At 35.7% G+C, this 114,635-nt stretch overlaps 1 protein-coding gene and 1 pseudogene across 2 annotated transcripts; one reads left to right on the top strand and one right to left on the bottom strand.

Annotated features, from left to right (window-relative positions):
- Window positions 1-15,107: 15,107 nt before the first annotated feature.
- Window positions 15,108-71,970, top strand: LOC136032218 (progestin and adipoQ receptor family member 3-like). 2 transcript variants are annotated; one of them, XM_065712431.1, is made up of 7 exons: window positions 15,108-15,216; window positions 21,683-22,273; window positions 27,504-27,687; window positions 32,605-32,757; window positions 55,447-55,644; window positions 59,105-59,195; window positions 68,554-71,970. In XM_065712431.1, exons 2-7 carry the CDS (start codon window positions 21,930-21,932, stop codon window positions 68,694-68,696), a joined length of 1,113 nt encoding a protein of 370 aa, XP_065568503.1. In that variant the 5' UTR covers window positions 15,108-15,216; window positions 21,683-21,929; the 3' UTR covers window positions 68,697-71,970. The 2 variants fall into 2 exon arrangements, with proteins under 2 accessions (XP_065568503.1, XP_065568502.1); XM_065712430.1 differs by lacking the exon at window positions 15,108-15,216 and adding an exon at window positions 19,836-19,946.
- A 40,941-nt stretch (window positions 71,971-112,911) lies between these two features.
- The window catches only part of LOC136032476 (cytochrome c oxidase subunit 2-like), a 14,606-nt pseudogene continuing 12,882 nt past the window's right edge, over window positions 112,912-114,635 (bottom strand).

The following is a 114,635-nucleotide window of genomic DNA, read 5'->3' on the forward strand; positions in this document are numbered from 1 at the left end:
TTAATTAAAAAGGCAACTAGAACTTTTAATTTCTTACGAATCTTTTTATAAGTAAAAGATATACGTAACTTGTAAATTAGCTTACGTAAAGAACTTTTGTATTCTTATGTCTTTATTACATATATGAGGGGATTCGCCCTTTCGTCAGTACCTCGCTCTTTACACTGAAGCTTAAATTTTGTCCCAATTCATTAAGAATGACCCCTGAATCACAAAAGCCGCAGAATAAATGGTTGAAATTACTAAAAATATTTTAGCGTAAAGAGTGAGGTATTAGGAGGAGGTGAGCCCCTCATATGGGTAATAATTTCTGTTCGTTTTAATTTTTAATGCTGCTGCTTACTTCAAGCTGAAAAAAAAAACTTTTTCATTGTTTTTTTTAAGTAATGCTAGTAAATCCTGCGCTCCCTTCATGGAAATTTTCTTACCCCATGACAAATTCCTCGATGGATATTTCGCCCAGCATATCCTCCTTTTCTCAACCCCTGCCTCAAACCAAAAAAATCCTCCTGAAAACGCCTGTACACTTCCCAATAACCATTACTATATGTAAGCACTGGTCAAAGTTTTGAACTTGTAACCACTCCCACGGGGACTGTGGGGGAGTACGTCGTCCCCAAGGACATAGTTATAAGGTTTTTCAACTACGCTGAATAAAATGGCTATCTCAGAATTTCGATCGGTTGACTTTGGGAAAATAATTAGCGTGGGAGGGGGCCTAGGTGCCCTCCAGTTTTTTTGTCACTTAAAAATGGCACTAGAACTTTTCATTTCCGTTAGAATGAGCCCTCTCGCAACATTCTAGGACAAATGGGTCGATACGATCACCCCTGCGAAAAAAAAAACAAAAACAAAAAAAGAAAAAAACAAACGAACAAATAAACACGCATCCGTTATCAGCCTTCTGGCAAAAAATATTCACATTTTTGTAGATAGGAGCTTGAAATTTCTACAACAGAGTTCTCTGATACGCTGAATCTGATGGTGTGATTTTCGTTAAGATTCTATGATTCTTAGGGGTGTTTCCCCTATTTTCTAAAATAACGCAAATTTTTTCAGGCTCGTAACTTTTGATGGGTAAGACTAAACTTGATGAGACTTATATATTTAAAATCGGCATTAAAATGCGATTCTTTTGATGTAGCTATTTGTAACAAAGTTCCATTTTTTAGACTTTTGGTTACTATTGAGCCGGGTCACTCCTTACTGCAGTTCGTTACCACGAACTGTTTGACCCTAGCCAGATCCATTGTCATCAGAGGAGTTGAGGAGGGACCGGACATCTCGCAAAATTTTTAGAGTAGAGAGATCAGGATGAAAATTTGTAGGAAGAGAAAGCACAAGTCCAAGATACGTGACTGACTTAACTGGACCGGATCCGGTCTCTTTGGGGGAGTTAGGAAGGGGGTTAATTCGGAAAAATTAGAAAAAATAAGGTATTTGTTCCTTACGAACGGGTGATCAGATCTTAATAAAATTTGACATTTAGAAGCATTTTCTACTTTAGAGCTCTTATTTTTAATCCCGACCAGATATGGTGACATTGGGGGGAGTTGGAGGAGGAAACTGGAAATTTTGGAAAACACGTAAATTGAGGGATCTTTATCTTACCAATGGGTGATCAGATCTTAATGAAACTTGATGTATAAAAAGATGTTATGTCTCAGATGTTTAATTTTGAATTTGAATCAGATCCAATGACATAGTGAGTTGGAGGGGGGGGGGGGTTACATAAATCTTGGAAACCATAAATCTTGGAAAACGCCTAGAGTTGAGAGATCGGGATGGAACTTGATGGGGAGAATAAGCACAATTTCTAGATACGTGATTGATATATCTGGACTGAATCCACTCTCTTTGGAAGAGCTCTTGCTTTAAATCCCGACAAAATCTGGTTAAATTGGTAGGAGTCGGAGGGTGAAACCAGAAATCTTGGAAAACACTTGAAGTGGAGAGATCGGGATGGAACTTGGTGGGGGCAATTAACAAATGTCGTAGATATGCAATTGACGTAACTGGACTGGATCCAGTCCAGAGTTAGGGGGGTCCAGTGCGATGGCGAGTTTGGTGCATCTGAACGTGCTAGGGCGATGAAAATTGGAAGGTGTCAGGGACCTGTACAAAATGACTTGATAAAGCTGTTTTCCTCGGTTTGACCATCTGGGAGGTTGAAGGAAGAGGAAAAATTAGAAAAAATGAGGTTTTCTTAACTTACGAGTGCGTGATCGTTTCTTAATAAATTTTGATATTTATAAAGACCTCGTGTCCCAGAGCTCTTATTTTGAATCCCAACCGACATTAAACCTCTGATATTCCTTTTAAATCAATCTATTGATTCTTATAATTTTGATAGAGCTCATCCCATTTGAGCTCTTCACTCTTCTGACCTCGTCACAAGTGCCATATGAGCTCTTAGCTCTTGTTTTTCCTATTCTGTTCTGTTTCTGTTCTGTTTCCAAAGTACCTGTTTCTGTTTTGTTTATTAAAAAAAAAAACAGAAACAGATTACCTGTTCTATGTTTTCTGTCCTGTTCTGTTTTCAAAGCATCTGTTTCTGTTCTTTCACACACACACACACAAAAAAAAAAAGAAACAGAACAGAAACTGATGACCTGTTTTTATTTTTCCTGTTCTCTTTCTTTTCTGTTTTAAAAGTACCTGTTTCTGTTCTGTTTATACAAAAAAAAATAGAAGCAGAATAGAAACAGATGACCCGTATTTTACTTTTTCCTGTTATATTCTGTTTATGTTTTTACAATAACTATTTCTCCTGTTTCTGATTTTACTTAGGCGATGAAAGAATGAGACATTCAGCAATTTCAGACTTACAAAATAGTGTTTTAAATCATAACTTGTAATTGTGAAATAGCGTGGTTACGCTCCGTACATCTTTTGGAATGGGAGCGTCAATATAAAGTAGAAATAATTAAAATGATGGAGCTCAGTGTATCTAACATATCAAATAGTGCTGTTACATTGTTTCAGCGATTCAGAATTAAGGCCTAGGAGTCGAATAAGAGTAAGTATGTGTAGATGTAGCAGAACAGTAAAGGTGTAGTTTAGTACCACTAAAACAATATGATTCTTACTGTATATTATTAAGCCAATTGAGCAACCAAGTTGTGCAAGTAGTGTCCATGAGAAACAGGATACAAACAAATCACTTATTACTGCTATCCTGGTTCTATTAGTAGGCAATCTGGTCAAACTTCGGGTCAGGTAGGGCTCTATCGATTGGAAGTCATAAGTTCTAGTGCCCTTTTTGAGAGTCAAAAGTGAGTGGAAGGCAATCAGCCTCCCCAGTCTATCATTCCCAAAACGCATCCGATCAAAATCTTAAGAGAACTATTTTAGTCAGCATTGTTGAAAGGTCAAGTAATTGTGTTTTCAGCCATGTCAACCTCCCCACAGGCGTCAGGACAACGGCTGTAAGCTGGGCAATTCGTTCATTGTTTACATATAGAATATGTTATTAAGAACAGTATGCATTTTAAACTCTACTTTCAAAAAAGATGAAGGGCATTCAGGTGAGCCTTTCATAGAATGTTGAGAAGTGTTGAACTTAACCTAAACACCTTATGTTTATATGGATTATCAAAAGGGTGGAGCTCAAGAATAATTGAGTATATTAATTTGGAACTTTTAGGAAATGCTAAGGGAGATGATCAAAACGGCAATATTTGCATGTTACAACTACTGTAACAACTACCACAACTACTGCTAAGACTACTACTACCACACTGCCTCATTTACAATATTGAAGGAAAATTTAAACTAAATCAAAGACGGTATGTGCATATACATTGTCAAAAGAATGTATCTCAAGAACCGCTGCTACACTTACTACTACTAATACTACTATGACTTCAACTACTTTTAAGGCTAAGAGTACTGAGATGAAAGTTTCAAGAAACATAACTATATACAGGTTATCAAAAGGACATATCAACAATGCCATAGCAATGGCTAATTGAATTAAGTTGAGATTTTCACGACCTGATGAAAGGGTTGATCTACTGACCGAAAGGCAATACGTTAATACTCTGCTGCTACTAGTTCTAATGCAATTACTATTATTATTACTACTAGGTATACCAATACTTTCACAGTGACCGCTATTACAACCACACGGGTTGTCAAGAGGACGTATCAGGAAGCTTCAGGAAGAGTTAATGGTATTAATTTGAAACTTTGAGTATGTGTTTAATACTACCACTACAGTTGCTGTAACTACTGACGCTAAGGGTATTAAGGTGAAACTCTTAGGGAAAGCTTAGGGAGAGTTTCAATTAAACCAAAAACTATGTGCATGCAGGTTTTCAAAAGGGCATATAAGGAATATCACAGGCAGTCCCTCTCGATAATTTTGTCCCTCAGCAAGCAAGCAGCAAAGCAGTGGCCCTACATATGTGACGGTTGAACAAATGAAAATTTTCTGTGGAAAAACCAAGGAATACCTGGGAATAACGTACGGTCATGATGTCAGAAGTTCTTGTTTACAATAATCGAGAAAATTACCTAGAGTATTCGTTCAAGTTAAGGGAAGCTCGTCTTTCTGAAATCTAGCTTAAACAAGAAGATTCTTGCAAAGCTTTACCCAGCGGTTGCTCTCCCTCACCTTCTTTATGTGTCTCCGTTATGGGACTTGTTCACAAAAACTGACAGAATAAAACTTAGATCTGTATACTGCAAATACCTTAAGTTTTTGTTTTGATACCCGCTCTACGGGAGAAACACATTTGTTTTAAGATCTCAAAATATGGTGGACCCAATGGTCGTTGTGTCGTCTATTGAAACAAGTGCAGAAAAAAAGGCTTTGGAAAAATTGTTCGAGTTTTTACCTCTACACCTGATCTACGAGTTAATCTTGTTCTTTGATGCTGAATTTTCTTGTTTCTACCTCTTCTTCTTTTGTATTACTCCGCTTTTCCCTTTTTTTGTATGAGCGGACAAAAATAAAATTATTATTAAAATAGCTAGTTATATCATTGAAACTTTTAAAGGAGCTAATTCGATTCAAAATTAAAAGTTGCATGGACTTTTTTAAGATTAAAAAGAGATTGGAAGATCAACATCCCTCCATGCATGGGCATTCCTTTTCCGACCCATCCAATAAAAATTTTCAGACAGTCATTTTGTTCAGCACAGTAGAAAGATCCGACAACTTTAGGTATATCAAAACCCACAAGTATGTAATTGGCCCCTTATGCTTTAAAACTAATCTTAGCGACTGTGGGTCTCGGGGCTACTACTATTACTGCTTCTGCTTTTACAATTTAAATAAATCAAAAGAGTGTGAGTGTATCCAGGTTGTCAAAGAGCAAAGATAAATTTTTTGGAGAATGATGTTAAATTTTAGTTTTAGATCAACTTGAAGAGGTATAGAAGTAAATTAAATAATACTCTTCGTGTCCAGATTAAAAATTATAGGTAAAAGTTTTTCTGGCACGCAAATAGCAAGCCAAACCTTGGATTCTTATAAACGAAGACCGAAAAGATGTAAATATAATTTTTTTTCCTTGAAAAAGACTGTGTCAATAAAAAAACAAACTGAAATTTATTTTAAAACTTTTTCAACAAAACAAGCTCTTCAAAGAAAGGTAAAGAGCTCCATTATGCCAAAGTTAAACATAAATAAAGTCAAACAATCTGTCAAGCGTAAAACCACCACAAATCACAATCAAGAAATAAATGAAAATAAAAACGAACAGAAATTACAATAAATAAACGAGTCAAACTCAAAACAAGCAAAAATTATGTTAAATAGGGCTGACAACCCCCTTGCCTCCTTAAGGTAAGAACATAATTTACACTTTACTGAAAAAAAAGAATTTTAAATTGGTTTCACTTTTTTTTTACTTTAATGGATAAAATGCTTTTAAAACTGAAAGGAATAAATATCTGTAGCCTGTATGTGTATCAAAATGAAGACCTTCAATTTTTTTTTTTTTTTTTTTTTTTTTTTTTTTTTTTTTTTTTTTTTTTTTTTTGTCTTTTTTTTAGTAAAGCGCAAATAATATTTTGGTCTCGAGAAGGCATGGGGGTTGACAGCTCTACTCATGGTAATTTTTACTCGTTTTGAGTTTGACTTGGTTATTTATTGTAATTACAGCTCATTTTCAGTTTTATTAATTTATAGATGGTGATCTGTGGTAGTTTTAAGCTTTGAAGATTATTTGACTTTATTTCTGCTTATTTTTTATTTAATGGGGCTTTTTGCTTGTATTTGAAAACTTGTTTTGTGGAAAAAGTTTTCCATAGGATACTCATTGAGTGTGAGTAGTTGATATGAAGGAGAGCCATGAGTGTTATAGAAAAGTTTGAAGTATGTTCCTAAAAATGTGGCTTTTGAAGTATTAAGTACTTCCTCCAACCCCTTCGACTCTATCAATGCTTCGAGCATAATAATTTATCTCTGACCCTTGACATACCAGATACTATATTCTCCCCTCCCTCTCTCTGAATATTTATGTGAAGCACTTCACTGAAAATTAGAGAGCATGCCACCTCAGTCACCCACAGTGAGTTTTACTTATCCTTCTTTATGCTTCATCTTCCGTTGACTATAGATCGAACTTCCCACCCCCAAATTTTTCATATATACATGATGCATCTCTTCCTAATCAGGATCATTTTTGTGAGGGTCTCTGGTCGGTTTTCACTAAAAGAAACAGGAATTATGCTAAATGTGGGATGGAGGGGAGCATCGCCTCCTCAACCACCACCGCTTTTCCCTGAAATTTGAAGTTTTGTCATTCCAACCCTTTGTAAATAGAATGGTTTGCTTGTCTAGCTCCATGTTAAACCGTAGTGTGAAAAATATGGGGTTTTAGGGAATTTACAGCCCTTTTCCTACCCACTGAAAATTCACTTACCCTTTTCACTAATAGTTGGTTTTAATTAATACAACCATTACCAAAAGTTATTTCCCATCAAAATAAATGAACTTGACCCTTCGAATTTTTTTAAACAATTGCCTATTCTCACGAAAAACGCAAGGTTTTTATTTTTGTAGATCAGGCCTTAAAGTCTCTGCTATGAAGACTACATTCATCATAGCTCTCAATTATTTCTTTTTAATTATGTAAATTTGAGTTTTGTAACAAGATTTTTTAAGCTCTTGATTAATAGGTTGTCATCTAAAAATAAATCCACTTTTGCCTTTTCCTTCACTAACAATTCGAAATATATCTGTAATTTTAAAAAAGATTCTTTTTCCATAGCAATTATTTTTTTGTCTAATAAGGCTGACTAATTCAATTATAATTGTCTGATATTTTTCTTTTTCTGCTTTGGCGAATGTGCATTCATTTCTTTGGCACAACCGCAAAGCCCTGCTTGTTGTACAGCAATCTGGTTAACTTTTAGGTGCTGATTTACATTATAAGATTTAATTTTTTAAAGCAAAAAACTCATAGCCATTCTTGGGAACTTCCGCAAATACCTTTTTGACAACCTGGATGCAAATAGTTTCGTTTGTTTTGGTTTATTATCCCCCTCAACATTCCATATAAGTTTCAACTTAACACCTTTTGCCGCTCCTAAGATACACGTACGACCTATTGGTGGCCTGGGTGCATACTTTTTATTTTATTCAGTTCAATTCCCCCCCCCCTCCTCCCCCCTTGTATTTCAAATGGGTTAAAAATACGTATTACCGTTAGGGGCTCTAGACGGCTGAAGAAAGACTGACACTCATCATATTACAATAATGAATTTAGGCAAATATTAATAAACAATTCCCAAAACATACCCCGAAAGTTTCAACTTAATTCCCTTAATCCGTCCAGAAATCGTAGATTCAACATTTGAAAACCTGCCACACACATGGCGTCTTTTGTTTTAACTCATCTTCCTGCTCAACACGACCTGACAGTTTTAAATCAAAAACCTTACAGTCTAAAAAGTAACCTTAGTTCGTTAACACAACCTATTGGATACTTTTCCAATAGTTCTCACAATTTTTGCTGGATAACATTTTGAACCTGCAGAGGCCAAAATTACTGATTTTTGTATTTTTGGAAAAGGTAGATATAGGGTTCTCATATATTTTGAATTTCATTGTGTAATTTTCATCGACATCGCATCCTCTTTGGTTTTTCAAGATCTTATATACTAATAGCTTTTGATGAACCAATTTTAATTCATTTTTTTCAGTTTTCAAGAGGAGTTCTTAGAATATATATTTTCATCAGAGGATGGCCAACTCCATTTCTCTCTTTCAGTGCAGGTAAGCATTTGAAAGTAATCTTTTACATCAGACCTAAGACAACTCTGCGAAAAAGGTGAGCTATCATTCTACAACACCTATATTATAGGTTTCGTCTGAAAAATATTCCTCAGAATGAAAAGAAACTAGATCTACGTTGCATGGGTAACATGAGGTGTTGTGGCAACCTTGGTTCGGCTTCGCCTAGTAAAGTGTTGCGAGAGCAACACTTTGGTTTTGTTTCCTCGCTTCGATTAAATGCTGAAGTTGTTAATCGTTAAGGATCTTAAAATAAATACTAGTTACACCAACTCGCAAAAGTTGCATACCCCTCATTGCAAATAGCAAAAAATGAAAACCCCTCATCACTAAAGATGATTGTAGCCTAACAGCCAATTATTACTTACAAGTCCCCGTTTTGTCTTACCGGTAGAACCAAATTGGTCTTACCATCAAATACACCGGAAACAAATGATAGATACACCAACTAGCAAAAAGTTGCAAACCCCTCATTCCGGAGGATGATTATGATCTAATAGCCAACTGATGCTTAAAACTGCCCTATGTGTCTCATAAGTGGTATCGACCTATTTTTGGCTTCAGTGTGTACCTTACTACTGAAGTTGTCAACCCCTTTGGACTTTCAAACTGGTATATCTCATGAGGGAATTTTTCTACCGAAAAATGGATGATATATACTTTGTTCAGCTCATCAAGAGTATTGACTGCTTAAAAAAAAAAAAAAAACTATCTGTCTTAGGTCAAAAGTTGACTTTTTTGCCGTAGGCTGAGTTTCTAACGTCATTTCTTATAAAAGTACAATTTCTTTAGCAATGGGAGAACTTTTAAAGTTTAAGAGGCATATTTGATATTATTTCTGTATCAGTATATTTTTGGTTTCAGTGTGTAGCTTAATATTGAAGTTGTCAACCCCTATAAACTTTAAGACTGGTCATCTCATGAAGGAATTTTTCTACCAAAAAATGGATGACATATATTTTGATCAGCTCATCAAGAGCTATCGACTACCGTCGCAAAAAAGCTATCTGTCTTAATTCAAAAGGTGACTTTTTTGCCCAAGGCCAAGTTTCTAAGGTCACCACTTAGAAAGGAACAAAGGATGAAATCTAATTTCTTTAGCAATGAGAGAACTTTCAAGGTTTAAGAGGTACATTTGATAGCATTTCTCTATCGCAATCCCAAGTGCAAAAAAACCGAATGATAAACTCAGCTGAAATCACGAACAGAAATCGGTAGAAACAATAGATCACAGCACTTTCGGTCCCCACTATTTTATTTCTGCAATTTTTTCTATTTATCACTCAAAGAAGATATATTAGCTCTGGGGTCAGGTAGTTGCCACATATATTTAAAAGTTGTAGATTTTAGTCCATCTTCAATTTGAAACTGGTGCCTGCCGGCTTGCCTGCTAGAACGCAGCTTTCCACTCGAAAGCAGAAACATGGTTTGATAAAACGAAAGCTTCACTACATAACTTCAGATAGTTCCCTCTGAAATAGGCTATAAAACTCAAAGTAACTTCACACACTTTTAGGCTCTGGCTCAAGGACAAGCAAAAACCATACTTTTGGCCCCAGGCAAGAGCTCTACAAAGCTTTCCAAAATGCAAAGTCATATTCATTAATCCGACCTAAGGTGTACACTTTCCATAAAAACCGCAGAGGTTAGACCCTTACCACTTTCTAGGAATAAGCTGAAATCGGGGTGCTAGGAAAAAAAAAACAAAAAAAAAAAAAAAAAAAAAAAAAAAAAAAAAAAACGATAAAACCAAAGTGCTGCAACACAATTAGAGGGATTTCAAACCATCCTCTAGCCCTCTCGCCTTCTATATTTGTCTGAATGGTTGCTGATATATGGGAAAGTGGGTATTAAACATCAAGAAAGAATTTGGAAGTGTCAGTTTCACCTCTATCGAGGAAAGCTCTTCCAAGAGTTATTTTTAAGCGACGCACCCCGTCCTTCTCCCATATGTGCAGGCAAACCTATCAATGTAATGTTCTATATCACGCTTGAAATATTTTTACTTTGTAGGAAAACAGTTACTCCACATCACCTACATTATGGCTTACTTCAATAATGTACCTTAAAAGGAGAGGAGGTTAAGAAGGAATTATTACCCAAACTTTCCAGAAAAATTAGCTGATCCTTCTTAATAGCTGGTGTGCAACTCAAAGCCACTGAACATAAATATAAGAAGACTCAATAGCATCTACTAAGTCAAATGAGGCTAAAAGAAAACCTTCTACAGCAACTGTTTATTCTGTACAGACTGCACGAATATCTTATAGGGGAAAGAGGCTGCTACCCCATTCACCTCAACCCTCATCTCTTACGTTCAAAAACAAAATAACATAATTTTAGGGTCGTAATTTACATATTTTTCACAAATGTTATTGAGTCTACACTATTTTCAGCCTGTAGCAATATCTGAAATTCGCCGGGCTTTAAGAAAAATTAAGCGTTCAAATAGCCTTGATGGTGACGGCCTTTCTTACCGGCTTTTTGCTTATGATTGTCCTGCTCTACTTAACCATCTACAAATATTTTTCCAGTCTTGCTTAGCACAGTCGCTTGTTCCTGATAGTTTCCTTTGTGGCCGTGTAACGTCTATTCAAAAGCGAGGCAAGGACCCCATGTCCTGTGTGAATTATCGTCCCATTACAGTATCGTGTTTCTTAAGTAAGTTGCTTGAACATTTATTATTACCAGAAATTGAGTCGAATTGTGATTTTACACCTTTTCAGTTTGGTTTTTGGAATAGTTTCGGCTACTCCCATGCACATCATGTTTTAAGCCGACTCATGAATGTTGCTGTAAAAACAAAAATGTCTTTATACTGTCTTACTGTGGATATTTCTGGAGCTTTCGACAATATTCTGCACTCTCAGGCTCTATTTTCCCTTGCGTCTTCAAGTGTTAATCCTTCCGTGCTAAGTTTATTGTCTTCTTGGTATTCAAAGTCTAAAATTCAAGTTACCTGGAATGGCCAAATATCTGACCCGGTAAAAATTAATAAGGGAGTTCGGCAAGGTGCCGTATTGTCTCCTAGTATATTTAAATGCGTGCTTGCCTCGTGCCTGCGTCCCCTTAGAAGTTCTGTTTTTTACGGTAATATTGGTTTGTCTTCTATTGCATATGCAGATGACGTTCTTCTTGTTGCCCGGACTCGCCGTGGATTGCTTTCTAATTTTACTATATTAACCAATGAACTATCTAAGATTGGACTGTCAGTTAATGCGTCTAAATGCGAGTTTATTTGTTTTAATAGCCCTTATGCGGTCGCTCCATTCGTTGCTGGGACTGCAGTTCTACCATGTTCTTCTTTAGTTAGTTGGCTTGGTCTGTGTTTCTCCCAACACTTTCCACTACCTGTTCATCCCTAGTGAATCAAGCCGTGAAAAACCTACGCGTCGCTTACGGAAAAATATCCCCAAATAAAAGCCGTTACAACCGCAACGGTTTGTGCATGATTTATAACGCTTATTGCGCCCCTGTGCTTTTGTTTTTATCAGGCATGGCTCATCTGTTTCGTAAGAAAGATCGACATACTCTACGTACAGCTTATTTCAGATATTGCAAATTCCTCCTCCGGCTTCCTAGATGGCACCGAAACAAAAAAATAATTGCTCGATTTGGTTTAATTGATGTACCTTCTCGGATTCGGTCTTCCAGTGATGATTTATGTAAAAAGACTATCAACTTTATTCGCGTTTATGACCCTCTGCAACCTTTTTTCCATATTGATACTGGTTAATTAGTCCATGTTGTCTTTTGTTAGTTTGAATTTTGTTTTTCTTCGCTTTTTATCGTATTTGTTTTTGTTTATTTATAATACTCCGTACTTTGTGTTTTTATACTTTACGGGTAATAAAGTTCATTCATTCATTCATTCATTCATTCATATATATGCATGATAGAAGTGGTTTTGCTGCCTTAAACAAACATGTGCCAGCAGGGAAGGCTTTAACCTCTTAAAGCACTAGTATTACAAAGGAATTACAATATTGGAGTACACACCTTCCACAACAAGCTTATATTTTGAAACATACTGCATGTATATCTTTAAGAAAAAGGAGGCTGTAGCCCTATTCACATCAACCCCGGTTTTTACTTTTAATTTCTTATTATTTGTCAAAGAATACTTCAAAAATAAAATTCATTCTTGAAGAAGTGCAGCCATGAAATATTCAATGTGAAGCGATCTTAAGCACTAAAGTTGAATTTTAGGATCACCAGTTTGATGCTTTTCACCATTTATCAAGAGACACCTCATCTCATCTCTCCCCCTCTTGTGTAGGCTTGCATATTGTTGTGATTTCGTTTATTACACTCAATATCGTTCTGCAACAGGAGGTGGTCTGTCATCCTAAAGAACCACAATGCTTACAAATTTTTTGCTTCTTTTTTTTTAGTTGTTGAACTGGTCACTTTCTACTTACGGTTTGTTACTGTGAATTGTCTTAAAACGAAATCAACTTATCTTAATTATGAACATATTGAAAATCTTGCTAAAAAATGCGCTGCAAGAACGAAGAAGCTTAAGTCCACACTGTATATGCAACATGAAAATAGCTTTACTAATTTGGTCAAAAATGGGCCAACTGGGAAGTGCAAGGAAGCTAAAGCCCCTTAAAAGACTAAGATCCTCTAGAAGTACAATACTGGGAAGGTTATAAAACAAATCTTTTACAGTCAAATAAACTCTTTTTTTAATCTTTGCTCTTTTCCTATACAAAAATGCCTAGGCGTAGGCTATAGCATTTCCCATAGCATTTACCACCGACATCCTGTCCTAGACCTTTTTTCAGGATAAACAACATGTCATAAAATAGTTTTGCTAGGCAATCTCCATGGGGGTAAGAGAAAACTGTTAGTAAAACAGTTTGTGGTAACGAACAGTAAAGAGCGACCCGGCTCAATAGTAACCGAAACTCTAAAAAATAGAATCTTGATACCAATAGTTATATCAAAAGAACCGCATTTTAATGCTGATTTTAAATATCTTACCCATCAAAAGTTACGGGCCGGAGAAAATTTGCCTCATTTAGAAAATTTAGGGGAAACACCCCCTAAAAGTCATACAATCTTAATGAAAATCACACCATCAGATTCAGCGTATCAGAGAATCCTGTTGTAGAAGTTTCAAGCTCCTAAATACAAATAATGTGAAATTTCGCATTTTTTGCCAGAAGACAGATCACGGATGCGTACTTATTTGTTTATTTTGTTGTTTTTTCCCCAGGGATGATCGTATCGACTCATTGGTCCTAGAATGTCATGAGAGGGCTCATTCTAACGGAAATGAAAAGTTCTAGGGCACTTCTTAAGTAGCCAAAAAAATTAAAGGGTACCTAGTCCCCCTCCCACGCTCATTTTTCCCCAAAGTCACCAGATCAAAAATCTGAGATAGCCATTTTATTCACCATAGTCGAAAAACCTAATAACTAAGTCTTTATGGACGAAATACTCCTCCACAGTCCCCGTGGGAGGGGCTGCAAGTTACAAACTTTGACCTGTGTTTACATATAGAAATGGCTATTGGGAAGTGTAGAGACGTTTTCAGGAGATTTTTTTGGTTTGGGGGGTGGAGAAGTGGGTGGGGGTTATTTGGGAGGATCTTTCCATGGAGGAATTTGTCATGGGGGAAAATAATTTCAATGAACCTTCTAGCATTATTAAAAAAAAACAATGAAAAAATAAATATGAAAAGTTTTTTCAACTGTAAGTAATGAGCATCATTAAAATTTACAACGAGAACAAATTGTTACACATATGAGGGGTTTACCTCCTCTTAATACCAAGTTCTTTACACTAAAGTATTTTTAGTAATTTCAGCTATTTATTCTACGGCCTTTGTGATTCAGGGGTCATTCTTAAAGAATTGGGACAAAACTCAAGCTCTAGTATAAAGAGTGAGGTATTGATGAGCGGGTGAACCCCCTCAGACATGTAATAAAAAAAAACAAATATAGAAGTTCATTACGTAAGTTAATTCGTAAGTTACGTATATTTATTACAAACAAAACCGTTCGTTAACAAAATAAAATTCTAGTTGCATTTTTAAGTAACCAACAGTTGGAGGGAAAATAGACCTCCTCTCCCACTCCTTTGTCTTATCAAAATCTTCAGATCAAAACTATGGGAAGGTTATTTAGCAAAAAAATTAAAAACAAGTTTTTTTTTTTAACTGCAAGTAAGGAGCGACGTTAAAACTTAAAACGAACAGAGATTGTTCCGTATATGAAAGGGTTGTTCCCTTTTCAACACCTCACTCTTTACGCTAAAGATTTTTATTGTTCGAAAAAGTAGAGTTTTGACAAACTTTAGCGTAAAGAGCGAGGCGTTGAGGATGGGACAACCCCTTTCATATACGCAACAATTTCTGTTCATTTTAAGTTTTATTGTCGCTCCTTTCTTGCAGTTAAAAAAAAAACTTGTTTTTTTTTATTTAATTAGCTTTGCAAGCTTGTACTAGTAGTTTTTTGCCGCAATTGATGCTCAGTTTTTGCCTCTAATTCTTATGTAAATCCAACAAAACCAAACAAAAATTTAAACGCCTGATTTTTATTTTATCTCACACACGTGACTGACAACCCTAGAAATATTGGAGTAAAATTATTAGAATAGCATCGTTCATGAGATTCGTATTTGAAGTATGTCGAAACCGTTTCATGCAGTTATAGATTTTCTTTTTTCTCATCAAGTTCTCTGCAATGTCATTCACACTGAATCAACGTCATAATAATGTACGCCGGTTACAAAAAGAACCGCGGAAGTATTGCGGGTTTTACGGAGTAGACACAGCCTTCTTAATTGTGGCCGTGAAAATCATCTCTGGGTCAGGGTTACAAGTTTATTTTAGTTGCTTATGGCTGAGCAGCTAGCTGCATTGGAAGTCGTATGACTTCTACATCAGCTCATTGACTTCAGTGAAACTCTGGTATAAGGTCTTGTGGTTCAGAAATATCAGATTAATTATAAAACAGGTAATTGTTCGATTATTAAAATTGGAAACTTTCTATGAAACGTAATTGACTCCACGGAAAATTCTAAATTAGTTTTTTGTGATAAAATTCTTTCAGTTTTTCAGCTGCAAATTGAATGCAGCCTGGACGATTCTGTTTAGAAGACTTTTCCAATAACTTATTTATACTACTAAAAAAAGGAAAAATGCATGAAGATTTTCAAGCCCGGTTTGAGATTGATTCTGGAAAGAAATCATTACCACAAACCATCTTATCTGACTAGCTTTGGCTTCATTTTTTTTTCTTTCGCCTGTCACATTGCTCAGAAGGTCTTATTTGTGATTTAAGCAGAGTGATGATCGTGCTGGATGGAAGAAGATTTTTTGGAATGTCCTAAGCTTTCTAACGGAGAAAGATTGCATCCCACAAATAGGAACGCAAAAAATTCAGCTAAATAATGAAGTCTTAGGACAGATAGCTCATCAAGCCTCTTGACGGATTTAGTATCTAGATGAAGTTTGGTCAATGACGCAAGACTTTCGATGACAATACTGACAGTTCCTTTGTTTGTACTGCATTCAAATTGACTGTCGAAGCCTCAGAGCATTATTAAATCTTTATTAGACCTGCTTGAAGGGATAGAGATGCATTGATAAGGTTCTAGTTTTTTGATACAGTTGAATGGTTTGCTCTGTTACTGCCAAAGTAGTATAGAGAGTTTTCTAGATTACCCCCAATGTATTTTATAATTGCAAGGATAGGAGTGGACCCAAGATACAAAACTGAAGAACCTTAACCGTCAAATTATGATACTGGGATGTCGAATCAGTAAGGACGTTCTTCATAGAGCGATTCTGTTCAAGATGTCAACTACGTCGTATAGCTGAAAGAGTCGTTTTTATGACTTAAGTTCTCTTAAGCGGGTCCATGGCTTCCCCATATAGGATGTAGTGCCTCCTCTTACAATATATCCTAAACAAAATCATAGAAGCATATAAATGGATTTAGTTAATTGAGGATATTAAACAAATACTAGAAGTTTAAAGAAAGTTACATTGAGTATAAGTATTACTTATCTAAGAATACCGACAATATTTTAAGATTTGGAATTGAAACCACTGGAGTAACTTTTTACCTCGTTGCCCCTTGAATAGTGCCACCCTAAATAGGTTTGTAAAAAAAGTGGATGAGGATCGTCGTATGGTCCTGGATAGCCAGTTTTGGTGTTAGTTAAATTTTTCATAGTACATGACTAATTCAAAGTATTTTAGTAACACATAATGTCTCCAACATATTAAAAAGCCTGTTTCCATACTTTTTCAAAATAGGGAATCTAGAAAAGGGTCAAATTCACTGGGGTCTAGCTCATCTATGAGGCTCCAAAAAGCAATAATGATAAGCTAAGAACTGTGGGTAGTTTTTCTGTACTTCTTCACTTGCAGTCGGCCTACAAATTTCTTCACTAGGGTCTCCTGTTTCCCGAAAGATCCTGCACTTAATGATTATCAAGCTTTCATATCGTTGGCAGCGCTCTTCATGCGACTGGTACTATTTTATTCTACATTTTTTGTGATACTTGTTTTCTCCGGAAGGGTTAGCCCAATGTTCTCCTTAGTTCATTTTAGAGGCAGATCCAACCTCGCGTTTAACAGAGCCGTTTGCAATTGATTCCAACCAGTTGCAATAACTTATTAAATAAGAATAATTTTTGTGCTCTATTAAACACGGTTTAAACATCAAAATGAATTGTTTGCAAAAATGAAGTCTTACAAACGCACAGATGCTTTAAAACTAAGCAAAAGTGTTGTTAGCTTAAATAGATAAATATTCCACAAAATTACTAATGTAGTTTATGGGTATTTAATGACCCTTTTTATAAGGACAAATTGGAGCTAATTGACCTCTGAGGCCCAATAAAAAAAAAAAAAAAAAAAACATTAATCTTAATAAGTTCTAATAAGTGTTTTTAAACACAATGCAGCTGAAACAATTGACTATTGAATTCCAAAAACTACAAAAATCAATAATAATAAGTTTATTGGACGCGGGGGAAATGTTGTAGTTAAATATTATATGCTTTCATATAAGATCTTTTAGAACTGTGAAATTTTACGTGAAACCATTGATACATCATATATTGACTATTTCTATGTTCATTTAGACAATCACATCATCGCGTAGTTGTGCACGTTTTTGGTGGTACTTGTGGGTTAATCACACTTTAGTGATAAAGACTTTTTAACCTAATCCCTCTTGCCCCGACTTCGTAAGAAGGAACGTATTTTTTTCCCAATTGAATTTATGCAAAGTAGGTCCACAATAAATTAATTATTACAGCTTAGGGCCTTTTTTGTGGGATGAGCAAATGGGATGGAAATTGTCTTATTCTTTGCCTTGATTTTAGTCCTTCTTGATGAAATAAATTTTTTTTAACTTGATTCAACGTTTTGAAACAATTTAAAATCATAAAATGGCTAATGGCGTCACACGGTGGCAGGGAAGGGCAACTGCTTCCAAGATTTTGAAACAAACCCTATTGAAAGCCCCCCTACCCCACGTAGATTGAAAAATTTTACCAACTTTTTAATTTCCGTGAGCCAGTACTACTGATAAGGGTGTATTCAGGATTTTGTTCGGGGGAGGGGGGATTTTATTGGGGGGCGGGGCTTGCAAAAAACTTTTGAATAACCCATCAAAAATTTGTTTATACATGTTTTCTTTCTTATTTACGAGTCGTACAGAAATTTCGGCATGGGAGGAGGGCTTTAAGCCCGGCAGCCCCCCCCCCCTTCCGGATACGGCCATGGCCAATGAATATCATATTTTTGTTATTTTGAGAAAAGCAAGATGCTATAGTAATTAATTTCCTTTCATCTACTTTTCTTAAGAAAAAAGGTCAAATGATTTATTTTGCTCTAACAAGTATTGCGTGTTTTTATTAATTTTCTATTGCATCCAGATATTTACTGGTATGCCAATGTATTTTTTTTTTGCATGTTTAATAGGATTTTAAAATATCAAACAATGTCATAAAATGTGTAAAATAATTTATACATGGTTTTTGAGTCATTTCCTGCTTTAGGGATAATAAATTGTTCAAGAAATATATATATATATATATATATATATATATATATATATATATATATATATATATATATATATATATATATATATATATATATATATATATATACATAAATAAGTCGTCTGTGTGTGTGTGTGTGTATGTGTCATGTTTGTGTGTCGAATGACGTCATGTTTGTCGACTGACGTCATTATAAGGATTGAGCTGTATGCGTCATGAAGTTGTTTGTCGACTGACGTCATGTTTGTCAACTGATGAAATTACATACCGGGACACCTGGACACAAATGATGACCGGGACACAGGGAATATAAATGACGACCGGGAACCTCAAAGAGAAATTACAGACTGGGACACCCGGACACAAATCACGACCGGGACACAGGGAATATAAATGATGACCGGGACATAGGGACAAAACTACAACGGGGACGCCGGGGGCACAGGCGGGATATATAAATGACGACCGGGACACAGGGATTGTTCGAATAGAAATTACAGACCGGGACACAAATGACGACCGGGACACCGGGACACAGGGAATATAAATGACGACCGAGACACTCAAAGAGAAATTACAAACTGGGATACAGGGACACAAATGACGACCCGGACACAGGGAATATAAATGACGACCGGGACACAAGGACACATCATTAGAATAATGAGGTATATATCTGAATACGGATTGTTTTTCCCATGGTCAATTAAATGTTGCATGTTCAAGAGTCAGTAAACCTGACAATCTATTTATATGCATAGACAATGGGACAGCGAAGAATGTTGTATATTCGCATGTTTTACGTAGTTAAAAACATATATATATATATATATATATATATATCTATCTCTATTCACAGGTGGGACACAGGCACACAACTACAATGGCGCGTAACTAATATGGCGCGTAACGACTTACGCGCGCGGGGGGGCTTGGGGGCGCGAAGCGCCCCACCAACCCAACAGATAGTATATATATATATATATATATATATATATATATATATATATATATATATATATATATATATATATATATATATATACATATATATTTATCCCTCTGAAATACTTAATTCTCTAATTCTATTATTATTGTTGCCTTTAATCCTTTCTTTAAATTTGAAATTTATGTAAAAGGAATTAAAACTACATAAAAGTCAGTGAAATCCCCTCAAACCCTCGACAAAATCGATGGTTTTATTCCCCGTTCTCTAAGAAATTCCAGGCACATCCATGTGTCTATATCGGTACTTTTACTTTTTCCAATGTTTTTGACTTATTCCCTTGCTGTTACTAAAAATTGTGAAGATTATAGGCCTATCCTGAAAAGGAATATTTCGGAATAGTGAACGATACAACGAAATTTTGCTTACCCAGTCTTAGCTATGTTTTCTTTTTACATAATTCATGGTTATAATGTACTTTAACCCATTTACTTGAAAAGGGCTAAATTCTACCCTATTTGGAATACAGAAACGAGAGCGAAAATAGGATTAACAAACAACCTACACAGGTACAAGGGTTTAAATTTCATTTAGTCAAAGTGCAACTTGAGATTCACGCTCAGAATTGGCTGAGATTCGTCGCATACTCTAAGCAGACTTTAAAGAGAGTTAGTAACATGTTTACACGATATGCTGTTTTGTGACTGAATTATTTGAGTGAGTTTGCTTATCTCTTACCTTTGAAATTATGAATAATTGAATATAATATAGAAATCAGGTAGCGAGAAATAAACAACACCTTTTTAATCACCGTACTTACTAAATATAATGATCGCTACCATTGCAATTATACCCCCTCCTAAAATGTTTGGATATAACCCCAGCCTATAAGAAAAATTTGCTTCTTTTGGTAGTTTGCACTTTTTTTCAACATTTCTCGTTAAGACTTGATTCATAATATCAATCTAAAAGAAATTCTAACTTTTGTATAGCCCATGGCTATTACTAACCATGAGGGATAGGTGCTGAGGTAGTTGAAACAGCAGTTATTTTAGAAAGAGCGTTGAATTGAGAGTCAGAGGTTGGGTATATCTCACTTTATACCACCTTATTTTTGTGTTTTATCAAGATATTACCCTAAAATTAACTAGTACTTTTATATTTTAGAGATGAAAGCAGTATAGATTATTTTTTATGGTTTTTAATATTTTAGGTCTGGTCCTTCCGTTTTTGAAACCCCTTGGAGGAGGCATGGTTGTCCATTCCATTTGTTAGGGGTGGAGATCAGCGCAAGGAGATAAAGTATAGAATATTCACTGTGAATATGTTTAAATCTAATCAACAGTAATATGTTCATCCAATTTACTTCCTGAAAAATATATACTTTGTACAAGTATTTTTTACTGGACATGCATATAATGCTAAGAACCTAATATCTACTCGACCGAATAAGTGCGAGTTTTATTTTGGCTAGGTCTCTGGATTTTCGCTGCTCCGCAAATTTTGAAACTATTTTTAGGGTACCGGTAAGAAAAGAGGAAAACTGGCTAAGCTCGGACATAGGTTCCGTATTATTTGGAAGCTCGTTCCACTCATTGATGATTTGAGACGTGATAAATTCGCCCCCTCCCTCCCCCAAAAAGAATTAAAGTACTAAACAGTACATAAAATTGCAAAATCCTAAAAATATTTCTACGAAAATAAACATCTTTTCAAAAAATACAAGTCGAAAGACCAATTAAATTAGCCACATTGACGATGTCAAGGGCTTTAACACCTTACTAGTAATCAAATATTGTGATACAGCTGACTGAGACAGGACCACGGATGTTGACGAGGGTATTATTTGTGCATAGCATTGTTGTGACCTTTTGCTGTTTCCAAAAGCTCATAGTCGGTTTGTATTCTCCTTATAGACACCATTTAGCCAATGAATCTTCCTTTAGCTTCCCTAAATTTAACCCCTGTCTAATAATCCTCATTTCCAAAACTCAATGGTTGCAATCTATTTTTTTCTTTATTTCACAATTACTAAAATCGTCCGAGGGGAGGGGATTTTCTAGACGGATGCCGACCAATCCCCCCTATACCCAAATTTAAATTATATAAGCTTCAACATTCATTTGCATAACATTTTAGTTCATGTCGATATGACAGCGGTAATTTTGTTTTTTATCATTTCTAACATGGTAGCAAATCCGAAAGACAGGGTCAATTGAGCCACACCTTTTGAGCTTAGAATGGCAGAATAGTTTTCTTTAAATAAGTCCCTTAATTAGAAACCAGATTTCAATAGTAGTTAGAATGTAGATAGAGCTTTGGAATTTTGTACTCTATAAGAAATTCTCGTCAGTTTATACTGGCTTTTGTTTAATGACCTCTCTTTTTTCTCTTGCGGTATTATCTGATGATTAGCTTAAGCTGATTTAAAACTGATCGAATTTTCCGTTTAGATTTCAGACAACCAAAGCCACAAGACCTGTATCGCAAATCTAAAAATACTGGAATTTTGGAGGCCAGCAAGAACCTGGATGCTGGCCACATAACTTATTGACGAACGTATGCTACCATTCAGGGAAGTACTTCCGCACACACATCTTGACTAATCGGAACAACTGAGCCTCTTTGAACGTTTACACAGTCGCACTCGGTTTAGTGACATAAGAACATACTAGTGATTTTTATCAAATAAGCTTGAGAATGCCACCACATTCATCATCTCCATTATTTATAAGAAGACGAACGCCAAGTCCTATCTTAAAAAAGCGAAAGACAAGGAAGCGAAAACGGTCAGCACTTATTGTTGACAAAAATGACAACTTGATCTTCGATAATTTAAGCTGTTCGAGTGAAGATGGAGACTCATCAGGTCGTTCTAGTCCAGATTTAGTTCAGATTAACGAGATTCCTCGTAAACTAACGGTAACTTGCTGCAGCCTTACAAAAATTGTTGAATTTGACTTAGCTCCGGATTATTTGAAACATAACCCATATATTAGAAGAGGATATAGATTTCAGCTTAGCGCAAAAGACTGTATAAAAAGGTGAGTCAGATTTTGTTTTGTATGCATTATTCAATATAAAACAGAATCAAGGTAAATTGGATAATTTGCCATTTTTAAATTATTTTGACAATACAAACCTTTGAATGCTGCAGCAGAAGCAAGGTGGTTGGATCCGCCACCCCTTGTAAAACTTATTTCCCTACTTGAAAAATCTTTAAAGATGAGGGTAAATCTAAGGTCTGAGAGCATGACAGATTTGCCTCATAGAATTCCCTTGCTATGCTAATGAGTATAGCTAGGGATTTTAGCCTAATCAAACTTGATCATTCATTTGATTATGAAAGCTACTTTAAAGTAACCTACAACTATACAAGAAATAAAGTACTTGAGTAACATATTGATATAAATGGCAACAAATGTTTTAGAAGAGTGATAGGGTTTTCCATAAACAAATTTTCTTTAAAATGTTTAAATTATGTCTTTTTGAATGGTTTGTTTTAAACTTACGCGGAGAATAAATGATTTTTGGTCTTTTTGGAATTAACCAAAAGAAAAAAAGAATTAGATCGTATTATTAACAAGGAAAACTTAACATTTGAATGTCACTTGGGACCAATCAGATACATCTTCGGCTTGTCTTTTTTATTATCGGCTGGTTAGTCGGAAATTTTCATGGTAGGGGGTCAACATTGTAGAAAACCCTAATTTATCTCATTTTGACAAATATTTTTACTTTTTGTTATATATTTTTTTAAATATTCAAAAACTTTGGTGGATTTTAATGTCTGCGGTTCCCAAGGGGGCCTCTATTTTCACAAATCACTTACCAGGTGGCGCATACCAAATTTGGTGGAACTGTGCTTTACTTGAAAGCACTGGTGAATTTCGTCAGAATCCTGGGGAGTGAAGAAAATTTGTTGCCAATTTTTCCAAATCAAGTAAAATGCCAGTGAAACCAAAAAATGAGCCATAAAGTACCATAAAGGCATAAATATACGAAAGAAAATTGACCCGTTTCTATGGAGGCTTGAATTATGTAGGCATATCTTAGTTTTGACAAGATTTTTGTAGAAACTAAATTTCGGCAGTGTGTGTTGAAATGCCAAAAACAATTTCCAGGTCGTAATTTTTCAAAACTTTCAAGGGAGGTTATTCAGAGTGGTCTGACTCTAGAGGATGTCCCCACCTCTATCACCTCGTGCAGTCAAGAATACGAATATAATCTTTTATTTCTTGTTCAAAAGATTTCGGCAACAAAAAGGGAACTGTCATCATCTCCGTATGCATAGTGAATTTTTGCTCAGATATATTCCTGGAAACAAAGAGTCTTGCAATTTAATTTGGATAGTTGGGTACATCAGTGAGGCATGACAATGTTTTGTGGGTCAAGAGCAGGATGCGCACCCTTTCGGCTGACAGCCTTAATTTTGAAAAAAAAAAATATGTCAATGACGTCACATTCATGTAACAAATTCTTAGTGACAAAAATTTAAACACCACCAGGGGGCATCAGATGTTGGTTGCAGTGGTAGTTGCAACCTAGTAAAGAGCGAATAACAGCCTGTAGTAACCAAAAGTTAAAAAACACGTTTTGGAAAAACTGCCTAGTGAAAAAAATTGTCATCTAACACTGATTCAGAAATAATAACTATTATTTTAGTTCGTCTTAAAAGTAAAAGTTGATTATGAAAAGAAATTTATAATAGTTTCAAAAAAGCCTGAAAGCCCTCAAAAATGGTGTCAGATCAAAATGATAAGTAATCAGCATGGTGCCATATGGCACTACAATGGCACTTTTTATTCTATTTCTCAAGGGGTAGTACTAGGAGGCTACCAGAACATCGTAGACAGATTTTTTTATAGCTTAAATAAAAGATATTGCTCAAATCTATGTTTTTCCTATAAATTCCACCCTCTGCAAGTTCCAAAAGCCACTAAAAACGACACTTTCGGTGCCATTTTCCAAGTGGAAAAGCTGGGGCTATTGGGTTAGCACAATTTATAAGGGTTATGTTTAATGGCTTATTTGAAAGCTATTACTCATATCTACGTGCCTCTTTTTTTTTATCAATTCTACCATTCGTAAGCGTGATATAACACTGAAAACAATACTTTTGGTGCCACTTCTTAAGTGGAAAAGCTCTGAAGTACAAAACAGGTACTATTGTAATACTTATGTTCCAGAACCCTCAACTGGAGGTTTACAAGAATCCCACCCGTACACTCCCCCTCCGAGCCCCCTTAGTAAGTTGCATAAATATTCTGCCAATCAGTTTGCTACTGAAATATTAGCAGGCTACCACACCATTGTAGATAGATTTTCAATTGCTAAATTCAAAGCTATTGCTTTATTTACTAGGCTTTTACAAATTCTACCATCTTTTAGATTTCAAATTTCAATTTTAACTAGCTTCTGGAGAGAATCTGCAATGAACTCTTTGTCGTGATTGAAGCATTAGCTGCAGTCAAGTAAAGAGTGAACCACAGCCCATAGTAACGAAAGGTTAAAAAAGTTAAAACTGTTTTTTTTCTTCTTCTCTTTTCCAGGCCTAGCGGGTTACCAGAGCATCATAGATAGATTCAAAAGCTTTTCTTCACATGTAGGCTACGTGGTTTATATAAATTTCGCCATCTACAAGCGTCATCTGGCACGAAAAAGTTATTTTTATGCCGTTTTTTAAGGAGTGGGGCTCTTAGATAGATTTTGACAGCTCACATAAAAATATTGCTCGTATCTACGTTCTTCCTATAAATTCCACTATCCGCAAAGCTTGTAGACAAGTTCGAAGTAAAGCCACCTTGACAGTATTAGGACATAGGCTAGCTTTAGAGGGCAGTGACTTGACAGGATAATTGCATGCTGTAAAATCCCCCAAAAAAGGCTTCACACATGTATCTAGATTCTTAATAAATGTCATATTTTTGCCAGGAATCCTAAGAAACCATGGGGAAATTAAACATTTCACAAAATTTCAGGGGGGGGCGAAGGACCCCCCTGTGTACGTGCCAGTATTATACATAGGTTATTTTTATAAATTTTGAAAGGTGCCTATAGAGATTGAGTTTTACTCACATGGAATCAGGTTTTTTATATTAATATCTTCTTATGCAGCTATCATTCTCTAGAGTTTTGGTCACTACTGATAAGGCATAGAACCATACACGGCTTAAAAAGTATATACAAATTTACGTATCAGCAAGGAGGACAGGACCCCCCCACATATTTTTTCGAAAGACGTTTCTTCTTGGGATGATTGAAAAATTGTGGCGTGAAATGCAATTTGGTGGTTCAAACCCACTCCGCCTCACCCCTATTAAAGCCCTACTTCTGTTACCTCCCCTAAGATCCTGTGAGTTCAATTGGAAATGTACATGCATAGTCAAATTTTGATAGCCAAAACAGTCACAAAGTATGAGTTTTGCAAAGTGTTATTTCGCTGATGGCCGAATGGACAAAGGCAATTAGTTAAATATGTGTCAAAGTTTGTTTCTTAAAACGGGTTCTTCTTTTCAGTTACCTGGAGTGTTTCTTAAACTGTTCTAAGGCTTTAAAATACAAAAAAATAATGAAAAAACCAATCAATTAAAAAAAATATTGATGTCTCATGGGAAGAATACAGATTTATTTTTTCTACCCTTACTGGCTCACTCCCCGTGTAATGAGTCTGCTTCTTTTTGCAAAAGGGGTGGCTTCTTTCCAGGAACTAAAGGTGTTCTATGGGTACTGATTATGCAGACAAAGCCGTTATTTGGGTATAACATATTTAAAAAACGACAATAACTTAAGAAAGTTGTTGTCTCATGGGAAGAAAGGGGAGGGCAAGATTATTTGTAAGCCTAAAAGGCTTCGCTAAGACGTTTAACCCTGACTGATATTGCTCATCTGGAAAATTTTATCTCTGTTCTTTGGTCGCTGCTCGTTGACGCTGTTCTTTAGTCAGGATATGGCCAGATTGTCTATTAGCAAAACATGTTGTAATTATATAAAAAGTATAAGAAAATCTGGGAACAATCATAAAAATATTGACAGCTCAGGATGTCTAGGCTCCTATCTCTTTACTTCATTGTTGCTAATTTACGAGAATGTAGGAGAAGGGTGGAGAGAACCAATTCTTAAAATGATAGCGGAAGATTGCATTTTTAAACTTTTTTTTTAAAGAAAATACTGGAATGGGTGCTTTTCAAAATCTAGGGATCAGATACCTTCCTGTGACCCCAATTGGCCCCACTCTTCCATCCCTTCTCCTTCTGTATATGTGCCTTGCGTGATATAAGATATACAGGACAGGTGTCTAGAGCATAAGTAGAAAATGTACTTACATGGGAAATATTGAGGATGTGTGTTTTTCTTGATCGGTTGAGGTTTATATATACAAAAATAATAATAAAAATATTATTAAATATTGAAAAAATAAGGATGGGTGGCCAGAAAAAATATAGTTAAAGTAAATAATATTTTACCCCTGAATATTCAATTTTCTTACTTAAATCATAATCGAACTGAAGCAAAATATGCACAAATCAGTTTTATGCGATTTCGGTATGAAGTTAGTAGGAACATATATACGATCTAAGGTTCTGGCCTCCTTCCCATCTATCCCACAAGTTTCCAAAATGTTAATACAACTTTGCCTACTTTGACCAAACTTGCTGAAATAAACTGCTTTTTCAGTACCGGAGCTATTAGGCGATTAAGAAATAACTTTTAAGACTACTAGAGATTTGACTAGTATTATGTTAAAAACAGAGGTGTATGATTTTCTGATATCGTCAATCGATGTAGCAGAATTGATAGCAACATATAGTTATATGTTATATAGAATTGAGCAACAACATATAGCATATGACTTGAACTGAAAATATAACAGTTCAAAATAGGGATGAAACCTTTTAATCGACAGTGAAACAAATATAAAATTTTAACTGAATATTTTCGACACAAATACAGTGTCCATCAGTTTTACTGCTGATGATGGACAGTGTATATGTGTCCGAAATATTCAGTTAAAATTTTATACTTGTTTCACTGTCGATTAAAATGTTTCATCCCAATTTTGTACTCTTTTATTTTCGTCATGGAAAGGCAGCGTGGTCTTCGAAGTTATCGAAGGTGAACTACAAAGAGAACTTTAAAAGTTTGAAGCGATAAACAACATTGGCATTTTGCCATTTTCAAGATTGAGTGGCCTTAATCGGTTACCATCTATGCTTACATGATTATCTTTGCAATAATAGAGTCAGCCGATTATATATTTACCTTTTATTTTAGTCTTTTCTGGTGGACGAATGAGACCCTTAATATCTGGACACATTTCCTCGGATGGATGCTTCACTTTTATTTAACGTTGCGAGATCATGTTCAGATTGCACCAGAAATTTTTGGCGAGCCAGCTTTACCAGGGATGAGTCAAACAGACCGTTTTATAGGAACATTTGTTTCTATCTGCTTTCAGGTTTGTAGTAAAAAATTAATTTGATTTAAAATTAGAAAGTAAAACATCCTATTAAAATGTATCTTCCGGAAATAATTAAGTTGTCCTTAAGCCAGGATAAATCTTTTCCCAATCGGGAACGTACATCGGCTAGTTTTTTTTTCCAGGGGGAGGGGCAATGATGAAATAAACATTATATGAAGTGCAAAGAAATGTTGAAAAAAGCTACGATTTAGGAGTGGGTTGGGCTCAGAGATTGCGCCTGCGTACGCGCATCTTCCAAGTGATCGCTTTTTTTATTTTTGGAGGGTTGAGGGTTCACCTATGTCCCAATAATTCATTCAAAAAAATTGCCAAAAGGTAGTTATTAATCGCATTTTGGTCATATACATGGTTATTCTCTGATACGATTCACCCCCTATCCCTACCCCCAAAAAAGAAAACTTGATGTGACGTATCTGTATTTTACTATAGTTTTAGAAAGATTCAACAAACCTCTCTAGTGAATGTGAAAACAAATTAAATTCGGCTATGCCAAACAACGAGTCACAAACAACACTGGTTTAGTCAAATCGGATCGATCAATCAAAAATAACGATTGCTTGCGTGAGCGAATCTATTCAATATTTCAGATTCACTTTTAGCCTAGATGTAAAACAGCAAGCAAACCTAAATTTTCGCTTTTCTTTGAAGGTCGTTTCTACAACTAATCTCCGGGTTCATCACCCGATTAGAGGCTCATCGTATCTTAAAATGGGACCTTAAAGGGTTATTGAACCTCAACATTGTATAATATTGAGGTAGGTTACGTGTTGCTTGCTACCTCTACTTGTGATGAGCCAGTTTCAACTGTTTGGAAAAAACCAATTTGATCTGTTGCTGGTCATCGTCCTTTGTAAGGGTTTTCCAAATTAATTAATCTGCGTTTATGACCCCAAACATAGGTTAACTGTGATAGTTTAGAATTAACTACACAATAAGAGTATGTGCGGAAGTGGCAGCAGTCAGCAGTAAAGCCAAAAGGGCAAAACGAGGGGATACAGATACTGTACACACGCGTTATTATCGTTTGTGGTGGGGATGAGATGGGGAAGATTGCAAGCTCATCAAAACTCTTGAAAATTAGTGTATTATACGAGAAGTCTAGAAAAACTCGGTGGAAATAATAATAATATAAATTCATTACCGAGATTTAAGCTTTCCACTGACCGGGATGGCATGGATTTTCATACAGGGTACGGAAATGATTCTTGAATATAGGCTACTTAATTTGTAATTATATAAAATCTTTACTTCTTTTTCTACCTAAAATAACTAAGAAAAAGGGACCTTCCTCAATTCTTGGTTTTTAAACCTCTTTTCTGGTTTAATGGCTCTGTAACCGTTCGAATCTTACAACTGCCCTTATTCCCATCAAGAACAGGCTGCATGTTTCTTACCATAGTAGAAATCTCTTATCTCCAAAATTGCGTGCCTTACTCAGCATTTGTCCTTTTGGGCGGACCTCTACCCAAATCACTTTAATTTTGGACTGGATACAATGCCTTATTTGGATTCTTATATATCAATATCACAAGTCCACCCAAATTTCTGAAATTCGGCTTATGCTCGCTTTGCTTTTTTCTTACTTTATTCTAACCATAGTTAAGTGTTATTTTTAAATACCAACATCACTTGTAACATAAAAGGTCTTCGAATCGTCATTTTTCCCAACCATTTTCCCGTACGACAAGTGGTATCTAAAACTTGTTCAAATTGTGGAATACTGCGCTCTTGAAAGCTACGCCCGCTCCTCCTCCATCCCAATCTATTGAAAGAGTCCCTCTTTACATAGTCCCAGCAAGTTCTCATTTCCCATAAACTTTTCTTTATGACACCCTCCCACCCCAACCACGGACGGCCTGCTTTCAGTTTAGCCCTAGACGGCTGGCTGAAAAGGACAATCTTCGCCAATTTGTCATCCTTCACCCGTAGAACATGCCCTAGCCATCTCAACCTTTCTTTCATTACAGCCTTAGAAAGCGGGATTGAACCACACTTTTTATACAGCTTACTCTTTAAAATACGGTCAATCAGCTGGCTACTGGCAATTTCTCTGGAAAACGTCTTACAAATCTTCAGCGGCTTTTCTGAGCGACCTTGCTTTAGAACCATATTTGACCACTGTCATCACTGTAGCTTCCAATATTCTAACCTTGGTTTGCAACAGTATCTTCCTATTTTTCCATTCTTTTTTTAACTGTGAAAAAAACACCATGAGCCTTGGCTATTTCACTTTTAACATCTTCACTGCTCCCACTGCCTTTACTAATAATACTACCAAGTTAACTGAAGATCTCCACCTGATCAATATTTTCGTTACCCAACGTCACATTTTCATCTCCACTTGTTCATAGCCTTAGGGACTCAGTCTTCTTAACATTAATTTTCAAAACTTTTCTAGCACTCTAAACTCGCAAAACCTTTAAAAGTTCATTCATTTTGCTCACACTATCATCTAGGATGCTTAAATCATCAGTATAATATAAGCCTAGGAAAGTTTTCCCTCCCCATTTGATCCGTATAAAGGGAGGAACAGAACACAACCCTGCTTACCTCCTGATTTAACACGAAACGAGCTGGTAACCTCTTTTCCCACCTTAAATGCAGCAGTGTTATTTTCGTATTAAATGCAGCATAGTACGAATCACTTTAATGTATTTGTCTGGCATACCATAAAAGGATAAGACCTTCACTAAAGCTCCTCTATCAACAGGATAAAACACTTGCTCATAATCTATAAGACTGAGGATCAAAGGTGTTTGATAACTGAGACACTTCTCAATGATTAACCTAAGAGGGAAAATTTTGGTCTACATATCCTCTACCCTTTCTAAAGCCGCACTGTTTTTCTCTTATAACTTTGTCTACAACATCTCTCAGTCTAAAAAGTATCATATTACTGAGTAATTTGCTACCTACAGAGAACAGGCTAATGACTCAATAATTGCCACACTCACTCTTATCATCTTTCTCATACACTGGTTCAATTAGGACTTTCCTAAAATCGCTAAACATTTCCGCTTTTTCAAAAATTAAATTCATAACTTGTTTCTAACCTCAGAGCCACCATATTTAAGAAACTCATCAGCTCCACCACACTATCTATGATATCTGTGGTATCTGTACCACACTATCAGCACCTCGGGCCTTATTGTTTTATAATTCTTTTAGTGCAGCCGCTAAGTTTTCCTCACAAAACAAATCTTCCTTCACATCCAAGATATCACAAACTTTTTTATTTTCCTCTATGTCTCTTCCTGCGACTCTATCTTGGTATTTAACCCTGCTAATAATATATTTGCTCCGTAGAATTTAGGGAAAATTGGAAAATGACTTGCGAAAAAAACACACTTTTATGTACGTCTGGCAGAAATACTACTAAACATAATTTGATACAAGCTATTCAAACAAAAGCCATATTATTCAGGTACTGCTCGCATACTTTTTAAGGGTCTGTTTTTATAGAAATCTTTCATAAAGATTGTTCCGCAAAAACCCTCAAAACCTTATGTTAGCGTTACTGCTAAGCTATGATACGCCTTAGATATGCCTTTAGGATTTTGCTACGAGGGTGATTTAATTTTCTTTATACTGATACAAAAACCGAAAAGACACTTCCAAAAGTAGATCAGCTTTATTTGCTGATCTATATTATAGGACTCTTTTATTTTTACGCTTCTAAAGTTACTAGAGACGTTCCCAAGCTTCAGTTTTTCTTGCATGTAATTTTCAGGCTATTCCATGCCATATTCCTGATTTAGAAAGGATAACTCCTTTATATCAATTATTCCGAGACCATCCATCCAAAGCCAGGAATTTGTACTTCTGCTTTGCATTCGTATTCCGTACTGGATTGGGATTTTTGAACTTTTGATTTGCCCAGCTCCGGTCCATGCCTTTCTGCGTTCAGACCCTGCTTTGCAGTATGCAGACTCTGATTTAAAGCTTTAACGCTTCTAGGTTGAAGCGTTATTGCCGCTCTGATTTTCGTGACATTTTCGGGGTTATTCCCAAAAATTCAGGGATAGAGGAAGTAATGAACAGAACGCGACTGATGAGCCAAATTAATGAAAGAGAGAGGTCTCAGCTCTAATTCAGCGATAATTTAGGGACAGAGGAATCAATGAAAAGAACACAACTGATGAGCCGAAAGTAATGAAAGAGAGGTCTCAGCTCCCAGTTTTGGGAGATATTTGATAGTTTATAAGTGGTCATGGAAGTCCTGGGTTGTTTTTAAATCAGTTTTTTTAGGCAGAGCTGCGACAGAGTGCACCTGGCACTTTGACGATCAATCAAATCAGTGCAATTTTTGTCAAGAAAAAAAATCACTCAGTGATAATTTATCAATTCTGCGCCCCTAGGCAGGGCCTATTGGGTCTGTTGGTAAATCCAGGTCTGACATTATGGCAGTAAAAGTAATGTAGGTACGATAGGGGTTTACTTCCCAAAATTATGGGAAGGGGCAAATGAACACCGAAGTTGATGTGAATTTGTGAAAAGTCAGATACAAAGGTTTCTGTGGTGCAAAAATTGTCCTTTTGATCAGAGACTATATAACACTAAAAGCACCAGAATTTCTAGCTTTAACGCTTTCCTTTGAAAGCGCATTGGATGTGCACGAAGCGCTTTGAATGTCGTAAAAACTAATGAAAAGGATCCTATCTTCTCAATTAGTGGATTCATTTCTATGCCTAGTATGATGGCTGTATTCAAGAATTTTTTTCTGTCCTCAAGGAAAAAATTCGGTAAAAAAGCAAAAAACCCTGATAACATTAACTTAGATAAAACTATAAAAAAAAGTACAAAATAATTGTATTTTGAGGGATCGGATCTTTAAAACTCCTCTGTATACTTGGTTGTGCTGATTTATTTTTTAAAGATTTTTTTTTCTTTCAGTGTTGCACGGGCCTTTCTACTTTGTATCATATATTTCATTGCCGTTCAGCAGAATCCTTCCAATGTTGGCTTGGAATAGATCTGCTTGGTATTTCTGCCTCTCTTCTTGGAATCTTCGTTTCAAGCGTTTACTATGCTTTTTGGTGTCACCCGGTATGTTTTTAATATGTTTAAGCAGCAAGGCTTTTTTTTCTTCTGACTTAGTTTAGAGGCACGCATATTTTGGTTTCATGTCCTTCTAACCTTAAAAATTACCATTGTACCTTTCAACTGAATTTCCCTTTGACTTTTATACTGTTTAACATCTTTAAACGACGTTTATTGAATAGTGTCTCGAGTGAGATAAAATCTTTTTTTGAAGAACATTTAGTATTTTTTCAGCCACAAAAGAATTCATGTTAACATAGGCTACTAATGTGTAAACAGGGTAACGAGTGTGGTTATCAGGCTCATTCTCGTGACACAGGAATTCTTCTCTTTGGACCTCGAGTTTAAGAAATAGAGACAGAGCCACCAGTTCCAAGGACTGGACTGGCCATTTTCAAATACGAATAGTGAGTCTCATGGAATTTTGATACTTTGCGCAATTCATAAGTACTTTTGTCTGCCAGTCCTTTATGGTTTTCTCATCAAGGATTGTCTCTTCAGGTCAACTGAAAGCTCGGCTCTTTAGCAGCATTATTAAAACATAAAACAGCCAGAAATTATTCCATATATAAGGGAGGCTACCCCTTCCTTAACCCTCACTCTTTAAGCTAATGTCTGAAAGCTCTTTAAATATACTTCAGATTTAACGGCCCTTGTGTTTGAGCATGCTTTCTTAAATAGTTGTGAGAAAAAGTCAAACTTTAGGGTAAAGAGTGAATGTAACCACTCAGGTTAGGCAAGTACTTTCCGGAGAAATTGGCATTAACATCCAAAAGGAACGTATATACTCTAGGTGAATAAGACACTAAACGATTTTTAAGTGGATCTCTAAAAGTTTCATTTATGTGGCCTAACTACTTTCTTTGAAATATTAAATAAATATTGCGTAAGAGTTGCTGCTTCTATTACTGTGAGTGGATTAATACCAAATTTCAAAATTAAAATCATAGTGGCCCCCTTGAGATCCATTCAACTAATAAATAATGATACAGTTTCTTTCAGCAGCTAAACTTATCTTCTAAGCCAATAGGTGGGGGAAGACAGTACGTCCGGGCCTACAATTTCAGTTTAAATCGAGCTGTGGAATGATTTGAAATTTTTTTCAATTTTTGGAGCATGGAGTAACCAGATATAGTGAATTAATTCAAACTTTTAGTTGGTAAATAAATAGCAGCCTGTGATGCTATCGAGAACATATTTTAGATCTGCAGTTCTAGGCTCGTGATAGATATTAAACTATAGAGGGAACAAGACCATAGTCATTACTACCAGGGTTCTCATCTTCAGATAAACCAGGTTTCCCCGTGAAAATAACATGTAGGCCTAATTGCCTTTAGTGAAAAAAAAACATGTAAAGCATTTTGTCAGAATAAATTTTTATCTTAATCAATTGAACTGGGGCTAAGGCATTTATGCGCTGTTCTGTAAGCCATGTACATGGATGATTTTATGGTCGCTTTATAAGATATAACAGCAGTTTTCTGTATAATCTTGATTGCTCCTAGCTCTACGGTTACAAGAAGTCAATTTTATGGGCTTTTGCTCTGCTTTTATGTTTAATGTCTAAAAGGAATTAATAAGGGTTTCAGTAGGTCTGTATACACATTGTAGTACCAATACATTAACAAAAATAAAAACAAGTTAGGTTATTAGTATTACCGTCTTAAAAATAGCTTCTTTTGAGGAACTGTTCAATATGCTTAATAACGTGCCAACTAAACTGATCTGGTTTGGCAGCTTTGCAGAATTTATGTATTCTAAAACAAGTTTCAAGTCTCAGATTGTGTTAATATCATAACCAGTGTTTCCACTTCTGGGATATCCCCCTAAAATGAGGATTTCAGAAGTTTTTTAGGGATGAACTTTTCATTTAGTGATTTGGGACTTCTGGGGTTTGTCCAAGTCTTCTGGGTTATTATTGAGTTTTGGTTAATGAGAATACGCATCATTCACTTTTGTGAATGATGCATTGGATAATGGTATGAAAGTCGCTTCTGTTTTTCTTGATATTGTAAAAGCTTTTGACTGCGTTGACCATTTTATACTCATTGCCAAATTAGAAAATTACGGTTTTAGAGGACCATTTCTTGAATTACTGTCCTCGTTTTTAAAAGAAAGAACTCAATATGTACAACTAGGAGATAATGTTTCTTCAGTTAGTAGTGTTAAATTTGGAGTACCTCAAGGATCTGTTCTTGGTCCCCTGTTATTTCTAATTTTTATAAATGATTTATGTATAGCTTTTAATGTGATTTCGTATGATCTTGACATTGGATGTGATGGGGAAAAAGTAATTGTTCCCAGCTTTGCGGATGACACTCATATAACTGTGGCTGCACGAACAGGAATTCAGCTGTTGAGTCGTATTAGCTCTTGTATGGAGTTTGTACAAAATTGGATGAAGCTTAATAAGTTAAATTTGAATTATAGTAAATCTTGCTTTTTATTGTATGGTAGGAGCTCAAATTATTACCCTTGGATAGACAGACTTAATATTGCTGATATGAGTATTTTAAGAATAAATTGTACAAAATATCTAGGAGTTTTAATTGATGAATGTCTCAGCTTTAGAGAACATATAGATTATATTAGTCTTAAACTCGCTAGGAATGTTGGCATTTTAAGAAAGTTGCAGTATATTTTCCCAAGAGATATTTTAAGAACAATATATTATTCCTTAATTCATCCTTATCTGCTATATTGTTGCAATGTTTGGGGTAGTACATTTCCTTCTCATCTCCATCGTGTTCGAGTTTTGCAGAATAAAGCGCTTCGAGTGTTATGTGGTGTAGGTTTTAAAGACTCGGTACAAAAGAGGTATATAGAATGCAAAATCTTGCCTTTAGCAGGACTTATTATTTTTTATCGAAGCCTGTTTATATATAAATATTTTCAAAATTGTTTACCAACATGTTTTAAAAATATGTTTGAATTAGGAAGTGATATTCATACACATTCTACGAGACAGTCCTATATAATTCGTCGTCCGCTTGCTATTACCCGTAGATCTTAATTTTCTATTCGGCATCTAGGACCCCATGCATGGAATTGTTTACCTACGACTTTGAATAACATGGATAGTTTTTTTGAATTTCGGCGGGAATTAAAGCTATTTTGCCTTAATATTTATGGTTTTGATAGTTGAGTGGACCTCAAGTGGAGCCAAGATGTTGGTTTTGATTTTGGCGATAATGGTAAAGTGGTTTTGGTTTCTTTTTGTTTTGTCTCTTTTGAAGTGTAAATCCGTTTCGATTGAAATGCAGGGTAATTGATTTTTTCTTCTTCTTTCTTTCTTTTTTCTTTTCCTTTTCTTTTCTTTTTATTTTTTCTTCTTTTTCGTATTGTTTTATTTGTATGTGTATTGGGGTTGTAAGCCCAAACAAGCTTTGCTTCGGGCCATTTGCTTGTTTTGTTATTTATATTAATAAACCCATCTTTCTCTCTCTCAAAAAAATAAAAGGGAATGACATGGTTCAGAAACTTTTGATATTCATCATCATAGAACTTCAAATCAGAAGTGTCATATATTTAAATAATTGTCTTTTCTGGATAGAGGCCTTTACCTGACAACGAAAGATACTTAATTATCGAACAAATCAAGAGGGGTCAGAACCCGATTTTGTTCGATGATTACATAAGAAAAACTCAAATAGGTGGAAACTTAATCAGCTCAGTTACTTCAGCTTGTTACTCTCTAACCTTCTGTTCGAAAGTATCGTTTGATATAGACTAATTCGATAAGGAGTGGAGACGGCAAAGTATTATAGATGTTGAAAAATTAAAAAAAAGTTGACGCGACTTCCTGCTAGCACTTGTTTTTTTTGTTTTTTTTTTGTTTTTTAAAGCGCCACCAAAACCGAACTGTTCGTTTAATTCAAAATTCATAGTAACATTTGTGCTTACTCTTGACCTCCAACAATATTACTAAAATGTTCTTCTAGCGCAGTAGAAACTATAAAGACGGGTAGCCAAAACAAGCTCAAAAAACGGCACTTGTAGTTCTTAATATAGAATACGGTATTAAGATGAGTCAAGGATGTTCCACATCAATGCGTGGAACTATTTCTGCAGGTGAAGAGTGTCAAGGTTTCAGCTGCCATTCAAAAAAGGTGAAGATGCTGAAGTTATTTGACTAGATTCTAATTCTGAAAAAATAAGATTTGTTTTTGCTTAATATGACTGAATTTAAAGGCAACTAATGGTTTGTCAACCAAACTAATGGTTTGGGTTGTAAATCATAGTCTTAAAGTTCAAATCTTGGGTTGTAAGGCAACCTTATAACCCAATTTTCCTAGAACAGCCAGATGAAAAATGAATATTTTATTAAATTGACCAACATATCCACTCTTGACGTGCTGACAAAACCAGTTCAGCAAGCTCGTTAGTTATGTACCACAGAATATAGATCTAGAATCTGTTTCTCTTACTCGTCTTACTGCACCCTCTGCGTCTTATTGGACCTTACAAAACAAATTTGAACAATACCCCAGTATTACTCTATTCTTTAACTTTAAAGTAGTGCTCAAAGTTCATCTCAAGCAAAATCATAGTCTTAAAGTTCAAATTTTCAGTCATATTTGGAAATATCTGCCGTCAGATAACTTGTGTTCATATGGCCGAGAATCCGAAAACTGGTGAAAATTAAGGTACAAAGGAAAAGGACTTGAACTTACCTTGAGGTGATTCTGGAAATGTTGAAGCTGATACTTCATAAGAAATCAATTCAGTAAAAATGGTGGCACTGCAAATCTCAATAAATATAAATATTTATTGAGATATTTATCTATATATATAAAAATAAGTTGTCTGTCTGTGTGTCTGTCTGTCAGGTGACGTCATGTTTCTGTGTCGACTGACGTCATGAAGTTAGTTGTCGTCATTTTTACTATGACGGTGACGTCATTAAAGATATTTAATCATGAAGTTAGTTGTCGTCATTTTTGCTATGACGGTGACGTCATTAAAGATATTTAAGACATATATGTTCACGTAGAAATCTATTAATGTTTAAGTTTAAAATGAATGATGAACTTACAATGGCAAAAGCCGATGAAGATGCTCAAAGAGTCTATGCCAAAAAACTTGCTGCTGATAGAGAAAGTCAGAAAAGAAAGCGTGCCGAGGAATCAAAAGAACAGCAAGGAAACAGGCTTGAGGCTGATAGAGAAAGAAAGAACAGAAAGCGTGCCGAGGAATCAAAAGAACAGCAAGGAAACAGGCTTGAGGCTGATAGAGAAAGAAAGAACAGAAAGTGTGCCGAGGAACTACCAGAGCAACGCGAAAGCAGACTTGCTGCTAAAAGAGAAAGTGAAAAAAGAAGACGTGCCGAGGAATCACAAGAACAGCAAGAAATCAGGCTTGCTGCTGACAGAGAAAGTAAGAAAAGAAAGCGTGCCGAGGAATCACAAGAACAGCAAGAAATCAGGCTTGCTGCTGATAGAGAAAGTAAGAAAAGAAAGCGTGCCGAGGAATCAGAGCAACCTGAAAGTTATCGCCTGGCATTCAGGTACAGCCCAGTTGATGATTATAGCTTGAGTAGATGTGTTCAAATCGGGAAAATGTCTAAAATTTGTCCCTATTGCAAGGCCTTGAAATTCAATGGTGAAACAATGGGAATGTGTTGCGCCTCAGGAAAAGTTAAACTTTCTCTATTGGCTGCACCACCAGAGCCATTGAAGACTTTCCTTACTGGAACTACGTCAGAATCTAAGCGTTTTTTGTCAAAAATCAGAAAATACAACTCATGTTTCCAAATGACGTCGTTTGGAGCCCAAATCGAAAATCCAGATCAATTTATGTCTACTTTCAAAGTAAAAGGGCAAATTTATCATAGAGCAGGGTCCCTTCTACCATTCTCAGGCGAGAATCATAAATTTTTACAATTGTACTTCATCAGTGATAGAAATTCTGAATTGAATGCACGTTGCGAAATTTCTCCCAACGTTGAAAGGACAATCGTTTCCCAATTGCAACATCTTTTCCACGAAAATAATAATTTAGTGCGTCTGTTCAAAACAGCCATCGATTTGATGCCTACTGATACGCATAAAATTGTTATTTCCGCTGACAAAACGCCTCCTGGCCAACATGTGCGTAGATACAATGCTCCAACTATCGACGAAGTGGCAATCGTTATGGTCGGTAATCAGTTTTTACCTCGAGATATTATTCTTCATAAGCGAAACGCTCAGTTGTTAAGAATTGCTGAAACTCATCGATGCTACGATGCCCTACAATGTCCTATCATTTTTTGGGATGGAGCCGACGGCTATCACTTTAATATTAAATTGATGAATCCAGCCACCAACAAAGAAATGAATAAGAAATGCAGTGCAATGGATTATTATTTCTATAGACTAATGATTCGGCAGGATGAAGAAAATTATATTTTAAAATGCCGTGAATTGTTTCACCAATTTGTCGTTGATATGTATGCTAAAATTGAATCAGAACGTTTGCTATATATCCGCCTGAATCAGACCAAGCTCCGCTCTGAACAATACATTCATTTGCGAGATGCAGTTATAAATGACGGTAATACCACAAACGTTGGAAGATTAACAATTTTACCTTCGTCATATGCTGGCAGTCCCCGTCATATGCATGAATATGCTCAAGATGCTATTGCGTATGTTCGTCTCTATGGGCGTCCAGATTTATTTATTACACTAGCTGTTGGGGTGGCGATTCGCGCCACCCCAACACCTAGTTGGTGGGGCGCTTCGCGCCCCCCCAAGCCCCCCGCGCGCGTAAGTCGTTACACGCCATATTAGTTACGCGCCATTGTAGTTGTGTCCCTGTGTCCCACCTGTGAATAGAGATAGATATAAATATATGTTTTTAACTACGTAAAACATGTGAATATACAACATTCTTCGCTGTTCCATTGTCTGTGCATATAAATAGATTGTCAGGTTTACTGACTCTTGAACATGCAACATATAATTGTCCATGGGAAAAACAATCCGTATTCAGATCTATACCTCATTATTCTAATGATGTGTCCCTGTGTCCTTGTCGTCATTTATATTCCCTGTGTCCCGGTCGTCATTTGTGTCCCGGTGTTCCAGTTTGTAATTTCTCTTTGAGTGTCCCGGTCGTCATTTATATTCCCTGTGTCCCGGTGTCCCGGTCGTCATTTGTGTCCCAGTGTCTCGGTCTGTAATTTCTATTCGAACAATCCCTGTGTCCCGGTCGTCATTTATATATCCCGCCTGTGCCCCCGGCGTCCCCGTTGTAGTTGTGTCCCTGTGTCCCGGTCATCATTTATATTCCCTGTGTCCCAGTCGTGATTTGTGTCCGGGTGTCCCAGTCTGTAATTTCTCTTTGAGGTTCCCGGTCGTCACTTATATTCCCTCTGTCTCGGTCGTCATTTGTGTCCCGGTCTGTAATTTCTCTTTGAGTGTTTTTTCTTTTTAGTTTTTTTTTAGTTTTTTACCTTTTTTCTTTTTTCAGTTTTCTTTTTCTTCTTTATTTTTCAGCGTCACTATGAAGTACATATCGACGAACCTTTGTTTTTTTTAACTTAAATCTGGTAGGCATTGATGACCTTATCCAAGTCAAAATCCCAAACCCAATCATCATCGCTATCATTTTCAGTTTTGATATGTTTTGACTCTCGCTGTCCAGGTGGATTTTCATCTAACTGCGCGGTTTTGCGTTCTTTAGCCGCAAGCCTGTTTTCTTGCTGTTCTTGTGATTCCCCGGCACGCTTTCTTTTCTTACTTTCTCTATCAGCTGCAAGCCTGTTTTCTTGCTGTTCTTGTGATTCCTCGGAACGCTTTCTTTTCTTACTTTCTCTATCAGCAGCAAGTTTTTTGGCATAAACTCTTTGAGCAGCTTCCTCGGCTGTTGCCATTGTAGGTTCTTCAGTCATTTTACAATTAAACATTTTTCCGTGAACAAATGTCTTAAATACCGTTAATGACGTCACCGTCAAAGCAAAAATGACGACAACTAATTTCATGACGTCAGTCAACACAGAAACATGACGTCACCTGATCCAGAGACAGACACACAGACAGACAACTTATTTTTATATATATAGATTTACATGTAATCAATCTCGGGACGAGATACTGCAGCTTTTACTTCAAGGACAATCGGCGGTTTATAGGCATGACATTACGGCCCGTGTCTTCCGGCAAAAGTTGAAATCACTGATAAACTACATAGTAAAACTTGAAGTGTTTGGGTCAGTGCGATGCTGGATGTACTCAGTGAATTGGCAAAAACGAGGTTTGCCACACGCACATATACTAATCTGGCTACATAAAAAAATTACTTCGAACGAAATTGATGATGTAATTTCCGCTGAAATACCTGATAAAAATGTCGATAAGGGGTTACATGATATTATTGTAAAAAATATGATACATGGACCTTGCGGTGAACTGAACGAAAATTCACCATGCATGGCCAAAGGAAGGTGCACAATGCAATATCCTCGACTTTTAGTATCAAACACAATTACTGGCAATGATGGTTACCCACAATATAGAAGAAGATCTACTGAAGATGGCGGTAAAACAGCAATAATAAAGAAGCGTAACGGTACCACCATCGACGTAGATAACCAGTGGGTTGTTCCATATTCCCCATTATTATCAAAAACATTTAATGCACACATAAACGTTGAATACTGTAACTCCGTAAAGGCAATCAAATACATATGTAAATACGTGAACAAAGGCAGTGACATGGCAGTTTTTGGCTTGCAGCCCGAAATCAAAGATTTCGACGAAATCGTACAATATCAGGCTGGAAGATACATAAGCAGTAATGAAGCTGTTTGGCGAATTCTTTCATTTCCGATACATGAACGTAGTCCAGCTGTTGTTCACTTAGCGGTACATTTACAGAATGGTCAACGTGTTTATTTCACGGAAACCAACGTGTAACAAAGAGCCCTGAATCCACCGGATACAACATTAACAGCTTTTTTTTCGCTTTGCAAAAATGATTCTTTTGCAAAAAAACTGCTGTATACTGAAGTGCCTTCGTATTACACGTGGAATACTAAAAATAAAGTATTTGAACGTCGAAAACAGGGTAAGTCAGTCGACGGCCAACCTACCATCTTCAAAGATACCACGATAGGAAGACTCTACACCGTTCACCCCAATCAACATGAATGCTTCTTTCTACGCCTGCTTTTGGTGAATGTACCCGGTCCCACATCCTTTGAGTATTTGAGAACTGTAAACGGTACTATACATGACACTTACCGTAGTGCATGCCAAGCTCTGAATTTATTGGAGAATGACCAACACTGGGATAACTGCATCAATGACGCGTGCGAAACGCCAACCCCAAGTCAAATTCGTGCATTGTTTGGCATCATTTTAACAACTTGCTCTCCATCAGCTCCTACAGAGTTATGGGAAAAATATAAGTTAAAAATGTCCGAAGATATACTCCATCGAAAACAGTTAGAGACGTCAGATATGACTTTTGATTTTACATCAGAAATTTATAACAACACTTTAGTTATTATAGAAGATTTGTGCGTACGTATGGCAAACAAACCTCTTCAGGATTTGGGAATGCCTTCACCTAACCGTATCGCTGCTGTTTCGACATGTGTAGAATTGGATCGTGAACAAAGTTACAGTACGAGTGATCTATTGCCATATGTACAAAATAACATTTCCAAGTTAACGTCGGAACAAAAAGACATTTATGATACGATTATGCATTGTGTCGATAACAACGTTGGAGAAATTTTATTTTTGGATGCGCCAGGAGGTACTGATAAAACGTTTGTGATAAAACTGATTCTGGCATCAATTCGATCAAAAAATGATATAGCGATGGCAATTGCGTCGTCCGGAATAGCCGCAACATTGCTGCCTGGTGGAAAAACTGCTCATTCCGCTTTGAAATTGCCTCTGAATTTGCATTGTACAGAAACTCCCACGTGCAATATTTCCAAATCATCTGGGATGGGTAAAGTATTGCAGCAATGCAAACTTATTATTTGGGATGAGTGCACAATGGCACACAAAAAATCGCTCGAGGCTCTGGATCAATGCTAGAAAGATTTGAGAGGGAAGTCGAAACCCTTTGGCAGCACATTAATATTGCTTGCGGGAGATTTCAGGCAAACATTACCTATAATACCTAGATCAACTCCTGCAGACGAAATGAATGCTTGCCTGAAAAATTCTAATTTATTGGCACACGTAAAAATATTAAAATTAACTACAAATATGCGTGTCCGATTGCAAAACGATGACTCTGGTCAAACATTTTCAGATCAATTGCTGGCAATTGGAAACGGAAAGCTCCCAGTAGACTCAATTTCAGGACGTATACAACTACCTGCTGATTTCTGTAATTTAGTGACGTCCAAAAATGAATTGATTGAAAAAGTATTTCCGAATATTCTAAAAAATTATAAAAATAATAAATGGCTAAGTGAAAGAGCGATTCTCGCACCCAAAAATATAGACGTCCATGAAATCAACAATATTGTTTTGACCAAGATTCGAGACCAGGCAGTCCTTTACAAGTCAGTCGACACAGTTTTGGAACCAAATGAAGCGGTTGATTATCCATCTGAATTTTTAAATTCCATAGATCTTTCAGGGTTTCCACCACACGTGCTACAACTAAAAATAGGCGTACCAATAATACTTTTAAGAAATATCAACCCACCAAAGCTTTGCAATGGCACGCGACTTGCCGTAAAAAAAACAATGGAAAACCTAATAGAGGCCACAATCTTGACAGGGCCTTTTGAGGGTGAGGCTGTTCTTATTCCTCACATTCCCATGATTCCAACGGATCTGCCTTTTCAATTTAAAAGATTGCAATTCCCAATTCGATTAGCATTTGCAATCACCATTAACAAAGCTCAAGGTCAATCATTAGAAAAATGTGGTATAGATCTTAATACTGATTGTTTTTCCTATGGACAATTGTACGTTGCATGTTCGAGGGTCGGTAAACCTGACAATCTATTTATATGCAACGACAATTGGACAGCGAAGAATGTTGTATATTCGCAAATTTTACGCAGTTAATTTGTATTGTATCTATCTATCTATCTATCTATATAAAAACGAGTTGTGTGTATGCATGTTTATTTGTTTGTAAAAAGAGCGTTTGCATATGACGTCATTATTAGTACATACGGCTTTGTATATGCACAGACAATGGGAAAGCCAAGAATGTTGTATATTCGCAGTTTTCACGTGGTTTAACTCCTGCAGACGAAATGAATGCTTGCCTGAAAAATTCTAATTTATGGGCACACGTAAAAATATTAAAATTAACTACAAATATGCGTGTCCGATTGCAAAACGATGACTCTGGTCAAACATTTTCAGATCAATTGCTGGCAATTGGAAACGGAAAGCTCCCAGTAGTGGGAAAGCCAAGAATGTTGTATATTCGCAATTTTTACGTAGTTTGAAACACATATATAAATCTATCTATATTCACAGGTGGGACACAGGGACACAACTACAATGGCGCGTAACTAATATGGCGCGTAACGACTTACGCGTGCGGGGGGGCTTGAGGGGGGGCGCGAAGCACCCCACCAACTAGGTGTTGGGGTGGCGCGAAGCGCCACCCCAACAGCTAGTATAAATATAAAACCCTAATTTTAGTTCCGATCTGAGGACATAGAACTTTCTTAACTAAGCCTGGGTTGCCCATAGGGTGGGGGTAGGCTAATTGTCCTTAAAATTAGAATAATTTTTTTCGCTATTTTCAGTAAAAAAGATTTAATTTGCGAAAACATTCCTCTCTGGTTCCTTATTCAGTCTCAGCTTCAATGGTATTGTATGGTGCGGTACAAGAGTGAATAGGAATCACGCAATTACTTTTGATAAACGTCCCGAAACTGGGCTAATGCAATTTGTGTGCAATGATTTCCCTAATGATTTTTTGAATAAAAATTCCTAGGATTTTTAGTTTTTGTGTCTTCATGCATTTTTTATGGCACTTTTATTAACCAAGTGACGTGTAGTGATCGCAAATTCTGTCGGTCTGTCTGTCTGTCCCGGTTTTGCTACTTTAGGCACTTCGAGGTAATCTAGGACGATGAAATTTGGCAGGCGTATCAGGGATCGGACTAGATTAGATTAGAAATAGTCGTTTTCACGATTTGACCATCTGGGAGAGTGGGGGGTCGATTAATTCGGAAAAAAATAGAAAAAATGAAGTATTTTTAACTTATGAACTAGTGATGCGATCTTAATGAAATTTGATGTTTGGAAGGATATCGTGTGTCAGAGCTCTTATTTTTAATCCTGACCAGATCCGGTGACATTTGGGGGAGTTGGGGGGAACTAAAATCTTGGAAAACGCTTAGAATGGAGGGATCGGGATGAAACTTGGCGGGAAAAATTAGCAGATGTCCTAGATATGTGATTGACATAACCGGAACGGATCTGCTCTTTTGGGGGGGGGGGGTTGGGGGGGGCTAATTCTGAAAATTAGAAAAAATGAGGTATTTTTAACTTACGAAGGAGTTATCAGATCTTAATGAAATTTGAAGTTTGGGAGAATATCATGTCTCAGAGCTCTTATTTTAAATCGTGACTGGATTCGTTGACATTTTGTTGAATTGAGGGAGGAACCTAAAATCGTTGGAAACACTTAGAGTTGAGGGATGGAGATGAAACTTGGTGGAAAAATAAGCAAAAGTCCTAGATACATGATTGAAATAACCGGAACGGATCCGCTCTCTTTGGGGGATTTGGGGGGGAGCAATTCTGAAAATTAGAAAAAATGAGGTATTTTTAACTTACGAAGGAGTGATCGGAGCTTAATGAAATCTGATTTTTGGAAGGATATCGTGTCTCAGAGCTCTTATTTTAAATCCCGACGAGATCCGGTGACATTGGGGGAAGTTCGGGGGGGACCTAAAATTTTGGAAAACGCTGAGAGTGGAGGGACCGGGATAAAAATGGGTGGTAAAAATAAGCATAAGTCCTAGATATGTGATTGAAATAACTGGAATGGATCCGCTCTCTTTGGGGGAGTTGTGGGAGGAGGGTTAGTTCTGAAAAATAAAAAAATGAGGTATTTTTAACTTACGAAGGAAAAATTTGATGTTTAGAAGGATATCGTGTCTCAGTGCTCTTATCTTAAATCCTGACCGGATCAAGTGAAGGAGAAGGTAGGGGGGCGAATCCTAAAATCTTGGAAAATGCTTAGACTGGAGGGATCGGGATGAAACTTGGCGGGAAAAATAAACACAAGTCCTAGATACGGGATTAAAATAACCGGAACAGATCTACTCGCTTTGGGGGAGTTGGGGAGAGGGTTAATTTTAAAAAATTAGAAAAAATGAGGTATTTTTGACTTACGAAAAAGTGATCGTATCTTAATGAAATTTCATATTTTGAAGGACATCGAAACTAAGACCTCTTATTTTAAATCCCGACCGGATCCAGTGTCATTAGCGAGGAAGACCGGAAATTTTGGAAAACGCTTAAAGCGGAGAGATCAGGATGAAACTTGGTGGAAAGAATAAGTACAAGTCCAAGATAGGCGACTGACATAACCGGACCGGATCCGCTCTCTTTGGTGGAGTTGTGGGGAGGGAGCAATTCGGAAAAATTAGAAAAAATGAGGTATTTCTAACTTACGAACAAGTGATCAGATCTTAAAAAAAAATTGATATCTAGAAGGATCTTGTGCTTTAGAACTCTCATTTTAAGGCTCGAACAGATCCAGTGACATTGAAGGGAGTTGGAGGGGGAAACCGGAATTCTTGTAAAACGTGAAAATCGAGATATCTTACGAACAGGTGATCGAACCTTAATGAAACTTGATATATAGAAGAATCTTATGTCTCAGATGCTCCATTTTCAAGTCGAATTGGATCTGGGGACATAGAGGGCTGGAGGGGGAAAGAGAAATCTTGGAAACTGGAAATCTTGGAAAACCCTTAGAATGGAGAGATCGGGATGATACTTGATGGGAAGAATAAGCACAAGTTGTAGATAAAAGATTGACATAATTGGTACGGATCCGTTCTCTTTGAGGGAGCTGGGAGTTGTTAATTTGGAAAAATCGGAAAAATGGAGGTATTTTTAACTTAAGAACAATTGACCGGATCTTAATGAAATTTGATATTTAGCAGGAACTCATGTCTCAGAGCTCTTATTTCAAATCCCGACGAGGTCTTTTGACGTTGGGGGTAGTTGGAGCGGAAATCTTGGAAAACGCTTATAAATGCCGTAGATACGTGATTGACGTAACCGGACTGGATCCGCTCTCTTTGATGGAGTTAGGTGGTGGGGTTCAGTGCTTTGGCGAGTTTGGTGCTTCTGGGCGTGCTAGGACGATGAAAATTGGTAGGCGTGTCAGGGAGCTGCATAAATTGACTTGATAAAGTCGTTTTTCCCGATTCGACCTGAAGGGAGGAGAAAAATTAGAAAAATTTAGGTATTTTTAACTTACGAGTGGGCTAACGGATCTTAATGAATTTCAATATTTAGAAGGACATAATGACTCAGAGCTTTTATTTTAAATCCCGACCGGCGTTAAGCCTCTGATTTTCCTTTTAAAGCAATCTATTGATTCTTAGAATTTTGCTAGAGCTCATACCATATGAACTCTTGGCTCTTCCGACCTCGTCACAAGTGCCATATGAGCTCTTAGCTCTTGTTGTATATTGAGGGATTAGCGCGCCTGAACTATGCAAAGATAAAACAAACTTACTTTAAAAAATCATATCTGAATTAGCAGCATGTTGATTTGTATACTATTTATACTAAATGGAATAGACTCAACGCTCCAAGCTCTAGCGATGACTGCTTCATGCAAGTCAATACACACTGATTTGATTGTCCTAGTTTCGGTGCGTTTAATAAAATAATAACGTGATTCCTATTCATCCTTGTACTGTACCGTTCCGTTGAATTCCGTTGAAGCTTCGACTGAACAGTGAACCAAAGGGGAATATCTTCAAAGATTCAAAGTCATAATTCCTAGAAATCTTTAAAAAATCCAAAGTACTTGTAAAAAAAAAAGCCCCCTGATGAAAAAGTTTAACCATGAAAGACATAAGAAATTCTCATTTTAGGGGGAGGGAAATTTCTAAAGTGGTAGCACTGGTCAGATACCAAAAAGGTGTCTGCATGCATTTCCAGTCCATAGATTCTGTTTTCATAGTATTATTGTGTAATTCGCCTCCCGGCTGGAGCGAATTTAACCAAGGATCAATTTTTAATTTTCTTGACAAATATGCCGCTAAACAAGACGAAAAAAAGATTTGCAATCAAGACCCGGAAGAACCGTCGTTCTTCCGGTATGGTTTTGTGTAATGGTCCATATATCAGAGTGTCCTTGGCTCACACTTCACCCAATGGATAAACAGACATGTTTTTTTTTAAATCTGAGAAATATTGAGAAAAACGAAAACCTTCCGTGGTCTCTGGATTAACGGATTTAAATTTAAGGAAAGAGCTACGTGGCCTCATATATAGCCACATCAAAATGCAAAAACAACTAAAACACCTAACTGTGAGGCAGTGAAATGACAAAGAAAAACATAAATTCTAAATGTAAGCATTGTCCCTCTATGGAACACAAAAGGTCCTTCAATTAGACAAAAAGACTAGCGAACTCTTTTTGTGTGCAGGTGCCGCAAATATTTTATAAAATGGGAACAGTATTGGTCAACTAAAATGTTGAATGACATTAAAAAAGCCAACTTTTCGATATTAAGCGTTCAAGATCTAGAAATGACTGCGCAAGTTCCAAATGATGCAGATTATTATAAGAACAACAAATGAAAGCTACTGTTACAGCTGGTAACATGCTGAAAACTCATCATAGCAGCCAGCTACCTAAGGCTGACACGGCTAAAGATGATCTGACTCAGCCCATTCTGTTCCAAGCGTCACTCTCTACCTCCTCCAGTGAAATTCCCGCTTTCTTTAAATGTTTTCTTATCGCTTCGTCCCACACCGTATAAGGACATCCTGATTTTTTTTGGTCCAAGCTGTATTGTCAAAATATAGATTTTTATTTTGTCCCAACGCCATTCATCCGTAATACTTTACCCAACTTTTTTAGCCTTTCCTTGGCTATAGCCCTAGATAATGGTACCAGAGCACATTTATACTAATGTTTATTGTTTGACATTCAGTTGTTTTGAAGAGTACCCAAACAGTCGTTAGATAGCTGATTTGGAAAGCCTCTTTCATTTATTCTTCAACTTTTCGAAGTTCAATGTTTTAGATTCCGAAACATCGGCGCTTGTAGAGTAATGCCTGGCCACTGACATTATCGTAGCTTTTAGTAGCTCTTTTTTAAGATTTATTTCACAATTCTTCCAACCTTTGTTCAGCAGCGCCGTGTGCATTGGCTTCTTTGCTTCGTACACCTTCAATGCCTCCATCTTTCTTACTAATGATAGTATGTAGGCAAATAAATCCATCTAATTGGTATCTTTTTTAACCTAACATCACCTCTTCATCTTTATTTATTCTTATCCAAGTGACATACTCTTCTTTGCATTAGTTTTCAGACCTAATTTCACAGCATGAACTCTTAAATCCTCCCAAAATTAACCCTGGAAGGCGTAGAAATAGTCAATTAACTTAAAAACGAACAAATAACGAACTTAGGGAGAACAAGAAATAGACTTAAAACAGGCAAAAATTTCTACCAACAGGATTAGGGCAACCGCCCTCTAAATATTCTAAGGGTCAGACCATCATTTACGCTGCTTAATGAATCATATTGTTCGGTCAATTTTTTTTTTGTAAGTAGTATCCCTGTATGCAGTTTAAACGCAGAGGTATCCTATCACTTTAAGCGCACAAGTATCATATTACTTTAAGCGCACAGTACCCCATCATTCCTACGACATACATGGTGTTATCGTAACATTCCGGTTGATAAGGGAAATTCTTGGCAATGCCTGCCAGATATTTTTTCTGAAACATCACCACGAAAACAGGCGCAGAGTACCTTATTATTCCTAGAACACAAATAATGTTATCACGATTTTCGGTTGATAAGAAAAATTCTTCGAAACATTATTATCTGAGTTTCGTTTTGAAAGTATGTCATTCAATAAGTGACGTGAGTTTGAAGTGACGTGATGTCTAATAAACAAAGTTTTGCTATGGATTCTAATTTAAAATTCGATGAGACCTCTTTGTACTCTAATGGTATCGAGCCTATTATTGAATATAGATTATTGATAGTTGATTATGACCACGATGTGCCAGGTATCATTATTGTAATGTAATAGTCCTGAGCATGTTTTTCTATTACCGAGCTTGCGCATGAGTTTGGGCCCCCACTTTTCCATCCAGGACCCAATGCCCCCACCAGGATCCCGAGTCCTCGTTAAGGTCCCCAAATCCTCTTTTAGGATCCCAATGCAACCCCTAAGTTTTTGCCCAAATAATGTTTTCAACAAAAGTTTTCAACTTTTTTCAACGCAATTTTTCAGGAACATAATTTTTTGGACTATTTTTTTTACTTAGAATTATTTTAGGACACTGATAATTTCTTGTTATGTTTCTAAGAATTTCAAGAACGACGCGTTATCTGGTATTGCGTAATTATTCATGTTGTTACTGGAACAAAACAATATATCCTCTTACAACCCTCACATCTGGTCATTTGAGACATTGATACCGTGGAAGCCCATACTCCGATGTACTATTGGAGTTGCTAGCACCTTTTTGGCATCATTCACAAAATATGCCTCCTGGTTTTTGAAATTTCATGGTATATTTCCGAGAATTTCAAGAACTATGAATTATGTGATATTGTGTATTCATTCATATTGTCAGTGAAACAATATAATACATCCTGGGACAACCCTAACATCTGTTCTTTTGGGTTAACAGCTGAGTCAGAAACATTTTTAGCTTCTAAGCAGTTTTCTTTTGATTTTATGAAGTTTATGGGTTTTTTTGGACTTAAAAAAGTTGTTGTTTGTACCTTTTGTAAAAAAAATTTTGACGTAAAATTTTTTGGGACACCGATAATTTCCTGATATGTTTCCGAGAATTTCAAGAATGATGCATTATCCGGCATCGCGTAATTATTTTGTTGTCATTGAAACAATAGAACACATCCTATGACAGCCCTCACATGTGGTCATTTGAGACATGGATACTGTTGCAGCCCATGCTTCGATGTGCTATTGGAGTTGCTAGCACCTTTTTGGCATCATTCAAAGGATATGCATCCTGGTTTCTGAGAATTCTATGGCATGTTTCTGATAATTCCAAGAATGATGTATTACCTAATATTGTATAATCATTCATGTAGTCAGTGAAACAATGCAATACATCTTGTAACAACCATATGATACATTATTTGACAGCCCTCACATCTAGTCTTTTGAGACAGAGATAATAATAATAGATGGTAATAAGCTTACAAAAGCTATGGATGTCAGGTGATTGATTTTTCTAACGATAATTTCGACAGGATCTGTGACTGTCATCATCAGGTTAAATTCAAGTTTCCTGCCAGAAAGTAAAATCACTAAATAAATAAAACTAAAAACACTGAACAACACTAATCATGAACCGAATCTGGAATTATTGTTGTGCCATGGCCCGAATTTTGGTAGAGGCATTGATGGCTGCTGTCCTAGTAGATCTTAAAGAGGTTGGGCCTTTAGGAAAGGGGGGGGGAGCTTTTTGTAAGTTTTCAATTTATGGGTGACGGGTTTCCAAATTCCGCTAATGTGAAACTCACCATTGTTTTTATTGATGGCTGGTTTATTTTTAGCAATTTCCAAAGCTTCTCTGATTTTTTGCTTTAAGAGTTGTGGGACAATAGCAATAAGTTGGGCTTGGTCAAACTTAATGGAGTGGGAAGGGTTTTCAAAGATATGATGGGCCAATGCAGAAAAATTTTCTTCTTCCTTTAGCTTTGGCTTTTTAAGGCAGGGATCAATGGAATCAGCATGTTCTTCTAATCGGTGATGTAGAGGTCTCATGGTACGACCTATATCAGTATCACCACAGCTACACGTAATCTCATATACCCCTGGTGGATCTGAAGTAATCTTGTCCTTCCCTTTGTTCAAGAAGGAGGAGATAGTCCTTACAGAGGGAAAAAACACCCTAAAGCCAAGCTTTCTGAGTTTGGAGCTTAAAATGTCAGTAATGCCCTTGATATAAGGTAATGACAAAAACGGTTTATCATCTTTGCTCCTAAGATTGAATATATATATATATATATATATATATATATATATATATATATATATATATATATATATATATATATATATATATATATATATATATATATACTAGCTGTTGGGGTGGTGCTTCGCGCCACCCCAACGCCTAGTTGGTGGGGGCACTTCGCACCCCCCAAGCCCCCCCCCCCCCGTCGCGCGTAAGTCGTTACGCGCCATATTAGTTACGCGCCATTGTAGTTGTGTCCCTATGTCCCACCCGTGAATATAGATAGATATATTTATATTTTTTAACTACGTAAAACTTGCGAATACACAACATTCTTTGCTGTCCCATTGTCTGTGCATATAAATAGATTGTCAGGTTTACCGACTCTTGAACATGCAACATATAATGGTCCATGGGAAAACAATCCGTATTCAGATCTATACTTCATGATTCTAATGATTGCCCTTGAGCTTTGTTGATGGTGATTGCTAATCGACGATTTCCTGTGTCGCCGTCGTCATTTATACATCCCCCTGTGCCCCCCGGCGTCCCCGTTGTAGTTGTGTCCCTGTGTCCCGGTCGTCATTTATATTCCATGTGTCCCGGTCGTCATTTGTGTCCCGGTGTCCCAGTCTTTGATTCCTCTTTGAGGGTTCCGGGCGTCATTTATATTTCTTGTGTCCCGGTGTCCCGGTCGTCATTTGTGTCCCGATGTCCCGGTCTGTATATACATTCGTTTTTGAATTGGTCTTTTTTTAGGTTTTAGTTTTTACCTTTTTTTAGTTTTTTTAGTTATACCTCATGATTCCAATGATTGCCCTTGAGCTTTGTTGATGGCGATTGCTAATCGAACATTCCCTGTGTCCCCGTCGTCATTTATATATCCCCTTGTGCCCCCCGGCGTCCCCGTTGTAGTTGTGTCCCTGTGTCCCGGTCGTCATTTATATTCCCTGTGTGCCGGTCGTCATTTGTATCCCGGTGTCCCGGTCTGTATATACATTAGTTTTTTTAGTTTTGTTTTTCTCCTTTATTTTTCATTTTTTCCATTTTTTCTTTTTTTTTCTTTTTTAGTTTTTTTTAGTTTTTTAGCTTTTTTAGTTTTTTTTATTAGTTTTTAGTTTTTTTCTCTTTAGTTTTTTTGTAGTTTTTACCTTTTTTTAGTTTTTTTTTAGTTTTTTTTTTTTACTTATGTCCTGGTCGTCATTTATACTCCCTGTGTCCCGGTCGTCATTTGTGTCCCGGTGCTTTGTTGATGGTGATTGCTAATCGAACATTCCTTGTGTCCCGGTCGCTTTCTCTTTGAGTGTCGTCATTTATATTCCCTACTAGCTGTTGGGGTGGCGCTTCGCGCCACCCCAACACCTAGTTGGTGGGGGCGCTTCGCGCCCCCCCCAAGCCCCCCCGCGCGCGTAAGTCGTTACGCGCCATAATAGTTACGCGCCATTGTAGTTGTGTCCCTATGTCCCACCTGTGAATATAGATATATATATATATATATATGGTTTTAACTACGTAAAACTTGCGAATATACAACATTCTTTGCTGTCCCATTGTCTTTGCATATAAATAGATTGTCAGGTTATCCCCCTGTTTCCCCCGGTGTCCCCGTTGTAGTTGTGTCCCTGTGTCCCGGTCGTCATTTATATTCCCTGTGTCCCGGGTCCCGGTCATCATTTGTATCCCGGTGTCCCGGTCTGTATATACATTCGTTTTTTAGTTTTGTTTTTCTCCTTTATTTTTTTCCTTTTTTTTTCTTTTTTAGCTTATTTAGATTTTTAGATTTTTTAGTTTTTTTTATTAGTTTTTAGTTTTTATTTCTTTTTAGTTTTTTTGTCCCGGTCGTCATTTATATCCCCCTGTTTCCCCCGGTGTCCCCGTTGTAGTTGTGTCCCTGTGTCCCGGTCGTTATTTATTTTTTAGTTTTTTACCTTTTTTTAGTTTTTTTAGTTTTTTAGCTTTTTTATTTTTTTATTAGTTTTTAGTTTTTTTGTAGTTTTTGCCTTTTTTTTAGTTTTTTTAGTTTTTTAGCTTTTTTATTAGTTTTTAGTTTTTTTTGTAGTTTTTGCCTTTTTTTAGTTTTTTTAGTTTTTTAGCTTTTTTATTTTTTTTATTAGTTTTTAGTTTTTTTTTGTAGTTTTTGCCTTTTTTTTAGTTTTTTCAGTTTTGACGTCACCTGATCCAGTTTTTTCAGGTGACGTCACCTGATCCACGATCCACAGATCCACAGACAACTTATTTTTATATATATAGATAGTTTTTTTTTTTTTACTTATGTCCTGGTCGTCATTTATACTCCCTGTGTCCCGGTGCTTTGTTGATTGCTAATCGAACATTCCTTTTGTCCTGGTCGCTTTCTCTTTGAGTGTCGTCATTTATTAGTTTTTTCCTTTTTTTTTTAGTTTTTTATTGGTTTTTACCTTTATTTTAGCTTATTTTTCAGTTTTTTCCTTTTTTTTAGTTTTTTTTTATTTTTTATTTTTTTTAGTTTTTTACCTTTTTTAGTTTTTTTAGTTTTTTTAGTTTTTTAGCTTTTTTACTTTTTTTATTAGTTTTTAGTTTTTTTTTGTAGTTTTTGCCTTTTTTTAGTTTTTTCAGTTTTTTTTTTAGTTTTTTATTGGTTTTTACCTTTATAGTTTTTTTAGTTTTTTAGCTTTTTTATTTTTTTTATTAGTTTTTAGTTTTTTTTTGTAGTTTTTGCCTTTTTTTAGTTTTTTCAGTTTTGACGTCACCTAATCCAGTTTTTTCAGGTGACGTCACCTGACACATCCATCCACACATCCATCCACACATCCACAGACAGACAACTTATTTTTATATATATAGATAGATGTGCCGGTGTCCCGGTCGTCATTTGTGTCCCGATGTCCCGGTCTATAATTTCTTCAGTCGAAAACATGACGTCAGTCAACACACAAACATGCCGTCACCCGACAGACAGAGCCACACACACACAGACAACTTATTTATATATATATAGATATAGATATATATTTATATATACATATATATATATATATATATATATATATATATATATATATATATATATATATATATATATATGTATATATATATATATATATATATATATATATATATATATATATATATATATATGTATATATATACATATATATATATTTATATATATATATATATATATATATATATATATATATATATATATATATATATATATATATATATATATATATATATATATATATATATATATATATATATATATATATATATATATATGTATATATATATATATATATATATATATATATATATATATATATATATATATATATATATATATATATATGTATATATATATATGTATATATATATATAGTATATATACATATGGTTCCTTAGATCACACTTTTTCTACTTGTGGTAATTCTAGAGCTAATGTTAATGTAATAATAAGAATAAACTGTGTAATTACGGACTTATCGTACGAATTCCTTTGGCATAGTTTCAGCTTCTTTTCCAAAATCTACAAGATTCATAGACCCATAGAAGTTATATTTTGTTTTTCTTTTAGTACTGGATGGCTTTCTACCTATTTATGTCCACCTTAATGTACGCTGTGTCCATGTCAGTTCAGATGCTACCAATGTTCCTCGACAAGAAGTTTGACAAGATCAGGACGCTTGTCTTTTTTTCTTGGGCTGTCTCGGGAACCATACCTCTCTGCCATTGGGCAGTCAATAATGGAGGCTTTCTTGAGCCCTTAGTTTTGGTATTTATAATTTGTTTTCATAAAACCTTTTTTTTACAGCTGTATTACATAGTTCTTAGTAATGACCACTTGTAACAGGGGACGAAACGGGAGTTGCGGCAGGGGAAAGGCAAGAGGAATCTATTGGCTCCTAAAAACGTTTGTTCTATTATGAACTTCACAGCGTTCAAAAAATTTACATGTAGTTACAACAAACTTATGTCCCGAACGTAATACGTAAGATTTTCTATTTTATGGAATAAGTACTAGTTGAAACGAGAAACCACTGTATTAAGTGTACATTAAACTTACTTGACAACGGGCAAGGATAAACCTAAGCCACAAACTTTAACACACAAAATATTTGTAAGACATAATGGACAATTCCAATTTGACAATGAATCTATAAACTGTATTTTATATCATTACCTTTGACTTAGCACCAGTAATGGAACGAAAAAAAATTATTTGTCATTTTTAACGGCAAAAATTTAAAAGATAAAGTCAGTTTTAACTCTCCCTTTTGATTGGCTAGAGCTAGAATGAGCCCACTGCATACAATTATGTCATTAAAGCCCGAGACAGCCGTTTTTTTTTGTTTTTGTTTTTTTTTTACCTCGGTCATTCCTTTCTTTGCCATAAATTAATATGGTACCACTTAAATACGGAACTAATGTTTTAAGGTTGTTTAATTATGGAGCAGCCGGATGGCATAAATTATATATATATATTAAATTATATATATATATATATATATATATATATATATATATATATATATATATATATAATTGCAAACGATAATTTGCAAAACGGAATTTGCGGTTAGAAGACAGTTCGAACATCTAACGCAAATTGCATCGAAAAAATGTTTAAGGTACAAAATGAAGCAGGAAGGTATCTATGGTTAATACACATCCAACAACAAGCATCACTACAAACTTCAAATGAAAATTATGAACAACGATTTCTGTGGTTACAGGATATACAGCAAAATCTATTGTTTAGAGACAAGCAATAGCTAGGATCACATTGAGTCGTAAACAAAATCTGCAGTTAAGAGAGAAGCAAAAGCGAGAACTCGTAAGCTCGACCCCCTAGAGATGGCCATTTTTATATTATTTTTCCTCTTAATTATATTTTTCATTTTAAGTAAGAAAAATAAGTGGCATAATAAATAAGCAACAAAAATGCAAAACAATGGGATCGAGTAGAAAAAATAGTTTCCACTGGATATAATGCTCCTAAGCTCAACCCCCTACTGATGACCCTTTTATACTATTTTTCTTTTTAATTATATTTTTACTTTTAAGTAAGAACAGTAAGTGACATAATAAGTAAGCAACAAAAACACAAAAAATGGGATCGAAAATAAAAAATAGTTTGCACTGGATATAATGCTCCCAAGGTCGACCCCCTACTGATGACCATTTTTATAGTACTTTTCCCTAGAAAGAAAAATAAGTCGCATAAGAAGTAAGCAACAAAACACAAAAAAAATGGGATCGAGTAGAAAAAATACGTTCCACTGGATGTAATGTTCCTAAGCTCGACTCCCCTACTGATGATCCTTTTTATAGTATTTTCCCTTTTAATTATATTTTTTATTTTAAGGAAGAAAAATAAATGGCATAATAAGTAAGCAACAAAAACTAAAAAAATGGGAACGAGTAGAAAAAATAGTTTCCACTGGATATAATTCTCCTAAGCTCAACCCCCTACTGATGACCATTTTATAGTATTTTTCCTTTTAATTATATTTTTCCTTTTAAGAAAGAAAAAAAGTGGCATAATAAGTAAGCAACGAAAACACAAAAAGGGAATCGAGAAGAAATAATAGTTTCCAGTGGATATAATGCTCCTAAGGTCGAACCCTACTGATGCCCATTTTTATAGTGCTTTTCCCTAGATAGAAACATAAGTCGCATAAGAAGTAAGCAACAAAAACGCAAAAAATGGGATCGAGTAGAAAAAATAATTTCCACTGGACACAACGCTCCTAAACTCGACTCCCTTACTGATGACCCTTTTTATAGTATTTTTCCTTTTAATTTTATTTTTTATTTCAAGTAAGAAAAATTAATGGCATAATAATTAAGCAACAAAATCGCAGAAAAACGGGATCGAGTAGAAAAAAAAGTTTCCACTGGATATAATGCTCCTAAGCTCAACCCCCTACTGATGGCCCTTTTACAGTATTTTTCCTTTTAATTATATTTTTCCTTTTAAGTAAGAAAAATAAGTGGCATAATAAGTAAGCAACAAAAAAACAAAAACGGGATCGAGAAGAAAAAATAGTTTCTACTGGATATAGTGCTCCCAAGGTCGACCCCTTACTGATGGCCATTTTTATAGTACTTTTCCTTAGATAGAAAAATAAGTCGCATAAGAAGTAAGCAAGAAAAACGCAAAAAAATGGCACTAGAAAAAATAGTTTCCACTGGATATATTGCTCCTAAGCTCGACTCCCCTACTGATGACCCTTTTTGTAGTATTTTTCCTTTTAATTATATTCTTTATTTTAAGTTAGAAAAATAAATGGCATAATAAGTAAGCAACAAAAACGCAAAAAATGGGATCGAGTAAAAAAATAGTTTCCACTGGAAATAATGCTCCCAAGGTCGACCCCCTACTGATGACCATTTTTATTGTATTTTTCCTTTTGATTATATTTTTATTTTAAGTAAGAAAAATAAATGGCATAATAAGTAAGTAACAAAAACGCAAAATAATGGGATCGAGTAGAAAAAATAGTTTCCACTGGATATGCTGCTCCTAAGCTCGACTCCCCCACTGATGACCCTTTTTATAGTATTTTTCCTTTTAATTATATTTTTCATTTTAAGTAATAAAAATAAATGGCATAATGAGTAAGCAATAAACACGCAAAAAATTGGATCGAGTTGAATAAATAGTTTCCACTGGATAGAACAAAATTCTTTTTCTTGCTTAGCTTACAAGTTCACATTAAAGTTCTTCAAGTTGCATTTCTTTTCCTAGTAAATTATATTGGTGACTATCAACAATTGTTAGTAAAAATAACGCTTACGAAAGAAAGAGAGAGCGAAAGATAAAGAGAGAGGGAGAATTAGAGAGAGAGAGAGAGAGGAGAGAGAGAGGGGGATGCGCCAAAAGTGCAAACGTTATGCTGCAAAGTAGAAATACCCATTGCATTTTAATTTATATCGAATGTTCACTAACAAAAATTCAAAAAGCTGCCAGAAGTTTTTTTTCATTGGAATTTTAATGCCTCAAAACAAGCCGAAAAAGGTCGTTTACAGTCATTGAGTGCATTGACACTATATTATGTGGAGGTCAATGGAAAATTACATATCTCATCAAAATCCTGCCCGTGTGAAAACGTTGGCCAATCTTATAAAAACTGCGTGGTAAGCAATCTTAATTTAGTGTATCATACTTGTGCCCCTAACGAAGATATGTCTGCCTTAAACGTTAAGTAGTTTTTTTCTTTTTTTTTCAGGCAATAATCGGCAGGATTGGTATGATGTACTTACTGTGTGGTGTCGCATTGTTCTTTTACTTAACAAAGTTCCCTGAATGTATATTTCCAGGTATGTTCGAAACATTCTTAATTTTGATCAAAATCACCTTCAGTGTAGTAAATAGTGGGCCAAAAAATTTTGATCTCTTTAGCCATCTGATGAAGAACAAAAGCACGGGCGAAGGGTACTTTTGAATCACTTTTTCCTCAAAATAATCTCCAGATATTTGCTATTAAATAATATTTTTCTATATTTTTGCATATTTTACCTGGTTTTTGAGATCTTCATCCCCACCCCCAGAATGTGAGTCCTCAAAATATGTTTTTATGTATTATATATACACACACATATACACACACACACACACACACACATATATATATATATATATATATATATATATATATATATATATATATATATAAAATTGAAGGTGACACCTATGGTGCTTCCGGCTTTGCTTGACAAAATTTGCTTTATTTTCGTTTAATTTGACTCGTGTGATTTATTAGGAAAAAAACTTTTATATTTATTAAACGAGTATTACGTTGCTCGGACATAAGAAATTAGATATATTATATAAATACCGGTAAAAATCAAAGGTACTTAACCTAGCAATACATCAACACTTAATAGCTTGTAAAAAGTATTGCAAAATTCTTAATGCCAATAGCCGAATATGCGTTTTCATTTTGAGAATATGCTCTTGCTGCAATGGATAAACAGAATCAGTGACAGATTATTCAGAAGTATATTGCTGAGGAAGTACCCCAAGGAAGCTCAGGGTAATTACCTACTTTGGTGGATAAGTAACATTAACTTTTTTTCTGGTGCAAGAATCTAACCCACTAGAGGGGACAGTGTTTGAAAGAAAGGAACGGGGAAGGATATTAAATTTATTAGATTTATAGCCAAAACAGTTATTTTTTCTATTTACACTTAAATTGATTTTGAACTAAAGGAACCTCATAAAATTCATTGTGCAACTTTTTCTTCTTATTTGCTTGTAATTTTGCTATGTATTGGTCTTTAGACATATACTTTTTTTTATTCAGGTTTAGAACAAGGCCTTGTAGGCTCTTTCTCTTCTAAATGATATATCTATCTTAGAGATACTGATTTTTATTGCTTAAATAAAATTAAATTAAATAGATTTGATTAAATAAAACTAGTTTTTTTCAAATGAAAGTAAAGCGTGACATTACAACTTAGAAGAAAAGGCAATTATTCCGTATATGATGGAGTTGTCGCCTATCAGCCTCCCCCCACTCCGTAAGTTAAAGTCTTACTGTGTTTTAAAAATAATTCTTATATAAATTCAATAGCCTTTAGGTTTGAGCAGTCGTTCTTGAGGATTGCGACACGGTCAAACTTTAATTACATATCTCAGCAAAAGTACGAACTTCCGGGAATTCAAGAGTAACAGCTACCATAACACACGTCTTTAGGGTTGAGAAACCCCATGCCTTCTCAAGACCAGAACATAATTTGCACTTCACTAAAAAAATTACAAATGAATGTGCATTGTCAGTTTAATACACATATGCTGATATTTATTTCTTAAAGTCTTAATAGTTTTTAATTTATTAGAGTTAAAGAAGTTGGAACATTTAAAATGTATTTTTTTCAGTGGAGTTTGAGTTTGACAGGGTTATTTATTGTTATTTCTGTTTGTTTTGGGTTTCATTTATTTAGTGATTGTGATTTGTAGTAGGTTTACATTAGGTAGATTATTTTATCTTACTTCTCCTCATTTTTGATTTAATGAAGTTCTTTACTTTTGTCAAAGAAACTTTTTTGTGAAAAAAGTCTTTAAAGTCAATAATTGTTGATTATTTATTAATATAGTCTTTTCTTGAAAAAAAGAAAATAACATTTTTTTTCTGTAAGAATCAATACTTTGACTTACTATTTGTATGTTAGAGAAACTGTTCAACAGTTTTTAAGAACACACACTCTTTTGAAATTTTCACACATGTATTATTGTTTAATTTAGTTTTATACTTCCTCTAGTCGATCTGAAAAATAAAATTTAATACCTTTCCCAAAACTTTTTATCCATGCTCTTTGACAACCTGGACACACTTATACTCTTTTAATTTAGTTAAATTATAAGAGCAGAAGCAGTAATAGTAGTAGCTCTGAATGTTTCTGATTAATACCCTTAGTCATTTTTGAGATATTGCTGAGGTGTTTTATTGGCAACCAGTATACGCACAGTACCTTTTGATTTAGTTCTAACACAACATTTAGTTTTAAAGCATAATGGCTAAATTGCATAGCTGTGGGGCTGTCTCACAATTTTAATGGGAAGTGTTTGGAAAATTATGAGCTAAGAAGGAGAGCTACTTGTTCTCCTTCTTAATGACTGCAATATTACTAGGATGTTATTTAATGTCTTCTTATTGACAATGATACTACTAGCTGTCATGGAGCACTGCTGCCTATTACATTGCTTATACGTCATTTTAAAAACCTGTATCGCATGATCTTTTCGTTTCATTGAAGCTTCTCCTAAAAGTTCCCTAAAAGTTTCACCTGGATACCCTTAGTCTCATTAGTCAAAATAACAAATAGTAGGAAAAGCTAACACATTGTGTCTTCTGTAGAGTTCAAAATCCACGATAATATACCCTGAAAGTTCTAACTTAATCATGTAAGCCGTTCTTGAGATATTGCTTTGTCACCCTTTTGACAATCTACATGCTCATAGTTGGTTTTGATTTAGTTTAACATCCGCCTAAATGTTCCTTGGGAGCTTCACCTTAATGCCTTTAATTTGTGTAGTAGTAATAGTCGTAGTAGCATAAGTAGCAGTATGCACATAGCATCTTTGGTTTCTTCAACGTTCCCTTCAATACGCAATGAATATTTTAATTTAATACCATCAACCGTTCCTGAAGCATTGCTGACACGAACTCTTGACAACCACACAACCGTATTGTGTGGGCATAGCGAGTTTCAATACTGCCCAATATTTTCGCCTTAATACACTTGGTATTAGAAGCAGTAGCAGTAGCACCGGTAGTAATAGCAGCAGTAGTAGCACCGGTAGTAATAGCAGTAGTAGTAGTAGTAGCAGCAGAATTAATAGTTATAGCCTTAGCTTTAGTAGCAGTATTAGCATTAGGAGTAGTAATAGCAGGAGCAGAAGTAGTAGGAGTACAAGCAATAGCATTATAATGCAAATATTGTCTTTTGGTTGGTTCAATATCCCCCCACAAAAAGCCCTGTAAGTTTCAACTTCACACAAAATTGTTCCTAAGACATTGCTGATATGTCCTGATGACAATCTGTATACAGACAGCCTGTTATAATTCAGCTCACCTTCCCTCCTAAAAACTACCTGAAAATTTCACCTTCATACCATTAGGCATAGTTGCAATAGTAGTCACACTAGTTGTATTAGTAGTACCTAGTACTAGTTGTATTAGTACTAGTACTAGTTGTATTAGTAGTATATTAGTTGTAGTAATAGTATTAATAGTAATAGCACTAGTACTAGTATCACCGGTAGTATTAAAATATTGCATTTAGGTCAGTTGAACATCCCTCTCATCAAGTCCTGGGAGTTTCAAGTTAATGTGAATAGCCATCGCTTTGACATTAACGATATGTCCTTTTGATAACGTTTATATTAATACATTTTTGAAATTTTCATATTAATGCTCTTAGTTGCGTATAGAGTAGTTGCACAACACAAGTAGTTGCAATAGAAGTGGTAGTTGGAATAATGGTATGCTAATAGCAGTAGTAGAACTGGTAAATGTATCAGCAGTAGTAGTAGTATTAGTTGCAGCGCGCACATTTTGCCTTCTGCAATTGATCTTCCCCTTAAAGCATTCTCTGAAAGTTCCAACTTAATGCCTAAATCTATTCTTGAGATACGCCCTTTTGACAATCTGAATGCGCATGTTGTCTTTTGATTTAGTTCAAATTAGTAGTGGCATGCACATATTAACTTTTTGTCAATTAATTTTCTCCTTCAGCATTCTTTGAAAGTTCCAACTTAATGCCCAAAACGCCCTTTGACAATGTGCGTACACATATTGTGTATTGATTTAGTTCAAAATCCTCCTGGATATTCTGTCAAATTTTCACATTCGTGCATTTAGCCTACACTTAGCCTCACGTTTATACGCATACGCGTAGTCTTGATCATACTAGAATTTCGATCAGATGCGTTTGAGAAATGAGGGCTTCAGGGTGGGGGAATGTAGTCTCGCTCTGTCACTTTTGACTCTTAGAAGGAAACTAAAACTTTCAAGTTCCAATCAAATGAGCCTCGTCTAACTTTTATACGACCATCCCTTCCATCAGAACCTTATATGCCCGCGGGGCATAATTTATAACTCTTGCTCCCAGGCTCTGTGGGTTTGTTTTAACCCGAAGGCCTTGATATATGATCGTTTTCCTATTTTCAATAAAACTACAATATCAAAATTTCTATTGGATGTATTTGGAAAAAAGAGAACGTTCAGGGGGGGGGGGCTAGTTGCCCTCAGATCACTTTTGACTCTTAACTAAGGCCTTAAGAACTTCTGACTTCCAATCGCAAGATCCCCCTCCAAAGCTTATACAACCATCCCTTCCCTTAAAATGTTACATATTAATGGTGGAGAACTAGCATAACTTATAGTCCTTGCGCTGAAGGGGGGCCCCCCAAAGACATAATTGAAGGAACTTTCAACTATGTGCAATAAAATGTCTGCCTCAAAAGTTTTAATTGGACGTGTTTGATTGGAGCTAGGAGGAGGGTGGCTGGTTGCCCTCCAATCACTTTTGAGTCTTGAAAAGGGCACTAGTACTTCTGCTTTTCCAATGGAACGAGCCCCTTTCAAAGTTTCTACAATAACTCCTTCTATACTTTAGTTTCTACCTGGACTCGATTTCGTCTTTTCTAATACCAAAGGGGTTTGACGGTTAATAACACTACTATTTGTAAAATTAGATTGTTAGAAGTTGTTCAAATTCTTAAGGGTCAGTAAAGAGAGATTGAGTAATATGAATTCCTGAACATTTGGCTCTTAATATCAATTTGCCAGTGTTAAGATCATGGAGATGGTAAAACGATATGAATAGATGGATGTAAAATAGATAGAAGTAAAATAGATAGATGTAAATAATGGTAAATAGATGGAAAAATAGATGGTAGATAGCTTCAGCAATTTCTGAAAGATGAAAACCTTGTGCCCTAAAAATTCAAGAAATTCTAAAAATCTCTGTCAAAAAACTTAGTCTGACTCCGAGTTTTTCAGCAAAATCTAACACTGAAATTTTACAAAATCTGGCCAATATTACTTTTTTGACTGTGTGGTTTAAGTAATAGTCGTACAATTATAGATGGGGTTTTTCACACCAACAGTATTTAGAACCAAGCAAGAGCCATTCACAAGAAGAGCAAGCCCGAGTCACTGATTAGACCAAGTTATCCCGCCTCACAAATCTTAGTTTTTATTCACATACTATCGATATAATTTGCTACATACAGTTTCTTAATGTAGGCCTATAGCTTGCAGTGTGGCTGTTAATGCTAATTTTTCTATATATATATATATATATATATATATATATATATATATATATATATATATATATATATATATATATATATATATATATATATATATATATATATATATATATATATATATATATATATATATATATGTATGTATATGTATATATATATATATATATATATATATATATATATATATATTATATATATATATATATTATATATGTATATATATGTATATATATATATATATATATATATATATATATATATATATATATATATATATATATATATATATATATATATATATACATATATATACATATATAATATATATAATATATATATATATATATATATATATATATATATATATATATATATATATATATATATATATATACATATACATACATATATATATATATATATATATATATATATATATATATATATATATATATATATATATATATATATATATATATATACATATATATATATGATATATATATATATATATATATATATATATATATATATATATATATATATATATATATATATATATATATATATATATATATATATATATATATATTCACAGGTGGGACACAGGGACACAACTACAATGGCGCGTAGCTAATATGGTGCGTAACGACTTACGCGTGGGGGGGGGGGCTTGGGGGGGCGGGAAGCACAACTCCAACAGCTAGTATAATTTATTTATATATAAAAAACAAAAACAAAACAAACAAACTGTCTTGTAGCAAAAACAAATACGGAATTCCACATTTATGTAGATAGTAGCTTGAAACTTCTACTGTAGGGTTTTCTGATACGCTAAATCTGATGGTGGGACTTAAGTTAACATTCAAGGACTTTTAAGGGGTGTTCCACTTATTTTCTAAAATAAGACCAATAAGATAAACTTTTGGTGGGTAAGTCTAAACTTAATGGAACTTATATATTTAAATCAGCATTAAAAATGCAGTTCTTTTGATGTAACTATTGTTATAAAAATTCAGTTTTTTAGAGTTTCGGTTACTATTGAGCCGGGTTGCTCCTTACTACAGTTCGATACCACGAACTGTTTGATACCTGAAAAGCATAATTTCCTTTTTATGCTATTTTTAAAACTGTAATTTTTGGAGCAAAACTGTATTTTCATCAGTGTTGTCATGTTGAACCATCAAATAAGTAAACTAGTGCCTTATCTGCCGGTATTAAAACATTATTAGTAATCTTAAAACACTGACAGTTTTCCCAAAGACAACTACACCGTCAAAGGATTAAACAAATAAAAAACAAGTATTTTCAACTGAGAGTAAGGAGAAATATTAAAACCTAAAACGAACAGAAATTATTATTTATATAAAGGGGATTGCTCTGGCTCTTCACGCTAAAGTTTTTTTCAGTAATTTAAAAAAAACTTTTTATTATTCTAATTAAGCGATCCTTGTGTTTCAGGAGTAGTTCTTAAAAAATTGGGACAGAATTCAAATTTTAGTGCAAAGAGCGAAGTGCTCCTTACTTTCAGTTGAAAAAAAACTTGTTCTTTTTATTTAATTTTTGATTATCATATTAAATAATACCAGGAATTATTGCTCCACCTCCACGGAAAAATCCCTACTCCCTACGGATATATTTTCAAGACAATTGGATTCTGGTGAAAAATTATCACGGGCAATTACCCTTAACATCCCCACGCGTAAAAATGAATCGGGAAAGAGAAATCAAGACATAAGAAGAGTTTCGTATAGGAATTCTGGCCCGAGGAATTTCCCAAGAGTAAAATTTCCCCTGAAAACTCACCCCCTGGAAACTTCCCTCGCCATAGAAAATCCTCCCCATGAAAATCCCCCTAACAGACAGTTTGTCTCCCCCCACCCAAAAAATGTATGCATAATTCCCAATTACCAATACTATACGTAAACAATGGGCAAATTTTATAGCTTAAAGATCTTTCCCCAAGGTCTATGGACGGGGGGTCAAGATATCTCCAACAACATTGTTAATCGGCCTTTAAACTATGCAGTACAAAATGGCTATCTCAAAAATTTTGATCAGATGATTTTGAGAAAAAAGGAGCTTGGGAGGGGGCTTATATGCCGTCAAATGTTTTGGTCACTTAAAAAGGGCACTATAAATTTTAATTCTGTTTTAATGAGCCCTGTGTCGATATTCTTATACAATTATGTCCATGGGATCAGCCCAGGGAAAAAAATAGATCTACGTTGCATGGGCAACGTGAGGTGCCGAAGCCGAAACGTTTGTTCGGCTTCGCCAAGCAAAGAGTTGCGAGAGCAACACTTTGGTTTTGTTTCCTCGCTTCGATTAAACGCTGAAGTTGTTAATCTGTAAGGATCTTAAAATAAACAAGTCCCCTACATGTTTTACCACTGGAACCTCATTGGTCTTATCATCAAATACACCGGAAAAAAAAACAGGTACACTAACTAGCAAAAGTTGTAAACCCCTCATTTCTTAAGATGATAACAGCTGACTGTTGCTTAAAACTCCTCTATATGTCTCACAATTGGTATGGGTCTATTTTTGGTTTCAGTGTATACCTTACTACTGAAGGCTCATCAGGAGCTATCGACTGCCGTCGAAAAAAAATTATCTGTCTTAGTTCAAAAGTTGACTTTCTTGCCGTAGGCCAAGTTTCTAACGTCTTCACTTAGAAAGGAGCAAAGGATAAACTCTAGGCCGAATAACTGCGGCATATATTTAACACTTATAGATTTTAGTCCATCTTCGATTTGAAACTGGTGCCTGCCTGCTCGCCTGCTACAACAGAGCTTTCCCCTCGAAAGCAGAAACATGGTTTGATGAAACAAAAGCTTGACCGCATAACTTCAGATAGTTCTCTCTGACATAGGCTATAAAACTCCACTTCAAATCACATACTATAGACTCTGGCTCAAGGACAAGCAAAAACCATCCTTATTGGACCCAGGCAAGAGTATCATGAAGCTTTCCAAAATGCAAAGTCTTGTTCATCAATCCGGCCTAAGGTCCACACTTTCCGTAAAAACCGCTGATGCTTGACCCTTACCACTTTCTAGGAATAAGCTGAAGTCGGGGTGCTAGGAAGAAAAACAAGCGACAAAACCAAAGTGTTGCTCTCGCAACACAATAAAGACGCATCCGTCATCTTTCTTCGTGCAAAAAAAATACGAAATTCCACAGTTTTGCAGATAGGAACTTGAAACCTCTACAGAAGGATTTCATGATACGTTGAATCTGATGGTGTAATTTTCATTATGAATTTATGAGTTTTAAGGTTTTTTTCCCTTTTATCAAAAATCAAACAAATGTTTCTCAAGCTCGTAGCCTTATATATTTGAAATGAGCATAATGAGCTGATTCTTTTAACATATCTTCAAGCATCAAAATCGTTTTTTGAGTTTCGGCTACTATTGAGCCGGTTCACTACTTAATTACATTTCGTTGCCTTCTTAAGCTCTTTGATGCCATTTGTTTTATCCCACATTTTGCTGGCTTTCCACCCACTCTTTCTTTTTTTTAACTTTTCCACCAGCTAGAACCGAAAACTCTTAAATTACATATGGAGGTCCTTTTCATTAAAAATTGAAGTCCTTTTTTTATATTTAAAAACAATCGTGGTTTTGCAGCTTTACACAAATCCGAATTCATTTTCGTTTACTTTGAGCTGCAATATTGAATTTTACGATGATTTTTTCTGCTGGGATTTTACCATAATTATACCAATTTATAATAATCTAACCAAAATATCAATATTATTTGGAATAATTGTCAGTAAGAATAACCAGCCAGCCGCAAATATCGTAAAAAGATTTGGAAATCACTTTGTCAGAATGTCAAAAATGTCTACTACACATTAAGTTATTTTAGGAGGAAATATTTATTTTACAGGAAAAGTCGACTTTGTTGGGTCGTCACACCAGTGGTGGCATATTTGGATTGTGACTGCGTTTTACCATTGGCACAACTCCGTAATCCAGTTTATTTCATTAAGGATGGATAACGGTTGTTTTGAATACTTACTTCTCCAATAACCATTGCTTGGATCTACAGACTATGAAATTTTAGATCTTTGATGACTCTGGGCACTTTTCTATTTGTTTTTACTGTGATCCGTATTATATTTAAATTGTTAGTGAACTTTCCTGCTTCTACAATGTTGCCTACCTGACTAGTGTTTTTATACGTATTTATCTGAAATCAGGATTCTCTTTGTAAGTGTTGCAGTGCCTGTGTTAGTAGCTTCATTTCGGAATAACCAAGAGAATTTTGCAAAAAAAAAGGAAATAGAAAAAATTGAGCAGATAAAAAAAAATCTGACAGTATTCACTGCTTCGACAGCTGTTTTTCACGTCATCTGATATAAAAACTTTTCATGTTAGCGAATGTTTGTTTTACTTCTGTTGGAAATGAGAATTGAAATATTTGGGGCTATCTTATCAGCTTCAAATAAATAAAAGCTTTCCGTTTTTATTCTTGTAAAAACAATTCTTTTTGCATGATTTTATAGACGTATATCATCACTGCTGTGCCTGAAGGTCGTATCTAGAATTTTAAGCGTCTCAGACAGTTGTCATAAGCCCGTTTACTTAAAAGATGAGTCACTTAAATGGGTTTACTTAAAACGGGTTTACTTAAAAGCTCTTCTTAAAAGATGGGTCAGCACAGTTGTGGTTCTGGCCTCGCTTGCACCCGGGCCAAAATCTAGATTACCGTTCTTCCTGTCGCCCAAAAATTTTTTGGCCAGTTTTAACCAAAATTTTAATTTGTTAACAATGTCGTTTTCTTCCAGCATTACTGTTTTCCTTTTTATTACAAGACTAATGCAAAATATCATAGAAAACATTAAAATTAATTAAACTCAGTCTATTTATTTTTATTTTCAAGGAATGGTGATGAAAATATGGAATAGTTGAAAATTTTAGATTGAATTTGACTATACTTACTGCCAGCGATGCCCTGTACCTTATGTTAATAAAAATATAATTTCAAAAATTTAAAAATTTAAATAACCATTAGCTTAAGTTTCTGTGCTGGGATAAGTAACGCCCTACCCCCCTAAAATTGCCTCTGGGTCAGGATTATTGTGTCTCTTCAATAACATGTTCAGTGCGCTGCCCTGCTCATCCTCCCTCTGAGACAACTTACCCAACAGTTTTTGATAATCATGCCAGATGTATGAAAATTTCAGATGCAGTTACGATATTCATAAAAAAATCTCTTTTAGTTTCAGGAATTATTTCTAGAAAGACTTCCAATATTTTCAGTTCCAGTCAAACATGTCAGCTATAGTTTACTTAACAACAATGATTAATATTTTTTCTTTTTTTATTTCGGAAACTTAAACCATTTTCTGTTTAAACCTTTCTTAAGAGCCCCTACAAAATTTTTAGCTTAAGAGCCCCTACAAAATGTAAATTCTGCCGATACGCAAGTCTACTGAAATACAAAAATAAGATTTTTGTAATGTGTTAAATTATTTGTATATTATTTATCCTTTACGGGTAAATTTTTATTTTGATTGATCCATTCCATTTGCTTTCAATACTTGTATTGATTTGCTAGCAAAAACATGAACAGGCCAGTCAATTCACCTTTTAACACTGACTCCAAAAAGCCAATTTACTCCAGTACCCTCCCCCTCCCCGTTTGAGTTTACGAGGGTAGTGATTAGTACATTTTCGATCAGCGTAGAGGTGCATCGAGTTACATGTTTGTTTTTTAGCATTGTTCACAGATTGTTCGAAACATCTAAAAATTTACCCCTTTGTGATTTGACAGCAGTTTCCAAAATTTTCTGTTGTGCTTCACTAGACATTAATGCTTTGGTTCGTTCAGTGTCTAACCTAACGTGGTAAAAAGGAAAGCATGTACGATAACTGGATATCTAGCGACATAAAAAACAGCGATAAATAATGTCGAACTTTGCTTTTCTATGTCAAGTTGTTTTTGGCGTAGAATTGTGAAGTTAAACTGTTTTCCTATTTCTGTATTTGACAGTACAAGATCGTGTCGCTTTGAAATAAAACTGGTGATTGAAATGTAAACTGCCCAATGAAACGTAATCTGTCCAAAACTTAAATTATTTTGTCTTTTGTGCTGTTTTATACTATACCTCTTCTTTTTATTGCCAGTCACATGTCCCTAGTCGATTTTATGGATAATGTCTTTTTAAAGCAAATTAAGCATCAAAATCTCTTAAAATTCAAAATTTGCAAGAAGAATCCCATAGAAATTTTTACGAATCTGGTGTAATGAAAGTATACTTATTTTATTTATTTTTTTTAATATCAAATCCAATCAGATTTTGAATCTATAATATAAAAACAGTGTAGATTGAATGATTAGAAATTAACAATAGACAATATAAATGAATATGTTGACCTTTTAGTTACAAATTTTAATTAAAAGGAGGATGCAGGTAATTACAAGTAAAACAAAATTCTAAATGGAGCATTTAGTACTTTTTTTTAACTTTCAAGTTATAGCTGAAATATTCCCTTCAAATTATTCTTTGACTTTAAGGTTCACTTAGTGTATATTATGCCTGTATACAAAGATAAAATAAACAACATGATCAAATTTTTTGTTCGATAAATAGTTGAAGTTTTTGCTCAATAACGCTAAAATATTTTTTTTTTCTGGATTCTAGCATTCTATGTTGTTGTGCAGGATGTGAAAGATTCTTTTATTTACGCATACTGGAATTACAAATGAGTGAAAGCATATCAAGTGCTTAAAATAATAATATAGGTTTATTTGTTATATTTCAGTATTATATTTTATCAATTGAAATATTATAGTTTGAAATCATGCGCATTTTCGCCGCTTTGATATTATCGTATTACACTGGTGAATGAGGTCACTTTTAAAATGGCTCCCCAGGGAGAGAAATCTTCCCCTAAAGACTTAGTGGCTTTATTGCTTATTATAGAAAATCTTAAAAGGTGTATAAATAAATACGTCATAGAATAGCATCATATTGTTGAAATACCTTTTGTGGGTCTATAAACATTTATGCTATTTCTATATTATGTATATATTGCGTGACTGAATAGTAATTATTAGTTTTTACTTATTTAACTTTCCCTTTTTTTACTTCGACGTTTTATGTGAGTTTTTATTTTATGTGCGCTGTGTTTAATTTTTTACTCCATTTCAAGCGTATATACTGCCGATGTTTGCCAGTATCATTTTTTTCCAAATCTGTATTGATTACTTTTACATGAGCTTCTTTATATCGATTGATTGCTTTGTTGAATGTATTATTTTGGTATAATATTTTTACAATAAACTTCTTCGTAAAAACCTTTGATTACAAGTTGTACTTAGTTGCATCAGTTTTTTTTCTAATGGAAGACAGAGAGATCTTGTTCTTAAAATACTAGTATTGCTACTGGAAATATATTATACAAATTATTGCTTTACCAGATGATTGGCTATATCAAATTAATGTAACTGCTCAAATAATATAAGTAGTTGATCAAGAATAATATTATAGCTTGTTCTTGCTTGCTATTTTATATTTTCTTGTAGCCAATAAAAATCCTTTTACAACCTAGCTACTGATGAATTGAAACAAAAACAGCTTACCACGTTAAGAATTAAACTGTGACGTTCCAAGCCTCAGTAAGAAGATAAGTTACAAAACAGTTAGAGTTTTGAATTAATTTTAACCAGATTTATCCGGCCGCAGCTTCTTTTGTACCAAAAATATCAATTTTCTTACATTTATTAAAAACAATGATTATTTGTGTTTTATCTTGTGTTATTTGTGCTTTAACTGATGGGTCAAGAGCTGCACAAATTCACATTGGATTATCTTCTAAAGCGAATATTATAGAAGAGCAGAAAAAAAGCCTATCAGGTGGTCCATCTAGGTCGTCAAATAACCTAACTAAGTGCGTCAATTGACCCTATGAGAGTAATAAGTTTTAACACCAAGGGCTTAAAATATCCCTTTATGCGATGTTTGGAACAGATGGCGCTGTCAAACCTTCAGATCTTATCCTATATTTTCACACTTCTCAGATAATTCCCTAAATACACTTGCTAAGCTATTCTCAAATCGGGTATCAGCAGGAGCAGTTTATGTTCAGCCATGCTTTGGTTCTATTGATTTATATTCGTCAACCTACACTCCCTTTGAAAACAGCTTAGAAACAGTTTTTTGCCAGTATCCTGAAATTTTAAAAATGTCAGTGCGTCATTTAGGCATGACAATAACAATAATTAAAAGTGTTTTTGGCAGGCAATTGCCTGAATACATTCAGCCAATGGCGTCAATTAGAGAATGAGACCTTTTTTGCTACCATCTAGATTAAAAAAAATCATTTGTTGGTATTTTCACTGAATCATTCCCCCCCCCACCCTATTTTCTTGAATTGATGCCACTACATTCAGGCAAGATTTGTCAATCGTTTTGTTGCATTTAACACATGTTGAAGTTAGAGAAAATACCGAGGTACATTTGAGATAATGACTGAAGAGTATGGGTAACTTATAAAAGTGGAAACTAGTCCTAGTATCGACTGAAAAACAGTCAACGCCATCTTGAGTTTGGTGATACTTGGTATTTTTTCAGTGTAATAATAAGAATAATTTTATTTAATTAGTGCAATTGGTGAAATTAGGGTAGGAATAAGTGTCTGAAATCAGTTCCTGGCTGACAAATGACTACAGACTTTCAAAAAATGACTTATGTTGCCATATGCTGGATGGCGTTGATGGTTTTTTTCTGTCGATACTAGAGCTAGTTTCCACTCCTGTAAATTACCCATACTGTTTGATAATGACAGTAGCAAAATCGGTGGGACTACCTGGTGGTCCAAATGATTCCCATTGAAATTTAACCTGTATTAATTACAGCACCAAGAGTTTGTTGAATTTTTCTTATCTTAGTTGCTGAACGGGAGTAAGCTATTTCCAGAATAACAGGACCTTTATAGGGATGCGAATAATGTAAGGAACTTATCGGCAAATGCCATCGGTCGATTTAATGTGGGTTTGTTTGTTTGGTTATTAATATTATATTCTATCAACCAAAACCTTATAGTGTGAAAATATGCGCGTTTTTGCTGCTTTATTATCATATCACACTGGTGAATGTGATCATTCATAAAATGACACTTCATATAGGCATAATTTTCTCCCATATCCTTATTAACTTTGCTGTTTTATTACACAGAACTTTAAGATTAATAAACACAAATCATAAACATGAACACAAAACAAAACAAATGTATCTCTCTGTATACTACTAACAGTAAAACTACTCCTTCTCTAGCGACTATTGCCAATACTGATGATATGGAAATGAACATCTGAGGAAATATTAAGGAAATACAACTAAATCAAACATACTGTTTGCATACAAATTGTAAAAAGGGCGTATTCGAACGGCATGCCGCACCAAGATGAAACTTCCTGGGTATCACGAGGGGAATGTAACTGGTCAAAAGGCAACATGTGTATGCTATTACTGCAATTAATTACAACTTTTACTGTTACTACTAATGCAATACCATTACAGTTAACACTGCTTGTACTATTATCACTACTAACTAAGACTAAATTCATACATACATACCACTACAAACTAATTACATGCAGGTTGTCAAAAGGGTGCATCTCAAGCATGGTATTGGGCATTAAGTTGGAACTTTCAGAGAATGCTTAAATGGGAAGATCGATTCACTAAAACGCAATATGTTTATGCTACTACTAATACTACTATCACTACTACTTTTACTGCCACTACTACAACTGCTACCACAAATAAACTACTCTAACTACTACTTCAATTGTAATAGCTCGCAAGGCAAAGAGTACTAAGATGAAAAGGGCGGCAAAATATGGTCAAAAGGGCCCATCAGCAATATTTTTGGAACGGCTTACCGTATTAAGATGAAACTTCCAGGGTATGTGTGGGCTGTTTAACTAGAGTAAAACAGTTCAAAATAGGGATGATACCTTTTTATTGACAGTGAATAGATATAAAATTATTTAACTGGATATTTCGAACACATATACAGTTTTCTATATTATGGAACACCCATAAGAGACACGCAAATGTTATAAATCAACAAGATTTTCTTCATCAATGTAAAAAGAAAAGGATTTTGCCACCTTCAATAAAATTCAATCTACATTTAGGCACTTTTAAAGGAAAAAAGTTTGAACGAGGTCTACAATTCAAGACTTTAAATCATCTGATTAAAGATAAAAGGAGAAAAAGAGCTTTATTAGTGAAAGATAAACTTTTCCTGGAAAATATTATTTAAAAAAAGGTGAGTGCAAGTGATTTTTATTTAATTCATCAAACAGCAAGAAATCATTTCAATCATGACTTTCACCTTTCCAGAGAAATATTACTTAAAAAGTTTTCAAAATTATCTGAAAATAAAGCCGTAATACCTTCGTCAACTCTTGGACCAGGTATAATTAATTTTTCATCAAGGACCTTAACGTTACAAGAAAAGTCCGTATTAGAAAAAGGTCCAAAAATTTGTTTTAAAACTAGTAAAGTCCCAGTAGAAGAAATTATCTCTTCAATAGAAACATCTTTACATAGAAACCCCATCCTAATCAAAGATGTTAGCCTAGTAAGAGCTTCTACAGTTAAAGCCCTGTCAGAGTTTGCTTTAAAACCAGAAATCCCTAACAATTCTTTCAAAAACATGAAGATTCTTAATAATTTAAGAAGGGATGAATCTATTATTATTACAAAAGCAGACAAGGGTAACACTTTAGTGGTAATGGACACCAAGGACTACGATTCAAAATTAAACGCTTTACTGAAAGATGAAAAAACGTACAAACAACTTTCTTTTGACCCGACGGACTCATACACAGAGTTTTACTCCTGATGATGAACACTGTATATGTGTTCGAAATATCGAGTTAAATAATTTTATACCTATTCACTGTCAATAAAAAGGTATCATCCCTATTTTGAACTGTTTTACTTTCGTCATGGAAAGGCAGTGATGTCTTCGAAGTTATCTATGTTTAACTAGCCGAAAGGCAACACATACATGCCACTACTGCTGTAAATACTGTTGCTTCTACTATTAAGGCTAAGCGTATGAAGGTGAAAATTTGGGAGACTATTGAGGAGAGATTCGAAATAAATCAAGATACGCTATGTGTATGCAGATTTTCAAAAGGGCATATCTCAGGAATGGATTTGGGTATTAAGTTTGAACTTTCAGAGATTGCTTAAAGGAGAAAATCAATCGACCATAAGGTAATATATGCACGCTACTGCTATAATTACTGTCAATGCTACATTTACTACTACTAATATTACTACTGCTCCAACTACTATTTCTGTTTCAACTATTGGTAAGAATAAGAGTATTAAGATAAAAATTTCTGGAAACAGATGGATTAGAGGTTGTAAAAAAGTGCGTATTGGGCTACATTATAGCAACGACGAATTGTATTAAGTTGAAACTTCCAGGATTTGATGAGGGGGATATTCAGCTGACCAAAAGGCAATATTTTAATGTTGCTGCTGCTAAAAGTACTAGTTCTCTCACTATAAATGTTACTACTAGTACTAATACTACTGCTGTTACTCCTATCACAACTACGGCTAAGAGAATGAAGGTGAGATTTTCGGTGATATTGAGAGGGGAAGGTGAGCTAACACGCTGTCTGTGTGCAGGTGGTCAAAAGGGTGTTACCTTAGGCTGTTGTTAGTTTGCAATATCTTAGGAATAGTTTGATGTGCGAAATTGAGAATTACAGGGCTTGTTGTGGGGGATGTTGAACTAACCAAAAGAGTATTTACATCCTAATGCTACTGCTTCTGCTTGTACTACTACTACTTCTAAACCTTATACTGCTACTACTACTAATTAAATATTATAAGAAATTAACAAAAAATCCAAACAAACAACTAGGGATTTTTATAGAAAACCGGAAAGATTTATAAGATTATTTTCTTTTTCCATGAAACAGACTTTATCAATGTAAAAACTAACAGAAATTGATTTAAAGGATTTTTTCACAAAAGAAGTTTTTCAAAGAAAGGTAAAGAGCTTTATTAAGCCAAAAATGAGCATAGTCAAACGATCTTCAAGGCGTAAAACCACCACAAATCAACATTAGTGAATAAATGAAACCCAGAGCGAACAGAAATTACAATAATTACTGAGTCGAACTCAAAATGAGCAGAAGTTAACATGAGTAGGGCTGACGCCACCCCTCCCGTGCCTTCTTAGTGCTAGAAGACTTATTTACACTTTACTATAAAAGAAAATAATGCGGATTCACCATTTAATATAAATATTTAACACACATTCAGCATATCTTATATATAGACATTTACATATATTTTCAATGAAATGCCTTTAAATGTTTTTTCACTTTTTTACTTTAATAAATTGAAAACTATTAACACTTTAAAGAAAAAAAATTAGCATATATATATTAAACTATCAATGCAATTTTTTCTTTAGTAAAGCGTAAATTATGTTCTAGTATTCAGAAGGCAAGGGGGGTGTCAGTCCTATTTATGTTAATTTCTGCTTATTTTGACTTTGACTCGGTTGTTTATCGTAATTTTTGGTTGTTTCAGGTTTCATTTATTTAATGATGACGATTTGTGGTAGTTTTCCGCTTGGAAGATTGTTCGGAATTTCTTTCTACTCATTTCTGGCTCAATGGAGCTCTTTACTTTTCTTCAAAATTTATTTTTTGGAAAATCTTTTTAAATTCAATCCAAGATAAAGTTGGATGATACGTGTAGCCAAGGTCTTAAAGTGAAAGTTTCTGTCCAATCTGAACTCCTAGGTGAGAGAGAAGATAGGGCATTCTCCAGCACCCAATCAACATAGTAATTGAACAGGGTTAGAGACGGGAAGCAGCTATGTTTTACTCCGAATTCAACGCAGAATTGATCGGTCTCTTCTCAGTAAACTCAAACTTTGCTCACTGATTCCTCATAGTGTGCCTTAAGCAATTTTAGGGCGTTTCGTCTTTCTCCAGAATTTTCTACAGACTTTGGTGAATGATCAAGTCGAAGGCGGCAGCAAAGTCCACAATATCAGAATCAGGGCCAAGTTGTACCTTTCAAACTACTGGATAATGTAGCAAAGTGCAAAAAAACTTGTTAGTGCAGCATCTACCCGGAAGAAAGCCGGTCTGATTTTCACGGGTTCTTTTCTCCCTTGCCCCCTTGAGATGGTTAAGGAGACAAGTCCCAAATATTTTTACCACAATGTCAATTAGTTTTATTCAGCGGTAATTTTGCAACCAGTTTTATCAGCTTTCTTACAAAGTGGGAGTTTAACTGATGTCTTCCTATCTTTCGGGAAATGATGGTACTCCGTGCTTCATCAAGGTTACCATGGAGCTGTTCAGCAGTAATCTCAGGATGTTGTTTGTATATTTCCGGTGGGAGACCCTCCTTCCTTGTGGCCTTATAGTTTTTCAGGGCCTTAATCATTTTCATTGTTTTCACTCTTGTTGGAACGGTGAGCTCAACATCATAAGATTCTTTTTAAACAGTACGGGGGAAACCACCTGGGGCTGGTGATGGGTTTCGGTTGATGAGGGTTTGGGAGTGATCTTTTCATCTGGCCAAGAGCTCCTTCTGACAGCTACTGACTCTTCCTGATTCGCCCTTGACAACTTCAGACAGTGCGGCTTTCTTACCAGTTGACTCCTTGAGAATCTGGTAAAGTTTGGTGATGTAATGTGTGGGTGCTGCTTTCTGTAACGACAAAACAGTCTTTTTGCACATTTCACTGTTATTCAGGACAAGCAGAGAGCTTGACCTGTCTGCACAACTTTTTTGTAACATCTTTAATGCCACTCATCATTTTCTTCGCTCTCCGACCAATTACAGGTTATGATGGTAATCCAATGCTGTTGTTTTTCTTTTGTTCAGCCTGTAATCTCTTCGGTGTGTTTCTCATCATTTTCTTGAAGGTCTCCCATCTTTGCTCAGGCCAGCAGTTTATCCCTTCAATCTCGCTTAGGGCATTGACACGGTTCGTCAGCTCAATGTTTAGTATTTGCCGCACTTCTTTGTCTTGCAGCTCACCAATGCTGATTTGGGTTTTTGGTTTGCTCTTTCTCTGAACTGCAAAATGCAGAAGGATTTTTGCCAGAATAAGCTAGTAATCAGATTCCGATTTTGAATACTAAGTATTTAAAGCTATAACATGAATATCAAATTAGGTAAGACTTAATTAATTTATGGTAAAAGCAGGAATATCCTTCTAGAGGGGTAATAAGGTATCTTAGTTTGTCCTTAGTGATAGTGTTGAGTCAGGTGAAGTCAAACCTGTACGAACTAAAAGAGTCCAAGGGACCAGCCAAGGGAAAAGTTAGCGCAGAAAGGAGAGAGGAATGCCTTCAAGTCTGCTAAACTTTGCAGTGTAAATTAGAAAAATACACTCTTTTCGTGCTAACTTTAAGCATATAAAATGACCCTGAGAAATAGTACCCTGCAGTGTCTGGAATAAAAAGCTTGTATGTAAAAATTTATTGTTAATTAATCACATAAAACATAGAAAAAAAAATTAAAAAACTTCGAGGACTGGGAGAAGGCGCAGAAGATCTAGCAGCAAGCTTAATTTAATGATACAATTAACATATACAGTAATTTTAATTTGGAAAATAATTCACCTTTGGTTTTAGTTGAAGATTTAGTTTCATTGGTCGTGGGATATTAGTGCTATTTTGCGACATCTAACCTCACACAGTCCTCTGATCAGGACGAAGAACTTTCACCAGGAAGAACTTTCGTGGACTTTCACCAAGGTAGAAAGTTACACAACTGGATTTCATGAATATGATTTTTACACATCTAACTCATGGTCATGATTATTTCTTAGAAATGCTTCATAACCATCTGATGAAAACGCTACTTAAATTTGTGGCTAATGAGCTCGGGTCTTAACGGCTTTAATTGTTTCTTCCAAATAGAGGTTTATAGATGATAATACAAGAAGTAGAATAAATAGTCAGAATCTTTGCCGGTAACTTTATGAGCCTATTTTGTACAAAGACCGTTTCAAACGCCCTGAAATTTTATGAAAAACAGGAATTTGAATAATTACCAATTCAAAAAGTATGTCTGGCTGTGGAAGCATGTGAAGCATGGTTTTATTCATGAGTGATCCATCTGTCAAAGCATCAGATTTATTAGATTTGGTTTACAAAGATTCTCAAGACTTTACAATACAGCAAATATCTAAACGAAAGCACGATTCACTTTAAAGATCTTATTTTTGAATTGGCCGAAGTGTAGGTGGGAAAAATTCACCAGAGAGCTGGGCTTGAAAAATTTAGTATGTCCAGAAGGTATAAAGTGAAGATTGATGGGGGTTGGAAACGCCATGAAAATGCTTCAGCAAAAGAATACTGGGGATCACTTATTAAAACTAGAGGATGGTACTAGATATATTTGTTTCCCCTGTCTCAACTGAATCTTCCCTTTAGCAATTTAGTGGTTGAGACACTGCTCAGTGAATTTAAATTTATCAAAACTAGTAATTGCAACAATATAAAGCAACCAACGACGTCTTGTCTGTTGCAGTGTCGATGCAGAAGTAGGAGGGTCAACATCACTGCCATACCAATAGTTTTGGACTTCTTAAATGGAACAAACTAAAATGGTACAAGTCAATGTTATCTCAGAAGGAGCAGCTGTGTCTCATCACTTCTGATGAGGCAAGGTAAGGTATAGAAAATAATCTATAGAAAATAAGTCTCATCACTTATTTTCTTGTAGATAGTTAATTAACTCAAAAATACAATAAACCATTCATCAAAACTCCTTCTAACTGGCAATAATGACTTGCAGATAACTATTAGGCTGGTCACGTGAGGAGCTCCCATCACTGTGACAAGGACTATGTGGAATCCCTCTCACCCAGGCTTTTTCAATAAAAAAACTGCATATAAACGAAGCCTCGAACTGACCCTATGACTACACCTAAGACGCTATAAATGGTCACTAATACGACTGTAAGTTTGTATAATGCCATCCATAATCGTGAAAAGAGATAAGGGAGAGGATGCGTATTTCGAAATCCTGCTTTGGAGATTTTTCTATTTGAAGAAGTTGACTAGCGAGGAATGGTGACTAATGAAAACTTTAAATTCTTATGTTTGGCTTTCTTCAATACTAGTAATTCACGTTGGGCTTATGCATTTTTACATCTTTAAATTTCACTAGGAATTAGCAAATAGTTTCTACTTATACTAGTCCAACCACGACAGCGTTTGAGAGCATATACCTGAAGCCTGAGAGTACTCAGGACTAAGCCTAAAGGTCAAGGTAAAAGAGCTGATTTTACAAGTTACAAGCTGGTTTTTTCACAAGGAGCTCATAAACTATTCTCGTGTGCTCCATGGACTGGTTCTGTTAGCTGCTTGTAAGGACGGTCTTGAAAAGGTTGAACTCTCGGTGACTATACACAATCACCGGCTGTTTACTGAGCTAGCTTGTAAACTAGAGACGTGTACACACATTAGCTTGTGTTCAAATTGCTAATAGTGTTAGTCCTTAATATCTTGGATAATTTAATACCTTAATATCTTAATACCTTAATACCTTAACATTTTGGTATGGTCATTCTTTCCTTCATATTTAATCTTCTTCTTCTGATCCTTCTATGTTAAAGATCTCCGTAAGACAAGGTTTGAGACAAGGTGACGTTTCATCTCCATCAATTTTCAAAATTTGTATTGCTGATATTTTAAATAGTCTTCCAAAAACTTACCTTTTAGGTAGTTCAAATGTCTCATATCTTGCTTATGCAGACAATATTCTTCTCATTAGTAGAACTAAATCTGGGCTTTCGGCTTCTGTTCGTTCTATCTCTACTGCTTTCTCGAATATAGGTCTAACCCTTAACCCTGAAAAATGTGAATTCCTTCATTTTGGTCCTTCTCCTAACCAATCTTTTAGACTTAACTGTTCTGAATTTAGCATTCCGTGCGTGACTTCTTTAAGGTGGTTGGGCATTACCCTTACTAATAATTTAGTCTCTTTTCGTAATAAAATTGTACCTGATGCTAAGGTTAAACTTCAAGTGGATTATTCTAAAATTGTTGCGAACAGGGGGAAATACAACCGCAAAGCCCTTTCACAAATTTATTCTTGCTTTTGTGGTCACTCGGTTTTATATCTTTCTGGATTTTATCCTGTTTTAAAAAGAAAAGATTTAATGGGTCTCAAGTCATTTTATTTTCGTTTCCTCCGATTTTTGTTGTATCTTCCTCCCTGGTACAAGAACAGTGATATGGTATCAAATTTCGGGGCTCCAGATTTATTAAATAAGCTTAAAGTGCTACACCAGAAACTATCCGACTCGATACATTTTACTATTAACCCTTTTCATGGTCTTCTAAAATGTTTTCTACAGTAATTTAATGTGTTATCAGATGTTGTTTTTTTTTCTGTGTGTTTGTTTTATACTCCCCAGTTTCAAGTGGGTCACAAATAAATTATTATTAATATCATATTGTCAAGGAAATTAGATGACAGCAAACAAAATGCCAATGGAAACCTAGACTTAGATTCAAGTTAATAACAGTATGAAGGTCTACTATTGATCTGTTTTTGCAGTTTAGTTCATAGTCTTTAAATATATTCTATATTTAAAACATTTATAGTTTGAAAAAAGTTGCTGAGTTCCTCTTTGCATTTCCTTTTTAGTTTTAAAGAATAAAATCAGAAAAAGTAAATGGGCTTATTTTTAGATCCCGTTTCTAAGATTGCTTGCAAACAAAGAAGAAAAATGAGTGTGCTACTATATTGGTTTAAGGGTAGGATCTATTTTCAGGACACAGGAAAATATTGCAGCGGTTTTAAGGACATTATCAGAAAATAAGCAGACAAATTTAAGGACCTACATTTAAGGACAAATTTACGGACATCAGTCATAACAGCAGGCAACAAGACCCGATTTTCACACGGCAACTTGTTGGTTACTGAGCAAGTGGGAAATTTTGTGTGTACTGAACTACTAGCGTACTTGCCAGTTTTATTAGCTTGTTAACTCACCCATGTACATGAGGTTAAACCTCATGTTAATAACTACTTTGCTCGTGAATCAAATAGTAAAGTTGTTATTTAGCAGTACAGAACATTTTACTGCATAGTGAATCGATCCGTGCTAGGAGAGAGGTGTAAGAGTAGAAATACAACAGTGTCTTATGGAAAGGTTCCTTTTTGACGAAACTTTATAATTTTTTTCAGTAATAAAAAGTTAAGAGAGGGCTCGGAATGTTAAATGATTATATATAAGCGATGGAATATTAATGATCATTTTAAATGATTACGGGAACTATATTTCGCATCAATATGAAAAATTTTTGCATCTGTCCAAAAAAAACTATAGTCATCCCCACGCGAAAAAAACGTATGGTTTTCCATATCATATAATCACACTTTAAGTACGCACACCGAGGTAGGGACTTCTGATGGATTTTTGTCGAGTAAAAAGAATTTATTGGGATTTTCAGACTATCAAATTGTATTTTGACAAGCAGGAAGCAAGAACACTGCTTAAATTGTCTGGAAATTAGGCACAAATATGAATGGAAAAATAACATGTACATTTATTTTGGCACAATTATTAGTAGTACAGCACAATTATTTTGGACTCTCTTGAGGTTTGAACTATCAAATTTTTAGTAAAAAAAAGAAATTGAAAATCTAGATGAAAACACTTAATGTAAAAAGTACTTGATTACCAACAACTAGTTTTGGCTGAAAATTACAGCTATAAAGAATAGATAGCGCTGTAGTATTCACATTTCTTTTTCAACTTGACATTTTGACCTTGGATCCAAAAGGCATGTGAGAAATTTTCAAATTGAGGACAATGCATCGGCTACAGAAAATCGAAATGTGCTATCTTACACAAAATCAGTTTTACAGAAAATATACAAACTAGTTTTAAACTTTCTTATTATTCGAAACTTTCTGAATATAAAAAGAATAAATCCCTTTACTCGACAAAAATCTATCAGAAGTTCCTACCCCGGAGTGCGCATTTAAGGTGCGATTATATGATGTGGAAAACCGTATGTTTTTTCAAGTGGGTATGTGACAAAAAAATAAATGAAAAAAAATTTTTGCACACATGAATTTTTTTTTAAAACCTCATCTAAAACTTTTTTTAAATGCCCCCTCCTGAACGAAAAACCTGGATATGGCCCTGCTCAAACCCCGTTGTGATGCGGGAGGCTATATGGATGAATCTATCTGTTCTATGTATAAGGAAGTATATTAACTACGGTAATTAAAAGGTTTTACGTGACATATTGGGTAAAAATAAGGTTCAAAATCTATCAACTCGATTTGTTTTAATTTTAAATCATATCATATTTTCGTTCCTTAGGACATGTCTCGTTATAACATCCGAAGAATAAATCAATTTCATAGTATTAAGGAAAATTAAGCTCAGCCAGAGTCAACTCATCTCTAAATGGGCACCTGGAGAAATGTGGGAAAGGTAAAAAGAAACGGTGCGCGAAAGCTCAGGATGACTGGTCCCTAAACCCCTTTTGCACTTCCTGGCTCATTCTTTAAATTTCATTATTTCATATGATCTTTACATTAGGTGAGTCTACCCACGAGGATTTCTAGTCATTCTGCTATATTAATTGATAATGTTTTAACGGATTTTAAGTACCTGAATCTTAGTTATGCCAATGTTATAATCTACCCTGATTTGGATCATTTAACTGGTTGTTGGAAAGATTACGTGCGTAAAGAAAAAAAATATCCAGTAGAAAGAAATAAAGTGTGACAGCTTAAAAAAGAGAACTTGAAAAAATTTTGCAGAGGAGTTGAGCTGTCTTAACTGGCAGCTATTCATAAGTCCATAAAAGGTAACATCCAGTGGCTGTGTTAGGTATTTGGTGTTTGCAGGCAAACAAACAAACAATATAATATTGTTTTCACACTTTTAATACTTCTGTAGAGGAAATAGACGAATGTGAAGATAGATTAAATTACTAATTAAATTACTATAGATAGATTAAATAACTGGCTTTAGTATACAGTTTACTTAAAAGAATAACCTATCCCCCTCCCTTTGAAAAATGTCTTCTATTCACCAATCACGTAAATAATTTCTTAGTCCCTTTTCATTTATAATTCTAATGGAAACATATAGAAATGAGTCAGAATTTTAATATGACAATGAAAAAAAAAAAAAAACTTTGTAAATTCCTTGTGGCTTTACAAAGAAAGCTCCTAATGAGTTATATTACATAATTATTGCTTATATTTCTATCCTTAATTTAATTATCGCAATAAATTAATGGTTGGGAGCACCATTCCACTGTTGCTAATTACTCCTCAATAACTAATTTTAACCACTTCCTATGTTTTACCCTGGGGAGGATGATTTTAAAGAAACAGTCTTCAAGTAAAACTGTTAAATTTGATTTAAGTTTTATTTATTAAATTTTGATTTAGTTTTAAATTTGTTTTAACATTTTGGATTTGTATGGTCTGCTTTTCTGCGGTTTTAATGTGTCAACAAAAGACGGCAATTTTGCTACCATTCAATAGCTGAGATTCAGTCTCATCTATCTACTGAGTTACATTTTTGAAATTTGGTGTATATGGCGACATAGGTTAAAAATTGCGTTGAAATTTGGTTGAAAATTGTTGTAAAAAGAACAATTTCCCTATTTTAAGCAATTTTAGAAAATTTTTCCTATTGTAAGGAATTTTTCAAAAAAAAACTGTCAGAAAAATATAATTCTGGATCGGTCAATGGATAGATCTAAGACTAATGAATTCAGTTGCATAAATAAAATACAATAAAATGAAATAAATATGAAAATGAAATATCAAAACTTAGCACAGCATCTTGTCTTTTTAAAGTACATTAAAGTTGTGGAGTCGTCACAAATTCATTTGTTTCTGAGGGAACATATACCCTAATAAAATAGTTTGGTATATTTTTTTAATAAATAAATAAATACTCTTTATCAAACAGTTCGTGGTAACGAACTGTAAGTAAGGAGCGATCCGGCTCAATAGTAACCGACACTCTAAAAGACGGAATTTTGATACCAATAGTTACATCAAAACAATCACATTTTAATGCTAATTTTAAATATATAGGTTTCATCAAGTTTAGTCTTACCCAACAAAAGTTAAGAGCCCGAGAAAATTTGCCTTATCTTAGAAAATAGGGGGAAACCCCCCTAAAGTCATATAATCTTAACAAAAATCAAACCTTCGCATTCAGCGTATCACAGAACTCCACTGTAGAATTTTAAAGCTCCTATCTACGAAAATGCGGATATTGGTATTTTTTGCTAGAAGACCAATCACAGGTGCGTGTTTAATTGTTTATCGACCCAGTGGTCCTAGAATGTTGCAAGAGGGCTCATTGTAACAGGAATTAAAAGTTCTAGTGCTCTTTTTAAGTGACCGAATATAGAAGTTCGTTACGTAAGCTAATTTGTATGTTACGTATATTTTTTACTAATGAAAACGTTCGTAAATAATTAAAAGTTCTAGTTGTCATTTTAAGTAATCAAAAAGTTGGAGGGCAACTAGGCCTTCTCCCCCGCTTCTTTTTTCCTCAAAATCATTCGATTAAAACTATAAGAAAGCTATTTAGCAAAAAAAAAAAAATTAATATTCAAATTTCGTCTTAATTATCTATGTGCGGAGAGTCAAAATCAAAACATACATTAATTCAAAAACGTTCAGAAATTAAATAAAAAAAAACAATTTTTTTAACTGAAAGTAAGAAGCGACATTAAAATTTAAAAGGAGCAGAAATTACTCCGTATATGTAAGGGGATTTTTCTCCTCAACGCCCCACTCTTTACGCTAAAATTTTTTACTCTTTTCAAGAGTAGATATAAAAGAAAGAGTCAAACTTTAGCGTAAAGAGCAGGGTGATTGGATTTTTATGCTGAATTCAAATATTAAGTTTCATTAAGGCTATTTAAGGCTAGGAATAAGGCTAAATCTAAAGCTAAGGCTAGTTAAGGCTAAGTCACTAAGACTAGGAATAAGTGAAAATGAAAAGTTGATGTTAGGTAGCAAAAAGATTGATCAGGTGGGCTGCCTTACTTAGCTTGGAATAGTATCCTATCAACAAATTCTACGACACACATAGCCACTATTCCTGTCTTCCTTTAATGATTTAAGTTTAACGGCGATTACCTCAGGGTAAGACACAGGTGCATGTTATTTCATAGGGAATGTTTACTTTTGCATGCTACATAATAGAGAGTGTTTAGGATTTCTTTGAATGTAACATAACAGGGTTTGGCATATTACATAATAGGAAGTGTTAGAGTACACTAGTCAAGCGGAGGAGTTTTATTGAGACATTTTTCTTCAAGAGGTTTTTCGGGATGTTTGAAGACTTTCTAAGATGTTTTTAAGGTAGTTTTCTTCAAGAAGTTTTATCAAGACGCTTCTAGGCATTTTAAGACGTTTTTTAATACATTTTTCTTCATCCGAGAAGAACTTCTGCATTAGACATGTTACCGAATGTTGCTATCCCCTTTATAGTGGGGCTTCAGAAGTTCGCTTGGCAGTACTGTAGAGCGTCAAGGATAAGATTATAAAGAGCAGATTTAGGGTTAATGACCAAATCTTAACTATAAGCTTACCTTGTTTGTGGGATTACCTTGTTTCAACAAGACAAACATGTAGGCTTGCGGCAATAAAACTGCAAATCGATTACATTATATATTGATATATTTCAAATTGACTACAATGTAGCCGTAGTACGATGTCATTTTAATGGAAATTTTACGATTTTGTTTGCAATTTGTTGAGCTCATATTCCTGTTGGTGACAGTTGGAGCATTTGTTTTGTCATAAGGTTCTGTTGAACTGGAATATTGATTATGAATGTTAAAATTCATAATAATTTATCAATTACTTTATTTGTAATCAATTTTAAGTAAGCCTATCTATGACAAGTGCAAAATTATACAAGAACCCGAAAGATACTGAGCAGCCAAAAAAAGGCATGCCACAAGAAAAAAGACAAATCACAATGAATTGTAAACGAAAATGTAACTGAAAACTAAGGAATTATACGATAATTCTGCTATTAAGAAATTTAGATATTTCAGAAATTACCAGAAAAAAGGAGTGTGTTATATTAGTGTCCATATATATATATATACATATATATATATATATATATATATATATATATATATATATATATATATATATATATATATATATATATATATATATATATGTGTATATATATATATATATATATACATATGTAATAAGGATAGTATATCTCCTACAATTTTATTTTATGGAGCATCTTAGTATTTGCCGCAATCATTGAGTTGTTACAGAGAAAAGTGAAAGGTTTCATGTGCTATTTATCATAAATACATGCCTTCCTTTGCCAATTACCTTATTCAGTGATTCCACCATCAAGTTTTTCTCGGATCGGTTAGCATGCATTATAGCAGAAAACTATAAATCATTTGACTCTTTAAATATAAATTACTGTTAAAACCGACAAGTTAAAAGTAAATTGAGATAAAACAAATTGAATACAGAAAACAACACTCTGATTTAGAAAACTTATGCACAACCGGTAGCTGAGCAATAATAGATTGAAGGAAATCAAGTTACATTGAAATCGAGAAAAGCTATAGAACTCAGAAGCTACAGAAAGCTAGAGATTGTAGGTTCATGACTTGTGAGGTAAAATATCCAAATATTGCCAAAGCAAACAAAAGAGGTTCAAAAATCACAGCATGACGTTTTTAAAGTTTTACTTTCCCAAGAATTGTTTATAATGATACTGAATTAAAAGAAAAATAGTTGTAACACAAAAAAAATCCTTTAGAATAATAAATCGAAACTGAGCCAAAAAATCCGTTTATTCTGAGAAAACATTATGTTCATTTCTTATTAACTTTTTTCGAGTTTAAATTTGTTTTTCGCTGCGATAAATAAGAAACTGTAAATAACACTCTAGCCTTTAGTAGGTTTGATGGGATGATTTTTTTTTAACTTTACTTCGATGGTTTATTTCATTTCTGTTCATTTTAATTTTACTTTGTTCATTCTCAGTAATCTTCGTTCATTTGAAGCCTAAATCACTGTTGGATCCTCTTCCCACCCGTTTTAGATTTTGGTAGCACTCTTTACTTTTCTTTGAACGTTTTCGTTGCAAAATGTTTAAGGAGATATCCGGGCAAATAGTAATAGGCACCTTGAAAAAAATGATTACAATTAATGCACCAAAAGAATAAACTTTTTATGATTATTCTAAATTTATAAAATTCTTCAATTTTGATTTTAACCATCAAAAACTACGTGCTACAGAAAATTGGGTCGACTTCCAAAAAATGGGGAAACATCCCCAAAAAGAAAAGTGATTTTAACAAAATTAAATTTAGAACAAGTTATTTCGACTGAAAATATGGAGCAACATTAAAACTTAAACAAACGGAAATTGTTACGTAAATGAGGGATTTTTTTTCTCCTCCTCAATACTTCGCTCGTCCCGCTAAAGTCCTTAATTACTTTAAAAAAAAGCATCTTACTGATTTAATGAAACAAACCCTGTACTTCAGTAGTTATCCTTATGGAATCGAGACAAAAGTCAAACTTGAGCGTAAGGAGTGAAGTATTGAGGAGGAGGCAACCCCCCTCATTTACTGAACAATTTCTGTTCGTTTTAAGTTTTAATATTGATCCTTTCTTTCAAGAAAGGACCAATATTCTTGAAAGAATCAGATGTTGTTCTGATTCTTTCAGAATCAGAACAACATCTTGTTTTTTCTATTTAATTTCCGGTCGTTTTTAAATAAATGCCTGAAAACCCGCCCCCCCATCACAGAAAAATTCCCCTCGCAGAAAGATCCTCTAAATAAATCAATCCCGGTGAAAATTTAACCGGGCAATTATTACTTTTAACATTTCCATCCCCCAATCTTTTTTATCTTTTTTTATATGCTTGTTTATTAATCTTTTTCGTCAATATTTTTTGTTAGCTACCACCCAATCATTTTGATCACTTAAAAAGGACACTAAAAACTTCAATTTTCGTTCCAATGAGCCCTCCTATGATATTTTAGGACCATTGGTTTGATACGATCACCCATGGGGAAGAAAACAAAACAAATAAACACGCATCCGGGATCTCTCTTCTTGTATAAAAATACAAAAATTCCACATATTTATAAATAGGATTTATAAATTTCTTCAATGGTATTCTCTGATACATTGAATTGGGGGGTGTGATTTTAAATAAGATTCCTTGACTCTAAGGGGTGTTTTCCTCTGTTTTCGAAAATCAAGCAATTTTTTTGCTTGTAATTTTTTTTTTCAGACCCATGGCTTTTGATGGGTGACATTAAACTCAATGAATCTTATGTATTTGATATCAGCATGAAAAGCCAATTCTTTTGATATATCTATTAAAATCAATATATATATATATATATATATATATATATATATATATATATATATATATATATATATATATATATATATATATATATAGATGGGAGCTATAAATTTCTACAGTAGGATTCTCTGATATGCTGAATTTGTGACGTGATTTTAATTAAGATTACTTAACTTTTAGGGGATGTTTTCCCGCTTTTTCAAAAACCAGGCAAATTTTCTCAGACCCTTGGCTTTTGATCGGTAACATTTAACTCAATGAATATTATGTATTTGAAGTCAGCATGAAAAGTCAATTCTATTGATATATCTATTGATTTCAAAATTAGTTTTTTAGAGTTTCAGTTGCTATCGAGCCGCGTCGCTCCTTACTTACAGTTCGTTAAAGCGAAGTGTTTGATCACGCCATTAGATTCAGCATTTTAGATAACTATAATCTAAGCATTTGAAGCTCATACGTACAAAATACTGGAATTTCACATTGTTTCCTAGATCAGGGGTGCGTGCTTATTTTTTTTCTCATGGGTGGAAATGCCCTCAGGTTTTTTTTTTTTTTTTTTTGTCAAAACAACGATCCTATAAGGTCAGAATAGGGCTGATTCAAACGAAATTAAATCTAGTGCCCTATTTATGAGACAAAAAAAACTGTGCCGCAGGGAAATGAACATTTTTTGTCCAGACCTTTATTTTTGGTGCTGGGGGAGGTAATATTATCCCTCCCGCTGTGACTATTTTTTAATATACCTTAAATTGTAACATTCGCTTAGAGGTGGAAACGGCAAGAGACGGGCCATCAGGAGCCTTGTCGGGAAAGTCCTTGGCAGAGGTGGAGGTGTGAGGCAAAATTGCTACCAGAAGCTTTGTTTTAAGCAACCTTAAATTTATTTCCCTTTTTTAGTTATATTTATATACATGCCTCAATGTATTTAAAAATTTGCATACAATGTGTTTAAACATAAGAGCTCGTGAAGGCTTCTGTTACATCGAAGATACAAAATCATGCAGAATTTCCATTCGTAAGAACAACGGTACACCCCTGCGTCCATCCAAATTTCTGTATTAAAATTATTATTCAGAACTTATTCTATAGAACTACAGTTCATCGAAAATTTCGTATAATCATTCAAACTTTGTCCAAAATTTTAATTGTAATTCAACATTTTAATTTTTTAACAGAAAAACTGAAAAAACAGAATACTACCAGTCAATTTACATGCATATATTTTTACAATTTAACAGCAACGAATCGTAGGCTTGTGAGGCCAGTAGCACATATCATATCTCAGGTATGAAGGGCCATGATTTCAATTACCTTACCTTAGACCTTAGATCGTCCAGAGCCAGGGGTGGCTCATAGGGCGTCTACGAAACCTCGCCAGACATCTCGGAGCTGAGCTGTAGCCGTGACGTCCTCCCACTGTGGTTGAAGACACAACTCCGCATTTCTCAGGTCTCGGTCGTACTGTCGTCGTAAGGTATGTCTTGGTCGACCTCTTTTTCGCCTCCCCTCGGGACGCAAATCATATACTGTATTCGGGAGTCGATCCTCTGGCATAGGGAGGACGTGGCCAAGGTACGTCCATCTCCTACGTTTCAGAAGGTCAGTAACTAATGGCTGACCGGTTCGTCGGCGAACTTCTATGTTGGTGACCTTTTCCTGCCACGATATGTTCAGGATTCTCCTGAGGCACATGTTTTCAAAGGCTAGGACACGTTTCTCTAGCTGGGTGTATAGTTTCCAGCATTCACTAGCATAGAGGAGGATGGACATCACATTGCTATTCAGGAGGCGGAGCTTCAAGCGCATAGAGTATTTACTACTGCGCCAGACTGGTTTCAATTTGCTAAAAGCCGATGTCGCTTGTCCAATTTCCCTCTTGATTTCGTTGACTATTTCACCGTCGTATTCGATCCAACTCCCGAGATATTTAAATTCCTTAATCTGCCCAATAGTTTTATTTTTGCATTTTAATATGAGTGAGGAGTCAGATGTGGCCATACTCTTTGTTTTACTGACATTTACTGCAAGTCCAATTTTCTCGGCCTTTTCGTCTATGGCGTCGAGTAGCAGCTGCAGTCGCAGTTTCGCTTCTTCAAGAAGAACAACGTCATCTGCGAAGTCCAGATCAGAGATCTTTCGGCTGCTAATCTTCACACCAATGCCTGAAGACTTCCGTAGAATATAGTCCATTACAATGACAAACAGAAACGGGGATAGGACACACCCTTGTTTGACGCCAGACATTATCTTGAAGAAACGCGTGTCTTCATTTTCTGTGCGTGCACAGCATTCACTATCCTCATATAGTGCGATTATCATTTTGACTAGTTTATCAGGTACTCCGTAATATTTCAAAATCTTCCATAAAGTGTCTCAGTCAATAGAATCGAACGCCTTTTCAAAATCAATGAAGAGCAGGTACAGCTTTTTGTTCCATTCTCTGGACTCTTCCACCATCAGTCTAAGAATGAAAATAAGATCGGAGCAAGACCTACCAGGTCGGAACCCATGTTGCTCTTCCCTGAGATGTGAGTCTAGGGCTGCTCTTAGACGTTGTAGTATTACTGAGGCTAGTATTTTACTAGGCACAGACGTCAAATTGATGCCCCTCCAATTGTCACAAGTTTGTGCATCGCCTTTCTTGAAGAGTTTGACCAGTATACCTCTGGTCCAATCTTTTGGGACTTTTTCGTTGTTCCAGATGGCCACTAGAAGAGCAGTCCATACGAATATGCAGGCTCGAAGGGACGCTTTCAGCATCTCTGCCGTGATCCCATCGACTCCAGGTGCACGTCCATTTTTCAGCTTTTTCACAGCTGTCGTCACTTCTTCCGTGATGGGTGGGTCAGCACTTACGTCAATTTGTAAAAATAGCGTATCCGGTACTGTTTCTGGATCATCAGGTCTGGGCCTATTTAAGACTATCTCGAAATGTGAGGCCCATCTCTCGTCAGCTTTCTGTGGATCCGAAATAACGTCTCCATTTTCATCTTTTACAAGGGATGTACGATTTGTTTTCTTTCCAACTATCTCGTTTGTTAGTCGATAAACCATTTTTGAGTCTCCTTTCATTGCAGCTTCTTCTGCAAGCGCTGCTTTTCTCTCAATGTCAATTCTTTTGTCTTTCCTGGCACTTCTTTTCACCGCTTTATCCTCTTCTTTGTAGCGGAGCTGTAATTGGGCTTTTTGCTCTGGGATCGACGTATTCAGGATAAGCGTTCGGGTCTCCTTGCGTTTACTGATGTATTTCCAGGTGTCATCCGATATCCATTCTTCTTTCTTTCTTTTCTTGAAGCCAAGGTTGGCCTTCGCAACGTCATGGTACACACTTGACTGAGGTCCATGTATTCTCAACATCAAAGTCATTGGTTTCGTCGAGCAGATTTAACGCTTCAAATCCGTTATGTAGAGATATGCAGAAGTTTTTGCGGATGTCAGGATCTTTCAGCTTATCGGTGTCAAATTGTTTATGTGTTGCAGTGTTAGTTTTCCGCTTCTGAGCTTTCAGTTTGATTCTTACTTCGGCTATCAGCAGGATGTGATCTGAATTAACATTCACTCCTCGAAAACCCTTCACGTCACATGGGCTACTTCTCCAACGTCTTGACATGAGGAAATGGTCGATTTGATTCTTCGTTCGGCCGTCGGGGGACACCCATGTGTACTTGTGAATCGTTTTATGGTTGAACATACTACCACCTATTATCAAATCGTTGCTTAGTGCATAATCGATTAGGAGTGTGCCATTCTCATTTATCTCTCCCATGCCATGTGGGCCCAGAACTTCAGGGCAGTACTGGCAGTCTGCACCAACTTTAGCATTTAGACCGCCAACCACGCAGAGTACATCATGCCTGGGAACGTCTTTGGTGACCGAGTGTAGCATGTTATAGAAAGCATCTTTCTCCTCTTCATCAGCTTTGTTAGTTGGAGCGTAGCATGCGATGATGGTCATTTTTGTGTGATTTGGTACGAAGCGAGCTGTCATTATACGTTCGTTAACTGGGTTCCAGTTTATCATTGCTTTGTGTGCAAGTGGCGACATCAGAAGTCCTACAGCAGCGCGGTGGACGGAAGGGTGACCACTAAATGCCATGACATATCCATCACCGAACTTCTCTAATCCATTTCCAGTCCACCTTATTTCACTGAGAACGAGTATATCGATGAGGTATTGTCTCATCTCTTTAAGAACTTGCTCTGTCTTGGATATCTGGTTCATCGTTCTCACGTTCCAAAAACCCATCTTTAGATTCTGTTTCGCAGTCAAAAATCGGTTCCGGGGGCATGCAGGGGTCGTTATCTGGGGAGGTGATGTTTCCGAGGCTGTTGTAGACGTTTCAGTTGCAGTTGTTTTTCCCCTGAGGGTTGTCCCTCAAGGTCCCGGGTGTGGGTTGGAAGCCCACAGCCCAACCCTCCTCATTTGCGGACTTGGGACCGTCATGCTCCCCCCACCTCTGTGAGGCAAGGATCCTTACATGGTTGAGTTAAATATAGAAAGATAAAATTAGAAAAAATTAGCTATAATAAATCATATCATAATTACTAGTTCCTGCAAGGGAAACAATTACAACGATAAAAAGAGAAAAGTGAAATATGCTGTTTGTTTGAGCCAGCAATAAAATAATAAGCTAACCAGACGAAAAAATTGACTGAATTCTAAAATGACACCAAATGTACCTCGCATAAGCGATATTCTCTAAAAATATCTTACTTAAGAACATCTTATTACCAGCTAAAGATAGGGCATTTGGATGTTTTATAGGGTAGTAGGATGTTTTTAGGACGTTTTATTACCATCCTACTACCATCTAAAGATAGGGCATTTTACCATCTAAAGACTCCGCCTGTTTTTGGTTCGCAATTCGTTCTTCCCAGCAGCGGGTCCCGAGCATGGGCAAAGGAGGAGGGTCGGGCCTCAGACTTGCAATCCGTTTCCAGGAACCAGAGGAGTACTCTTCTGGGGAAACATTCTCTTGCAACTGAAATGTCAAAAAATAGCCTCGGATCTAAACCCCTACTGACGACGACAAACACATGCGCCCGGACACGATTTTTAAAAGCAAACAACAACCTAAGATTTGGTTTTTGGAATGTCCGCACGATGACCCAACTATCTAAGACCGAACAATCACTCTAGGAGAAGCAAAGATACCATCTAGACATCCTGGCACTGTCCGAAGTAAGATGGACAGGCTCCAGGGAGAAACAACTTGACGACCATTCTACGATCCTCTACTGCGGTGCCGAAAGTAGGCATGAGCAAGGAGTTGCACTCATCATGACGAGGGATACCTCAAGATCTCTCTTGAAATGGACTCCCATATCGCCAAGAAATCTCGTAGCGCGTTTCACTGGACGACAAGCAAAACTTTCTGTAGTAGTCTGCAACGCTCCCATTAACGTCGCAGAAGTCGAGAGCAAAGAAGAATTCTACCACACCTTATAGGTGGTGGTCAAAAGAATTCCGAAACATGACATCATGTGCGTTCTCGGTGACTTAAACGCCATCGTTGGCAACGATGAGTCCTACTGCCCACAGGCACTCGGTAGGCACAGCATGGACATGCGTGACGAGAATGGAACTTTGCAATGGCTAATGATCTGGTGATAGGAGACAGCCTTTTTCCTCATAGAGACGTCCACAAGTATTCATGGAACTCCCCTTGTGATGTAGTTGGAAACCATATGGACCACTGTCCAGTCAGCCGGAAGCTCCGCTTTACTATACAAGACGTGAGAGCATGTGGAGGTGCCGACCTTCGTTCAGACCACAACCTACTAGTAACCGAATTCTCCCTGAAGCTGAAGAGGAATGAGAAAAGGATACCCAATTCAGAACCCCGATTTGATTCTCCGACAAGCTCCTAGACCAAATGACCAGATGTGAATTCGTTACCGAACCTAGAAACAAGTTTGAAGCACTGCAATTCAGTGACCAGGCCGAACAGGAAATGATATGGGACCAGATAAAGAACCTCTACATTGAGTCAGCAAGCAAGACCCTTAGGCACCACAAGAAATTGAAGGACCAGTGGCTATCGGACCACACTTGGTAGTTCATAGAGGAGAGGGAAGTCTCAAAAGATCAGATCCTTACTTGTCATGATGCAAATCAAATCTACAAGGCCGAGAACTACAGACGGATTGATAAATCTATCAAATAGAGCACGCGCCGATACGAACGTGACTACTACGAAGCAAAGGCCACGAAAGCTGAAGAGGCTGCTAAGAATATAGACAACAGGTCGTTGTACAAGATAACGAACGAGATTAACGGGAAGAAGAGAGTCAGTAATGGTCTGGTGAAGGATGAATTCGGCATACTGGTTACCGGTCCCGAAGAGAAGAAGTTGGTGTTGGCCAACCACTTTGACAAAATCCTGAACAAACCACCCGCGGATGAGCCAATCACCATCCCCAAAGATCCTCAGATCTCGCTAGACATCAACACCGAGCCCCCTGCTGAAGATGAAATTCTGAAGGCAGTCAAAAAGCTGAAAAACGACTGATCCCCAGTAGACGACCGCATCACGTCAGAAACGCTAAAATGCTCCATGGAAACCTGTGTCACCTACTGGAAAGACTTCTTCGGAACCATCTGGACAACGGCAAAATTATCCTACGACTGGCACCACAGGAAGCTCTTGAAGCTCTTCAAGAAGGGCGATACCACGCTCTGTAACAACTGGCGAGCCATCAGCCAGCTCTCAATTCCGGGCAAATTGTTGCCCCATATTATCGTTTCCAGAATGCAACTTCACCTAGATGAATACCTGCGGGATGAACAGAATGGCTTCCTCCCAAAACGCTCTTTCACAGGCCTGATGTACACCCTCCAAATACTCACGGAGGAGAGCTGCGAATGGCACAATAAACTCTACAAAATCTTCATAGACTCCGAAAAGGCGTTCGACTCATTAGACCGCCAGTATATCTGGAAGTTCCTTCACCACTATGGTATCCCTGATATCATAGTAAATCTCATCATGGTGATGTATGACGATACGACCTGGTGTGTGAAGACAGCAGAGGGAAATTCACCTACATTTCCCATCCTCTCCAGGGTGAAACAAGGTTGCGTGCTATCTCCGCTACTTTTCACAGTCGTCATCGAATTTGTATTGAGGAGCGTCGGCGCAACTGGGTTACACCTAAATATTCGCTTGCTGAGTGACCTAGATTTTTCTGACGATATAGCCATCCTCGAAACCTGCAAATCACAGCTTCAAGCACTGCTACGAGCGTTCAACAAAAAGCAGTAAGGTTTTGGACTCGAAATCAACGACAGTAAAACCAAAGGCATGGCAACTAGCGATTCAGCTATGAACATCAAATGTAATGACAAAGACATGAAACAAGCAGTCTATTTCAAATATCTTGGCAGCACCATCGAGAACACGGTATCCACAGCCGAAGAGGTCATCACCTGAATTGGACAGGCTAAAAGCACCTTCAACAGGCTCAAAAAGTTTAGAGGTCGAGTTCTTTCTCTCTCTGGCTTAAGCTCCGCCTGTCCAACAGCAACGTCTTGTCCGTCCTCCTCTTTGCATCTGATACATGGCATCTCAGCCGAGAACAAGAGAGGAGAATTCAGTCTTTTGAAAATATATGCCTACGTAGACTTCTCGGCATCCACTGGACCCAGAAGGTAAAGAACGAGCGCATTAGAAATATCACAGATCAACCGTCCCTCATCGAAACCATACAAAGGCGTAGATTGAGCTACCTTGGACACGTGCTGCGCATGAATGACTCCAGAATCCCCAAAATCTACATTTTTCTGGTTACCTGAAGGCACCCACCGCAGAGGAAGACCCAAGAATTCACTCCGTCGTACCTACAACAACGACCTGCGGCACCTTCACACCTCAATACAGCCGGAGTGGGAAGATGTCGTCGCAGTCGCAAGTTTCAGAGACGATTGGAGACTCTTCTTAGACGTCTTGGGCTCCGCTGGAGGCACAGGAGGGTCTAAGGTCTAAGACAAGGTCCCCTTAAGCACATCTTACTATCATCTAAAGAAGGACATTTGGATGTTTTATAGGGTAGTAGGATGTTTGCAGGCATTAAGGAAAGAGGTTTATAGAGGTATAGGGGGATAGTAGAGTAATTGGATGTTGTATTATCTTCTAAAATATCCTAATACCCTGTAAAAATATTTTAATTTCCTCTAAAAATATCGTACCTCCCTTTAAGAACATCTTACTACCCTCTAAAGATAGGGCATTAGATGTTTTTATAGGGTAGTAAGATGTTTTTAGGTATTAAGGAAAGAGGTTTATAGAGGTTTAGGAGGATAGTAGAGTATTTGGATGTTTTATTATCTTCTAAAATATCCTAATATCCTGCAAAAATATTTTAGTAACCTCTAAAAATACCGTATTTCCCTTTAAAGACATCTTACTACCCTGTAAAAACAGACTTTTTGTCCCAATCTAAAAATTAGCTTTTTGTCCCGATTCTTCAGAAACGACTGCTGAAGCAGGCCTAGAGGTTTTTTTGAGTTAAAAAAAAAACATAGCATAAAGAATGAGGAGTTGAGAAGGCATTGAGGAGGAGGGACCCTCCCCCTTATATAAGGAATAATCTCCGTTCTTTTTAAGGTTTGATATTGCTCCTTACCTTCAAATGAAAAATTTGTTTTTTATTCAATCAGTAGAAAAGATTCTATTTAGCTAGTAAACATGTGTCTTTTGCTATCTTCTAAAGTGGACGAATACTTGTAAGCGAGAAAATTATTTATCTCTTAAAAATGGATTTTCTATATTGATGAAAACTAACAGTTGGACAAAAGTAACGGAATAATTCTTGCAAGTAAAAAAAATCAAGGTACTGAAAAATAATCAAATCTACTATCTCATACCTCTTTTTTTGTACAAGGTTTTTCTTGTCATATTTTCTTCGCGCATGGATATATGAAGGATTTTGTTTTCTTTTTTTTTCACAGGGACCACAAATTCAAAAAGCCAATAAATTGTGTGAATAACGCTGAAAATAAAAGAAACTGTAAGAAAAATCTTTCAAGTTAAAAGAGAATTCACACTTAAATACGGTATTAAATGAAAGTTTTAGAAAAAAGATGCATAATACTTCCAGGCATTAATAAGTGTTGCCCTTGTTTACAATTAAACAAAAAAAAAGTTTTTTTAAATGAAAGTAAGGAGCAACATTAAAACTTAAAACGAACAGAAATTACTTCTTATATGAAAGGGGCTTTTCCTCCTCAACGCCTCGCTCTTTACGCTAAAGTTTGACTCTTTCTCTTAACTCTACTTTTCAAAACAGTAAGAAACCTTAGCGCAAAGAGCGGGGCGTTGAGGAGGAAAACTCCTTTCATATGTGGAGTAATTTCTGTTCGTTTGAAGTTTTAATGTTGCTCCTTACTTTCATTTAAAAAAACTTGTTTTTTTATTTAATTTCTGGACCTTTTTGAATTAATGCATGTTTTGATCTTGGCTCTCGCACATAAATAATTAAAGCTTTCTTGCATATTAATTAATTGCAATTAATAGGAAGATTTTGAGAAAAAAGGAGCGAGGGAGGAGGCCTAGTTGCCCTCCAATTTTTTGATTACTTGAAAAGCAACTAGAACTTTTATTTTTTTATGAACGTTTTCATTGGTAAAATATATACGTAACTTACGAATTAACTTACGTAACGAACTTTTATATTCCTATGTTTTATTGCGTATATGAGGGGGTTCAACCCTCGTCGATACCTTTCTCTTTACACTAAAGCTTAAATTCTGTCCCAATTCCTTAAGAATGACCTCTGAATCACAAAGGCCGTAGAATAAATAGTTGAAAGTACTAAAAATACTTTAGCGTAAAGAGTGAGGTATAACGAGGAGGTAAACCCCTCATATGCGTAATAATTTTTGTTCGTGTTAAGTTTTAATGCCGCTCCTTACTTTCAGTAGAAAAAACTTTTCATATTTATTTTTTCATTGTTTTTTAAATAATGCTAGAAAATCATGCTCCCCCTTCATTGAAATTCTCTTCCCCCATGAGAAGTTCCTCCATAGAAATATCCTCCCATGTAACCCCCTCCCTCAAATCTCACCCCTAAACCAAAAAATCCCCCTGACAACGTCTGTACACTTCTCAGGAACCACTACTATATGTAGACACAGGTCAAAGTTTGTAACTTGCAGTCCCTTCCACGGGGACTGCGGGGGAGTAAGTCGTCCCTAAAAACATAGTTATTAGGTTTTTCAACTATAGTGAATAAAATGGCTATCTCAGAATTTTGATCCGGTGACTTTTGGGAAAAAATGAGCGTGGGAGGGGGCCTAGGTGTCCTCCAATTTTTTGGTCACTTAAAAAGGGCACTAGAACCTATAATTTCCGTTAGACTGAGCCCTCTCGCGACATTCTAGGACCACTCAGTCGATACGATCACCCTCTGGGGAAAAAAAAACAACAACAAACAAACAAAAAAACAAATAAACACGCATCTGTCTTCTGGCAAAAATGCAAAATTTCACATTTTTGTAGCTAGGGGCCTGAAACTTCTACAAGAAGGTTTTCTGATACGCTGAATATGGTGTGGTTTTCGTTCAGATTGTATGACTTTAGGGGGTGTTTCCCCCTATTTTCTAAAATAAGGAAAATGTTCTCAGGCTCGTAATTTTTGATGGGGATAACTGACCTTAATGAAACTTATATATTTAAAGTAAGTATTAAAATGCAATTCTTTTGATGTAACTATTGGTATTAAAATTCCATTTTTAGAGTTTCGGTTACTATTGAGCCGGGTCGCTCCTTACTATAGTTCGTTACCACGAACTGTTTGACAAGCAGCTCGTAGTGAAATAACGCAGGTCATCGGATTTTTCTCCTTTATTTGAACTTTGTTTAACCTATAAATGGTTAATATTACTTTTGGTTCAAAATAGCCTAACCTCTTCAAATCTGCTTTATATCGCCACGGACTAAAATCCTTACCAAATTTTATTATTATTGCAATTCGTTTTATTGTTGACTTCTATGCTGTTTACTCAGTTTTTTAACAGTATGCATCAGTCGAAAGTGGCATAGTAAAAGTTACAAAAGAAAACTACACAACAATCAAAAAGGGTATCCTGCTTCCTACCATAGCTGATGTTTACTTTATTCAGCCTGGTTGAATGAATTCAAATTAGACTGTTTTTTTATCATACTCTTCACATTCAATACCGAGCAAGTGAAATTATTAAGAATTCTATTGCGTGTAGATGATTGCATACCTTATAAAACGACACAACATCCTTTGAAAATAAAGTTACAAAAACAATCAATAACCCTTCGACGGTGTTGGATTGGAGGTATTAACACCACTCTACTATTTAAAATCATGTTTAAGTCAGGTTTCTTTGTTGCATAAAAAACGGTGTGAATTCTTATGATAAATATTAATTTTTCCGCATGATGTTCATAATTGACCCCTAGTCTAAACAAATATAAAACAATTTGCCTGGTTACACGTGGAAAGAAACAAAAAAAAATATTATGAGATTGATAGAGAGGGAGAGAGAGAGAGAAATAACGAGAGAGAGGAAGTGAGAGAGAGAAGATTTAGTCTCGCTCACTTCAGACATAGAAAGAAACTAAGGGTTATAGTTTTGTTATGTCTATCATTATCAAGTTAGACATATAACAGTCCCAAAAGCTTTAACTAGATTATTTCATGCAAACAGATTTGGGGGGGGGATAGGAATCTCACTTGTGATTATTCTGTGGGAGCTCATGGAAAAGCTTGGACCAGTACACATTTTTTGCAACGCCAGCCCTTTTCTAATATTGTGACAATCTTCAGATTTCCCTAGTAATTAGAAATATTACAAACTATCTAAGTTATTGCAAATGACGATGACTTACCTAAATACTGCAAATGCACTTTAAGAGAAGTTATTCCCCCTCATTCTTTAGAAGAAAAAAAAATATATAGAAAAACATCAAAGCAACATCGAAAAATAGGCAACGTTGAAAAAATTTGTCAACGTCCCAGGAAAAAAGCTTACATTTTAAAGACGCCCCGTCCAGCATGGAAAGTATTTTTAACTCTTCTCCTTTCAATTAAAAACTATTTTCAGACAATTCCCCCTCCCCTACGGCTGAAGAGTTTACACAAATGCCTGTGTGTAAGTTGTAATAATTGTTGGAGAATTTTCACAATATTAATTAGGTAGACCAATATTTTCTCAAAGTAAGACTGTAGTTGAAACTTGGACTGTAGCAATTATGTTCTATTTCAAGAACCTTTTTATAGCGATTACATCTGTCATGGTTCCTTGTTTGCTGGCCACCGTGAAATACCCATGATTTTTAATTTGGTTCACATTTTAAAATGTATTTAATTACTAATTTTGTGTATTTTATTCTTCAAAAAAGAAACAATCAAATTGGAGTAATTTGTCTCTATTCAGTACCGATTTCATTTGGTTTCTCAGCTGGTAATCGGTAGCAACTATATTGGTGTCCGCGATCGCACACAGTACTGGAACTCATACAGCTACTATCCTAAATTTATTATCTTCTTAATTAAGAAACGATCACCTTCCTAACCCTTTGTCTTTGTAGCTATATTGCCGACCGCCTTGTGATTTGGTCACTTATTGTCCGTTGTGTTACAGTCAGATCCGCTGTCGGGTCTTAAGGTCAGTTATTAAGTTCACTGATGGGGGTGATTTTTGGTTCAATAGACACCGACGCGATGAAAAATGAAACAATCGGGCTCTAGTAAGGTATACCCGGTAAAAAGAATGAACTAACTGTTTAATGACTTCTAATTTATTTTAAAAGACTTCACACGGGTAACTTCTAAATATTCATGTTCACTCTTAAAATAATAGCTCTTTATCAAAATGACTTCACTTGTTCGTAGACCCAACGATTATCCTTTCAGCTAAGATAATTGTATCCTTAAGGGAAAAAAAATCCTGGTTTCTTCTGCTTAAAAAATACAGCTGTCTAAAATTACTTATTTGGACTTCCGATCATTCCGATAAATAAAAATTAAAAGTTTACAGAAGTAGACAGTAGACAGTACTCGAAATCCACATCGAGTTTACAGTCGACAATGGACATAAATAATTTCTGATACGGGACACCACTTTATCATATAGGGGACAGTGAGTGTTTAAAACAACCAACTTCAAAAAAAGAACTTTCCGGAAAAGTTTTTCAAAGAAAAGTAAAGAGCCATGTCAAAACTCAAGATGAGCAGAAATAAAGCCCTATAATATTTCAAACTTAAACGACCAAAAACTACATTCAAGGAACCCAAAACGAACGAAAATAAAATAAATAATTACATAAAACATAAAGATAGTGGATACTTGATATAGAAGAATAAATAAAACAGAAAACCAGTAAAAATTGAAATAGATACTCAAATCGAACTTAAAACTGACCAAAATTACTACAAACAGGAGTTTGGCCACTACCCCTCCCCCTGATTTCAAACCTCCTATAGAGTATAGCTTCACTTGCGCTTTATTAAAAATATATGTGAATTGAACAGTATGTTTTAATTTTGCTATAATAAATCACTATAAAATTCAAGATGACTAGAAAGAACTAACGAAAATAAACTGAATGTTTAATACATGATGGTAATAATTCCTGGAATTCCAGCAATTCAAGATTCATGATTTTATTTAATAGTTATTGTTTAGTTTGCATTGTCATAATCATATACTATTGTCTACAATCTGTTTTGTTTTCAGTAAAGCGCAAACAAGGCAACATAATTTAGAAAATTTAAGGGTTGGTGGAAGGGGGGCAGTAGCCAGATTTTTGTTTGTAGTAATTATTGCTTGTTTTGAGTTTGAAATGAAAATATATTTTAATTTCTGATTGTTTAAAATTAAATTATTTAGGAGTTACTTTCTGCTTGTCTTAAATTTTAATATGACTCATTCCTCTTCTTTGAAAAAATTCCTTTCTGGAAAGCTTGTAAGCTACCTAATGTGTTCTTGGAGTTGTCTCTGATTGCAATAAATAAAATTATTATATAAATTTTATATAACTTGAAATAGATGTGTGGAACGGTTCTTGAATTAAGATTTTGATTCGACAGTAATTTGTTGATGATATACTCAAAGAATTCCAATGGGTGAATGTCCACATGAGTGAAAACAGAATTAGGGAATAAATATACAACAAACAAATTGCTCAGATCTCTTTATTTATGACCCTTTAAACTCTATTATTCGGGACTTTACCGTTATTGTTTGTTTGATTCCTATGTAAAAGATATATTTCTGACAACGTGGATGCATATAATGTCTTTTGATTGAGTTTAACATCCCTCCCAAAATCCCCTTATAGTTCAAACTTAATAGCCTACCCTAGCCGTTCTTGCGATGTTTCATTTTCGCCCTTTTGACAACAAGGATGCACCTAGTGTCTTTTGGTTTCGTGCAACACCTTCTAAACATTTTTCGAAGTTTCAAATTAATATTCTTTGCAGTTCTTGAGATACTGCAGATACGCCCTTTTGAGCGATCGGATGTATCTAGGGTATTTTGACTTAGTTCAAGATCCTTCTCAATATTTCTGAAAACTTTCAACTTAATAGCCTTAGCTATTCACGAAATATTGCAAACAAGTCATTTAAGAAAACTGGATAGACTTAAACTCCTTTGATTTAGTTCAATAGCAGCAGTAGTAGTAGCATTTGCAGTAGCAGTAGTAGTAGCAGCTACAGTCATAGTCAAAATCGGAACAATAATAGTTATAATTGCAATCCCAAATAGTTGATGCAGCAAGTAGTCCCCGTCGCCGTTGCAATTAGTTGTGGTCGCAAGTAGTCAATGTCTTAAGCAGTCGCAATCTTAAGCAGTCACAGTTGCAATCACAGTTGCAAGAGTAGTCATAAAAGTCAGAAAAAATTTGGGATAGCAACCGCAAGTAATTGAGGTCACAAGTAGTCGCTGTGACTAGTAGTCGCAATTGCAATTGCAAGCGGTTGCAGTCGCAAGTAGTCGTTTTAGAAGTCAAAGTTCCAGTCATTGTAGTAGTAATATTAGTGTTTGTAGCCCTGGAAGTTTCACTTTGGCATTCTTAGCCATTCCTAGGACTTTACAGATACGCCCTTTTGATATCCTGGATGCACACAGTGTCTTTTGATTTATTCCAGCATTCCCTGAAGTTTCATTCTAATGCCCTTAGCCTTTTTGAACTCACCCAGGATCAAACATTTAATCATTTGCAACATTAAATCCTATATGTAGGTTAAACAATAGACAAAGTGGAAATATTACAGCCCTTTTCCTGGGGGTTGTGGGGGGTTCATATCATGCTCAGCGGCATTGTAATTAGAATTTTTGACTATTATGGACAAAGTGACTAATTAAGAATTTTGATTAGAGTCAGGGGGCACCTTAAAGGGGCAGGGGTAATTGCAGATGGACAAAAATAGTGCACTTTGATTTAGTTCAGCCTTCCCCTCAACATTCCCTAAAGGTTCAAGTTAAAACCTTTCCCCTTTTTACACCCACCCAGGATCAAATATTCCTCCTTTCCCAACAATAAATCCCATATGTAAACAATACGCAAACTACATAACTTACAATCCTTGCCCCAGGGGTTGTGGGGGATATTGTCATCTCAGGAGACATAAATATTTGGCTAAATTTTTTATACATAGTTTAGACTATTTCGAACAAAATGATTATCACAAAATTTAATCGAATGTTTTTGTGAGGAGGGCAGCTATAAGAGGCATGGGGGGAGACTGGCTGCTTTTGCTTACTTCGAACTCTTAAGAAAGCACTAGGCCTTTTAATTTCCAGTCGAAGCAGCCCCCTCCAGAGTTTCTATCACCACTCATTCCATGCGCAAGTACAATAGTCGCAATAGCAGCTGGACGTAATCAAAAGTCAAGAGTGGTCACATTCATAGTCACAAGTAGTTCTAGTCGCAGTTGTAAGTAGTCAAATTCACAGTCAAAGTCATAATAAGTCACAATCGCAAGTAGTTACTGTCAGGAGCAGTTGCAGTAAGTCCTATCGTAGTCGAAAGGAGTTACAGTCGCAAAAGAAATTAATATTTATTATAGTCACACGTAGTCATAGTAGCAATTACAAGTAGTCTCGATACCTCGTAGTCATAATCAAAATTAACCACAGTCGCAAAGTTGTAATCAAAGTGCATTCACAGCAGCCGTCACACGTAGTCGTAGTCACAATCAGTTGCCGTCAGGAATAGTCGCAGTAGAAAGTAGTCATAGTTGAAGTTGCAAGTAGCTGCAGTCAGTAGTAGTCGCAGTAGCATATAGTCGTAGTTGCAGTCACTGCCACAAGTAGTTGCAGTTGTAGCTGCAGTAATAGTAGCAGTAGTGGTCCTGAAAGATTCAAAGTTATAATACTTTTCGTTCCAAAGATATTGCAGATACGAACTTCTGACAACCTGGATGTACACAGTGTCTTTTAATTTAGATTAAAATTTCCCTCAACACTCCCTGAAGTCTTACGTTAGTACCCTTGGCCTTTTCTGACTCAATTAGGATGAGGCATTCCCCATTTTCCTAATATCAAGTCCTATATGTAAACAAAGGGCAAATTGAGTATTTACAACATTTGCTTTGAGGGCTGTAGGGGGTCATATCATATCCGAAGGTATAATTTTTGGAGTTTTGACTATTCTGAAAACATATTACTATTTCAAAATTTTGGTCATGGTTGAGGGGATGTAACAAAGGCAAGGGGTGCTGTGCTGGTTAACTTCCAATCTCTTTTCAACATCTACCTCAACATGCCCTGACAGTTTTAACTTAGTACCAGTAGTTCATGGTTGCACATGATGTCTTTTGAATTAGTTCAACATTCCCAGAAGTTTTACCTTAACATCCTTGGCCATTTCTGACCCACACAGCATTAAATATTCTCCCCTCTCACAATAATAAATCGTATATGTAAACAAATGGGCAAACTACATAATTTACAACGCTTATCTTCAAGGCTGTGGGGGAGGGTGGGAGTGCATATCATCTTTGGAGGCATACTTATTGGACCTTTTGACTCTTCTAAGAAAAATGTCTATCTAAAAATTATTTAATAGAATGTTTTTGGAAGAGGGTAGCCAAAAAGGTAGTGGGAGGAGGGTTGGTTGCCGTCTAATGGTTTTTTAATATCCTCCTCAACATGTCCTGAAAGTTTCCACTTAATATCCTTAGCCGTTCCTGAGATTTTTGAAATAAGCCCTTTTGATAACCTGGATAGGCGTAGTTTCAGTTGGCTTAGTTCTAGATCCCCTCACCATTCTCTGAAGATACATATTAATACTCTTATCTGTTTTGGACCCATCCAGGGTCAAACATTCTCTCTTTGCCCAATAATAAGTCCTATATGTAAAGAACGGGCAAACTGCATAATTTAAAAACTTGCCTTGAGGGCTGTGAGGGATCATGTCATCTCAGGAGGCATGGTTATTGGACCTTTGACTATTCCAAAAAATTACCAGCTCAAAATTTTGATCAGCTCTGAGGGGGGATCTAAGAAGGATAAGGCGTCTGGTTACCCTCCAATCACTTTTCCACTTCCCCCTCAACATGTTCTGGGAGTTTCAATTTAGTACCCTAAGTTGTTCCTAAGATATTGCTGATACACCTCTTCAACAACCCGCACACACTTGTGTGCTAGTCCCCCTCAACATTTCGTTAAGGTTTCATCTCAATACTATAAGGCTTTTTGAGCACCCAAGATCAAACATGCTCGTATTTCCTAAAAAAAAGTCTACGTAGACAATGGGGGACTTACGGAATTTATAGCCCTTGCCTCAGGGCCCAATGGGTGTCTTTTCATCCAAGGAGGCATATTTACTTGACCTTTCAACTATTAAGAACAAAATGTGTATTTCAAAATATTGATCGAATATTTTCGGGGAGAGGGCTGCTAAACAAGCACGGGTTGGAGGCTGGTCGCTCTCCAATCACTTTAGGCTCTTTGAAAGGGAACTGGAATTATGAATTTCCCGCTGAATGAGCCCCCTACCAAGTTTCTAGACTATTCCTTCCGCATGCAAGCAGTCCCAGTCACAAGCAGTCTCAGTCGCAAGAACTCACAGTCAAAAGTAGCCATAGTCACAAGTAGTTAAAGTCACAAGTAGTCGCAGATGCAAGAAGTCGCAATCACAGTCGCAAGCTGTCACAGTCACGAGTAGTCGCAACAGCTAGTAGTCTTAGTTGAAGTCACACGTAGTCAATGTTGCAAGTTGCCACAATAACGAGTAGTTGCAGCAGCAGCAGCAAGTAGTAGCAGTCACAGTTGTGAATAATGACAGCCACAATCGCAGGTAGTCATAGTTTTAGGCACAATAGTAGTACTAGTAGGAGCCCTGAAAGTTTCAATTTACAACCCTTAGCCGTTCCTATGATATTGCAGATAAGTCCTTTTGAAAACCTGAATGCACATGGGGTGTTTTGACTTAAGTTAATACCCCCATCAACGCTACCTGAATTCTCACCTTAATCCCCTTGGCGTTTTCAGACCCACTCAGAATAATGTATCCCCCTTCCCAAAATAAATCTTATATGTAAACAATATATCTAGTAGTAGGTAATATATAGTAGTATGTTATATGTAATTATATGTAATCTAGTAGTGTCTAAGGTTAATTTAGAGCTGAAATTTCGGAAGGGTAACTACCTTCCAGAAAGTTATGATGCTGGTAAACCCCAGGATGAAACTTTGAGGGAAACCTTCCAGGAGGGGTTGAATACTAAACTATAGAGTTTAAAATTAAACAATGTGGATGATCGATGGAATAATTTTAGAAAAACAATTTGTGAAGTTTCTGATGGTGTCTTAGGGAAGAGTGTTAAGACTACAACTAGGAATACTAGTGAAAAAGCTTTATGTTCAATAGAGAGTAAAAGGGGTTTGTACAAGAATTATCTGAGTGATAGATCATATGGAAACAAAAGATATGTAAAGAAAGTGGAGAAAGCATTAAAATATGAACTAAGGAGATGTGAAGTGGAGGCCATGGATAAATTACTGTGGATCTGGAAGATGCAGCTAGACGGCATAATAGTCGAATATTATACTGGAATGTAAACAAATTGAGAGGGAGTAGTCAATCCGGACTAGTCCCAGTTAAAGATAGGAATGGGGCCACAATTAGTGATAAGGAAATAATTAAACAAAGATGGCCGGACATTTTGAGAATGTGCTAAACCGAGATACAGTTGCAGGAAAAGATATAGATGAAAATGAAAAAATTTGTGACACCTTGGATGTGAAGGAAGATTTGTTTTGTGAAGGAAGAATTAGCGACAGTACAAAAAGGATTAAAAAATAATAAGGCTCCAGGTGCTGATAGTGTGATAAATGAGTTTCTTAAATATGGTGGCTCTGAGGTTAGAAATAAGCTACTGAAGATTATAAATATGATTTTTAAACAAGAGCTAAGAGCTCATATGGCACTTGTGACGAGGCAAGAAGAGCTAAGAGCCAAGAGCTCATATGGTATGAGCTCTAACAAAATTCCAAGAATCAATAGATTGATTTAAAAGGAAAATCAGAGGCTTAATGTCGGTAAGGATTTAAAATAAGAGCTCTGAGTCACGATGTCCTCCTAAATATCAAAATTCATTAAGATCCAATTACCCACTCATAAGTTATAAATACCTCATTTTCTCTAATTTTTCCTCTCCCTTTAGCCCCCCAGATGATCGAATCTGGAACACGACTTTATCAAGTCAATTTGTGCAGCTCCCTGACGCGCTTACCAATTTTCATCGTCCTAGCACGCCCAGAAGCACCAAACACCAGATCACTGAACCCCTCCCCCAACTCCCCCAAAGAGAGCGAATCTAGTACGGTTACGTCAATCACGTATCAAGGACATTTGCTTATTCTATCCACCAAGCTTCATCCCGATTCCTCCACTCCAAGCGTTTTCCAACATTTCCCCCTTCAACTCCACCCAATGTTGACAGATCTGGTCGGGATTTGAAATAAGAGCTCTGAGACATGAATTCCTTCTAAACATCAAATTTCATTAAGATCCGGTCACCCGTTCTTAAGTTAAAAATACCTCAATTTTCTAATTTTTCCAAATTAACACTCCCCCCCCCTCAGCTCCTCCAAAGAGAACGGATCCGTTCCAATTATGTCAATCACGTATCTAGAGCTTGTACTTATTCTTTCCATCAAGTTTCATCCCGATCTCTCCACTCTCAGCGTTTTCTAAGATTTCTCTTTCCCTCCTGCAACCCCCTATGTCCCCGGATCCAATTTGAGTCGAAAGTGGAGCATGTGAGACATAAAATCCTTCTATATATGTATATATATATATATATATATATATATATATATATATATATTTTATCAAATTTCATTAGATCCGATCACCTATTCGTAAGATAAAAATACCCCAATTTTCACTTTTTCCAATAATTCCGGTTTCCCCCTCCAACTCCCCCCAATGTCACACGATTTGGTCAGAATTTAAAATTAGAGCTTTAAAGCACAAGATCCTTCTAAATATCAAATTTCATTAAGATCTGGTCACCCTTCCGGAAGTTACAAATACCTCAATTTTCAAAATTACCCCCCCCCCCCAGCTCCTCTAAAGAGAGCAGATCCGGTCCGGTTTGTCAGTCACGTATCTTAGACAGGTTTTTATTCTTCCCACCCAGTTTTATCCTGATCTCTCCGCTTTAAGTATTTTCTAAGATTTCCAGTCCCCCAACTGCCCCCCCCCCAATGACTTTGGATCCAGTTGATATTTGAAATAAGAGATCTAAGTTACGAGTACCTTCTAAATATGAAATTTCATGAAGATCCGATCACTCCTTCGTAAGTTAAAAATACGTCATTTTTTCTAATGTTTCAGAATTAACCCCCCCCCCCCCAATAGAGTGGATCCAGTCCAATTATGTAAATCACGTATCTAAGACTTCTGCTTATTTTTCTCATCAAATTTCATCCCGATCCCTTCAATCTAAGCGTTTTCCATGATTTTAGGTTTCCCCACCCCAATGTCACCAGATCCGGTCGGGATTTAACATAAGAGCTTGGAGACACGATATCCTTATAAATATCAAATTTCATTGAGATCCGATCACCCGTTCATAAGTTAAAAATCCCTCATTTTTTCTAATTTGTCAGAATTAACCCCCTCCCCAGCTACCCCAAAGAGAGCGGATCCGATCCGGTTGTGTCAATCATGTATCTAAGACGTGTGCTTATTTTTCCCACCAAATTCATCCCGATCCCTCCACTCTAAGTGTTTTCCAGATTTTAGGTTTCCCCCCTCCCAACCATCCCCCAACCCACAATGTCCCCAGTTCCGGTCGGGATTTAAAATAACAGCTCTGAGACACGATATCCTTCCAAACATCAATTTCATTAAGATCTGATCAAACGTTCGTAAGTTAAAAATACTTCAATTTTTCTATTTTTCCGAATTAACAGGCCCCCCAATCCCACCCCCCAGATGGTCCAATAATTGAGATTTTAAACACCTTTGGTCTTCAGTTTTATCGATTATGAGTAAGCTTTCGATTCTGTTGATAGAAGAGCGTTAGCAAAGGTCTTATCCTTATATGGTATACCAGACAAATACATTAAAGTGATTTGTGCTATGTACGAGAATAAAACTGCTGCGGTTAAGGTAGGAAATGAGGTTAGCAAATGGTTTTGTATTAAATCAGGAGTTAAGCAGGGCAGTTTTCTATCCCCCTTTATATGGATCATTTTGATGGACTTTGTCTTAAGGAGCACAGGAAAGGCAATTGGAGACCACGGAATCGAATGGGGAGAAAAAAGCTCCTGTACTTAGATTATGCTGATGATTTAAGCATATTAGATGAAAGTTTGAGCAAAAATTGAGCAAAATGAATGAATTTTTAGAGGTTTTGCGAGTTCAGGGTGCTAGAATAGGCTTGAAAATCTATGTTAAGAAGACTAAGTCGCTAAGGCTAGGAATAAGTGAAGATGAAAAGGTGACGTTGGGTAACGAAAAGATTGATCAGGTGGGCAGCTTCACTTGCCTCGGTAGTATTATTAGTAAAGATCATGGGAGCAGGGAAGATGTCAAAAGTTGAATAGCTATGGCTCAGGGTGTTTTTTCACAGTTAAAAAAAGCTTGGAAGAAAAGGAAGATAAGTCTGCAAACCAAGATTAGAATATTGGAAGCTAAAGTGATGACACTGGTCAAATATGGCTATGAAGCATGGGCGCCCCGAAAAGCGGACGAAAATTTACTCTATGTTTTCCAGAGAAATTGTCTTCGGATTGTTCTGGGTACCCGGCTGACTGACCGTGTTTTAAACGGTAGGTTGTACGAAAAATGTAGTTCAATCCCACTTTGTAGGGCTACAAGAAAAGAAAGGTTGAGAGGGCTACGCCACGTTCTGCGGATGAAGGATGACAGATTGCCGAAAATTGTCCTTGTTGGCGAACCGTTTAGGGCTACACGGAAATAGGTCGTCCTCGTCTGGGTTGGGAGGATGTTATAAAAAAGGATTCAAAGGAAATGGGAACTTCCTGGGAGGGTGTAAAGAGAGAGGCCTTGAATAGATTAGGTTGGAGGAGGAGGGTGCGTAGCAGTGTTGGCCTCAGGCGTCTTGGTACTGCAGTGAGTTAGTAGTAGTACTGCCTTTTGGAAACTTAGGATCAAACATACAAAAAACTATAGTTATAATATCTCATAGCAGACCTATAGAGACAAGGAAGATTATAACTCAAGGAAGCGGTATTATTTGAGGAATAAGAGACTGCCACTGGCTTCTTAACGTTGACAGCTTTATATTTATTAATAAACTAAGTTTCTATACCATAAGGGGTAATTACCATATGAGAGCTTAACAGGCTACCCCTTGACCTTCAGCCACCCTATGAAATTTGCAACTCAAGTCACTTTAGAAAGTCTCTTTCTCCAACAGCTTCATTCACAATAGGTATAAAACTATGTCCAGATCCACAAATTTCAGAACACTGCCCATAAAATACTCCAGGTATATTTACTAGAAGTCTGGATTGGTTTAGTCGACCTGGGACGGCATCCATCTTTATACCTAGAGATGGCATGGCCCATGAATGTAGAACATCATCTGAAGTAATCGTCAGACGGATAGCTTGATTATAGGGAACTGGTATACGATTGTCCACATCAAGTAAACAATACATACCAGTAGAAAGTTCATTTGAAGGGATCATGTATGAATCAAATTGAATATCATTAAAATCAGAGTATTCATATGATCAGTATCACTGATGTCCTGTTACTTTAATAGTCAGAGCAGGATTATGAATCTCATCAATTAAATAAAGAAGCCAAATAGAAGGAAGGGCGATAGCTACTAAATTAATAGCAGGAATAACGGTTCAAACCGTTTCGATTGCCTGACCATCAAGTAGATAACGATGGAGAAATTTATTAGAAATCAACGCAGCTAAAAAAAAAGCCGACAAGAGAAGTAATTAAAATTACTAATAGTAAAGCATGGTCATGGAAAAAAATAAGTTGTTCTATGAGAGGTGAGTTCGTCTATGAAAATACCCTATAACTTACAACTCTTGTCCCAGGGGCTGGGGAGGGGGGCTACACCATCCCCGAAGACGTTGTTATTTGAGATTTAGATTAATTTGAAGTTAATATCTATCTCAAACCTTGATTGAATGCCTTTAAGAGGGGTAGGACAGCTAAAAAGGCATGGAAGGTGAGTTGGTTTACTTCCAGTCACTTTGAACCTTAAAATAGGTACTAGATCTTTCAGTTTCTAATTCAATGAGTCCCCTCAAAGTTTCTACGACTAATTCTTCCACATGAAATGGCTCTGGCAAAAAAAAACAATATACTGGAGCATTATAGCTCTTAAGCAACGCCAGAGCGTTGCCTCTGGAAATGAGAATTTCAAATTGTGTATGTACTTATTTCACTCGTTTTAATTTTCCCGAGTGTTTATTATCCAAGTAAAGATTTTAGATAAATATGCAGTTTCGCAAAGACCTATCGACGACTTACTAAAACCTACCCTTAACGCCTGTGGCGTCACTAGCGCTTTATTGAAAAATAGGCAGGCTTTTAACTATGCAGGCATTGTCGAATTGAATTTTTTTTTTAAATCTATAGGCTATGGAAATATTTACTGCTGTTTATTAGGAGGATTGCTTCTATTTGTAGGTCTTCAGTATCGGTTCATTTTTAACTTAACAGCAACCTAAGTTAATTTCTGATTGCTTTAAGTTTTTAACCTCATTCTTTAGTATCCTCTGTAAAAAAGGAAAAGATTTTAATAACTAAAAATAAATTTTAATTTTAATATTACACAGTGTCCATCCCTTCCCTTCTTTGTCATCTTTTGGTCTGCCTGGACAAAACTTTCAGTAAAATCACTTATAAAAAACCTGATTTATAAAAATCTTATAAACTTATAAAACGAGTCAGAAGATTTCAAGATTTTTCCAAACTTTATGTTTAGAACATAATGAGACTGAAACCTAAAGTATATTGAAGTAATTTACTTATTATTTACTTTTCAACATTGAAATATGACTCAAAGGGTGCCTTACTTAATTAAAATATAAATCACATAGTCACTTATTTTTCTAGAATG

This window comes from Artemia franciscana, chromosome 10 (genome assembly GCF_032884065.1).
Source record: "Artemia franciscana chromosome 10, ASM3288406v1, whole genome shotgun sequence".
In the NCBI taxonomy this organism is placed as follows: Eukaryota; Metazoa; Arthropoda; class Branchiopoda; order Anostraca; family Artemiidae; genus Artemia; species Artemia franciscana.

What these genes read in the sequence shown, in the direction of transcription:
- LOC136032218 (XM_065712431.1), top strand. Translation starts at nt 21,930, where the DNA reads ATGCCACCACATTCATCATCTCCATTATTTATAAGAAGACGAACGCCA. An exon ending in TTGTTTCTATCTGCTTTCAG is followed by an intron (nt 27,688 to 32,604) that starts GTTTGTAGTAAA and finishes TTTTTCTTTCAG; the next exon opens with TGTTGCACGGGCCTTTCTAC. An exon ending in TTCTTGAGCCCTTAGTTTTG is followed by an intron (nt 55,645 to 59,104) that starts GTATTTATAATT and finishes TTTTTTTTTCAG; the next exon opens with GCAATAATCGGCAGGATTGG.